Here is a 144179-nt window from a genome sequence, read left to right as displayed (position 1 = left end):
TGGATATGAAAAAAAAACATTTACTGAAAGAACACAGAAGTTACACAAAAGAAAAGAATAAAGATATTGACAGTAGAGTCATGGAGCAGCACATAAACATAGACCTCAGGGAATTTTTTTCTTTTCTTTTAACAGGATTGTAGCAATAAATTGACTTCCTGTATATTCACAGATTCAGAAACCGCTGTAAAACTTTCCTGTGGCAAGACGAAGGCAGAAATGTTGGTGAAAAACGTATTAGCACCTAAAAGTGTCAGTGATGTTGTTAATATTCTAAAATCTCCTGAATATTGTAAGTTTCTCTCAGTAGCAACAGACCCTTCGAATAGAGGCAACAGAAAGATGTTCCCAATTTGTATAAGATACTTTGAACCTTTAGTAGGTGTACAGAACAAACTGTTGACATTTATTGAACAGCCTGATGAAACTTAAAATGCAGTGGCAAATTTAATTGTTGATAGTCTGAGAGCCATTCACAAAATATTAATAATTTAACTGCATATAGTGCTGACAATGCTAATGTGAATTTTGGCAGGAAACAATCTGTTTATCAATTACTGCTTTCCATAAATTCCAACCTGCAGAAAGCCAGTTGTTCAAACCACATGGTTCATAATGCGATGAAGCATGCTATGGAAGAGCTGGAAATGGATGTAGAGAATCTTGTTTTGAAGATCTATAATCATTTCTCAGTATCAGCTAAAGGCGTGAGGAACTGAAATCATTTTTTGAATGTATGGATTTTGGGTGGGCTGAGATATTAAGGCATGTGCCCACAAGATGGCTGTCCTTAACTCCTGCCATTAACGGATTGATTGAGTGCTGGCTAGCTATAAAGACCTATTTCAGGAGCATTGATGCCTGTCCAAAGCAACTTGCATCAGTATTTTCAGCTGAAGACGCAGTGAAAGGAATTATTCCTGAAATTTACTTGCATTTTGTGTCAAATATCGGAGGTCAAATGCATACAGTATCCAAATACCTGGAGAAAAGGGAGCTAAGCATCACTGAATCACATAACAGTCTGTGCATGATGTATAAGAAGATTACACAAAAAAAGAAGGATAAATTCTGTGGGAGTGAAACCAAGAAATTGATGGGAGAGATTTCATCAACATCTCTTAATAAGATTTCATGTGAATTTGATTCTTTCTATGACACTTTGTTGAAATATCTAAAAAACCATAATGACTTCTCAGCTAGTAATAAGTATGCAAGGTTGGAACCTCTTTCTTTGAATGGGGAATTACAATATTCTGATTTTGAACTTGCATTGGAAACATTTAATCTACAAGATAGGATCAACCTGGATCAGCTATAGGAAGAATTTTGTGAAATGACAGATAACTTTACGAACTGTATCACTAAGGATGGTGATGTTGCGTCTAAGTGGGTAAAATTCTTCACACTAGTGCCTCAACAAAAAGTGACAAATAGCCCTCGGCTAAAGTGTTTAATACTAAGCATACCAGGTTCAAATGCATTTGTGGAACGAGTGTTTTTGATGATGAAGAACAAGTGGACAAATGTTAGTAACAGGTGTTCACCAGAACTTATAAAATCAGAGCTTGAAATAGTAATAAATTTTGACATGGCCTGCAAAGATTTTTTTAACCAGCTAAAGAATGACAGTACATTCCTACATAAAGCTAAATCAGTTTCAAAATATCATAGTGATAAGAAGAAATAGGGCTTAAGATGTAAATGTGAACTATTTTTGATTGAAAATGGCATTTAATAAAAATATGAATGCACTAGCCATTAAAAAACATGTCCATGAAAAATCTTCCTTTTTTTGTGAAGAAAGTGGCAACCCTAGATGGAAAAGACCCATCTTGGTTTAGTAGCCATGTTATAAAATTGAGCTTCATCACAGATTCAAAAGAAGTCAAAACCTAGCATGGACACAAAAACTGAAAGAAGTGAAAATAAGCATAAGGAGATCTATGAGAGAAGTGTTCAATGAGACTGTAAGTAAGATTTAGTCAACCGATCTGTCTAAAAACCCTAAGATGTTCTGGTCTTACATGAAATCAGTAAGTGGGTCGAAATCATTAATTCAGTTACTGATAACAGAAAGCAGGTCGAAATACTGAATTCAATCTTCCGAAATTTTTTCACCATGGAAAATCATAATATGGTCCTTCCTTTCAATCATCTTGTGAACAGCAAAATGGCAGATATGGAGCTAACCCATCACTGAAAGCAACTACAATCGCTTAGTAGCGGAAAGGCATCAGTACCAGATGACAAATCTGTAAGTTTATGCAAAGAAAATGTGCAAGAACTTGTTCCCGTTCTAGCAGCAATTTTCCATAGTTAGCTAGAGCAATGAAGTGTGCTTGGCGGCTGGAAAAAAGAGCAGCTCGTTCCCGTTTATAAGAAGGGTCGTAGGAAAGCTACATGTAATTATAGGCATGTATCATTGGCATTAATGTGTTTTAGAATTACGGAACATGTTTCATGCTTAACAATTATGACCTACAAAAAGCAATGTGGATTCCGCAAAGATCATGCGAAACTCAGCTCGCTCTGTTCCTCCATGAGATCCATAGTGCTGCAGACAATGCCACTCAGCTTGTTACCATGTTCCTTGACTTCGGGAAGGAATTTTACACCATGGTGCACTGCCATCTAGTGGGAAAAAAATGAGCTTTTACCGAGTATCGGACCAAATTTGCTACTGGATTCAGTACTTCCTTTCAGATGGAGCTCAACAAGTCGCTCTTAATGAATCAGAATCGACAGATGTAAAGGTAATTTCCAGAGTACCACAAGGAACTGTTTTAGGACTATTACTATTTACAGTGTACATAAAGGAACTAGTAGAAAGTTTTTAATGCTCTTTAAGACTGTAGATAATGTAGTTGTCTATAAGGAAGTAGCAATACCAGGAGAGGGTAGAGGTTTGTAAAATCACATAAAGAAGACTGACGAATAGTGCAGTCTCTGGCAGTTGACCCCGAATGTAGATAAATGTAACATATTGCTCATACATAGGAAAAGAAATCCACTGGTGCACAACTATACTACTGATGAAAAATTGCTGGAAATAGTACATGGCGTAAAATATCTAGGAGTCTACTCAGAGCATCCTTCAGTGGAATGACAACATAAAGCAAACTGTATGAAAATCAGACGCCAAAGTGAGATGCTTGTAATTCATTCACTAAAGAAGTGGCTTACAACGCGTTTGTTCTAGCGATTCTTGAGTATAATTCATCAATATGGGACCCTAACCAGACAGAACAGATACAGAACATCCAACGAGGGAGTAAGACGTTTTGTCACCAGATAATTTACGAAGTGCGAGTGTGTTACACAAATGCTAAACTAACTCCGATGGCAGAAGCTACAAGACAAGCGTTGTCCATCATGGAGAGGTTTACGGCTGAAATTTCGAGAGAATACTTTCTGGGAAGAGTTGGACAACATGTTACTTCCTCCCACATACACCTCGCAAAATGGCCATGATGAAAAAATTCGATAAATTAGACCTAATCCAAAGGATTGTCGACAATCGTCGTTCCCAAGCACTTTTCGCGAGTGGAACAGGGAATGGTAAATCACTTAGTGATACCAGAAGTACCCTCTGCCACACACTGTCAGGTGGCTTACGGATTATTGGCGTGGATATAGACGTAGAGCACTAACACTAAGATATATTTTAAAATGTTGGAATTTGATTTCATTGTCGAAGAGTAGAAGCAGAAATGGTTCTCTGCTACACTGATCCAGATTTTGACAGTGGAGAAGATAGGAAGTCTTGATCAGGATCCCTTTTGCAAGTCCACGGAAATATAGTTCGCTGGATGACAAAGTGACAAAGCTGCATTTCCTTATGTTCAATTGAAGCCGAATATGTAGCTGGGGTCACAACAGCAGCTGAACTTCTGAGGTTCATTCAACTGTAGACTGACAAGGATCTCAAGGTCAACTACCCAGTAAAGATTTTCGAAGACAACAACTCTTGTATTAGTTTGCTTGGAAGATGGAGCAACATCAAAGAATGAAACACATCGAAAGTAAGTACAATATTTGTCAGAGACTATGTGAACAACGGAACTATTGGTATTTGCTACATAAACAAATAGGAACAACTGGCTCACTTGATAATAATCTGTTACCTAGTTAACAGTTTGAAAAGTTACAACATCTTTTAAACAGTATCAAAGTATATATATGAAGATGGTATCTGTTCTTTTGGACATGTCCGAAAGAACAGATACCACGGTGACCATGGAGCTCGTTTTCCAGAATGAAGTTACAATGAAATCACTACACTTAGCTGCATGCAGGCGTTGATATACGTCAACGGGGACTGCGGAAATGTGTGCCTCGGTCGGGGCGTAGTGATTTCATTGTAATTTAATTCTAAAAAACGAGCTGCATGGTCTCCAATGGCATCTGTTCTTTCGGACATGTCTGAAAGAACACACACACACACACACACACACACACACACAGATATATATATATATATATATATATATATATATATATATATATATATATAAGGCTCACCGGCCATTTGACCATCTTCTTCTGTGCGGATGCACAAACAGTGCCCGAACTCTTACGGGAATCAACAAAAAGCCGCTAGTAATGAGTATAATGAACAGGGGCACTATGAATATAGTGCGGGACAATAAGTTAAGAATGTAGGTCTCACGGGAGGCGTGCCAGAGACAAGTTCCTGCAGTTGCACTATCCTCTGTGACCTCGGTGGCTCAGATGGATAGACTGTCTGCCATGTAAGAGGGAGATCCCTGGTTTGAGTCCTGGTCGGGGCACACATTCTCGACTATCCCCGTTGACGTATATCAATGCCTGCTTGCAGCTAAGCATAATAATTTAATTATAGTTTCAGTATCAAAGTAGGTTGAGAGATAATTGAATTGAGGAAGAGTCTTGAGGATCGCAAATTTAAACCTCTCAAAATACTTTTTTTCACTATGCTCCTTTCATTTTTCGATTTAAAACCACATTAGGACCAAAATCATTTAATGGAGCAACATTCATCTTTGTTTCAATTTTTAAGTCTGGGAGGCCTTACTCCAGTTTCGTTATGATCAGTTGATATATATAGCTTGAAATAGTTTTTAACTATATTTTTAATTTTTTTATTTTCTTTATTGGTTTGAAAATTTTCTTCATTTCATTTACACTCCTGGAAATGGAAAAAAGAACACATTGACACCGGTGTGTCAGACCCACCATACTTGCTCCGGACACTGCGAGAGGGCTGTACAAGCAATGATCACACGCGCGCCACAGCGGACACACCAGGAACCGCGGTGTTGGCCATCGAATGGCGCTAGCTGCGCAGCATTTGTGCACCGCCGCCATCAGTGTCAGCCAGTTTGCCGTGGCATACGGAGCTCCATCGCAGTCTTTAACACTGGTAGCATGCCGCGACAGCGTGGACGTGAACCGTATGTGCAGTTGACGGACTTCGAGCGAGGGCGTATAGTGGGCATGCGGGAGGCCGGGTGGACGTACCGCCGAATTGCTCAACACGTGGGGCGTGAGGTCTCCACAGTACATCGATGTTGTCGCCAGTGGTCGGCGGAAGGTGCACGTGCCCGTCGACCTGGGACCGGACCGCAGCGACGCACGGATGCACGCCAAGACCGTAGGATCCTACGCAGTGCCGTAGGGGACCGCACCGCCACTTCCCAGCAAATTAGGGACACTGTTGCTCCTGGGGTATCTGCGAGGACCATTCGCAACCGTCTCCATGAAGCTGGGCTACGGTCCCACACACCGTTAGGCCGTCTTCCGCTCACGCCCCAACATCGTGCAGCCCGCCTCCAGTGGTGTCGCGACAGGCGTGAATGGAGGGACGAATGGAGACGTGTCGTCTTCAGCGATGAGAGTCGCTTCTGCCTTGGTGCCAATGATGGTCGTATGCGTGTTTGGCGCCGTGCAGGTGAGCGCCACAATCAGGACTGCATACGACCGAGGCACACAGGGCCAACACCCGGCATCATGGTGTGGGGAGCGATCTCCTACACTGGCCGTACACCACTGGTGATCGTCGAGGGGACACTGAATAGTGCACGGTACATCCAAACCGTCATCGAACCCATCGTTCTACCATTCCTAGACCGGCAAGGGAACTTGCTGTTCCAACAGGACAATGCACGTCCGCATGTATCCCGTGCCACCCAACGTGCTCTAGAAGGTGTAAGTCAACTACCCTGGCCAGCAAGATCTCCGGATCTGTCCCCCATTGAGCATGTTTGGGACTGGATGCAGCGTCGTCTCACGCGGTCTGCACGTCCAGCACGAACGCTGGTCCAACTGAGGCGCCAGGTGGAAATGGCATGGCAAGCCGTTCCACAGGACTACATCCAGCATCTCTACGATCGTCTCCATGGGAGAATAGCAGCCTGCATTGCTGCGAAAGGTGGATATACACTGTACTAGTGCCGACATTGTGCATGCTCTGTTGCCTGTGTCTATGTGCCTGTGGTTCTGTCAGTGTGATCATGTGATGTATCTGACCCCAGGAATGTGTCAATAAAGTTTCCCCTTCCTGGGACAATGAATTCACGGTGTTCTTATTTCAATTTCCAGGAGTGTATTTAGTGAACTTTGTAAGAAAAGTTAATAAAAGAGTTGGAATCCTTGAATGTAAAATATGGGTGGAATAGAATTTTTTCAATATCCCCATTTAATCCTAAAAGATTATTAGATCGTGTTTGGTGGAGGAAAAATAAACGAATTGCAGCCATAGCTATGATGATAAATGGTCACACAAAATGAAATGTGAACAATCGATTTAAGGCTGCATTATGAAATCTTTCTATTCTGCTCATTGAAGAGCTCCTTTACTTCATTTGTGATACAATCCTCCTAAAAGTTTTTTTTTATGATACCTCTCTGATAAATTTTTTATTCGATTTGTTGATATGTGTTTGCTTAGTGATTCAGATTAGTTTTGCTTATTCAGAAGTTGTTAAATGTAATCAACAGTTCATTAAATGAATCATATTCTTATAAGTTACTAATAATTAATGTGCATGAGAAATGCTCACAACTTTCGAAACATGTATTTGTCCTCTGAAAGAAATTGTTTTAAAAAATGTCACGTTTCTTCACTCCATCTCTCCATCACCCATTTTTCTTACCCATAATAAGCATTTACTTCTCTTCATGCTGTTCACTGCCACAACATATAATGCACGGGCCACAGAGAAATGAAGAACTGTGGATTTTCTTTTAGCACCAGACAACATGCTAGTTTGCTTGCCCTCTGTGCCAACAGTGTTGATTTTTGCTTTGTGGCACATCAAAACATATGACACTATTCCCATTTACTTTGCAGTGTGTTTTGTTGCATACCTAACCAGTAAGATAATTTTACAGCAATTTAAAACAAAGATAGCAAGTGAATAGCCGAAGATTTCCATTCTCAGCTATTAATTTTTGTGAAGATAAAAGTAAAGCATACAGTTATTATTATGATTAGTATGAGTAAAAACTCACTAATCACACATCAGGTGAAACAGACGATCTATGGAATGTCTTTGGACTAGCATAATCAGAGAATAGCTATGCATTCCAACAGCTACAGAAAACTCAATACATGAAAAGGAACTTTTTAACAACAGGAAGTTTTTTTCCACCTATTAGCTGAATTCTACAAGAGCCTAAGAAGAAATGTTGATGATGGGTGAAGAGAACAGGTAAAAAATTTTACTATGAAGAACATTTATGGAAAAATGTATCTAAATAGCGACCAGTCTAAGTGAACACAGTAAACATGATAACGAGGGTCTGGACCTCTCCTATTGCATTTACCTGCTGATTGTTACTGCATTCCAGTGTGATCTGATGGCACTCTGGAACATAACACTACAATGTAAAGATTGCTTTCAAGCATGGTAAAAAGCTTCTCATTAACTTTTCATTATACTAGGGAACAACGAAACTGACAGCTAGAGAGGCAATGTGGGAAGAACTACTTCGACTTTTTGTGCACCTTGCTCTACTGGTGGCCTAACTCTATATCTGTCATCACAAGTCAAAAGCCTTTGGTCACACATCTCGATCTCGATCGGGAAAATTATGCCATTATTGTTGTATGGCACATGTATGCACAATTCATTTCAAGCTGTTCACTTGAAAATTATTGTTGTTGTTGTTGTTGTTGTTGTTGTTGTTGTTGTTGCTATGATCTTTAGTCTGAAGACTGGTTTGATGCAGCTCTCCATGTGACTCTATCCTGTGCAAGCCTCTTCATCTCTGAGTAACTACTGCAACCTACATTCTTCTGAACCTGTTTGGTGTATTCATCTCTTGGTCTCCCTCTTCGATTTTTACCCTGCATGCTTCCCTCCAGTACTAAATTAATGATCCCCTGATGCCTCACCAACTCATCCCTTTTAGTCAAGTTGTGCCACAATTTACTCTTCTCTCCAATTCTGTTCAGTGCCTCCTCATTAGTTACGTGATCTGTCTATCTAATCATAAGCATTCTTCTGTAGCACCACATTTCAAATGCTTCTACTCTCTTCTTGTCTAAACTGTTTATTGCCCATGTTTCACATCAATACATGGCTACACTCCATACAAATACTTTCAGAAAAATTTCGTGACACTTAAATCTATACTCAATGTTAACAGATTCCGCTTCTTCAGAAACGCTTTCCTTGCTATCGCCAGTCTACATTTTATATCCTCCCAAATAGCAAAACTCATCTACTACTTCAAGTGTCTCATTTCCTAATCTAACTCCCTCAGCATCAACTGATTTAACTCGACTACATTCCACCGCCCTCATTCTGCTTTTATTGATGTTCATCTTATACCCTCCTTTCAAAACTCTGTCCATTCCGTTCCACTGTTCTTCTCAGCCCTTTGCTGTCTCTGACAGAATTACAATATCATCGCCAAATCTCAAGGTTTTTATTTCTTCTCTCTGGATTTTAATTCCTTTACTGTTTCTTCAATGTACAGGTTGAATATCGTCTGAGATAGGCTACAACACTGTCTCACTCCCTTCCCAACCATTGCTACCCTTTCATGCCCTTCGGCTGTTATAACTGCCATCTGATTTCTGTACAAATTGTCAATAAACTTTCGCTCCCCGTATTTTACCCCTTCCACCTTCAGAATTTGAAAGAGAGTATTCCATGAACATTGTCAAAAGCTTTCTCTAAGTCTACAAATGCTATAAACGTAGGTATGCCTTTCCTTAACCTAGCTTCTAAGATAAGTCATAGAGTCAGCATTGCGTCGTGTGTTCCTACATTTCTATGGATTCCAAACAGATCTTCTCCAAGGTCGGCTTCTACCAGTTTTTTTTCCATTTGTCTGTAAAGAGTTCGTCTTAGTATTTTGCAACTGTGACTTATTAAACTGATAGTTCGGTAATTTTTACACTGTCAGGACCTGCTTTCTTAGCAATTCGAAACATAATATTCTTCTTGAAGTCTGAGAGTATTTCGCCTGTCTCATACACCTTGCCACCAGATGGAAGAGTGTGGTCATGACTGGCTCTCCCAATGCTATCAGTAGATCTCATGGAATGTAGTCTACTCTCAGGGCCTTGGATCGACTTAGATCTTTCAGTGCTATGTCAAATTATTCATGCAGTATCATATCTTCCATTTCATCTTCATCTACGTCCTCCTCCATTTCCATAATATTGCCCTCAAATACATCGCCCTTATAAACACCATCTATATAATGCCTCCACCTTTCAGTGTTCCCTTCTTTGCTTAGGACTGTTCACTATCTAAGCTGTTGAAGCTCTTGATATTCATACATGTGGCTCTCATCCTCCAAAGATCTCTTTAATTCTTCCGTAGGCAGTATCTATCTTACCCCCATCCTTACATTTATCTTCTAACCATCGCTGCTTCGCCGTTTTGCGCTTCCTGTCAATCTCATTTCCACTTGCTTCATTTGCTGCATTTTTATAATTTCTCCGTTCATCAATTAAATTCAATATTTCTTCTGTTACCTAAAGATTTGTACTGTTGTTATGGTCTTCAGTCCAGAGACTGGTTTGATGCAGCTCTCCATGCTACTCTATCCTGTGCAAGCTTCTTCATCTCCCAGTACCTACTGCAACCTACATCCTTCTGAATCTGCTTAGTGTATTCATCTCTTGGTCTCCCCCTACGATTTTTACCCTCCACGCTGCCCTCCAATACTAAATTGGTGATCCCTTGATGCCTCAGAACATGTCCTACCAACCGATCCCTTCTTCTGGTCAAGTTGTGCCACAAACTTCTCTTCTCCCCAATCCTATTCAATACTTCCTCATTAGTTATGTGATCTACCCATCTAATCTTCAGCATTCTTCTGTAGCACCACATTTCGAAAGCTTCTATTCTCTTCTTGTCCAAACTATTTACCGTCCATGTTTTACTTCCATACATGGCTACACTCCATACAAATACTTTCAGAAATGACTTCCTGACACTTAAATCTATACTCGATGTTAACAAATTTCTCTTCTTCAGAAACGCTTTCCTTGCCATTGCCAGTCTACATTTTATATCCTCTCTACTTCGACCATCATCAGTTATTTTGCTCCCCAAATAGCAAAACTCCTTTACTACTTTAAGTGTCTCATTTCCTAATCTAATACCCTCAACATCACCCGACTTAATTCGACTACATTCCATTATCCTCGTTTTGCTTTTGTTGATGTTCATCTTATATCCTCCCTTCAAGACACCATCCATTCCATTCAACTGCTCTTCCAAGTCCTTTGCTGTCTCTGACAGAATTACAATGTCATCGGCGAACCTCAAAGTTTTTATTTCTTCTCCATGGATTTTAATACCTACTCCGAATTTTTCTTTTGTTTCCTTTACTGCTTGCTCAATATACAGATTGAATAACATCGGGGTGAGGCTACAACTCTGTCTTACTCCCTTCTTAACCACTGCTTCCCTTTCATGTCCCTCGACTCTTATAACTGCCATCTGGTTTCTGTACAAATTGTAAATAGCCTTTCGCTCCATGTATTTTACCCCTGCCACCTTTAGAATTTGAAAGAGAGTATTCCAGTCAACATTGTCAATAGCTTTCTCTAAGTCTACAAATGCTAGAAACTTAGGTTTGCCTTTCCTTAAACTTTCTTCTAAGATAAGTCGTAAGGTCAGTATTGCCTCACGTGTTCCAACATTTCTACGGAATCCAAACTGATCTTCCCCGAGGTCGGCTTCTACCAGTTTTTCCATTCGTCTCTAAAGAATTCGTGTTAGTATTTTGCAGCTGTGGCTTATTAAACTGATTGTTCGGTAATTTTCACATCTGTAAACACCTGCTTTCTTTGGGATTGTACTAGCCTATGTCTATCTACCTACTTGATCCTCTGCTGCCTTCACTATTTCATCTCTCAAAGTTATCCATTCTTCTTCTGCTGTGTTCCTTTCCCCTGTTCATGCCAATCGTTTACTAATGCTCCTCTGAAACTCTCAACAACCTTTGCAGTTTCTTCAGTTTTAATCTACATTTCATAACCAATAAACTGTGGTTAGAGTCCACATGCGTCTCTGGAAATGTCTTACAATTTAAAACCTGGTTCCTAAATCCCTGTCTTACCATTATATAATCAATCTGAAACCTTCTGCTGTCTTCAGATCTCTTCCACGTATACAACCTACTTACATGATTCTTAAAGCAAGTGTTAGCGATGACTAAATTATGCACTGCGCAAAATCCTACCAAGTGGCTTCCTCTTTCATTTCTTACCCCCAGTCCATATTCGCCTACCACTTTTCCTTCTCTCCCTTTCCCTACTGACGAATTCCAGCCACCCATGACTATTAAATTTTCATCTCCCTTCACTATCTGAATAATTCCTTTTATCTCATCATACAGTTCTTCAATCTCCATGTCATCTGCTGAGCCAGTTGGCATATAAACTTGGACTACTGTGGTAGGCGTGACCTTCGTGTTTATCTTGGCTACAATAATGCATTCCCGATGCTGTTCATAGTAGCTTATCCATATTCATGTTTTTTTTATTCGTTATTAAACCTACTCCTGCATTACTCCTATTTGGTTTCGTATTTATAGCCCTGTATTCACCTGGCCAGAAGTCCTGTTCCTCCTGCCACCGAAATTCACTTATTACCACTATATCTAACTTTAACCTTTCCATTTCTCTTTTTAAATTTTCTAACCTACCTGCCTGATTAAGGGATCTGACATTCCACACTCTGAATCATAGAATGCCAGTTTTGTTTCTCCTGATAACGACGTCCTCCTGGGTAATCCCCGCCCAGAGACCAGAATGGGGGAGTATTTTACCTCCAGAATATTTTATCCAAGAGGATGCCATCATAATTTAACCTTACAGTAAAACTGCATGCCCTCGGAGAAAATTACAGCTGTAGTTTCCTCTTGGTTTCAGCCATTCGCAGTACCAGCACAGCAATGCTGTTTTGGTTAATGTTATAAAGCCAGATCAGTCAGTCATCCAGACTGTTGCCCCTGCAACTACTGAAAAGGATGCCGCCCCTCTTCAGGAGCCACACGTTTGTCTGGCCTCTCAACAGATACCCCTCTGTTGTGATTGCACCTACGGTATGGCTATCTGTATTGCTGAGGCACGCAATCCTCCCCACAAACGGCAAAGTCCATAGTTCATAGCTTGAAAATGATATGATACTCGAAATTTGGTGGATAGCACACTGCAATAACTGCAGTGACTTGTTTTAAACAGTTTATTATGATTGTGAAACAATATGTCAAGGATATGTATAGAATATACTGTAGTGAAGCAGCGTCCTCTCCATATTAATGTATTTTTGGGTGATTTATAATCTCTATAAGAGCCAAAGATATTATTAATGTTCAATTGGTAAATTATAAAAATATTTCAATTTTGATTATGTGAATATTCCAGTTTCGAATTCCAAAGTTACTTTAAGCCTCGGTACAAAGCCATAGTTCGCTGTAGGTGACATAATTTTCGTGTAGGCACACGTGACCAGCTGTGTCATGGCTGGCTGCTTGTGCAGGGTATGGCTGGACCATTTCTCGATGGGATGGTTGAGAGGGTACAGCATAGATGTCTGCGTCGCATCTCTGTACAGGTGATATTGTGCGAGGAGAAGGGGGACACATTGTGGCTGGCTGTAGGTGATAGTTTGTCTGCTTTGGAGGGAGGTGGCAGGGAGCTGGGTTGTGGGATCGACAAGATCGTAGCTGCAGTTGATTCACGTTACATTTGTGTGTGGAAGTGGAAGTTGTTTACCTCTGGCCATGACAGTAAGGGCTCCATCAGCAGATGAATCATGGTATAACTGTGTCTGAGTCGTATTCCTGGGGAAACTTGTGGCTGCAAGGGAATTGTCTAGAAAGGGATCCTGCTACACTTTTTGAAAAACGAGTTAGTAATGTCCCTCGTGTTTGTGTGGGAGTGACGAACAAACTAAAACACCGTTGAGGCATGTGTAACAGAAGGCGACTTGATGAGAATGTTGTCTATAAATATCTGTTAAGTTCGTGCCGCATTGTTCAGGCCATTGGGGTCGCCAGAATGGAGCGGATACCGATAGTGATGCTGGAACCAGAATAATGTAGCAAGCTAGTGAGGATAATGTACATCTCATTTGTCGATATCGTGGTACACAGGAGAACACATGCATGTCATTCAGACATTGTGCTGTAGAAGAGCTCTGTCCACTGAGCAAAGGGTTTGCTAAGGCAATTGATGGTTCAGTCGCCACAAGTTTATTTCCTTTTCTAGTAAGTAATTTCAAATCACCATTAGTGCAGTGCTTCAGCAACTGTTAAGCTTTTTTTCCCAAGAAACTGACTGGTCCTCAGCCAGGTGGTCGGCATTCACTGGGGAATTTTTCATGGTGCATCAACGTGTGCACCATTTCAAAGACGATATTGAAGGCAGATCAGTTACCCTTCGAATTCTACCACATCACTCTAAGGCGCTATTTCCATTGAGTCAGGTCTCATCAAGATAAGTAGCAGGGAGACGATTTTCTTTTCTGAAGTTGTGTGTTTTTCTTGGAAAAGTTGTCCTAGCTGCTACAGTATTGGTTCTTTCCATCAGATTGCGTGTTTCATTGTTGCATTTTCTATACCTGAATGTCAGAGATTCCAAAATTGTTGGAATCGAATGTCAACCTCCTGTGAAAGCAATCTTGTCATGTAAAACATCTGCTGTTTTTGCCTTGTTGGATACTCACCACAGTCGTAAAAATCCCATACAGTATGACAAACAACATCGTTCTGGAAATCGATGTATCCTCTCTTGACAACTAATTACCATTTGTAGCGAGGCGGGTTAAAAAAATCGTTCATCATACTGTTCAATATAAACGTCCACCTACCTCAATACGGCTTCTGCTCGACGTCCCTTCACTCTGCAAGTGAAGATACTTACTAGACGGCGAAAAAGCAGCGTTGAAGAAAACGTCGCCTAATATCTGTCCTGAAAAGTCCGCGTAAACTCTAGTAGTATTTCAGTTCCTGCAATCTTATGTATATCAAGATTTCGGGTAGTGATATGGTGCATTTTTTCTCACAGTAATTGTTCAAAAAATTTGTAGATAAGCCTTTTTATTGCACACATGAAAATGGGCTATCAAGTACACATTTACCTAACTAACGTATCTACAGTACTCTTGTAGGGAAGCAGCCTACTCACGCTGTAATAAATTCACATCAGTTTCCATTGTGTGCCAGCCAGTCTGCTGTAACTAGCTCTGACGTCATAAATGTTGCGCAATACCTTAAAAATCAAGCAAATGACCTAAAACTTTTCTAGCATGTGAGGAATAATACTAAATTAATGTGTGTTAAATATCAGTTCGATAACTTCAGCCATTTTTGAAATTTGGACGTTTTTCTGAAAAAATCATTGGCGCAACAGAAAAGAGCTAGAGACTTCAAAATTTATATTTAGATTCATCTTTCATAATGATTTAATAAAAACAGTACTTTGGATTTCACAGATTAAGACTTTAGTGGAAATTCATGATTTTCTGGTGTTCGTATCAAAACTGAAGGAAGCAAGATAGATTAAGTAGGCTAATAAATAAGGCTAGGATGTTTAGATTTAAATAGGTTGGAGGTCCGCTATGACTATGAAGATGTGAAAAGTTTCTTTTGAATACCTATAAAATTATAGCGATAGCGGATCTCAAAAGGGCCAGTTCAGAGCTCATCTGCTGCGTGCAGCGTAATTTAATTAATTCTCTCGCCCAAAATAGTTAACTTAGCCACGTCAAAATTTTATTATCAATACTTACCTGCGTGCTGAATGCACGTTTAAATTAAGAGCTTCATCGGCCATCAGCAAAAGAAGCTATAAATTATTATGTAACTTGAAGTGGTGCGTTACTAGCCCAGCGGCTAGTCGGGAGAGCCGATTTGAACAGGCGTTCTCTTAGCCGTCCGCACCGCGGCTATATATATAAGAGCGCTGCGCGAGGAAGCAAGGCCCCAGTTCTCTCCAGACGCTGAATAGCACGTCAGCTGTGTCGGGAGTCGCTTCGCTCGGAAGCACTGCTACAAACAGCCTCGGGTGCCGTATTAAGTTACTAGAGATACGCGGAACCGTGAAAGCATTTCAAGTAAAGGATTAATTCTGAGATGATTTGCATTATCTAGCTTCAGTTTGCGTATTGTCGTATTTTCACGTGCCGTCGCGGGACAGACATTCTACCAATTATTATAGCGTGGCGTTTGATGAAATATTCTCATCAAATCTTGGCGAGCATTCTTTTAACATTTAATTCGGACATTTATAGTTGCATCAGCGCATTAGACTCTGAACTGCTCTGTTAGTTAGGTTGTAGGGATACTTGTGTTTGTTATCAGTGAATTTCAGAATATACTCAACTATTTTGGAAAATCGTTTTGATTAGAAATCCCGAACAATCTCCTAATTCCTCAGAGCTATAAGCTGCAGCTATAATGGTATTCTCAGATGAAGTGGGCACTAGGAACTCTCTTTACAGGCTCCACGTTTTATTAAATCACTTTCTGGGTGCTAAAAGGTAAATAGAGAGCCAGTGTTGAGAACGGCGAAAGACAGCATTAACAACATTTTAAAAGCCTGAAACTGATTCAAACATTTTGAATTGCAAGCATTTATACAGCAAATTTTCATTTTTTACAACTCACTCGCCGCCCCACATATGGTGCATCGGCCGGGAAATCAACTAAGTGAAAGTGATTTTTAACTATTCGGATTCGCGAGTGGAATGCGACACGCAGCTGAGTAATAGATCAGTGAAAGTGTTACGTGGGCATGTGGACAACGCAGTTGGATTAACATCGCATCTGTATTGACGGAGCTGGCACTGAGTCTAGCGGTGCTGCCGGCATCGCGAGAAGCCAGTTTCGCCGTACCGCAGTCGTCCGCCGCAGCAGCCGGAGCCGCGCCTGCAGTTACGGGCCACGCAAATACACAACAGCCGTCGGAGTGCCGTCTGCAGTTCAACGTGCCACGTCGCATCAGTAATCCTGGTACGCCGCACCGACAACGTATTGCAGAAGGAACTAAGTTAAGTGAAAAGCTGTTAAAAATTTTACTAACCTGCACTAAAAGACTGTCGGCGATGGAACCGCCAAAAGAAACTGAGGTTAAACTTGAATCAGAACCTATGTCTGTTGAAGGAACTGTAAATCCAGACAGCGGTTCAAGTGTAAATATGCATGAAAGTAGTAATGTTAAAGTAAAATATGAAGTATTGTCTCCTGACAGTAGTGTGCGAAGGGGCAAGGATTCAATAATAGAGACCCCTGTAGTAAAGCAGAAAGTAGAAATGGTAAATTTATTGGATGATAGTTTCTCTGATGAATTAAAAATGAAACAGTCTTCAGAGATGGTAGAGTTTAAGAAGGAGAAGTTAGATAGGACTAATCAATCAGAAGGTTCATTTAATTTTGATGATTCTGGTGTTGGAGCTAGTTTTTCGTCACCTGAGTGTGATAAAAAGCCAGCTAGTGAGCAACCCAAAGATGCTGGGGCTATTGATTTAAATGTTATATTACAAGCAATAGCTGCCAGTAATGCACAAATGACAGCTGAATTAAAGTCTGAAATAAGTGAACAGGTCAAAAACAGTAATGCTGAATTAAAGTCTGAGATTGTGGCCAGCCAAACAAATTTTAATAAACGATTGGAGGTAATGGACGATACCTTCAAGGCTGGTTGCAATAAGTTGAAAGAGGATCTAGACAGTTTGAATTATAAAATTGATTACAACCATGAGGATATTAAGAAAAAGTTTGCTCAACAATTTTCTGAAATGTATAAAACAGTTAAATCCGAAGTTGCTGAGGTTCGCAAAGACTTCCAAATGGAAGATGCGAAGCTGGAGCACAAGTTAACAGAAAAGATCGAGGCGGAATCTGAACTGTGCTCAGATAGATTTAAAGATGTTAATATTAAAGTAAACATATGTCAAGCAGACGTAGATGCAATCAAAACTGATACTACTCATATTGTACAAAGAGTAGATAATGTTGAAATGAAAGTAGAAAATATCAGTACTAACATTGCTAACATTGAGAGTAAAGTAGCTTCAGTAACTTCTGGTAATGGTAGTATACAACAAGTTGTAGCTGGAAAAGCCGCTTTTATCGGGTGTCGGCAGTTCTTGCGGTTCGATCCAGATAAAAATATCCACCCGTTAGATTTCTGGAACGATTTTGAAGATGTGATTCCACCAACTTGGTCTGAACGAGAGAAAATCTCATTTATTAAAAGCCATTTAGCAGGTGACGCCATGCGTTGGTCAGCTGATGTTATGTTGAAGTGTAAAACATTAGCGGAGTTTAAAACAGCTTTCATTAATGAGTATTGGTCTAGCAATAAGCAAAATGAAGTGTTGAGAGAATTTTGGAGTGGAAAACGCTTCAATGCAGGCAAGGAATCAATTAAAAAGTTTGCTAGGTCATGGATTTCACGTTTGTCACATTTGGCGGAAAAGCTAAAGCCAGAAATGATTATACTAGGTCTTGAAGCCAAACTGCCATGGTATTGGCAAACTAGAATTATATCTGCCCCTAGAGACAATCTGGATCGTTTCATTGAGTATCTGGAACGTGTAGAACGTGTTGCTGCCAATGAGGAGCAAGCACGTAATAACAGAAATGCCAATAACAATAATAGTAGTAATTTTAGGAACGAGCAAAATGGCAATGTAAACATCAGAACAGTAGGTGTTCGCCATCCTAAGAGAGGTAGGAATTGGGGAAATAAATATCAGAACCAACAATGGCATCCAAAAGACAGTAATGTTGTTCCAAACAGAATTATGCAGGTAAACAACAGTGCGAAAAGCAATGCTATGCCAGCTAACTATAATGAAACTAAAGGAAACAGTAGTAGGCCGAGGCAGGAAAACTAGTTCCCGTCTATGAGGACACTGGCGCTCACCAGGCGGTTACTTTTCCTAAGCCAGTAGTTAAGGGAATTGGTAAGACAGATCAGAATACTCAGACTGAACATGTGGATGAAGAGTCGGTAGCATCTAAGGATACAACAGAAATATTAGATCACTCACAGTATTTGATAGATACCGTGTTAGAAACGCTTTCTAAGTGGGAAGAGAAAGAGAAGGCGCAGCAGTGTAACAATAGGGAGGAGCTACAAAATACTGAATTGACAGGTGAAGAAGCAGAAGAAATTCATGCTTATATTTACGATGAGGATGATGTGCTGTTATCTAAAGTGCCTGTGCAGGATGTTGATACTGTACTAATAAATTTAGGACAGGAAATAAGTGAGAATGTAGAGGGTAGGCTGTTGAGGGTCGATGAACCCAGTAGCTGTGACCAGTTGTCACTTGAGAAGGAAACCGACGATAATGGTGAAAGTGGTTTAGCTGTAACTAGTGTTATGCCCGGTCTGGAGGCGCAGAATCGCTCAGACTACAGTAATTTGGGTTATGTTCAGCAAACTAAATGTAATGAAGTCGTGTGGTGTTTCGATTTAAAATTAATAGACAGACTGGAAAAGGCAGCTGAAAATATAATTCAGGAAACCCCTACACACTGTGACCTAACGGTAATGAAGACAGATGTCGATCACTTTAGTTGAAGGCAAATCCAAAAGGAACTACTAGATGAATTTGAGGAACCACCTGTACAACCTAGAATAAGCCACCCTGTAATAATAGTGAATATGTTGGGTATCAATGTACGTTGTCTCTTAGACAGTGGAAGTGAGGTGAGTGCAATATCTCAGTCCTTCTTTGATGCTTTACCTGGTAAAGACAAGCTTACAGTAATGAGGGTATCAGGACTAAGAATAATTGGTGCTACTGGCAAGGTTTCAAAAACGGTAAAGCAAGAAGCTCTACTACCTTTTAACATTAATGGTAATTTAATTGATCATCCATGTTTAATTGTAAACAATCTCAGTATTGAGGTTTTAATTGGCATAGATTTCTTGTCAAAATATCAGAGTGTTGTTGACTTTGAAAGAAGCCAGTTAAAAATGGTCTTGCCAATAACCGGAGTAATTATAGTACCTTTTAGTGATAAACATGTAGTAACTGATGATGAAACTTGGGAGTTGCCTATACGAGTTCTGAAAAATAGGAGGTATTGGGACGAAGGTGTGAATCTTAGTAACAGTAAGCTGAACACAGAAGAAGAAGAAGAAGCAATTATTTTAGACAAAATAGAAGCTAAATTGCAGGAAATCGATAAAATTTCCGCCAATCAAAAGGAAGAACTGAGACAGGTTTTAAAAAGGCATCATAAGGTATTTTCAGATCGACCTGGCATAGTCAAAGGTTATGAATGTCAATTAAAGGTGAAACCCGGCGAAGTGTTCTTCAGGAAGCCATACCAAATACATGTAGCTAGGAAGGAGGCGGTTCGAAAGGAAATACAGAGAATGCTGGAGTGGGGTGTGATTGAGAAAGCGGTCAGTGAGTACAATAATCCTCTTGTTGTTGTACCAAAAAGAGACGGGAGTGTTAGATTGGTCTTGGACGCTCGTTGGTTAAATGAAATAGTGGTTAGGGAAAGTGATAGACCGCAGAATATGGACGAGTTATTGCAAAAATTCCGGGGAGTAAAATTCTTAACTTCTATGGACATCACGTGTGGATATTGGAATTTGCCACTGGCGGAAAGTTCGAGGAAGTACACAGCTTTCTTGTACGAAGGAGTTTGTTACCAATACCGTGTGGTACCTTTCGGACTTAATATCTCTGTTTGTGCCTTCGTACGTGTGATGTGCCATGTTTTAGGACCAGCTTTAAGTAATAAAATAACAGTCTACGTAGATGATCTGTTAATAGCAACTCCTACCTGGGAAGAACACATAGCTTTATTAGAGGAAGTGTTTGAGGCTATTGAGAGAGGTGGCATGAAACTAAAGATTGAAAAGACAGAGTGCGTTAAAGAGGAAATAGGTTTCTTGGGATATAGGATAAGTGGAAAAGGTATTCTGCCTGACCCAGGCAAGCTAGCAGTCATTGAAAAATTTGAGGCTCCCAGAAACAAGAAGCAGTTGAGATCAATGTTCGGTCTGTTCGGCTTCTATAGGCGTTTTGTTAGTGACCAGGCTTTTAATGCTCCCTGTCTTCACCTCCTGCTGAAAAAGAATACCCCTTGGGTTTGGACAGCAGAATGTCAACAGGCGTTTGAGGTGCTTAAACAATCTTTAATTAATAGTCCAATTTTACATCATCCTGATTTTGAAAAACCATTCTGTATGTCTGTTGATGCTAGTGGCTATGGTATAGCTGTGGAAATATTCCAGGTAGAAATAGAGAACGAACAAAAAGTGCACAAGACTATAGCTTTCGCCAGTCGATCTTTACAGGCAGCAGAGAGAAATTATGGCATCTCAGAACTAGAAGCATTGGCAATTGTATTTGGGGTACAGAAGTTTGAGCAGTATTTATTAGGTCACAAGATAATTGTTTACAGTGACCATAAGGCGTTGACCTTTTTAAAGACATGTAAGTTGAGGAATTCTCGTTTGGTAAGATGGTCATTGTATCTCCAGCAGTTTGACCTTGAGGTTAGATATATTCAGGGGAAAGACAATCTGGTAGCTGATGGGTTATCTAGAAGTGTGGAGCTCTGTGATGACGCGGGAATTACAGCAACAGACCTAAATGAAGTTCGAATGTTTGCATTGCACGAAGTAAAGGAAGAAGGTGCATTAAAGAGAGTGATTAAGAACTTGAGACGTGAGCAGAATGCAGATGACCAACTGAAATTAGTGAAGAGCTATTTAGGAAATGCGAACTATCCTAAGGTTTCGCAATACTATTGTTTGCATAAAGGTATTCTGTTTAGAAGGAAAAAGATAGGTGTTTCTGAGTGGAAGCTGTGCTTTCCCTCACAACATGTAGACTTACTAATCGACTATGTACACCTAAGGTATGGGCACTACGGTGCAAAGAAGTGCATTGCAAAATTAAAAGAGAAGGTTGTGTTTGACAACATGTACCGCCGTGTGGTTAAGCGTCTAGCATCGTGTGTAGTGTGCCAGAAAGTCCGTGCTGCTAACACCAGAATATAAGGAGATATGCATTCAGTAGAGCCAACTGAAACCCTAGAATTACTGGCTTGTGATTTGTTTGGCCCTCTTCCTGTTTCGAGAGGTGGTTGTACCCATGTTTTTGTTGTTGTGGATGGATTCAGTAAATATGTTAAACTATACCCAATTAAAAGAGCGAATGCAAAAACATTGGTTGAAAAGTTGGAAAAAGATTTCTTCGTGAACGTTGGCGTTCTGAAGAATTTGCTGTCAGACAATGGGCCTCAATTTACTTCTGACAGATTTAAGGAATGTCTAGATAAGGCCGGCGTGAAACATCTGAAAATATCTGCGTATTTCCCCCAAGGAAATATGAGTGAACGTATTATGAGGGAATTGAATAGGCTTTGCAGAACTTATTGTGCTCGAAAACACTCAAGTTGGGCAGAGCACATTAAGTATTTTGAGAATGTAATTAACAACTTAAGACATGATGCAACTGGTTTTGCACCTTGTGAATTGATGTTTGGCCAAGAACCTCACAATGTGATAGCAGATATGGTAGAATTCCCTATTCTAATGCAAATATCCACAGACGAGAAGAAACTAAAGGCTAGGGCTAATATGAGAAAAAGAGCGTTGGAAAGGAAGAAGCGTCATGACGCAAAAGCTGTACCTACTAGCTTTGAAATAGGTCAATTAGTCCTTGTTAAAACCAAAGAAAAATCAAAGAAAGTAAATGCAGAAACAAAGAAATTCATGTTCGTATACCAAGGACCTTTCAGGATCATAGGAAAACCACATGCCAATGCATATAGGCTAGAGTACCCTAAAAGTAAGAAGCTATTAGGTCTCAGGAACGTGATCGACCTAAAGAGATTCATAGGCAGCCAATGAATGCTGTAGGGAGGAGGTTGTTCTGTAACCTCTACACAGTGTGGCAGCTGTGCAGTCCCAGCTGTGTGAGATCTTCTTTCCCTTTCAGGTCTCACTCATTCTTCCTCTTTCCTGTCCACAAAAATTTCGACCTCTTCTTTCATACATTAAATTTTCCGGTATGATTATCAATACAGCATTCAGCCAATGAATGCTGTAGGGAGGAGGTTGTTCTGTAACCTCTACACAGTGTGGCAGCTGTGCAGTCCCAGCTGTGTGAGATCTTCTTTCCATTTCAGGTCTCACTCATTCTTCATCTTTCCTATCCTCAAAAATTTCGACCTCTTCTTTCCAGACATGAAATTTTTCTGTCATGGCTATCAAGCCATGAGTTTTGTAACCATTCTATCCACCGATTAGTGAAGGAAAAAACCTAATAGTGACAAACAATAGAGAATTATGAAGTAATTAAGATACAACGTATTTGAGTAACAAGCATGTATAGAACCCTGGTAATATGGTAAGTACAAAGTGTTGTTTTATTGGAAATGGTCCACCTACAGTAATTTAAAAAGATATATGAATTCATATACAAGCAGGATCTGAAGTGGTAGTGAAACCTAGTGTATGCATTAGAGCTAACTAAGAAATAGTAAAAGAGATTGCTTAGTGTTAGGAAAAATATGCAGATAAGTTGTAAGATTAATCTCACCTGATGTAGCAAGGAAAGGCAGTATAATAGAATTGAGCAGTGTTTGTGGTTGAGACGTGAAGGACACGTCCCTGAAGTATTTATAAGGTTGGAGCTGGCCATTATTTTAGTGTAGTGTGTGACAGGATACACCTACACGTATTGAGGTTATGAGTTGGAGGCGTGAATGCGACCATAGGTACCCTTATGTTAGATGAGACAGAGCAGCTCATGGTATCCTATAGGTTTAAGGAATTTAGCATTACGCTCGTCCATAATTACTTGATGCACTTTAGTGGTAGGTCCGAGAGAGTGGAAATGGATTGCCACGTGAGCAAACTAATCAGCTGCAATACACTATGAATATGAAACAAACGTGCTATCCTATGCTTTAAATATTAATAGAGTGAGTGTTAAATAAGTACATACACTAGCAATATAATTGAGTAACATACTGACAGACGTGAAACATTAATTTTAGCTCAGCATAAATACACTTCAAAGTAAGTAAGTACCTAATTGCAGATGTGGAACTAACACAACAGCAGAGGACCAATAAGTGGATTTTGTAGTCAACTAAACGTAGTGTGTTTTGAACACTCAGAACTGTACTATTACCAAAAGTTACTCACATGTACAAAGAAGCTGAGAAAACAACCACTAATCATACTCATACTATCTCTAAGAATAAGGTAATCTAAGATGAGTCAGTTAAGTGCTTAATATACAAATGTGTCAGGAATGTACCGAGCATTGGTTCAGTGCTCCGGCCCAAAAATAATAAATTGAAATTAAATAGGATTCACGATTGTTTGCCTTGAGCATAAATTTTCTCTAGTACGTGACTTAACAGCGTATTGAGCCATTTGTTTACCGATTTCATGACAGTCAAGTAACCGTGAGAGTAAAATTAAAAAGGTTCTGTTAACTTTGTTCCAGTAACATATTGGAAGATAAAATGTATATATACCCATTTCATTGTGACCCACCCTTAGATATTAAGTGAACAGAGTCTGAGGCACTCTTTTTGTTTGTTCTACAGGACAAACTAGATAATGGCAGCCTGGTAGCTGCGTGAAAGCGTGGACTTGGACACAACTCACAGTGACCCCTCCCCTTTCCCCCATGTAATTTAGAGAGAACGTGAAGGACGCACACCATAGCAACTTCCCCTCCTCTACCTTTGTGAATGGAAGTGTAGGACGCCAGCCAAAGAGGCTACAACCATGTGTGTAAAAGTTATTTGTGAACTTCTCTTTCCGGTTTAGAAAAGACTACTAAGTGATAATCATCTGTTTATGTATCATGTTATTTTCTTTGAATTTGTGTATGTAAAAATGTATTTAATGTATTTAATGGATCTAAGATTTTCATAATTTTTCAATTCGTATGTGTTTGTTGGTCTAAGGCAATATGTATGCCAAAATATTTCATTGACTTTGCTTAAAATTTTGAGTAACGAAATTGTTCAAAAGGCAGTGAACATGCCCACAACTTAAGTAATTAATGTAGGTAATCAGTTTTCTTTAATGTTTCTACATGTTTATATTTCAATTTTGATTTTTTTTATAGGGAGTTAAACTGTACTCTTGCTTCCCTTTTTGTAATTAATTTTTTTTTCATTCATTAACATTTATAAACAAAAAAATTTAAGTAGAGGGTGATGTAGGGAAGCAGCTTACTCACGCTGTAATAAATTCACATCAGTTTCCATTGTGTGCCAGCCAGTCTGCTGTAACTAGCTCTGACGTCATAAATGTTGCGCAATACCTTAAAAATCAAGCAAATGACCTAAAACTTTTCTAGCATGTGAGGAATAATACTAAATTAATGTGTGTTAAATATCAGTTCGATAACTTCAGCCATTTTTGAAATTTGGACGTTTTTCTGAAAAAAATCATTGGCGCAACAGAAAAGAGCTAGAGACTTCAAAATTTATATTTAGATTCATCTTTCATAATGATTTAATAAAAACAGTACTTTGGATTTCACAGATTAAGACTTTAGTGGAAATTCATGATTTTCTGGTGTTCGTATCAAAACTGAAGGAAGCAAGATAGATTAAGTAGGCTAATAAATAAGGCTAGGATGTTTAGATTTAAATAGGTTGGAGGTCCGCTATGACTATGAAGATGTGAAAAGTTTCTTTTGAATACCTATAAAATTATAGCGATAGCGGATCTCAAAAGGGCCAGTTCAGAGCTCATCTGCTGCGTGCAGCGTAATTTAATTAATTCTCTCGCCCAAAATAGTTAACTTAGCCACGTCAAAATTTTATTATCAATACTTACCTGCGTGCTGAATGCACGTTTAAATTAAGAGCTTCATCGGCCATCAGCAAAAGAAGCTATAAATTATTATGTAACTTGAAGTGGTGCGTTACTAGCCCAGCGGCTAGTCGGGAGAGCCGATTTGAACAGGCGTTCTCTTAGCCGTCCGCACCGCGGCTATATATATAAGAGCGCTGCGCGAGGAAGCAAGGCCCCAGTTCTCTCCAGACGCTGAATAGCACGTCAGCTGTGTCGGGAGTCGCTTCGCTCGGAAGCACTGCTACAAACAGCCTCGGGTGCCGTATTAAGTTACTAGAGATACGCGGAACCGTGAAAGCATTTCAAGTAAAGGATTAATTCTGAGATGATTTGCATTATCTAGCTTCAGTTTGCGTATTGTCGTATTTTCACGTGCCGTCGCGGGACAGACATTCTACCAATTATTATAGCGTGGCGTTTGATGAAATATTCTCATCAAATCTTGGCGAGCATTCTTTTAACATTTAATTCGGACATTTATAGTTGCATCAGCGCATTAGACTCTGAACTGCTCTGTTAGTTAGGTTGTAGGGATACTTGTGTTTGTTATCAGTGAATTTCAGAATATACTCAACTATTTTGGAAAATCGTTTTGATTAGAAATCCCGAACAATCTCCTAATTCCTCAGAGCTATAAGCTGCAGCTATAATGGTATTCTCAGATGAAGTGGGCACTAGGAACTCTCTTTACAGGCTCCACGTTTTATTAAATCACTTTCTGGGTGCTAAAAGGTAAATAGAGAGCCAGTGTTGAGAACGGCGAAAGACAGCATTAACAACATTTTAAAAGCCTGAAACTGATTCAAACATTTTGAATTGCAAGCATTTATACAGCAAATTTTCATTTTTTACAACTCACTCGCCGCCCCACACTCTGTTCACAGTTCATACAACCAATTTCACATGCAAAGCTCAAGAAATTTAGAAGCGTCCGTCCCGATTGATGACGTGATCTCACAGTCACAGATCCGTTACTATAAATGAGTTTCACATTCGGTCTTTTTCAGTGGGTTTCTTTTAAAGAAACTGCTCTCCAGAATGATCCTTTGAGACCATTCTCGCCGCAAAACTCCCCTAAGCCAATCACTGTTCAGAAAGTAATTTACGTCATCCCAAAATGAAAATACTAACACAACATTTAATAAAACAAAACGAAATAATATTAATCTTGAAAATAATTTAGAAAACGATTGCACTTTAAACTAATATTCTGGCAGCCTGCTTACAAAATCAATCACCTCTAGAATATGTCATCAGCAATGTGGGTAAATTACATCTTTCCCACGTTCCAGTTATATAGTGTTGTACATAATATAATATTGCATTTTTTCGTATGCCCCACATACATGCTCTCACTCATTCTCATTTATTCACACAACAACATAATAAACAGATATTAACTTTTCTGAATTTGTGTACTACAAAATGTATAATTAAAGTCTTGAAAAAAGAAAACCAAACTAATTGATTTTGTATATTGAGAACTCTGTGAATGAGTTCAAATGGTAACAAAAGACAAACTGTAATCGTTCCTAACTGAATTTTTCACCCTCAGTGTCAGTTTGGTGGGTTTTAGCTAATTTTCTGAACCTCTGAAACTATTATATGTACATCTTTGAAATTTGGAGGAGATCTTCTTCCGAATAACAAAAAATAGTATAACAAGTTTCAAAATAATCGGTTAATATTTAATATGTTTTATTTAGATTCGTAGGGGGTATGAATATACGGTCCCTCTAAGTGACACAGAAGCCCGTTCTCACACTGGCTAATAGCGACAGATGTGCTGTGAGTCATGGCTAAGACATAAGTTTGCAGCCTTCTGTACATTCACTGGGCTCCACAGCTAGGTATCTTACTGCAATAAATGTTATCCCATAATAACTTGCTATGTCACACATTGCTCGTGCTTCTGCAAATATTCTCAATATAGTTTGCAGTGAAACACCACATGTTTGTTGCAGTCTGTGGTAACAACAAGATTTTGCTTCTGTCATTGTGTTTAAGGTCGCTAAGAAATTCGAATAGCCTCTATATCTACATCTATATCTACACAGCTACTCTTAGCATCACACTTACATGCCTGGCAGAGGGTTCATCGAACCACTTTTACAATCATTCTCTATTCTTCCACTCCCAAACAGCGAGCAGAAAAAAACGAACTCCTATATCTTTCTGTGTGAGCTCTGATTTTCCTTATTTTATTGTGATCACCGTTTCACACTATGGAGGTCGGCACCAACAAAATATTTTCCCATTTAGAGGAGAAAGTTGCTGATTGACATTTTCTGAGAAGATCCTACCACAAAGAGAAATGCCTTTGTTCCAAGTCCTGTATCATGTCTGTGACACTGTCTCCCCTAGTTCTCGATAATATGAAATGTACTGCCCTTCTTTGAACTTTCTCAATATACTCCATTAATCCTATCTGGTAATTGTCACACAACGTGCAGCAGTATTCCAAAAGAGGACGGGCAAGGGTAGTGTAGGTGGTCACTTTAGTAGCATTTTCTACGTGTTCTTTTCAATTTAAGTTGTTCATAATTGTGTTTTCTAGGTATTTAGTTGAATTTATGGCCTTTAGATACGATTGGTTACCATTAACCACAGTTTAACGGATTCCTTTTAGCACTAATGTGGATTACCTTACACTTTACATTATTTAGGGCCAACTGTCAATTTTCACACCATACAAATTTCTTTTCTAAATCGTTTTTCAATTTGTTTTGATCGTCTGATGTCTTTACTAGTCAATAAACGACAGAATCATCTGAGAATAGCCTAAGACAGCTGCTCAGATTGTCTTATAAATCGTTTATGTAGATAAGGAACAGCAGAGCACCCATAACACTATCTTTCAGAACGCCAGAAATCACTTCGGTTTTACTCAATGACTTTATGTCGATTACTAGGAACCTCTTTGACAGGAGATCGTGAATCCAGTCACGTAACTGAGACGATATTCCATAAGCACACAATTTGATTACAAGCAGCTTGTGAGGTACTGTGTTAAAAGCCTTTTGAAACTCTAGAAATATGGAAACAGTTTGAAGTTCCATATCGATAGTACTCAACACTTCATGTGAGTAAAGAATTCTAGGATGGATATGACTTCAACTCTCTTGATTTACTCAAACTTTTTGAAGCTGTCAGTGATCGCCAATGGTCTCTGGATGTCCTTAAGAATGTAACTCTGACGTTTCGCCTGTTTATTTTTGTAATTCATATTTCTTCAGATGACAGCAAAATAAACTGAATATCGTATCTTTTGCGCAAAAGTACTCCACAAGTTCGATCTTCATTTCCAATCTAATTGGAAAGGTATGGTATTCCAAGTGTTGCTAGTCAGTGAATGAGTGTGTACTAGTGTAGTTTGACTATTCTGCAAATTTCCAGTCCTTGTTGTATTCTGCAATGATACGTATAAGGAAAACGCTTGGTTCTGTAGAAAAAATGTACTTTTATGGAATCCAGACAATAACCTACAAGAACCATAAACTATTAAAACCTTTTCTTACAATATCATAAACAAATTGTCTGTGTTGGCAAAGAAATGTCTGATGTAGAACAAGCTCAGGTAAGTGTACAACAGGGGCCTATGTTGGGCCCTTTCCTTCTGCTGAAAATGGCTTATGACCCACAGTCATTTATTAGAATGTTTATTGTACGATATGCGTATGATAACTTTTCTTTGTTGCAATAATTATGTAAGAAGCCTTAAAATATGCTGATAATATAGTAACTCATCCGACTTATTGGTGTTAGTGCAAATGGGTTTTGCTGAATGGAAACAAACACAGTATTGGCTTCACTTCTCTATTGATGATCGAGGCTATGATAAATTCTTGTGTGTGTATTACATTTACATAATTTTTTAATGTACATAGAGAGCTATACAAGTCGTATAAGTATAAGTTTCTCAAAGAAATTAAAATACTGAACTTGCAGATATAATAGTTAGCTTATGTTGCGAAAGCCTGATGATCTGCAGTGAACAGGTTAAGAGAAATTCAAACGTCGATTTGCAAATTAAAGTATATAGAAATTAATGTTAGCAACAGACAGTTAAGTGCTCCAATTATAGTAAGAAAGCTTTTTAAAGGCTTTTTATAGACATCGTAGAAAGTTATATTTGTATGAGAATGGTATATTATCTACTCATCAACAGCAGAAATGATTACAATAATGTGAGAGTCTTGAAGTAGATATAAAGAATCTTCTTCAACTGATAAATAGTCTGAAGAGCAAAAAATCAGTAGAGAGGATGAAATTTTTCCATTGCTTTTTAAAGAAATGTAAGCTGTAGTTAGTTATATCACTGTATCATTTAAAAAACTGTGTTTTTCAGAATAGTATATTCCTTGATAACTTGAAGTTGAAAAATCTCAAGTCTTTGTTTAAATGTATGAGATAAGAAACTTCTCCAGAACTGTGATTGTCACAGTAATTTCGACCTTTAGTAACATTACTGAAAAGAAAATTAGTAAAATATGTGCTGGGTCATTAGAACACTTAGCTGGCGGCGGTGGTCTAGTGGTTCTAGGCGCTCAGTCTGGAACCACGCGACTGCTACGGTTGCAGGTTCGAATCCTGCCTCGGGCATGGATGTGTGTGATGTCCATAGGTTAGTTAGGTTTAAGTAGTTCTAAGTTCTAGGGGACTGATGACCACAGATGTTTAGTCCCATAGTGCTCAGAGCAATTTGAACCATTAGAACACTTAAGGTACTTCCAGCATGGGTTAGAAGAGACTGGAGTACAATGTCACCAGCAGTACAATTATTACAAAAAGTTCTATAGAAAAAGGTGGAAGTAAGAAAGCAAGAGGAGTCTTTTCAGACCTTTCAAAAGCTTTCAACAGAGCACATCATAATACACTACTGTCAAAACTTGCAGATGACGCTCTCAGTGGAAATCTTATGACATTACTAGAGTTATATTTAGTAAACAAGCCACAATGCTCTAAAACATATTTGGAAACAGAACTATCATAGATAAGAAAAGATTCAGACCAATAATCATAAGATTTTGTGTTTCACAGGGTTCATTATGAGGTCCATTTATTATGATGAAAAATTTAACTGACTTCTAGATAATGAACAAATCCTTACTATGTGTGACATTGATATGACTGTTCTTTGATGGACAAAATATTCAGGTAGTCTACCTAATCAAATGCAAAAGTTTATAAAGTAAACGTTTTTTTTAATTTTTTTACATTAGTTTTCAGGTGAAAATTTAAGGTTAACCACTCAAAAACCAGATCGTGTGATTTCGGTTGGGTGGAGCAGATGAACAAATGACAAGAAATGAAAGCGTATTGGCTAACACACACTCAGCAAGTTTTTGTGTAAATGTATATAGATAATAAAGTGGCCTGGAAACATCGAGTTGATCATCTGTCTAATAATCTAATATCTAATCTTAATATTTTACAGAAGATAATCCCACATCTAAATTCAGTTTATTTTAAATATCGTACAGAACAAAGAGAATTTTGCCATTACATTGCTTCCTGTATACATGTACAACACAATGTTCCATATCTGAATTTGCAACGAATGTGGACAATCTGCATGAGACTGCTGTTGGTTTCATCCATTGTATTTGTGTGTTATTTATGTCTCCACACAAACATATCTTGTTATTTGGTATTAAAACTTTGTCTGAAACCTCTATTACCAAATTTAAAAAAAGTGTCTGTTAGCACTAGGTGATCAGTACAAATGAAGAATGATGATCGCTTTTGATAAAAGCAGTTATCTGTTGGTCCATTTCCTGATAAAATCCAAAGAGTCTCACATGATAACTGTGGTAAGGTTTTGGCTGAGTTTTGAATGTGTTCCCTTTCTGATATTTTTCTATTTATTCATCCATTTGTAGGCAAATTTGTTTGTATGGATGTCAACATTCTACCGTCCTAGATACTTAATTACAACAGAGTATGTTAAATAAGAATAATGAAAAACATGATCTACATAAGAAATTCACAATATAGAGATGATATTTATCACTGAAATAAGGAAGGTAAGATTAAAGGAACAGCTAGAACCTGATTCAAGCAAGAGAAATGAATCACAAGACTCCTCTCATAATAAACATCGATTTTTAGATTATGTGGGATAATTTACGAAATTAGAAATGTGCTGCCTAGCCTACAAATATATTCCAGCCACTTTAGCTCCTTTATTGCTGTTCACCCGAATGATTTATTTGTAATAATTTTTATTGCATGAACTCTTTAACCAAGCTAAAAGTATTTTTTAGTAAATATAGTGTAAGACATGTTTCAAGTTTACATGTACCTTTATGTTGTTGATTTTTTGGTAATTTATTATAGAGGGTAAGTCGCGCAAGAAGTAACACCCCCCCCTTATTCCAGGGGCGATTGCACATATTGGCATGCTGTTTTCGGCGAATCATAGTGGACTATGGGGCACATACGTTGGTATATGCACAATAATCACAACGTTTATATTGATCGAAATAATGAGGCAAGTACATGTTTTTTAAATGGGACGCTATAGTTTTTTTTACCATCATTCGAACGCTCTGGAAAAGACGCGTATAGTAATGTAACGCATGTTGCTATTGTGATTCAGACTTTGCTTAAAAGAGGGCGTATGAGGATTTACGTACGTCGCGTAGGCCGTGCATGCTGCATAGAGCACGGCAACTCGGCCTGCTGGTCACAGGCGCTTCCGACCGCCTCGACCTTCAATCGTACAATATTTCCCAGAGTCTTTTAAGCGAAGTTTGAATCACAATAGCAACGTGCGTTGCATCACTATACGCGTCTTTTCCAGAGCGCTCGGATGATGTTCAAAAAGTATAGCGCCCCATTTAAAAAAACATGTACTTGCCTCATTATCTCGGTCAATATAAACGTTGTGATTATTGTGCACGTACCAAAGTATGTGCCCCATAGTCGGCTATGATCTTCGACCATAGAATGGTCGAAGGCTATGATTCGCCGAACACCGCTTGTCGATACGTGCAATCGCCCCCGGAATAATGGGGGTGTTACGCCTTACGCGACTCGCCCTGTATAGTTGGACTCCTTGGTAAAACATAGTATTTGGGTCTTAACGCTATTCTTTCTATACAGATACTTGCAACTGCCGTGTCTGATTTGGTGATCCTGTGTTGAGATGTTTGTTACTCATTGCTACAAGTTTACTTCATAAAAACTGTAGTTTGAAAGAACTTGGAACTCTCAAAATACCCCATATTTTAAACAGTTCGGTGCAGTGGGCCTTTTCATGACTCATCCTTATTATTGTAACGGCCTGTTTCTGCAGTCTGAACACACTTTCCATATTGTGAGCATTTGGACCCCAGAGTATTACAGTATGTCATAATTGATGATAGAAGTAAATATATCTGCAAAACATGTTATTCTTAGAAGCGAGCTATTAAACATTATTGCTAATATCGTGGGGCATAGCGTGCTGAGCTAATTCTTTTTCCAAGTACCCTGATATCTTCATTTCCCATTTTAATTACTGATCAACACAAATACCTAAAACTTCTGTGCTACAAACATATGCTGTAAACTTATTACATAATTTAAGCTTTGTTGTGTTAATTCTTTTTTATGTATATCAGAGTTCATGTTGTTAGTATTTTTGTATTAAGCGTTGTTGACCAGTTGTGGCCTCCTCTAAGTGACTTGTCAGCTTTTACTCCTAATGTTTCTGCTGTCCTCCCAGTCGTTATTTTATTGCTGTGATGAACAAATGACACTGTTTTAGCTTGTGTGACATATAGTGGGAAGTCTTTAATGTAAATGAGAAACAGTATTGAGCCAAACAAACTTCCTTGAAGTACTCCAGTATTCAAATTATCTTGATCTGAAAGATGTATCACTGTCCCTGTTTAAGATTGTCCTTCCTTAATAGCTTGCTCTCTCATATGACCGATGATCGAAAAATCTGTTTAATATTAAACTGTATGTTACGTTTATCTAGAAGTAATTTCTATTTCTCAGTTTCAGAAAGTTGCAGCGTTTGTCAAAAATCGTCTTTATAAGTGGGGTGCTGTTTGAGTTCCATTTATTATTGATGATTATATGGCAGCTATAAGTTTTTTGTGACTAAATTTTGAAAAACTGGTCGTTAGTGGGAAATAAAGTAAAATTCAACAATCGAAACTGCTAACAGTCGTATTTTGATGTTGTTATGTTGGTATTCGTATTATTCGCTTTGCCTCTGAATCCCGCGAAGTGGTTGGTTACCGGTTTAACGTGTGATAGTTATGATTTGCCGCCATTCGTTTTGTAAGATTTAGTGGCTTGTGTTTATGTGAAGCGTTTTAATGTATGAAGTTTTCGAAAAATGGAAGAGTCAGGCTCGAGGATTTTAGATTTTGATTCGTCGGTTGATGATAACTATGATTTTAACAACAGTTCGGTTTTTGATCATGACACTTCGAATGAGGACGGAGCTCCTAAACTACAGCAAGAAAAATCAAGTTTACAATTTGGACTAGATTGTCGTGATCGCGAGTGTAGTGTTAACAGTTGTGGTGATGTGACAAACTCTACAAATTTAAAGGTGTCCCTTTCCCCGCCGTACAAAGGAGTCCGTGCACTCAGGCTTCTCGATTCGCCCCTTACTCCGAAGACAATAATTGAAAATAGTTCTGGAACAGCGTTTTCGACGCCGTTTTTACGTCGTTCCAACCTCTGTCTTGCCAGGCGACAAAATGGGCGTCCTCGTTCAAGATTATTTACCGCCCCAGAAGCTTCGACAGGAGAAAACAGCGATAACGATAAGCCAGCAGCTAACATAAACCCATTCACGCCAACTGGAATGCTTCTTTCAAGCAAAAAGAGATCTAGATCCAAGAGGAGTCTTGTGGGGTGCGTATAGTGGTATTTTATGTGATGTTCTGTCATATTTGTATAGTGTTGCACAATTGGCGTCTGCTGTGTGTCAATATGGGGAGGTAGTCAGTTTAGTGCTTAATCGTTTCCTGCGACTGTTTTTTTAAAAACATAACAGGGTTTAAACCCAAACTCTTATTCATGTGTATGCGAAGTATAATACTTTTAAGTTATTGAAATCTTACAGCAACTTTCATCAATATTCCAGTACTTAATCTTCCTTTGTAGATCACCACCTCCGCCTTCAAGTGGTTCCTCGATTGTTATCCAGGCAGCATCAGATGATTCAGATAATGAAGTGGAACAACCTACAAAGAAGCTGGCTCTCCATGATTCAAATATTTCAAGATACCACAAGGTTAAACATATAACCATATATTATAAATTGTATATAGCGTTATTATTATTTTGGCTTGCAGTCAGAACTGTGTGGTACAAATATTTCATCACTGTTAGTAATCGTGTGAGTCCCTGTATTGCAGTCTTTCATAAGAGCCACTGTTAAAGTCATAAAATGGGGGGGGGGGGGGGCTTCTGTTAGCTTTAAGCAGACGAGACATTTAAATTCGCTAAATTGTCATGAAGGTAATTTGTCGGTTTCATAGGAATCTTTTCTGTGAAATACTTTCTGTATACTCTATAGAGTCTAATATTTTATATCTGTGTAATTAGCATTATTATGTCATAATTGAGTCTCTCGTCCTTCCTTATGTGATTCACTTTTTATCCTTGTTAGACGTAATAAGCTTTTGCATTTTGTGTGCGTTTAGCAGCAACAGATGCTTTTGATAGTGTGAACTCGTTCATCTTGATAGCAAACTTTCCTAAAAACTGGAAGATGCTCTACGTTTTAGACATATCTTGAGAGATTGGTAGTGACCTGATCATCCTGAAATTCTTTGTTAAATAGTTGAAAATCCATAATGGAATGTAACAATATTATGAAAAGGATAGCTGCTGCTCACCATATATAGTCGCAAATAGGCAAAACAGAAAGACTGTCAGAAAATAAGCTTTCGGTCAGTGAGGCATTTGTAAAAAATAGACGACATATACACACTTGTGCAAATGCAGCCCCTCCACACACAAATCATAGTCTCCGGCTTCATCAGCTGACAATGTGTGTGTGTGTGTGTGTGTGTGTGTGTGTGTGTGTGTGTGTGTGTGTGTTTTTACTGACTGTCTTTTTGTTGTGCTTATCTGAGACTTAGCATCTCCACTATATGGCAAGTAGCAACTATCTTTTTCATAATATTGTTGAACTTGTGTGTTCCTGTATATTGTATATATGTTGAGTGCTAAAGTATTCTCATTTATTTATAAAGCTGTATCTTCAACAATGTGTCTTGTACTGCAACTTTATCTACTCTCCCTCTTATTGTCTACTGTTATGAATTGCTGCTGCTTCTACAGTGAAGAAACTGTCAACTGAAATTGCTGAACAGTAAAACCAATATAATTTGCTGTTTGGATAGAGAGAGAGAAGGCACTGAAGAAATTGCTGTAGATAATGTTGTGTTATTACAAAATGAAGACAGATAGTGAGGGTTCGCTTAGAAGGCGGTGACAATTGTCAGGATTTGCTCTTAGGTCCGTAGAAGGCTCTTCATCACAAGTATATTCAACTTTCAGTTTTGCCTATTACAAATGACTAGTGTGACAACATGTTGGACGATGAATGCAGTGACTGAAAGAAATATAATTAAGAAATAACAATTTGTTTCCATATTTTTTCCAGGAATTTCATGAAGTTGAACTTATTGGAACTGGAGAGTTTGGAACTGTATTTAAGTGTATCAACAGACTTGATGGTTGTATATATGCAGTAAAGAAAAGTATAAAACCAATTGCTGGCAGTGCTAATGAGTAAGTGTTTTAATAATTTGTGTAGTGTTAAAATATTTCTAGGGTAGTGTAGGAAACATGTTTTGACATAAATCATGGCAACCATCTTCAAATGCCAATGTTTAATTTGATTGATGTAAAACATTTCAGATTTGAAGGTTTCTGGGGTATAGTGTGCTTAGGAAGTGTTTGGGCTATGGTTTTATGGCAAATGTTGTGCGCACCCTTATTAAGTTCACTCAGCTGCTCAGTTATCTTGCATTTAGAGGCTTTTTTATTTTTTTGATTGTAGGAGCTGTGTAAAAAGTGGCACCCTTGACATACTTTCGGCAGAACCGATGTAGTAACAAATAATATTGTTATTACTGTAGAATTCGTTTTCTGTGCAGTCCGGAATTTGTTACTTTGAGATGCAATAATTTGGCTTAGAAGTTGCTATGACGCTGTTAAATTTGTGATATCATGGGGCACTTACATCTCAGTCTACATGTAATGTTGAATCCTACTTAATTTAAAATGTCCTTTGAATTTTAGGGATTGCAGAAGTGTTGGATTCCACCTGTCTGCTTTGACCTATGATGTCATCAGTGTGGTGGAAATGGCTATTCTAAGTGTCTCCAATATGGCGCCAATGATGTCACAACATACACACTGTAACAAACACGAAAATACGTATAAATAAGACTACATCTCCCTCCTAAAATACAAACAAACTAACAGGACAACCACGGAAAACTGGGGGTTTTAGGGAGGGGACAAACTAATTATAACAGTAAAAAAGACACATCAAGATGCCAAAACGCACAAAATGACGAACAAAAAAAATTACAAAATCTTCAGGAATCGGCCACTTCCCTTGACCTATATAGGTCAACTGCAGCTGACTATACCAAAACACCAACGCCTACAGCAAAAACTATAGACATTGGAATCGGACATTTCCCTCGACCACAGCTGATGATATCAAAACACCAGTACCTACACATAAAACTATGGAAATTAGGATTGGTCATTTCCCTTGATCTATATGAGTCAACCATAACTATTGATACAGAAAAACCTACAACTATGAAAAACAAAACACACACACATATACACACACGGAGAGAGACCATAACACCCTTAAGCCATGGGTCGAAGCAGACTGGTGGAATCTGACGGTTCTGTTGACCCAAATTTTATAGTTGGACTGTAGGGTATTTCTTGTCGGAGTGGCATATTTAGTGTTTCTGTTTATTGCATTCTACACTACTGGTTTGGCCACAGGTATGCAGACATCTTTGTTATTTTATGATAGTTTGTGATTAGAAAATGTCTTGGTTGACAGGAAAGCTGCTCTCAATGAAGTATATGCTCATGCTGTTCTGGGAAAGCACCAACATGTTGTGCGCTATTATTCTGCATGGGCAGAAGATGACCATATGATAATTCAGAATGAATATTGCAATGGTGGTAGCCTTGCTGATCGCATTGTAGAAAATCACAGAACTGGCACTGCATTTTCAGAATCAGAGATGCGTCAACTCTTAACTCATGTGGCTGAAGGACTCAGGTAAAGTACTTGTCCTTTTTTTTCCCCTCTTGCTGTTATGAAATGTAAGTGTTGTTTCCTCAGTATTTAAGGGTAGTAAGTATTCAGGGCACATTTTTCACCTTGCTAAATAATTATTTGTAGAATGAGGAATAGCGTTTTAAACGTTGTTTATTAGCTTTTTCTGGAAGAATGCTACTTGTCTCCTAAGCGAGAGAAAGATGTGGACAGAAGTTTCATAAGCATTAAATAAATACTTTAGAGAATAAATGTTTTACCTTTTATTGACAGTGTTAATCTAGTAATATGTAGTAAGCCTGTTTAGATTTCTGTTTTCCCAATATTTCCCAAACACCTCTTTATTGCTTTTGTAAATTTAATGAAGAAGTTAACCACAATTTATTTCTGAGGTGTTCAGAGCTGATTCTACTTATTGATGTGGGTTTATTGAATATGCTGAATTTTACACATAGGCCCAGATTTCAGTTGGTTTAGTAACTTAAAAATTTCTTTTGTGGCAGGGTTATTGACTGACAATTACAGTGTATGTTAAATAAATTAATGATCTTAAAACCACAGCTTAATCTAATTATTTATTTATGACTTCACAGTCAGTTGTTTTCACCGCTGATAACATGTTACTTGGCATCATTCTTTTGTGTTGGGAGAGGTTGCGGGTGGACTGCACAGACTTAAGAATTTCTGCCCAGCTCTTATAAACACATATGGTACCATGCCATAATATCTAGTTGAGAGTTTGTACAAAAATTAGTATTTTAATCAAGCAGTGGAATGCAGTAAATAAAATTCACAATCAGTAGTTTATTTCATCAAATATTATAGTTGGCGACAGCTTTAATGGCCTCTGGCCATCCATCTTACAAGGAATGGTGCATTTTCAATTTGGCTAACACTGCGTAGACTTATGTCATGTTCCTGCACCTTGGCAATGTCGCTCACTGGTTTGCCTGAATCTGCCTCACATTTGAAGAATGAGTACACTTTAAAAATAAGGTACCTTGCCTGTTCGCGAAACACTTTTTGCCTTTTAGCTGTTTAAACCATTATGATAAAATACACAGAAATCAGTCATAGTTTTAAGCGCATAAAACATGGTAGAATGCTCAATATGTTGAGTTCACACAGTATGGGATACAGAAACAGACTGATCCCCGATTGGCTAGCTGCACAGCTGTCGACTGTGCATTCCCGGCCCAGAGGCTGTAAATGCCATTAGAGATTTGGAGGTTGCGTTGACTGTGGCTATCATGCATGTTGGGTCCAGTCTTCTGCAACTTGTGGTTAATGTCAGCATTGATGTCTGTTGCTTGGGTTGTGACGCCATCCTCATTTCATCCAGATGCGTGACGAAAGCAGTGAAGACTGCTGGTCTCAGGTACGGAGTGCAAGTAGGGCTCATGGTTTGCAGCATTGTTCCAAGAGTTGATTGGGGTTCTTTGGTTTGAAGCCAAGCGGAAGGCCTCAACTGAAGGTTATGTTGATTCTGTGATCTTTTCCTGTAGATTTATGGTCTGTGTTAGGGGATGGAGGTATGAGACACCTCTTGATAGGTCAGTGGTGCACTACACAAAGGGAGCAGCTAGTCGGGTAGCAGAGCATTTGTAGAGTGCATGTGGGATGTGACACCCTCTGAAGAATGTTTATCAGTCCATACATAGAGACCAAAGTCAGACCACGTGCAAAATAGACACTAGGGCTGTCAAAATATTAAGATTAAATTGTTGAAGTATTGGTCACAGTCTTGAACACTAGGCACCCCTCACCCCCAGGAAAGTTGTCGCACTCAAATTATTCTTGAAACTGATAGCTGGCTGTAACCCAAAGTAAACAGCTTTGAAATATTTAGCAAGGTGTGGAAAGTATACCTAAAAGCCAACTTGTAGGTGCCATGGAAGGGGGTGTGTTTATTGCAGTTGATGAAAATGTCTATTGAGGCTGTAAAAGTCCGGTGGTGAAGTTGTGATCCATGTAACAGGTCTGTGTGAACTCGTGTTAATGTTACGGTGTTTTTGTCAGCCATCAGAGTCCACCGTGACAATTTCAGAATCATTGAAAGAAGGGCTATGCTTAACAGCATCAAAATACTCAGATTATGCAGTATTAGTTGAAGGTCCCCCCCATGAACCATGGACCTTGCCGTTGGTGGGGAGGCTTGCGTGCCTCAGCGATACAGATGGCCGTACCGTAGGTACAACCACAACGGAGGGGTATCTGTTGAGAGGCCAGACAAACATGTGGTTCCTGAAGAGGGGCAGCAGCCTTTTCAGTAGTTGCAGGGGCAACAGTCTGGATGATTGACTGACCTGGCCTTGTAACACTAACCAAAATGGCCTTGCTGTGCTGGTACTGCAAACAGCTGAAAGCAAGGGGAAACTACGGCCGTAATTTTTCCCGAGGGCATGCAGCTTTACTGTATGATTAAATGATGATGGCGTCCTCTTGGGTAAAATATTCCGGAGGTAAAATAGTCCCCCATTCGGATCTCCGGGCGGGGACTACTCAAGAGGATGTCGTTATCAGGAGAAAGAAAACTGGCGTCCTATGGATCGGAGCGTGGAATGTCAGATCCCTTAATCGGGCAGGTAGGTTAGAAAATTTAAAAAGGGAAATGGATAGGTTAAAGTTAGATATAGTGGGAATTAGTGAAGTTCGGTGGCAGGAGGAACAAGACTTCTGGTCAGGTGACTACAGGGTTATAAACACAAAGTCAAATAGGGGCAATGCAGGAGTAGGTTTAATAATGAATAGGAAAATAGGAAAGCAGGTAAGCTACTACAAACAGCATAGTGAACGCATTATTGTGGCCAAGATAGACACGAAGCCCACGCCTACTACAGTAGTACAAGTTTATATGCCAACTAGCTCTGCAGATGACGAAGAAATTGAAGAAATGTATGATGATATAAAAGAAATTATTCAGATAGTGAAGGGAGATGAAAATTTGATAGTCATGGGTGACTGGAATTCGAGTGTAGGAAAAGGGAGAGAAGGAAACGTAGTAGGTGAATATGGATTGGGGCTAAGAAATGAAAGAGGAAGCCGTCTGGTAGAATTTTGCACAGAGCACAACTTAATTATAGCTAACACTTGGTTCAAGAATCGTGAAAGAAGGTTGTATACATGGAAGAAGCCTGGAGATACTGACAAATTGTAAGACATTTCCAGGGGCAGATGTGGACTCTGACCACAATCTATTGGTTATGACCTGTAGATTAAAACTGAAGAAACTGCAAAAAGGTGGGAATTTAAGGAGATGGGACCTGGATAAACTGAAAGAACCAGAGGTTGTACAGAGCTTTAGGGAGAGCATAAGGGAACAATTGACAGGAATGGGGGAAAGAAATACAGTAGAAGAAGAATGGGTAGCTTTGAGGGATGAAGTAGTGAAGGCAGCAGAGGATCAAGTAGGTAAAAAGACCAGGGCTCTTAGAAATCCTTGGGTAACAGAAGAAATATTGAATTTAATTGATGAAAGGAGAAAATATAAAAATGCAGTTACTGAAGTAGGCAAAAAGGAATACAAACGTCTCAAAAATGAGATCGACAGGAAGTGCAAAATGGCTAAGCAGGGATGGCTAGAGGACAAATGTAAGGATGTTGAGGCTTATTTCACTAGGGGTAAGATAGATGCTGCCTACAGGAAAATTAAAGAGACTTTTGGAGATAAGAGAACCACTTGTATGAACATCAAGAACTCAGATGGAAACCCAGTTCTAAGCAAAGAAGGGAAAGCAGAAAGGTGGAAGGAGTATATAGAGGGTCTATACAAGGGCGATGTACTTGAGGACAATTTTATAGAAATGGAAGAGGATGTAGATGAAGATGAAATGGGAGATACGATACTGCGTGAAGAGTTTGACAGAGCACTGAAAGACCTGAGTCGAAACAAGGCCCCCGGAGTAGACAACATTCCATTGGAACTACTGACGGTCTTGGGAGAGCCAGTCCTGACAAAACTCTACCATCTGGTGAGCAAGATGTATGAAACGGGCGAAATACCCTCAGACTTCAAGAAGAATATAATAATTCCAATCCCAAAGAAAGCAGGTGTTGACAGATGTGAAAATTACCGAACAATCAGTTTAATAAGTCACAGCTGCAAAATACTAACACGAATTCTTTACAGACGAATGGAAAAACTAGTAGAAGCCGACCTCGGGGAAGATCAGTTTGGATTCCGTAGAAATACTGGAACACGTGAGGCAATACTGACCTTACGACTTATCTTAGAAGAAAGATTAAGGAAAGGCAAACCTACATTTCTAGCATTTGTAGACTTAGAGAAAGCTTTTGACAATGTTGACTGGAATACTCTCTTTCAAATTCTAAAGGTGGCAGGGGTAAAATACAGGGAGCGAAAGGCTATTTACAATTTGTACAGAAACCAGATGGCAGTTATAAGAGTCGAGGGGCATGAAAGGGAAGCAGTGGTTGGGAAGGGAGTAAGACAGGGTTGTAGCCTCTCCCCGATGTTATTCAATCTGTATATCGAGCAAGCAGTAAAGGAAACAAAAGAAAAATTCGGAGTAGGTATTAAAATCCATGGAGAAGAAATAAAAACCTTGAGGTTTGCCGATGACATTGTAATTCTGTCAGAGACAGCAAAGGACCTGGAAGTGCAGTTGAACGGAATGGACAGTGTCTTGAAAGGAGGATATAAGATGTTCATCAACAAAAGCAAAACGAGGATAATGGAATGTAGTCGAATTAAGTCGGGTGATGCTGAGGGAATTAGATTAGGAAATGAGACACTTAAAGTAGTAAAGGAAATTTGCTATTTGGGGAGCAAAATAACTGATGATGGTCGGAGTAGAGAGGATACAAAATGTAGACTGGCAATGGCAAGGAAAGCGTTTCTGAAGAAGAGAAATTTGTTAACACCGAGTATAGATTTAAGTGTCAGGAAGTCATTTCTGAAAGTATTTGTATGGAGTGTAGCCATGTATGGAAGTGAAACATGGACGGTAAATAGTTTGGACAAGAAGAGAATAGAAGCTTTTGAAATGTGGTGCTACAGAAGAATGCTGAAGATTAGATGGGTAGATCATATAACTAATGAGGAAGTATTGAATAGGATTGGGGAGAAGAGAAGTTTGTGGCACAACTTGACCAGAAGAAGGGATCGTTTGGTAGGACATGTTCTGAGGCATCAAGGGATCACCAATTTAGTATTGGAGGGCAGCGTGGAGGGTAAAAATCGTAGGGGGAGACCAAGAGATGAATACACTAAGCAGATTCAGAAGGATGTAGGTTGCAGTAGGTACTGGGAGATGAAGAAGCTTACACATGATAGACTAGCATGGAGAGCTGCATCAAACCAGTCTCAGGACTGAAGACCACAACAACAACAGTTGAAGGTAGCTTTAACCTACTGAGTATAGACTGGGACACCTATGGATTATTGCAGGTGGTATGGACAGACAGTCTTGTGAAAACTGTCTTAAGCAGCTTATCAGACTGCCCAGTTACCTTATCTGTGGCACCAGTATAGGGACAGGGATTAGTGATCATGATGATATCATAGTGACTTGGTCAATCAATACAGCAGACTATTTTTGCTGGAAAGAGCAGATAAGCAGTTGTTAGCATACTACTTATTAGACAATGAATGGACATCATTTAGTTCCAGTATAATAGACATAGAGGACTTACGGACAAAATTTAAACTGTTTTTAAATCGCACCCTGGAGAAACACATGCCGAGTATGGGCGTTAAGTATGGAGAAGACCCACCATGGTTTAAAATTTGGCGGATGTTCGTGGTTTATCCATGGACCCAGGACTACAGTGCTCCTCAGAAGCCCAGAGGCCACAGGAGATGGATTTTGGGAATTGCAACTGTCTCGCCACAAGTACATTGTACAGAGCAGCTTTTTATTTATTCTAGTACATTTTTGACACTTCGAAAGTAGTTTATACATTAGAAAGTATGGACTATAAGAAGAAGAAAATTGTGTAAAATAAGACATAACACAGTTGGTAACAACTGACAATAACAAACATAGTAGAACCAACATATTATTAGCGGCCACCTGTAGTGTTGGTTTACACAACTCTTCCCTGCATTGTATTATCCTATTTCGACTATCTCGTGACAAATTATCAGGGTAGTAAGTATTATATTCAAATGTTTTGTGTTTTACTTTTTGATATATTCCACACCCATGAGAATCATCTCATTTTTTGGGTCTATGGAACGAAAACTGAATCTAATCTAACTTTCAAGAGGCCTACTTTTTCTGAGGTTATTTCTGAAATCGGTGAAGGTATTTTGAATTCTTCTTGCGACTCCAAGGAAGTGTATACTTCTGTCACCAAATGTGTTTCATTTTATTGAAATAAAATTACATCAGTGGTCTGAATGACACATATATATCATTTGGTTTGCTTTCTCCACTGAAAAACAATTCATTAGAAAAGATGTTAATATTTAAGATTTTTGCTCACATGTTAAGCAATACAAAAGTCCTTAAATTTTTTGTCATCTTGTTTCTTTACTTACAATTGAGATCTCAAAATTTGTCAGGGAAAAGTGCCAGAACTGGTCTGGAAACCAGGCAAATCTCAGGGAGTTTCATTTGGGGTAACTTGTGGCAACATGGAGATCATTCTCACACGATGATTGTACAAACATACCATCATTTTATTGTTCTACACACTCTTACATGGAGGGCATAGTAATAAAAATCCCTGCCATTGAGAAGCAACTGAAAGAGTTGGAAAAAAAAAAATAATCACCAGGTCTACATGGAATCCCAGTTTGGTTTTACGGAGAGTACCCTATGGCATTGAACTCGTATTTCACTTTCATTTATTGCAAATTCCTCTCTGCATGCAAATGATGAGAAAAATGCACATGACTCACTGTACATAAGAAGGACCTGTAAAATTACAGACCAGTATGCTTAACTTTGTTTTACTGCAGACTTCTTGAACATATCCCGAGGCCCCCTGCGGGGACCTTCTTCTGCAGTCTAGCAATGAGCTGCGCGCCAGTTTAGAGTGGCGAGGTGTCCATTTCGTCCGATGCATCCACCAGGATCTGAGAGATAATCAGGTTGCCACCTGTACCTTCATTTTGGCCTTACAGGGTGACACATTGCACGAGGTCAAGGTGATGGTCTACCACTGTGACGCAAAGCCATATATCCCTCTCCCGATGCGGTGCTTTAATTTCCGCTGAACTTCCAGCACCACCTATCGAGATTGTGGACGTCCTCCACATCCCAATACTCCCGGTGCCCTCACCTCCCATCTGTCTCTCCAGAAAGAGGCTAAGAGAAAATATGAGAGGCTACATCCCGTGCATATGACGTCAACCTATTCCGCTGCTATGACAACGGTTGTACCATCTTCCTCTCCGCCATGTACAGTTGGCTCTGAGCCGTCAGACTGCACCTGCCCCTCTGATGGGGGCACTTCCCTCCCTGTTGCTCCTGCACAACCTACTTCAAGAGCAACACCACTACCCCTCCCCTCCCCAACCCTTGAGGATATCTGTCTCCACTTCTCAGCCAGGGAAGCGTAAGTCTTCTTCGGGTCCTCTCACCAGGAAAGGATCCCTTGGGTCACTCCCTTCCCAGGTTCATACCATTGGCTTAGCTGACAGCCATCAGTGGCTGAAGCAACCACAGGTAGCTGCTCGTAGGGCTTCACGATCCTCCTCAGTCCCTGAGACTGAATCAGTGAAGCCCTCCCAACCGGACAAACCTAAGGAGCAGCTAGAGAAACCTAACAAGAAAGACTTCAAAGAGCCAAGGCACTGCGGTGGTACCCACTCCACCCCTGCCTACAAGTTCTGTGTCTGAGGATGCGGTGGAGTTTCTGGCATCTGCTGAGGACCTAGATCTCACTGGGTTCTCAGAGCCAGTGGATGTCGATCGCACATGTTGCCATCAATGTTGTCATTGAGCAGTTCACTATAACAATCGTTTCTGCAGTGGAAAACTCAATCCCTCGTTCTTTAAGGTGCCCCCTGTGAAAGACAGTCCCTTCGTGGTTGCTGGAAGTTGCTGAGGCAATTGAGGAGCTTCGGCGAGCTCTACAGTGACATAAGCAGCACTCTTTCCTAGGGCATCTAATAGCCTTCGAGCGGCTCCGTGCCCGCATTCGCCAGCTAGTAAAAAAACGGAAACAGGAATGTTTGGAGAGGTATGTTTCTACTGAGTGCCGTACGTCACCTTCCCAAGTCCGGACGAAGATCAGACGTGTTTGTGGGTACCCCGACATTAACATCAATGGCGTATTATCTACCGACGCAAACCCAATTGCCGAGCACTTTGCTCGAGCCTCTGCGTTAGAGAACTTCTCTGTATGTGGAGGACTTATGCATTTTGTACTGCTCCTCCAGTACTGGTGTTGCTGAGTGGCGCCTAAAGGGAGCCATTCATAAGGCACAGTCATGGGCTCTAACCTAAGGCTTCCACTTTTTGGCCGCGGAGTTTTGTGTCATGCACTTCTGTCGGCATTACACCGTTCATCCCGAACCAGAACATTACCTTAATGATGATCCACTTACTGTACTGGAGACACATCGATTGTTAGGACTGGTTTTCAATGCCCATTGACGTGGCTTCCTCACCTTCGTCAGCTTAAGCAGAAGTGCTGACAGCACGTCAATGCCCATCGCTGCCTGAGCAACACCAAGTGGGGTGCAGATCGATTTCTGTTGCTGCAGTTCTACAGAGCCCTTGTTCAATCCTGCTTTGACTATGGGAGTCTGGTTTACAGTTCGGCGGCACCCTCAGCATTGCGCTTACTCGACCCCTGCACCACTATGGCATTCGCCTAGCGAGGTTGTAGAAAAAGTCCGGTGACCAGTGTCCTGGTGGAGGCCAGAGGCCCTCTATTGAAGATTAGGTGTGCAGTACTGCTGGCCAGTTACGTTGCACACGTTCATAGTTCTCCTGTGCATCCGAATTACCGTCTCCTTTCCCCAACCATGGCGGTTGATCTCCCCCATCGGCGGCCCAGGTCACGGCTTAAGATTGCTGTTTGCGCATGGTCCCTTCTGTCTAAAATGGAATCCTTCCCATTACCACCTCTGCTCGAGGTCCATTCATGTACACCTCCACGGTGTACACCTAGGCCACAGATTCTTCTGGACCTTTAGCATGGCCCTAAGGACTCAGTTAACCCTGCGGCTCTCCGCTATAAATTCCTCTTGATTCTAAACAGGTACTAGGGCCATGAAGTGGTTTAAACCGACAGCTCGGTGGCAGATGGTCATGTAGGCTTTGCGTATATTCATGGAGGACATATAGAACAGCACTCCTTGCCAGGTGGCTGCAGTGTTTTCACTGCAGAGCTGGCGGCCATATCTCGTACTCTAGAGCACATCCGCTCATGCCATGGCGAGTCATTTCTCCTGTGTACTAACTCCTTGAGCAGCCCACAAGCTGTCGACCAGTGCTACCCTCACCGTCCTTTGGTAGCGTCTATCAAGATTCCATCTATGCCCTGGAATGGTCCCATCGTTCAGTGGTGTTAGTGTGGACCCCAGGATACGTCGGAATCCCAGGCGACGAACTTGCCGACAGGCTGGCCAACAGGCTACACAGAAACTGCTTCTGAGATGAACATCTCTGAAACTGACCTGTGTTCTGTCTTACACTGCAGGGTTTTTCGGCTTTGGGAGATGGAATGGTGTAACAGTAGGTACAACAAACTGTGTGTCGTTAACGAGACTACGAATGTGTGGAAGTCTTCTATGCAGTCCTCTTGCAGGGAATCAGTTGTCCTCTGCTGGCTCCGCATTGGCCATACATGGCTAACTCATGGTTACCTCCTCCATCGCGAGGACCCACCTCGGTGTTGCTGTCGCTCACAAATGACTTTTGCCCACCTCTTGCTGGACTGCCCACTTTCCGCCACTCTGTGGTGGACTTTTAACTTAACCAGCACCCTACCTTCAGTGCTGGGTGACTATGCCTCAATAGCAGCTTTAGTTTTAAATTTTATTCTTGAGGGTGGGTTTTATCATTTGATCAAAGTTTTAGGGCATGTCTTTTGTCCCTCTTGTGTTCTCCACCCTAGTGCTTTTAGGGCGGAGGTTTTAATGTGTTGCAGAGTGCCTGGCTTCTCCTTTTTATTGTCATAGTTAGCCAGCCATGGTGATCTGCTCTCTTGTTATATTTCTTCTGTGTGTTCCTGGCGTCTCGCTGTGGTTTTCATGTCTGATTTTGTCCATTTTAGTGTTTGTTGCCCTTCTGTCATTCTTGTGGTTTTCTTCTTTCTTCCGGCTGTTTTTTGTACGTCTCGATTATTTTACTCCCATCCTTGTGGAATTATTTGAATCGGAATGTGGGACCGATGACCTAGCAGTTTGGTCCCCCCCCCCCCCCCCCCCCCCCTTTTTTAAACCAACCAACCATAGCCAGAGTTCCTATACAATAAATTTCTTTGAGACAGAAAAGCTTCTGTCTATAAATCAGCATGGATTTAGTTCACAATAAATACTCTGTGAGCCATGAATGATGGGCAACAGCAAATTCCATATTCTAGATTTCTGGAAAGTGTTTGACATGGTGTCCCGCTGCAGCCACTTCAATGATATGAGCATAAAGAATAGGTTCTCAGATACACGAGTTGCTCGAAGACTTCTTAAGTAATAGGCTCCAATACAGTGCCCTTTGCAGCGAATACTCATGAGAGATAAAGGAGTGTCCCATGAGCAGCAGTCGGTGACTGTCTGCTAATGCTGCTGTGGTGTACAGGAAGGAGTAGTCATTGTGCATCTAGAAGGATACAAGATGACTTGGACAAAAATTATGTAATGAATGGCAGCAAGCTCCAAATGTCGAAATGTGCAAGTTGCAGATGAGTAGGAAAAACAGTTTCGTAATGTTAGAATACAACATTAGTATTGTATTGCCCAGTAGTCAGCTTGATTAAATGTATAGGTGTAGCATTGAAAAGCGATATGAAACGCAATGAGCATGCAAGGGGTGTATTAGAGAAGGCGAACGGCTGATGTCAGTTTATGGGGAGAATTTTGGGTAACTGTGGTTCATCGGTAAAAGAGACTGCATATAGAACACTAGTGTGACTCATTCTTGAGTGCTACTAGTGTGTTTGGGATCCCCATCAGGTTTGATTAAAGGAAGATGTTGAAAAATTCAGAGGTGGTCTGCTAGATTTGTCATCAGCTGGTTCAGTCACCGCACTATTATTATGGGGGTGCTTTGTGACCTTGAGAGGGAATCCTTGGAGGGAGGATGATCTTTTTGTGGAACTTTGGTAATAAAATTTTGAGAACCAGCATTTGAAACTAACCGCAGAGTGACTGTACTGCTGCCATCGAACATTTCATGTAAGGACCACCAAGCTAAATTAAGGCTCGTACGGAGGCCTATAGGCAGTTCAGGGTGTATATGAACTGGGAGATCCGGGGAAAACCTGGGAATTTTTTAGAATTGTGGGAATTTTTCATTGTTTTAGTTTTCAGTTAAATTTTTGTAACTTTGGCTGGTAAGAACCAATGCTCTAACAAAGGATATTACTGTACCTCACTACTGCAGCAATAAAAAAACGAAAATAAAACCTAAGTTGCAAAGAAAATGTGCCATATACAACAAAACACAGTGGTCGTACAAGCGTCTGCCAACAGCAAAATGTGTCAAATGCTTTAGGAAGACTATGCAATGCTTCTAACAACAAATTGCCTCCAATGAGTGTGATGTCACAACTGTTTGGATTTGATTCATTTGAGTAGCTGCGAGCTCACGTGCATGCGTAGAGTAGTACCTTCTCCTGCTTTTGGCTACAGGATGTGGCAGTTAGCTGTATAAGCAATAGCAGCAAACAGCCAGATCTGCCAAGAAAAATTTACTGGCGTGCCTAAGCTGCCAGATTCACTATCTAGTATTGCCTCAGTTCGGAAACAATGTAGATCCATGGCTGATGCACAGAACAGTCTGAGTTGTAGTGGGGAGGTGGGTACCATATTTACTCGAATCCAAGCCGCACCTGAAAAATGAGACTCGAAATTCAAGGGGAGAGTTAAGTTTTAGGCCGCACCTCCAAATCGAAACAAAGTTGGTCCATTGTAATATGAGACACAATTTAGGTCGAATGAATGACGATACAGCTACAGTAGTTTGGTTCGCGTAGTAAGCTAAGCAGTTAGGCTTTACCAGGTAGCCATAGCTATGCGTCAGGCGCTCCGTCCATAATTATACGGGTACCCTTCCTTTTTCACGTGCTTCGTCTGGTTTGGATCGATTGCTTATTTTTCTTTGATCTTATAAGTGCCGTTCTCTTTGTTATAGGTGTTTACGTCACTCTAAGCTGAAAATGCATTACTGTACTGTGTCATGCACTGTTTGTCGCATTCTGATAATCAGTGTTTACGGCCTGTCGCCGCTCGCGGCGTGGCTTGCTTTTGTGCGCACTACCGCCGCTTACAATTAAAAAAAAGAAAAAGAGAGAAATCGTCTCATTAGCGAAACAATGGCAAGAGACTGCTATTTGTTGTTACTAACACTGCTGCTTTCTTTGACGATCAACAAGAACCAAATAATAGACTGCGTATGATAGAAGATGTTCTGAACGAGAGTTTAGCGAAAATTTTTCTGTTTGAAAATCTTTGCAGACGTCTCTTTAGTACATAACATTCTGCATAGAAATTAGTCATCTTAGATTTAAAAATCTAGTCAATTGACGTGCTTCATTTCTGACTATCACTATTAGGCATAAGAATAATACAAATGTAAACATGAAATGATATGTATATTCTTCGGCGTTTGCTGTTGTCTCACTCTAGTTTCGTAGTTTATTAAGCGGACAGGATTTAAATGAGATAGCAGCAAACACGAAAGAATACATGGCAAAATGTTTATATACGTATTATTCTTATGGTGAAGAGAATACTGCATGTGATTCACAATTCATAAAAGTTCCTATTAGTAACCATCTCTTCTCATAGGTAGAAAAAATTCAGAACGTAGAATTGGCCATATTGACAAACATCCCAAACAGTCTTGCCAGTCGGATTTTCGTAGTACAGTACATTGAAATGTTGCTACATTCGAAGACTAACAATACGGAATTTGTATTTACTTTGTTGGATAATGTATGAAAATGCAGTGGTCGAAACTCGGGGCGGAGAAAAAATTTCGTCTTCCATCGGTTTTTTTTTTTTTCTGACGCAGAGGTTTCGGCGCCAGTATTTATCTTTGTGCCTGAAAAGCATGCATGTGAATCGCTACATATTTTCGACGGCAGAAGTTAGTTGTGGCGGCACCTACCAACATTTTTCAGAACTTCCGCTTACTTTGCACTCGATTCTAAGCCGCAGGCAGTTTTTTGGATTACAAAAACCGGAAAAAAAGTGCGGCTTAGATTCGAGTAAATACGGTAGTCTCCATGTGATCCGTGTTAACGTTTAGTGATTTTGCTGTTTCCTCTTCATTTATTGCTCTCACGTCAAATGAAAACAAAACGGATTTCCGTGGCTGGGAGCTATCAAGTGAATTAAAATATGTTCACATAATTAGGGAAGGCTAAAATGTGCTATTAGTTTTGTTGTGGGTTGGCAGGAGAGCCAACACCTGGTTACTAGAGGAAGCCGAAAGGCACGCGTTTTAGCTCACGCAGGCTGGCGTGAGGTCTGGAACAGGACAAGGAAATTAGACTTCAGAAAAAACGGACGTAGCTGGTGGAATACTTAACTTTAATCCATAAATGGTGAACGTCGCTCTTGACTGTACATTATTCGCAATATCAATAGTAACTGAACACGGTGCCTTGCCAGGTCGTAGCAAATGACGTAGCTGAAGGCTATGCTAACTATCGTCTCGGCAAATGAGAGCGTATTTTGTCAGTGAACCATCGCTAGCAAAGTCGGTTGTACAACTGGGGCGAGTGCTAGGAAGTCTCTCTAGACCTGCTGTGTGGCGGCACTTGGTCTGCAATCACTGATAGTTGCGACACGCGGGTCAGACGTATACTGACGGACCGCGGCCGATTTAAAGGCTACCACCTAGCAAGTGTGGTGTCTGGCGGTGACACCACAAGTTTCAGATTTTATTTCCTCATTTCTGATAGTCAAGCATTAATTGCATTGCAGAACAGTGAAGTTAATTTTGTCTGTTTGCTAAAGAATTTTGGCTTTTATTGATCTTTTCCATTGAGGCAGTCAATTTATTTGAAATGAGGTGTTCAATTCCACACTACTGACTAGTTTCAACTGTTCACAGTATTTCAAGTGCACGTTTACATCTTCTAGCACATATGGCATTATGGCAGAATAAAGAACCAAACATGAGATAATACAGTTCTGGTACTCCAAGAAAATTTACATCTGGATCTGGACGCACTAATGTGCACTTTAGGATGAATTAATCATTTTAATATGGTTCATGAAATTCTGGTGCTCTTGGAATATCCTCTAATGTCTTGTTTCTTTTATGGCATAACATAAGATCTTTTAATGTTTTATACGTACGAACATATGGACCTGCTGCGTCATCGTAACTGCACAAGCGCGGTGATTTATATTATCTGGCGCTCTCTGGCAACTGCTGAAACGAACCTATTTCTAACAAGTCGTGGGAAAATATTGTGAATGGTTGTTTGAAAAGTGTTACTTTCAAAGTAAATGTCCTTGTACGCAAGATTAACTATGTGCAAGAATGTACGATGAATTTCTTAAATCACAGATTGTTTGAATCTCATTTAAAAATCAACTCTTTGAGGACAACCATTTAGAAGAATTTTGAGCACAGATCAGATATTTATGTCATTGTTAAAAAATTTAGTGGCACATTTGTGTGATGTGTCTTAACGTGTAACACACACTAAAAATATCAACATTATATGAGGAAGCTTAGCTTCTATTGCAGCTTATTAATCTTACAGACCAATACTATATGTGAAAGCTTTTCTTTTCTTGTAGCAGCGCTATGTATTTTAATTTAAACCATTAACTTTTCTTATTTGTGTGTTCGCACTGCTTAACAGCAATGTTGCCATTGGCTGACTACATCACGTCCTATGCTCTTAATATCCGCTGTCATTGGCTGGTGAGATCACGTGACTTGAACTATGAATGGCGTACAAAAGCACATCACATTCTCGATTTCAATGCTTCAGAAAGTAACATGCAGTGTTTGTTGGAATTAGAATTTATACTTTCATATTACGAAAACATGCAGTGTACATATTGCTGCACATCAAACATCTTTCAAAAAGTGTTCTTTTTCCCCAAGAGTTTCATTTTCTAAAGTGCCGTAAAATTTTACACTGGTGTATAAAACCATTACACAATCATTCAAAGGATTGATTAGTTTTACAGTTCTGTCACTTTACACAGAAAAATCATATTTTTAACCTGGAAATCTGGGAAAAATCCAGTAATTTTTTTCCTGGTCCGCATATACACCCTGCAGATGTTTTTTCCCTCTCACTATTTGCTAATGGAACAATAAAAGTAATGACTAGTGGTGGTACACGGTACCGTCCACCATGAAACTTCCCATTTGCAGAGTATGTATGCTCTCAATTACAAAATAAATAAATAACTAAATAAAGAACTTGCAGAATAGTAGGAGTGTTTGTCCAAAGGCTTTTTTTTATTCAGATCAGTGTTACTACATTCTTAAAGGTAGTAGATTTTTTTTTTACCTGTTGGCAAATCAGTGTTCCTACTATTCAGTAAGTTGTCTCCTTTTCTCCTCAATTGTCATTTAAATTATGGGATATTCCATGGAAAGTGATCTAATCTCGGGAAACGTTCCCGCATGACCCTCACAGATTTTGCTGAAATTTCATTTGCATGTTTTCACTTGTTCCTAATAAACATAGGTAAAGTTTCGTGATCACCAATTCAATACTTAGTCATTTGTTTGACCTTATAGCACAGCTATAAGTAGTTCACTTGTGATTTTTTTGGCTACTTTGAGACATATCACCAGCATCATTCTTGAAATAAATAAAAGTAGGCCACCTTGTGCAACTTTTTGCACTCTCCTGAGCGAATATTTTTTTTTTTTTTAAAATAGGATGTTTCATATGCATAATGTGTTTAGCTTTTTTATATCTCTGGAAGTAATTGCAGGATAAATCTGAAACTTGAACCTGTAATACCTTACTAATACAAGGTGATAAAATATAAAATTTCATTTTCCTAGTTTACAAATCGAGGGCAAAGTAGAAGATTCTTCTAAAAACTGGAAAAATGACTGCTTTTGACCCACTTTTACACAATGTCATTTGCAAACTCTTTGAAAACATTTTCATTGGAAAAGCTATGTTCAAAATGTGCCTGAAAAGTAGATGTAGGATCACAATGAAAACATATAACACCATAAAAAATGACAAGGCGGAGGTGTATTGAAAGTGGGTCAATATTCTGCTGTCAGTCAAATTAAATGCGACATATTTTAGTGTGTTCTACAATTGTTCAGTAATCTCTGTGGAAGATAATATCAAAAGTCCTGATGACTAGGAAATAAGCTCGATTCGGGATACTTGCACATAAGTAGTCATTTTTGTTTTTTAGACATCTCTACAACATTCACTTATACAAAATCATTTTTTTAAAATGAAGTTGGATAAGGAATCCAGTAAAAAGAGTACTTTTCTCTTTGTTGTGTTTCTAATAATTTTTATCAATTGCATTTGAAAAGTGTAATGTTTTTGGTTTTTATCTTATCAGAAGTTCTTCCGAGCCAATCTCGTCAGTGACAAAATATGGCCTCTATTAAAGTTTTCCTCATGACAGTGTACAGCAAATTAATGAACCTTGTAAAATAATTCATGTAGCTTGAAGCAAATGTAAGATACCTCTTCTAGCTTTGGGCTCAGACACTTACAGAAATGAAATGTCATACTTGGGATCCTGTCTAAAGAAACCCTTATCAGAAACTTCCTGGCAGATTAAAACTGTGTGCCAGACCGAGACTCAGAACTCGGGACCTTTGGTTAGCGGGCAAGTGCTCTACCAACTGAGCTACCTAAACACGACTCACGCCCCGTCCTCACAGCTTTACTTCTGCCAGTACCTCGTCTCCTACCTTCCAAACTTCTCATTCTGTGAAACCCTTATCAGGTTTGGGAACTTGGGGTAAACACTCACCAATGTAAGCTGCTGCATAGCTATCAGGTGTGGCCCCTATGGCGATGTGGATGTTGGTTTTCTAATTTTAAGAGGAACCAGAACTGGTTAAGCCACTACCGACTGGACCATAGCAACACATTTATACACTTTTTAATCAGTACACTAATGTTCCACATAAACTGTAAACTATGCTAACTAAAAGTATGTTGTATCTTAAACCAGAATTAACAGTAGGAGTACCACATAGATCAGTTTTGACTCTTTGACGGTTTGCCAAGGCCCCTATGCCCCTCCATAATCATTGCAAGATGAAATTCTCCCATGATTTTTAATCACATATGGAATTGTACATCCCCCCAGAATTTATTCCCCTTGCCCACCTAAAAGTATGAATAATTTGCCTGTTATACCTGAAGTATCATGTGGTCATTTTGACTAGTACAACGTTTAACATAATTTGATATTAATAACACTGATTTCGACTCTAAATAGATTCTGGGCGTGCATTGACATGATTCACAAGGTGTTGGAGTATATTAAGACAGTTTAGGACAAAAATAATCTGAAATCTGAAGAATTCGGAGGTTGGATGATGCTTAAAATCTGCGTGGCTTTTCAGAAATAAGAAGTCAACCTAGGTTTCAGTCAATATCATCAAGCAGGCAATGCATGGAAATCAATAAAATTTGCCTTGCTTCAGAAATATGGAATTTATATACTGATAATTGCATTGCCTGCTGAAAGCTAGGGCAAGAAAATGATTGTCAGTGAGCAGTTGTATCCTTCAAAGTTCAGGTTTGTATCCTTGCAAGTTCAGGTGCCCATTTGTACAATACATGCCCAGTGAAACTGATAAGTATGGGGATAAAATACTGGCTTTTGTGTGGTGCTGACAAGCACTACTTCCTGAATGTATTCTTTTACTGTGGCAAACACGAAACTCATGGTCTGAGCAAGGGTCTTGGTCACAATGTCACTAGGAAGTTGTCACAGCCATTCCTCAACTGTGGTCATAACATCAAGACTGACAACTTCTTCACCTCCATGTAACTGGCGTATGAACTGAAACAAAAAGGAGCAAGTTTAGTTGGCACTCTTCGGAGATCACTCAGAGCTCTCTCCTGCAACATGAAGTAGACGATGCATTGTATGCAACACACTTGTACAAGTGAAGCGACAGTTTTCTCACAGTATACCAAGGGAAAAAGGAAAAAACAAGTTGTCGTTCTGAGTAACGAGCATGCTGGATGTCTGGTCAGTGAGAATAGTAAACAAGGAAATTCCAGAAACTGAAGTTTTATAATGAAACTAAGGATGGTGTCGATATAGTTAACCAAATGAATAGGTTCTACAGTATCCAGAGATGGTCTGTGCTTGTCTTCTCCAACATTATTGGCCTTGCATTAATCGGTGTTCACAGAATTTTTAAGTTACTAACCTCTAATAAGATTTCAGTGTGACGTCATCCTCAGAGTAGCAGCTGACCTTGCTGGCCCCTGCAAACTGCAGAGAGGAGCCAACTTCCCCTTGCAGTCACTGGTCAAACTAATTTTTAACAAATAATTAGTACTCACATTATTTGTCTGTAAAAGTAAAAATACTATTAGTACTCATACAGACAGTATGTTTTGATTCTGTTTCAATCTTTTTATATAGAAAAACTGTGTAACATTGTGTTACTTACTTGTTTTAATTATGCTTGCTGAAAGGCTGAGGAATTTCTTCTCTAAAATTTAAAACAAAAAGTTTATTTCTGAAAATTTTTTTTGACAATGTACATTTTAGAGACCAAATTACCCTTTGGTTACACTTTTAGAATCTTACTGAACTTATTGTTAACATGTCAGCACCCCAAACACCACTCGAATACCAATGAAACAATTGTTGCCTACTACAGGTAGAAAATGACCTTGCTTCTAGTGTTAAATTAACACATCAATAGCACGACACAGGAAGAAGATGTACTAATAATTCTGTATAACATGAATCATTCCTATAAGATTTGTGCTACAGCTGTGACACAGTGATTTTACTACCATGATCTCCACTGCCTTGGAAATGCACAGTTAAATTGTGAAGTTTGTAAGTAGTTTTATTCTGTAGTTATAGCAGAAAAACAGACCGAAATATGTCCGGTGAGTTGTGACAAGATCCCCACCCCATCCCCCTTCTTTTCCTAGTCTAAAAGACTTTTCATATTACCTTACCAAGAGAGTACTAAACAATTGTATAACATAATAAAATATGCCCAATTTAATTAGAGTACCACAGAAAATGGGATCATTGTCGATAGATGTCTACCTTGTCCTTTTTAGGATATTATATGCTAGCATTATGTGGTTTAGGACATTTCTAATGAAAATTGTTTAAGAGTTTGCAGAAGACTGTTTTTTAGTAAATGTAAGCCAAAAATAGCCATTTTTGGCGTTTTTGGGAATCACCTGTGCCCTCAATTTGTGCCTCAACTATTGGAAAGCAATAAGAAAAAACCTTGTATCAGTGAGATATTACATGAAAAGTTTCAGGTCTACCCCAAAATTACTTCTGGAGATATAAAAAGCTAAAGTTCACATTTTTTCAAGCATCTATTTATTCAGCCAACTTTGCTTCAAGTTATCTATATGAATATTACTCAGAAAATTTCTTATTATGTTGCTTACGAGAGCACAAAAAGTTCTACAAGGTGACCTAGTTTTGTTTCAAGAAAATGTTTTCGTTTAAGAAAATGTTGCCTGTGGTATTATGTCTTAAAAGTTTCCGAAAACTCAGACACACTGTTGATAGCTGCACTGTGGAGTCAAACAAATAACTATATCTCTGTTGATTTAGGAATCGTGAAACTGTACCAGTATTTATTGGGAACACACACGAATCTTCATACAGAATTCCATAAAAATCTATGATTGTCATGCAGGAACTTATTGACTGCTTGGCATGGAATGACCCTTACACTGTTTTGTAGCTTCACTTATAAACATACCATCTGGTGGTATCATTCATTTGATTGTCTAGTGTATCATTTTGTATCAGTTGTAGATTAAGAGGTCTGTTAGAAAAGCATTGAACTTTCCTCCTCCTCCCTTCTTTTGTGAACACCAGATGATTTGGATCTAGCTAACTTGCATGAGCTGACCTTGAACCCTCATGCACATGCTTGCATGAATTTTTTCCATCTGTTGATAATGTCTGTTGCTGGCAAGCGGAAGTTCGGTGAGGTAGTGTGTAGTGTTTGCATCAGGTTTTCATTGCAAGGGAAATGATTGAATCTGTAGAGCAGTGCTACTTCATCAGATTTTGCCAGAACCTGAGTGACAGCCAAGTGAAAACCATTCAGAAGGCTTTAGTGATGATGCTATGGACATGATACAGATTGAGGTGTGATACAACTGGTTTAAAGACGGCTTTATATGGATGAAGAGCAAGCCACACTCCAGTTGGCCATCATTACGCTGAAATGACTAGGTCATTGCCAAAGTGAAAACTGTGGTGATGTGGGACCATTGTGTGACTATCAGAGAAATTGCATAAGTGGTGAGCATCAGCACTTTTTTGGCACATTGCATTGTGACCAAAGATTATGCCATGAGGAGAATGTCGGCAAAATTAGTGCTGAAGCTGCTGCTGCTTGAGCAAAAGCAACTTTGTCACAGGACATACTGGACTCCACAAACAGTGATCCCAACTTTGTGAACGTGGAATCATTGGTGACAAGTCCGATGTATATGGGAATGACCCGGAAACCAAACCCAGTCATCACAATGGAAGCATTCCTAGTCACAAAGACGAAAGAAGGCCTACCAAGTGTGCAGCAAAGTCAAAGTGATGCTTACTACTTTATTTGACTCCCGTTGTGTGGTACATCATGAGTGAGCACAACAGGGTCAAACAATTACCAAAGAGAACTACAGGGACATCCTCCATCGCCTGTGCGATGCTGTGAAGCGCAAGAGACCGAACTTGCAGTCAACAGAAAATTGGCACCTCGATCATGACAACGCTCCTGGACATTTCTCACACTTGATTCAGACTATTTTGGTGAAAAACCATATTTCTGTCCTTCAACAGGTTCTGTACTTTCCTGATATGGCCCCCTTGTGACTTGTGGCTCTTCCCAAACTCAAGAGGCCATTGAAAGGAATGCGATTTCAGACAGGAGAAGATATTATGAAAGCAACAACAACGCAGCTAAACTTATTCTGAAAGAGGCTGTTTCGGCATGCTTCCAACAAAGGTGACGCTGCTGGGAGAAGTGTATGGAGTCCTAAGGAAAATCCTTGGACGATGAGTAGGTGTCCAACACTCAAGGTAAGCTTCCACCCCCACCCTTCCCTCCAAATGTTGGATGCTTTCCAACAGACCTCGTACAGAAATTTTACCTAACTAAAGTATACTATCTTACAGTTAAATGTTGCCCCAGAGTCAGGACAGAGACAGGGTATGTCACATTGGTTGTCTAAATATGTGTATTATGGCCTATGTTGCTTCTGGTGTATTTCATATTTAACATATTATTCTGACTCCTGTCCAAACCATAATCAGATTGTGAGGGTATGGGTGTTTTCCGGTGGCGGTTGGTGGGGCAGGGTGAATGGAAAGGATCTCGATGACAGTAGAAGCCTTTTAGTTACTTTCCAACAGTTCTTAACTCACTGGTCATCAACTGGCAGACAGACTGTGGTGCCTAAGCAGGTGCTTTGGTGTTATTATATTACTACAAATGACCTTGCCTCTGACCTGTGCCATGACATTCTTCCCTTCTTAGAAGAATTTAGCCCCTCAAATTCTAAAGAGTGTTGCCTCAGTGATAGCACTTACAACTACTTAACTTTTTACAGTTCATTTGAAACACATTTCGTTGGCCTTTGGCATAGGAATCCTTTTGCTACTCTTAACAGTTACGCTCCTTCCTCATAGGTTTCACACCCCCCACCCCACCCCACCCCACCCCACCCCACCCCCTGGAGGTCCGGAGGTTAGAATAGGCCTGAGGTATTCCTGCCTGTTCTAAGAGGAGACTAAAAGGAGTTCCCGCTTTTCGGTGTAATCAGTTATGGTCCCTGTTTAGGGGGTGACCTACACATCTCTCCAAATTATCCAAAGTGCGGGCCATTTGGGGAAGGACGCCTTTTGTGGTGTGCCACATATCCAGTGTGCACTTACACCTTCTACACCTCATATTGTCCTGAAGCTGCAACTCCACCATCAATCCAGTTATCAGGGCAAGGACACCTTAAAGGGTACCACCTCTGCTTCCATAGTCCACGGTCCTCTTTTGCCCCCATGAGAATACTGGATTTCTCAGCACCCAACATCCAGCACGGTAGCTGGTCCATTGTGGTGGGGCCGTCATGTACCTATTTGGTGGTAGCCCCCTGACAACACGGGGATCGCACTGCTAATGTCTGAACTACAAAATCACCACATATGCCAAGGAGTAGGTGCCGGTCTTCTTGGCTCATGGGGACTCGTAGCAACAAAGGGAAGCCCCTGATTGGAGTGGGTGGCATCAGGGCGGATGACCCACATTGAAGCAGACCAACTCATCCTTTGCTGGAGACTGAATGGCCCCAGCCATCTCTAAAAAAGGAGAAGCAGTCCTTGTTTAGACAGCATCCCCAACCCAGTCACGAGCATTGCTTGCCTGTGATCACCTGGGTGGTATTGCCGTTTCCATCACTCTCCATAAAAGCCTCAAAATAGTCCAGGGGGCTATTTTCCGTTGTGACCTTCACTTGCAGTCTGACGACGAGCTCCACGCCAGTTTAGAATGGTGTGGTGTTCACTTCATCTGGCACATCTATAGGAGACCCAAAGACAATAGGGTTGCTACCAGTGCCTTCATCCTGGCCTTTGAGGGTGATTCATTGCCTGAAAAGGTCAAGGTGATGGTTTACTGATGTGACGTAAAACCATACATCCCTCCCCCTATACAGTCCTTTAAGTGCTGGGAATTCAGGTACGTCTTCCCACTGCAATTCCAACACAACATGTCGAGACTGCAGACGTCCTCTGCATCCAAATACTCCATGTGCACCTCCTCCCACTTGTCAGGCTCAATCCATATGAAGTGGTACCATGGTGGTTGCTTGACTATTTTTAAATATTTTAATTTTTTTATATGTGATTGCCCTATATTTGAGAAGTTCAAAACAGTATTTTAAAATAATTTACCTTGCGCCTTTACTGGATGGCGGCCATTTTTATTTGTAGGCTTGCTATGATTTTTCAGCCTGGAAAGATGTGCGAAAATTTAAATATCTCTGCACTGGGTTAAGTTACAACATTGCAATTGACATGATTGTTTTTAGAAAAGTGTCCTCTACAACATTGTCTCTTACACAAAATACCCTAAATTCAAAAATAACCAGTCAAAATTACCTCCAAAGTTTGGTATCCAAATTTTCAAAAATCCACTTTTTAGGCCCAAAAATAAGAGTGATTTATGGTCAAATGGCTCTGAGGACTATGGGACTTAACATCTGTGGTCATCAGTCCCCTAGTGATTTATGAGAGTCTTATTTTTTCCTATAGTTAGATATCATACACTACTAGCCTCATATGTAGCAAGAACACTTACAAATGTTACCTTAATTTTTTATGAATTTTTGATATTTTCATTTTTTGTAAAATTTGGGATTATTTATCTCAAGTGGGACTGAATATAAAAATATGATTTTTGCACAGTTTGTACACTTATATGATAGCAACGTACTGTAAAAATTTCAACATTGATATCTGACTGAACAAACACATGAATTTTTGAAAATGAGGAAATAATTCACATTACTCTACAACTGATCTTAAGGCTGTTGCCTGTTTAAATGGTTTATTGTTTCATTGCAACAAAATTTGTGACATACTTAGTTAACAGTATCACCCAATATTCATTTAGTTTATTTATTTTTAATAATGCAGTATTAAACAATAGGTGGTTTCAAGTTTATTCTATGGTAATAAAAATGGCCGTTTACATTTAGGTTTATTGTCAATAAAGAAGTACCAGGTGATTAAAAAGTCAGCATAAATTTGAAAACTGAATAAATCACGGTATAATGTAGATAGAGGGGTACAAATTGACACACGTACTTGGAATGACATTGGGTTTTATTAGAACAAAAAATACAAAAGTTCAATAAATGTCCGACAGATGGCGCTTCATCTGATCAGAATAGCAGTAATTAGCATAACAAAGAAGACAAAGGAAAAATGATGTTCTTTACAGGAAATGCTCAATATGTCCACCATCATTCCTCAACAATAGCTGTAGTCGAGGGATAATGTTGTGAACAGCATTGTAAAGCATGTCCAGAGTCACAGTGAGTCATTGGCGTCGGATGTTGCCTTTCAGCATCCCTAGATATGTCGGTCAATCACGATACACTTGAGACTTCAGGTAACCCCAAAGCCAATAATCACATGGACTGAGGTCTGGGGACCTGGGGGGCCAAGCATGACGAAAGTGGCGGCTGAGCACACGATCGTCACCAAACGACACGCGCAAGAGATCTTTCACGCATCTAGCAATATGGGGTGGAGCGCCATCCTGCACTTTGGTTCTAATAAAACCCTTTGTCATTCCAAGCATGTGTGTCAATGTTTACCTCTCTATCTACATTATTCCGTGGCTTATTAAGTTTTCAAATTTATACTGACTTTTTGATCACCTGGTACATTATTGCTGGGTGTGGCATTGTAGTAGTCAGTCTGTTCTGAAATCTCTGTTAGAGTGGATATACATACTTCGAGAGTGTAGAATGTGTTATGTGCTTTGAACTGTGTGTAATTTGTAATTAATTTTGGGAGATTAACTGGAATGCAATAACATGGATGAACAGTGCTCTGTTGGACAGATAGCAAGTGCAGCGTGTTACAAAACAGTTTACAGTTCAGTTTCAGAAAATTTGAAAAATGTCAGTGACTTTGATGAAGTTAGCAAACTTAGTTTAAATTTTGAGTAAGTTCTCTTGTAACATAAGTGTGTGAGCATCGTGGGAAGAAATAGATTCTGAAAAACAACCCATTTTTGGAAGAAAGTGCTGTGATCCTCATATTAAAGTTCATAAAAAGCCTATTACTGAAGGTTTGAGGGAAATAAAACTTAAACATTTGTCCTATGTGAGAATGAAACAGCTTCCCAAGTGAAACGTAATGTGATTCCTGGAAATTTCCTGTGCCCAAATCGTTACTCAAAAATATTTGTTGTGAATCCAGAACCAGAATCATGTAGTCTTGTTAATGACATTTATATTCCTAATGAGGAAGCTGTTAGCATATTGGATCTTACACTGAATATTTGAGCTTAATAGAGAAATTGAAAATTAAATGTTCAGTGACATCTAAAGAGGAAAAACTTAAAATTTTAAGTTGGCTCCCTGACTCATGATCAAGAGAAAAAATAGTTCGTGAATTCAATGTTTCTCATCGTTTGGTTAAATTAACCTGAAAATTAGTGAAAGAGCAAGGCGGTCTTCCAGTTTTAGGAAAGAAGAAAGGAGTAGGAATAAGTGAAGAAACAATTAAAAAGATCTATCAGTTTTTTGAAGATGATGAAACTACAAAGAGTTACTAGATTTAATGGTCTGTGACACTAACAGTTATGACTGCAGGATGAGTTTGTCTAATAAATGCCCTGTTAAGGTAACCGTTATTGAATTGTTTCATGAATATGATGAGGAAATGCCAGACAGTATTACCTTCAAACAGTGGGTCACAACTGACAGGGCAGAAATGATAACAGTGGTTAAATCTCTGGAAGAGTACTTGGGGTCTTCAATTGATAACTTAAAAAAACTCAAAAGTCACCACTATGTTACTAAAATTCAAAGTAAGTTTTTGAAGGGCAAAAAAGCAGAATTTCATTAAACTGTATGCATGGTGCTAGCTGGCTTCACAGAAAATTTTACATTTGCGATTCAGGATGCAATACAAGTGTACCACTGGGTCAGTGACCAGGCAACAGTGCATCCTTTTATTCTCTACTTCAAAAAATGAGAAAGATGAAGTTTGCAGTTCTTCAATTTGCATTCTAAGCGACTACTTGGAGCACAAGACTTCGGCTGTACATGTGTTTCAAAAGTATGTAATAAATTACATAAAACAAATTTTCCCAAGGTTGAGAAGCTGATATACTTTTCAGATGGAAGTGGTAGTCGGTATAAGAACAAAAAGAATTTTTCAAATCTATGCAACCACAAAGTAGACTTTGGGTTACAGGATGAATGGCACTTTTTTGAATATTGCCATGGTAAAAATGCATGTGATAGAGTAGGAGATACAACAAAACGTGAAGTAAAGCCAGCCTACAAAGACCAACCACAGACCAAATTCTCACAGTGCAGGACGTGGTATGTCTTTTGCAAGGATAATATTAAAGGCATTAATTATTTTCTTATTAAGAAAGAAGTGGTTCTGCATATAAAAAAACACTTCAAACCAGATTTGAAAACTGTATAGCAATAAAAGGGACAAGGCATTTCCACAGAGTCCTTGGCATTGCAGAAAACTTAGTTTGATGCTATGCAACATCAGAAACTGAAACTTATGAGGGTCATTGTGCGAGCAAAATTACATCTCTGGTTTAACATTGAATGACATAGTGACGTGTGTGATGGACACTGGTGGCTTGCAGAGGTTGAAAGAAAATTTTTTGAAAACAATTACGTTTTTGTGCATTTTTACCACCCTGCTGGCCCAAGATCATCATCCAAGAAATCTACTAGTGACAGTTTGGATACCAATGAAAAATGTTTTAAGGAAACTTTCAGTGCTTGGACTTCCCACAGCAACTGGGAGATCTTATTCTATATCACTGCTGTCTGAAGAAATAAGTTTCTTAACATTCACCACCAGGTTTAGGAACAGTTGCATCTCGAAGGGTGTTACTTGAAAATATTTATTTTAAGTATGTCAGAATAATATAAATGTTAATTTCAATAATGATTCCACTTCTTGTATATAATTCAGTACCTTACTTCACTAATAATTGATTATATCCCGCCAATATCACACATGAATAGGCAAAAGCCATAAGATCAGTTGTAGAGTAATGTGAATTATCTCCTCATTTTCAAAAATTCATATCTTTAGTCAGATATAAATGTTGAAATTTTTACAGGACTTGCTATCATATAGGTGTATATAAACTGTGCAAAAATCATACTTTTCAGTCCCGCCTGAGATAACTAACGCCAAACTTACAAAAAAAATGAAAATTTTAAATTCATAAAAAATTAAGGAAACATTTGTAAGTGTTCTTGCTTCATATGAACCTAGTAGTGTATGATATATAACTACAAGAAAAAAATTACTGTCATAAATCATTTCTTGTTTGTAATTTTTGGGCCGAAAAAGTGGATTTTAGAAAATTTGGATACCAAACTTTGGAGGTAATTTGGGATGGTTATTTTTGAATTTAAGGTATTTTGTGCAATAGGCAATGTTGAAGAGGACACTTTTCTAAAAGCTGGCCGCGGTGGCCGTGCGGTTCTGGCGCTGCAGTCCGGAACCGCGGGACTGTTACAGTCGCAGGTTCGAATCCTGCCTTGGGCATGGGTGTGTGTGATGTCCTTAGGTGAGTTAGGTTTAAGTAGTTCTAAGTTCTAGGGGACTGATGACCTAAGATGTCGAGTCCCATAGTGCTCAGAGCCACTTTTCTAAAAACATGTCAGTTGCAATGTTGTAACTTAACCCAGTGCAGAGATAGTCATAATTTTGCTAATGTCTCTAAACTGAAACATTGTCACGCCCTTACAAATGAAAATGGCCACTATTTAATAAAGGTGAAAGGTAAATAAAAAAAAAACTGTTTTGAACTTCTTAATCATAGGGTAATCCCATAATAAAAAAAATTAAAATATTTTAATATGGTCAAGCAACCAACTTAATTTTTACTGGACCACTTTGTTTGGATTGACTTATTAACTATGGAGAGCATCACTCCCGCTGCTCACCAGACTGCACAGTACTCCAAAAGGAGTGGAAAATATGGAGTAAAAGACCCTGGTCCGGCTGACTTACCAGGAGGCTAAACATTAATTTGAACAGTTGCATCCCATTTGACATCTACATATGCTTCAGCTACATAAACATCACCCTCACTTGTGATGGTAGTTCCACAATCTCTGTTGCATACAGTGGGCCGCCCGAATACATCCTCAGGGCTACTTCAATACAAAGCCCCCTTGGTGGTTGGGGGCACCTCTCCTTCTGTTGCCTCCCTGCGGGTCCGGGGTAAGAATAGGCCTGAGGTATTCCTGCCTGTCATAAGAGGCAACTAAAAGGAGTCCCTCCCCCTCAAGAGGGTAGTTTGCGCTTGCGTCCAGAGACGGACGGTTTAACGACTTACATTTATGGCCATTTTGGTTTTTCGCTTCTTCTGGTTTCTTCCTTTCTTTGTTTGTTTCCTTTCTTTTTCCGTCTCCCTCTCTTACTGTCTTCCTTAATTTTTACCTTGCCTCCTTCTCGTTGCCTCCTTCTCGTTGCCTTCTTTCCCACCCTATTGTCTCCACCTCGTCACTGGTGGCTGGTCAAGTTTCCGTTTTTGGGCATAAGTCGAGAGAGAAGAAGGAGGAGGAGAGAAATCCATTGCGGATGAATCCCTCGTGATTGTCAGCGTCTCTGATGGCGCGCTCCTTCCTTGTGGGGACCCTCTCCCCTTTTTTTTTTCCTATTCTTCTTTCCTCCCTGTGCGTGCCTGAAGGCCGACGCATGTGTTCACATGCGTAGCCGGTGACGGGGTAACATGTAATTCCCCGCCCTGGGTAGACAAGTAAGGCACGCACGTACCCCCTGGTAAAGGCCAGGCCCAGGGAGGTGTGCTTACCTGAGCTGACACCTTCTGACCATTCCGATTGGTCCCTCCATCCGTTTCTCGGGGGTGTGACCTGAGGTGTAAACATTCACCTAAGGCGGGAGCGCCCTCTGAGAGGGTCCCCACAAGGAAGGAGCACGCCATCAGAGACGCTGACAATCACGAGGGATTCATCCGCAATGGATTTCTCTCCTCCTCCTCCTTCTTCTCTCTCGACTTATGCCCAAGAACTGAAACTTGACCAGCCACCAGTGACAAAAGTCCTACCGCCTGCCCCAAAGTTCCTAGTAGTTTCTAGATCTGAGGACGGAAAGGGTTTTTCATCTGTCAACCCTTTCGTTATTCAGAAGAGCATAGATGCCATAGCCGGACCTGTCGAGTCTTGTACCAGGATGCGTAGCGGTACCTTGTTGTTGGAACCTGAGAGTGCCTTTCAAGCACAAAAACTCCTTCGGGCCACACTCCTGTACACGTTCCCTGTCCGGGTGGAGGCTCACTGCAATTTGAATTCATCACGTAGTGTGGTATATACTAGATCACTCGACGGATTGACTGATGAGGAGATTCAGTCTTTCCTCGCTGAGCGTTGTGTGACGGCTGTCCATAGGGTCACGAAAAAGGTCGACAATGACCTTGTACCGACCCAAACACATTTTTTGACCTTTGATAGTGTTCAGCTGTCGTTGCGCATCAAAGTGGGCTATGAGGTTATCTGTGTTTGCACCTATGTCCCAACACCTACGCGCTGCTACCAGTGTCAGCGTTTTAATCACACCCACCAGTCTTGTTATAATGCGGCTAAATGCGTCACTTGTGGCAGGGACGCCCATGAGGGTGACTGTCTACCTCTGTCTCCTCGCTGCGTGAACTGTCAGTGACCATGCAGCATCCTCCCACAACTGCCCCATTTACAAGGATGAACACTGTATACAGGAAGTTCGAGTCAAAGAGAAAGTGTCCAGCTCGGCTGCTCACAAGCTATTTGCTAGTAGGAAGCCCACGCTGCTCCCAGCGGGGAAATACAGTACTGTCCTTGCCTCTCCTCGGACTACCAGGGAGGTGTCGACGCAGACATGCGATCTGACCTTCAGCATTACGGTCGTCCGTTCAGCCACGACCCAGAAGTCAGATGCATGGGCCTTCAAGAAGGAACCATCCCGTGAAGACTTCTTACGTACCCCGAACTCCCAGCCATCGACCAGTACTTTGACTAAACGACCTTCCAAGAAGGCTCATAGGAAGCAGAGTTCTCCTCCGCCACGGCGCATTTCTTCTCCTGCGCCACCCAGCGGTTGCCGCCCCAGGCCGTCGTCCATTTCGCCTGGCCACACCGCTGGTAGCCGAACATCTGGCCGTTCACCAGCGTAGGAAGCTCCCCCTCCCGGCCATCTTAACAAGTTGGCCGACGAACCTATTGAACAAATGGACGATGACTCTCCATGTATTGATAGCAGCAGCAGCAGCAGCAGCAGTGCTCGCTCAAAGCCAGGCCATCAGCGGCCTTCGGGGTGACCCCTTCTTGCTTCTCCTTTTTCTTTTTCTTCTCACGATGGCACTTCTTCATTGGAATATTCGCAGCATTTGCTCCAACCGAGAGGACTTAAAGTTGGTGCTACACTTGCACTGTCCGCTCGTCGTAGCTCTCCAGGAAGCTGAATCTACGCCCATGCGATCAAATTGACTTGGTACACTATGCCTCTGTGCGTTTTGACATACCCCCTGTGGCAGGTATTCCGGCTCATGGAGGGGTTATGTTGCTGGTCCAGGATGATACCTACTACGATTCCATCTCATTGTACACCGACCTACAGGCAGTTGCCGTCCGAATTACTCTCCCCACTTCTACATTTTCCATTTGTACCGTTTACACTCCATCGTTGTCTGCTGTTACTAGGGCAGACATGATGAAAATTATTGCTCAGCTACCTGCACCATTTTTGTTGGCTAGACTTCAATGCCCACCATCCCCTTTGGGGCTCTCCAGCATCCTGCCCGAGAGGCACCCTGTTAGCAGACCTTTTCAGCCACCTAAATCTTGTCTGCCTCAGTACTGGTGCTCCTACTTTTCTTTCGGACACAACTCGCACCTATTCCCATTTAGACCTCTCTACATGTACTACCCAACTTGCAACCCGGTTTTTAGTGGTACACATTTTCTGATACATATTCGAGCGACCACTTCCCTTGTGTTCCCAATCTCCTGCATCATACCCCATCTCCATGCTCAACTAGTTGGAACATCTCCAAAGCAGACTGGGGGCTCTTCTCTTCCAGGGCGACTTTTCAGGATTAAATCTTCGTAAGCTGCGATAGTCAGGTCGCACACCTCACGGAAGTCATTCTCACTGCTGCTGAATATTCCATCCCTCATATTACTTCTCCACATCGCGTACTGGTCCCCTGGTGGACCGCAGCATGTAGAGACGCTTTACGTGCTCGTCGACGTGCTTTACGCACCTTTAAACTCCACCCTACGATGGTGAATTGTATTAATTATAAAAAATTACATGCGCAGTGTGATCGTGTTATTAAAGAAAGCAAGTTGGGCTGCTTTCACAAGCACTTTCAACAGTTTTACTCCTTCTGTTGTCTGGGGCAGCCTGCGCTGGCTATCTGGCACTAAGTTCCGCTCACCAGTTTCTGGCTTGATGGTCACGAATGACGTCCTTGTGGCCCCTGAGGACGTCTCCAATGCCTTCGGCCGATTTTTCGCAGAGGTTTCGAGCTCCGCTCATTACTACCCTGCCTTCCTCCCCCGAAAACAGGCAGAGGAGGCGAGGCCACCTAACTTCCGCTCCTCGAATCATGAAAGTTATAATGCCCCATTCACCATGCGGGAACTCGACAATGTACTTGCCCGGTCACGGTCCTCCGCTCCGGGGCCTGATTCTATTCATATTCAGGGGCTGAAGAATCTTTCTCCTGCGGGTAAAGGTTTTCTTCTTCGTACTTATAATTTCATCTGGATTGAGGGTCATGTTCCCAAATGCTGGCGCGAATCTATTGTTGTCTCGATTCCTAAGCCGGGGAAGGACAAGCACTTGCCTTCCCTTACCAGCTCTGTCTGTAAGGTGATGGAATGAATGGTTAACTCTCGTTTGGTTTGGCTGCTTGAATCTCGACACCTACTTACCAATGTACAATGTGGATTTCGTAGGAGCCACTCTGCTGTTGACCATATGGTTACCTTGTTGACCTTCATTATGAATAACTTCTTGCAGAAGCACCAGAGCATGGCTGTGTTCTTTGATTAGGAGAAGGCTTACGACACCTGTTGGAGGGCGGGCATTCTCCGCACCATGCATACATGGGGCCTTCGCGGTCGGCTCCCTGTTTTTATTCGTGCCTTTTTAATGGATCGACAGTTCAGGGTGCGTGTGGGTTCTGTCCTGTCCAATGCCTTTTGCCAGGAGAATGGGGTGCCACAGGGCTCAGTTTAGAGTGTCGCTCTCTTTGCCATCGCGATCAATCCAATAATGGATTGCCTCCCAGCTGATGTATCAGGCTCCCTTTTCGTGGACGATTTTACCATCTATTGCAGCGCGCAGCGTACGTGTTTCCTGGAGCGCTGTCTTCAGCGTTCTCTTGACCGTCTTTACTCCTGGAGTGTCGCCAATGGCTTCCGTTTTTCTGCCAAGAAGACAGTTTGTATTAACTTCTGGCACCACAAAGAGTTTCTCCCACCGTCCTTATATCTCGGTCCTGTTGCTCTCCCATTCGTAGAGACAACAAAATTTTTAGGTCTTACAACATCGGGGGCTCTGTCTTGCAATTGGACCATTCTATACTAGTCCTATCGAGAGTCTTCATGCTGAAGCTGGTGAATTGCCAGTAACCTACCGGCGCGATACACTGCTTTGTCGTTATGCCTGTCGGCTATTGTCAATGCCCGACCACCCGTCTTATCATTCCTTTTTTGACGACTGTCCCAACAGTCAATACGGGTTGTATGTATCTGCCCTACTACCCCCTGGAGTTCGCTTTCGTCGCCTCCTTCAGCACCTTGATTTTTCACTCCCTGCAACCTTTCGACTGGGTGAGAGCCAAATGCCACCTTGGCTCCAGGCTCAGGTTCACGTTCACCTTGACCTCAGCTCGCTCCCAAAGGTTACCCCAGCTTTGGTATACCGCTCGCAGTTTGTCGAACTTCGTTCGAAGTTCATTAATACGATCTTCATTTATACAGATGGCTCTAAGACCAATTACGGTGTCGGGTGTTCTTTTATTGTCGGGGCACACAGTTTCAAATACCGGCTCCATGGCCATTGTTCGGTCTTCTCAGCTGAGCTATTTGCCATCTATCAGGCTGTTCTTTACATCCGCCGCCACCGACATTCTGCTTATGTCATCTGCTCCGATTCCCTGAGCGCCATCCAGAGCCTCAGTGATCCGTATCCAGTTCACCCTTTCGTGCACCGGATCCAACGCTCTCTTCAGCAGCTGGTGGACGACGGTTCTCTGGTTACCTGTATGTGGATTCCTGGCCATGTCGGTATCCCTGGGAACTAAACTGCAGATGCCACAGCCAAGGCTGTGGTCCTCCAGCCTCGGGCAGCTTCTTGTTGTGTGCCTTCATCTGATTTTAGCAGGGTCCTTCTCGGCAGGAGGAGGTCGTTTTGGCCCGGTTACGAATTGGACACTGCCGGTTCAGCCATCGCCATCTGCTGATGGGTGCGCCGGCGCCGTACTGCCCATGTGGGCAATTGCTGACGGTACGCCACATTTTAACGTCCTGTCCAAATTTTAATACACTGTGCATTGATCTTGGCCTGCCATTTTAGCAGATGACCCAGGAGCAGCTGCTCGTGTTCTTCGTTTTATCCACTTGACAAACCTGTCTAAGGACTTTTGATTATGCTGTTTTCTTTTACTCCCTTGCCTGTTAATGTGCCTTTTATAGTGTTGTACCTTTTAGTTGCTATTTTAACCTTGTGCCTCGAAGTGCATTGCAGTGCATTCATGACCACTGTAGTTGTGTGCCCTAAAACCCCCCCAAAAAAAAGATTGCTCCCCTGAGCATCCGAACTACCTTTCACAACAGTGGCCAAGGAATGGAGTCCTATCATGATTACAGTGTCTCTGCTCTGAACTCAAACTTCCCCCACTTGTCACCTCTTGTTGGGAGTAATCGGATACATCATTGGTGTGTACCTGTCCTTGGATCTGTCCCTACCTAGCCTTTAGACCAAAATCCTGTGCTGTCCCAATGGTTTTTCACTGCCTGTTTCCGATTGTCTGTGATGTAGTTCGGTGTTTGGAAGTGGTATGCAGTGATGGCTCTACAGTTGATGGACAAACAAGTTTTGCCTATGTACATGCATGGTGTTGAACTATGATTCTTGCCTAATGGATGCAGTGTATTCACTGCAGAAATGTTGGTCATCACTCAAGTCCTCAGTCATGTTTGTTCTTGCAGGGCTGAGACATTCTATCAGCAGTGACTCCATGAGTAGTTTCCAGGCTATCGAACTGTGCCACCCTCAACACCCTTTGGTTGTGACTGTCCAGTATCTGCTTTCTGACGTTCATCAATCTGGATGGTTGGTAGTCTTTCTCTGGCCCCTGTGTCACATTGGGAACCCAGGGAACAAACGTGCTGACTTGGTGGCAAAGATGGCTGCAGCAGGGATGCCAACTTTGGAAATGGGGGCACTAGAACCAGACCTTCTGTCGACTCTTAAATCTATGCCATCAGTTGTTGGAGGCTTGGAACACAAGTTTGTGTGCCTTGGTTTCTCCAAACTAACTGCAAGCAATAAAGGGGCTCATGACTATGTGGCAGTCTTCTCTCTGTGCTTTCCGCAGGGAGTCTACCATTCTGTCGGCTTTGCATTGGCCACTCTTAAGCTAACCCAAGGTCACATACTATGATGTGAGAATGCTCCACATTGTCAGAGTGGTTGTCTTGTCCCGAGAGGGGGTAAGGGAGTACATATTTTACCAAGGGCTTACCTTGATCGTTGGCACCAAAGGGAGAGTTTCACGTCCGCAGCTGGAAGAACTACACCCTGTGAAGAATCTGCAGACTACGAGGGTGTTCAGAGACACAGAACTCGGTGTAACTCTCAAGGAATCTTAGGTTAAATAAACTCCAAGTAGCAAAGATCAGTGACAGTTCATCTGTTCAATGCACGATCCTACTGTATGCGGCTCACTCAGCTCTAACAATCGGCAGCTTCCTGTCCCGCAGTCCTGAAATCCTGAGACCGTCTTCTCAGTCATTCACAACACAACTTTACATATTCAAAGTCCTCTGCCTGGTGATGACTGGCACAGGGATAGCATCCCAGACGACTACCTATTGTGCTCTCCTCGGTTCGGGGCAAGTCCCCCCCCCCTCCCCCCCTTATAGTGCTCACGAAATTGCTGGAACATTCCCTCTGACTCACATCGCCGGCAACAGAGTGTACATTACCATATTTGGGGCAACTCGTGATGAACTCGAGTCACTGTGGGATGCTGCTGTACGGGATCTGGGTCACGTGCTGGGCGATTAGTCTGTCTCCAAATGTGTACAGTCTGTATACCATCTGTCACCAGCCTGTCGGTGGTCAAATAACTGATTGCGCCAAAGGTTCCTCCATCTTTCGTGGACAGCTTTCGACTACAAGTTGAACGTAATGCCGTATTTCCATTGGAATTTGGCGAAGTGGTGCCCATCTAACGGTGGCTCACATCCTCCTGGGCTATCTTACAGTGAAATCTTAAACTTTGTGACACACTACATGTGGTGCTAGCAGACAATGCCAAAGTGGCTGATGTGGTTTTAAGTTTTATCTGTGTATGTAGTGTCCACTCCTCTCTGTGAGGGTAGGGTGCATTGACCTTGATGGCCACTTGCGGGATTGGAGGGGTGCCCCATCGCTTGCTCTGACCCAGGGGGCCCACAGCTGCTTACGGTCGGTGGTCTGGTCGCACTCCTACCTTCTCAATTGAGCAGTGCTCGAGAACAAGTCGCACCGGTGTCCTATATGTGCTCTCCTTTATAAGTAAACCCCGATCTTTCCAAAAATCTCCCAATAAACCAAAGTTGACAATTCGCCTTCCCTACTATGTTTCTCACATGTCTGTTCCACCTCATTTCACTTCGCAACGTTACATCCAGATACTTAAACAACTTGACTGTGTCAAGCAGGATACTAGTAATACTTTATCCGAAATTACAGGTTTGATCTTCCTGCTCATCTGCATTAACTTACACTTTTCCACATTTAGGACTAGCTCCTATTCATCACACCGATTGTAAATTTAGTCTAAATCATCTTGTATCTTCCTACAGTCACTCAACTTCAACACCTTTTTGTACACCGTGGCATCATCGGCAAACGACCGTAGATTGCTGCACACCGAGTCTGCCAAATCATTTATGTATATAGAGAACAACAGCGGTCCTATCGCACTTACCTGGGGTACCCCTGATGATACCCTTGTCTCTAACGAACACTCGCCGTTGAGGACAACGTACTGGGTTCGAGACCACCTACAATAAATCAGACCTTAAGGCAGATATTGATAGTTGGCAGTATGGAGGCAATTGTGGGGGAAACAAACCGGCGTGCTTGTGTTTCCGTAACGTGTGTGTACATTGTATATGTGACGTTCAAGAGAAGTGAAAGCATTTATTACTGCCTATTATTTATGCTATATGCTGTGAATGTCGTCACAAGTGCTACGCTAGTATTTATTTTATAGATTCTCTAGTAAGTTCGGTATAATTTAAAGTGTAAACTGCTCTTGCGATGGTTTGTAGCTGTCGTGTACCAGGTTGTAAATGAAATTACGGCAAAACATATGATACCTCAACATTTAAGTATCCCAAAGAAACAGCATTGAGGAACAAATGGATTAAACTAATTCAGAGAGATAATTTTGAAGTGAACGATAAAACTGTGGTATGCATTAAGCATTTTGAGCCTAAGTTTGTGATTAGGGAAGACATTTTTCCTGTGGAAAATAGTGAACCAATACGTGTGCCACAAAAAATACGAAAACTAACAAATGATGCGATTCCTACTATCTTTCCTAATCAACCTTCTTATCATACAGTACCAGTTCGTAAGGAAAGGAAGAATCCTGAAGATCATGTTAAACAGCTACTGGAACATGACAAACGTAATTTCAGTAATTTGTGCGAAAATGATGATATACCCGACTTTCAGCATTTTAAAAGCAAAGTGCAGAAAAGGAATGTTTGTCCATTTACACTTAAAGGATGGCTACAGATCTTTCATTAAATTAAAGGATGATTCAGTCAGTGATGTGCCATTAGTTTCAGTGTGCTTCAAGATATCAAGTTCTTGGAAGTAAAAGTGTTTCACAAAAATGAGTGTTTGCCTTCAGAAACCTTGAAATGGATATTACAGTCTGGGGAGGAAGAGAACTTGAAATGTGACTAGTGGACAAAATTTGACAATCTGGTGAGTCACCTAAATGGTTTCACAGATAACTCTATTGGGGCACCATTGTCAAGATTATAATTTTAGTCAGTGTTCTCAAACAAGCACTGAAAGCTGGTAGTGATTTTGATGAAGAAATAGCCCCTAAAATAGAATTTGTTTTGGAGCAATTACAATTTGCAATAACAAAGCAATGTAGATATTCTGCTGAGCTTTTGATATGGGCAGCAACCATTTGCTTTCCATTTCCTGGTGGCTACCATCACTTGAGAAAAACAAATGTGCAAACATTATCGCATCCTGTCTATTTAAGGCAGTTTCTATGCAAAATGGGTCCAAATAAACCTTGTATTGGTCCATCACCGATAGCTTTTTTGAGGGGAAAAAATAAATTTATTCAGGAAAGTGACAAGGTAATTTCAGTGATGCTAGGTGAAGTTTGTTAACTCAAAATTCTTTTAAGGAAAGATACTTCGTGTTGTTGAGGATACTTCAGATACAACAACAGCAGGTACTACGCAGGTTTTCATGGCATCATCTTTACATTCTGATTATAAAGAAGTAATAGCTCTCTTTCCTGTAAAAAATGTTAATTCTGATACACTACTGAAAATGACAATTGATGTATTAAAGTTAATGCATGAGCTTGGATATGATGTTATATGCCTGGTAACAGATAACCATAGCACTAACAGGAAAATGTATCAGCTTATGTGTGGTGCCACTTTACAGCCGTGTATTACAAATCCAGTCACTCCATCCATATTTCTGTTTCTTCTGTTTGACAGTGTGCATTTGCTTAAGTGTATCAGAAATAACTAGTTGAATGGAAAAAATGAATCCTTCATAATGGCAAATATTGAGGATACATTTGCTTTCATCAATACCTTTCTACACAGTGATGAAGGGAATGCTGCATGTGAACATACTTGCTTAAGTGTATCAGAAATAACTGGTTGAATGGAAAAAATGAATCCTTCATAATGCCAAATATTGAGGATACATTTGCTTCCATCAGTATCTTTCTACACAGTGATGAAGGGAATGCTGCATGTGAATAGACTGTCAGTGAAGTCAAGTTTTCAGATTTGAAGAACCTGTTTCATTCTGAGAAAAATAAACGGTTGAAACTTGCCCAAAGTTAGTGAGAAAGGCAGAATATCCAACTTCTATTGAGAGATAGAATGTTACCCTTGCTCTCAGTGTTTTTGATTCTAAAAATGCGGCAGCACTAGAAATTTTGAAAAATCGGGGATTGAGATTTCTGATGGCACTATTCAGTTTTTAAAATTAATCACTAAATGGTGGACAGTTTTTAATGTACAGTCTAATAACCCTACCACAACAAAGGTCAAAATTTAATGATTGTGGTGTTGCTCACGCTGCTAAATACTGCATTTTCGGGCAACAACAGTCATATTATGTGACAGGTGTCATTAGAACACAGTTAATAAAGTCATTTCATGTAGTAATCAAAAAACTAGGCACTCATCTTTTTGTGTTTCCCACGCTGGTCTCGTCGTAAAATCATGGCTCAATTGTTGAAAATCTATGTGGTTATGATTCCAAGCTCGGATGCAAAGAGGCCTAGGTTTTATCCTGCTATATTCAAAAGTTTTGTATATGCGCTTCACAAACCATTCTTGAAGATTACACTTTTGCTGGACAATGGTGATGTAAAAAAATAATCAGCACTCCGAAATTAAGTTACACTTCCTTTTAATTGCATTTCTTGCAATATCACGTAACACACAAACATCACTTCACAATGCAAAACATACTTGAAAACATCTTCATCACAGTCACTGTTAAAGTTCACATTTTATAGGCATGACTACGTTATGCGGCTTTCCAACATGATGTCCAACACTTGACCTTCTCAAGGTCCAACTCTCTGACAAGTTAACAACTAACTAATAATCGCTTACATGCCCAAAAATCAGAATTACAAGTACGTCAAAGATCATAGTGACAAAGAAAGAATACACATAAGAATAATATCATTGCAATATAAACATATCGATGTATCACAAATGAAATCAAATCTGAATGTTGTCTCAGAAATATGTCAACTACTTTGCAGAAACACTGTAGAATATTACTGGTATTGAGAGGTTCAGGTGAGGTACCATAATGGTTACGTAATTCAAGTACCATTACAACAGCATCCCAAGAAAGGCAAATAGACATAAGATGATAATTCTAGCCCAATCACTGGACCTACTGACTCGAAACTTCGGTTTCTTGAAAATTGAAAACATATCTTGACATCTGACATGCATTGCCTACTCATGGAAAACAAACCAATGAAACATATACTGCTTTCTCTCACACACTTGAACAACAGTTCAGTTACGCAGATACATTTTTAACACCTACAGCTGGTCCTATATTCTCACAGCAAAATTACACATTCTTGCTTTAGAAGCAAGATTTGGAGCTTATAGAAGGCTAAGTGGCTGCATATATAATGTTTCAGTCAGCAAATCTTGGAATCTGAAACTCAAAGTAATAAGTCTTCTAAAGCTCAGATCTACTAAACAGGTGAATTTACATTAAATGATTTTGCAGCATAAGAAAATTAAAGCATGAAACACCAAACATGTGAAAATTTAGATGAATTAGAATCTGCTCTAGAGGAACTAGCAAACATTCCAATGATGGATGAAGATTTGAAAGTCTTGGTTTGTATTGCTAGATACACCAGCAAAACAGTGTTTGAAAAGCTGCGAAAAGGTGGAAAATGTTGAGGTTGTGAAGAAATGTTCCAGACAGAGGATGAAATTTTGTTGCAGTGTGAAACCAAAGAAGTCCTTTTCTATTTCATCCAGCCGAATTGTGAGGAATTGAATGTCCTTCTTCTATAATGATATATAAAAAACAAAGATGATGTGGCTTACCAGACAAAAGCGCTGGCAGGTTGATAGACACACAAACACACACACACAAAATTCAAGCTTTCGCAACCAATGGTTGCTTCATCAGGAAAGAGGGAAGGAGAGGGAAAGACGAAAGGATGTGGGTTTTAAGGGAGAGGGTAAGGAGTCTTTCCGTTCCCGGGATTGGAATGACTCCTTACCCTCTTCCTTAAAACTCGCATCCTTTCGTCTCTCCTTCCCTCTTTCCTGATGAAGCAACCGTTAATTGCGAAAGTTTAAATTTTGTGTTTGTTTGTGTGTCTATCAACCTTCCAGCGCTTTCATTTGGTAAGTCACATCATCTTTGTTTTTAGATATATTTTTCCCCCGTGGAATGTTTCCCTACTTTTAAAGTTATGATTAGCAGCACATATGAATCAGAATTTCTCAAACTTGAAAATCAAAGAGATGCAGTACTTGCCTTAGAAACTGAATTGTGTGAAAATGCCATTAGTAACCTCAATGATGTGTGCAAACATGGCATTCCTTTAAAGACAGTAACCTGAAAAGTATTAAAGTGCTTTCGAATATTTTTATTAATAATTACACAAAACTCCTGAATGAAAAGTTTGTTTCAAAGGAAATTGCTCGAACCCTAGTAAAACAAAAAAGAGGAACTCATGAAGACATTGCAGCAAAAATAACAAAATGCAGAGTGGCCAAGCTGAGCAGCAAATAAATCCAACAGGTGCTCAGAATCAAACCACTTTTAGCGTATTACATTATGACAGTGACTAGAATTAACTGCATATTGTTTAATACAATTTTGAGCTTTAGTTACACGCTTCACTTATTATTGCTAGGTAGCTTCATTTTGTAAATTATTATTAGTGTCAAAGTATGCTATTTGCATGTGTTCCGTAGTGGTTGTTTGGATTTGATTTGGAGTTGCATCTCCAAATTTTGCTTCGTCATAGTACTTATTAGGCAATTTGTGACTAGAGTAACAACTTTTTATTTAAGTTTGAATATTGAAAAATATATAACAATACAACATTTCTTACGCAATTTAGAATCTACTTTCCATTTATGAAGTTTGTAAATAATTCATATTATGGTACCACTGAAATACTGGCCTAAGACTGCCACCACCTTGGTTTCTGTGTTGTGGTCTGATGTATTGTAGTTGGTCTTGCTGGGTTCTATTATTTAAGAACTCTTTGAGCCACTTTGCATATCCGTGAACTTATTCCATATGTGCATACCTTCGTCTATAGCCTTCGATGGGGCACAGTGTCAAATGCTTTCTGGAAGGTTCTCTACAGTAAGTAGTGTTGAGCCATCAGTGTGCACACTAAACTAAATGCTCCCACTATTCAGTGAATTGTAAATTATTTACATTTTGCCAGACCTTTCCATGCAATACTTTCCAAACTAATGTAGGTTTCAAGCTATGCTTATATGTGACCAGCCCCAACCATGGTATGATCAGTATGCAGAGAATATCGAATGGCTCAAATTATGTAACTTTTTATCTCTTCTACATTTGTTGTATTGGCTTAAGAAATGCCGCCCCATTCCCATCCCCTTTTTTCCACCCATACCTATCCCAGCTGTGTCTAATGATGTCAGTGTGGTGTATATTACGGATATTTTTTCCTCCTCTTCAGGAGAATAGGATGCAAAAATTATTGAATTAAGTTGTGTGGATTCTAATTTCAGGTACATCCATTCTCTTCAGCTGGTTCATATGGACATCAAACCTGGAAATATATTTATATCCAGAGAAAAGAGGCTAAAATTATTGAAAGCTGATCAGACAGATGATGGTTTTGAGGAAGAGGATACTGAGGAAATAACATACAAAATTGGTGAGTCAGAGAGCTTCTATTTACAATCAATTTTTTCAAGTGTGAATATATTTTTGTTTAGTTTTTTATTCAGTTGAACAATGTTGTCAGTTAGTCTCTTAAAACATTTGATAACATACCATCAGTCAATTGAAATAAAACAAAACTGATTAATAGAACTTAGCTATGAATTGTTGCAGTGAAAATGAAACAAAACAAAACCAAACTGTTATTGTGATGGATAGTATAAGAATTTTTCACTTATCAGTTTTTAATAGCGGGCCATGAAATGGAAAAGTGTCTGATATGGCCTTTTAGTGGTCCGAACATTTGTTTAGGAAAAATCAATGAAAACAAAAATATGAAACGTCAGCCTTAAGAGTTTGTCCGTGTCCTTCTCCAAGTATTTTAGTTACTTGCAATTACACAAACACAATCAAGAACAAATAATTTAACAATGAAAATTGTCAAATTTGACAGTTTTCCTTCTAATCCCATCCGGTAAGTCTCGCCTGACCTGGGGTTATGGGCGACTGTCCTTTTCCTTCACACCTCTTCCATTTCCTTCAACCGTTCTTCCAGGAGGAGGAGACATTGGCTCCAAAAGCTTGCAGGTAAAACCTTCTTTTATTGTGTATTCCCCTGCCACTGCTTGGTGAGTAGATTTTTTATCTATCCAATTACAAATAATATAATTAGACAGATACAAAGCATACTCACCAAGCGGTGGCAGGAGAAAACACATGAGAGTTATAGACACTGGACTTGCATTCGGGAGGATGACAGTTCAGTCCTGTGTCCGGCCATCCTGATTTAGGTTTTCCGTGATTTCCCTAAATCGCTCCAGGCAAATGCTGGGATGGTTCCTTTGAAAGGGCACAGCCGACTTCCTTCCCCAGTCCGATGAGACCGATGACCTCGCTGTCTGGTCTCCTTCCCCGAACAACCCTACCCAACATATTAGTTAGAGAGCTTTCAGAGATAGTGGCCTCCCCTCTTCTGGCACGAGGATTGAAGGCAAAGGAAGAGGGATGAAGGAAAAGCACTGGGGAAATTTAGGAAACGGGGAGAGTTACGGAAAAGTAGCCAAGAACTCCATGTCAGGGGGGGGAATGTACCAGGTGGGATGAGAAGAAATCAAAGGAAACTCCATAATGGCTGATCAGGTTTTCTGACATCAGTGTTTAGGCAGATTCCGTAATGATAGTGTCACCCATAAACCATGATACTGATCTTATTCTGTTTCATTCCATGATTACACTTGAGGCAGGATGCAGCGACAGCTGTTCTCCTAGGATGCTTAGTCATGTGTTGCTGTTTCATGCTCCTTGCACCTCTGTTTTTTAATTGTCTACCACGTATAAGACTGCTGCATTGAGTGGAATGTGGTAAACATTTGGCTGTAAGAGATCTGGAATGACCTTTAATGCTACAAAGAAGACTTTGCGCCTTTGTTAATGGGTTTGAAGTGGATTAGATGCCATTAGCTTCACAAGTCTACAAAAGTTTCCAGACATGGGGCCATCAAAAGACAGAGAAGCAATTAACTCCAGGTAAAGTATCATCAATGTAGGGAAAGATGGATTACTATGTACCATAAGGAAGACGCATTAAGTTGCAGACAGACACAATTAAGACGTTTACATAAAGCTTTCGCCCACAGCCCTCATTAGCAAAAGAGAAACAGAGAAACACACACCATTCATACACGCAAGCAAGCACGTCACACATACGTGACAGCCAATTCGGCAGCTCGGGCCGGCATTCTGGCCCGAGCTACCAGAATTGGCGGTCACGTGTGCATGAGGAGTACTTGCTTGTGTGTATGAATGGTATGTGTTTCTCTTTTGTTGATGAAGGATGTGGCCAAAAGCTTTGTGTAGGTGTCTTCTAATTGTGGATGGTGCCCGTCTGCAACTTAACATGTCATCTTTATGGTAAGTAGCAATCTATATTTTCCTACATTACAGATGAGCAATTATCAGCTTCCTTTAATTTGTCTTGCTCCTTTAATTTCTGTCTTGCTCCTCTGGAGTTCCAGAGGCGGTGCAGATTTTGACTAAAACACATTCTCAGTTTGTCGATAAGAATACAGATTCCTTTAGAACACTATTCGTAGATGTTGTAATTATTCTGCAGTGAGCTATTCTTGTTAAGACAGAGTTCTAGGAGCCAGTCTTAAGCATGGAATGTCTTTGTAGCAGATGCCGGTGGTTCTGTGTGCAAGGATAGAGACCCGTGTGTGTGGGTTTTTCTACATATCTTATGTATCAGAATATCAGCAATGTAAGGGAAGGATAGATTGCTACTTACTATAAATATGACTGTTAGTTGCAGACAGACACAACTAAGATTCTTGCACATAAGCTCTAGGCCAAAGCCTGTCAGATGAGGAAACACGCACACATTCATTCACACAAGTAAGCACATCTCTTACACACATGACCACCACCTTCAGCAGCTTGAATCCGAATATAAGATGACCCCATCCCTCTTAAAGTTTCTTTGAGAAAAATTTATTTTCAACATATTCTCACTAATCAAAATTATGAACTATTTTATTGATTATGTAAAGAATTGCCAACATTGTACCTATTCTCAACTTGTGCTGTTTATTGTTTGTCTACATTTTGATAATGCAAGGAGAAATAAACAAAAATAAATGATTTACATAAATTTTTATCTTAATTTCAACAAATCAGTGAGAGGCAAAGAAAGAGCTAATGTATTTCTATGTATGAGTAGCAGTGAAATTTATAATTTTGCTTGTCAAATATTTGGCTATTTTGTCCAAACACATTGCAGTTTCCAAGGTTTGGTTTGTGATGGGATCTGAGAACACAACTGTTGTTTCTGAATACATAATGGATTTTATATCTATATTCACGTGAGAGTGTGACAGTATTCTTTTGTTTCTTGCCTTCAAACATCTCCTCTGCCCGCAGCTGTCTCACCGGCTGCGTAGAACCAACAGGTGGCGCAACCCCTTTCCGTTGGCATTGTACCTCACAGCATGCATTGACAATGTTGCTGCATGAAACACAAAAATATGTCACTCGCCTATATTAGACAATCATCTCTTGCAGAAATGTATACTGACGTTGAGAGTATTTGTCAAATTTTGACATCTATTCAATTCAGACTACAAATTGATTCAGGCAGACTGTAGTTTAAATTTGACAGATACTCATAAAATGCCGAGATAGATGGTACACATTGCTATCGTTGCTGGCAGGATGAAATTTGCTGCCTTCTCCACCACCACCTTCCGATCTCCTCTCCTCTCCCACATTCGCCAAGTTCTCAGCCAATCTGGTGTAATCATTCCTCCTCCAAACCCCCCAAAATTATTTTAAATAAATCTGGATTTGATGTCAGTCCCCAAAGCTTCATCTGCAAATGTAAGACAACTGTATCACACAACGTAAAAATGTAAACCTCAGCAGCAATACTTTAATTTGTGAATATAAGATGAATTTGGGGAAAAAACCTTATCATATTATCAGGTCAGTATTTTACTGTGTGACCCAGGGATCAGTCATTTTCTCTCTTAACTATCAAGGAAAGGTAACAGGTCCTCAAAAGTTCCATCGTGAATTTTGTGTTACAATGGATAAACCTGAAGTATTACAGCTACTTTTAAAGTTCTTCGTTCGTTTTTCACCCACATATTGATAGTAACTGTTGGTTTTAACTTAGTGGATTCTGGTGTGTTCACATCGAAGTGTTCAATTTGCAGGTTATTATGACAGGCCATAGTGGACTACTCATCAGCTTGTGAATAGTATTTTCTGTCAAACAGTAAAAAAGTCTAATTGAGGATGTGTCTAGAGGTCAATGAAACTTTATTGCAATTAGTTTCCAGAAACAAAAAAGTGGGACTCTTGTAAAGGAGATCACGTTGAAATGGATGATATGATCTTCATCCCAAATCTGCAGTTCACTACTCCACATATATGCTGAGGGTGTTTGACAAACTATGGGACTTAGATGGTATGCCTTCATTACATACTTTTCAGAAGTCCATCTAGTTACCATAGCACACTGATATATTTAAAACCCATAATAGCTTAATGTGGCAAACCTAATGTACTGAGAAGAGCAATCTTCTCAATTTTATTCATAGAATAAGCTTATTTATGTAGGCAGCACCATTCAAAATGGTATAAAATCTTGTATCCACATGTGGCATTAGGAACATAGTGTTATCCTTGGGTGAATTCTATTCCAGTCACTGATCACAATATGAATTCTTTAGACGATGATCGGTTTCAGTCTGTAATGGCTGTTTCAGTAATTACGGACTGAAACCAGTTGTCGTCTAAAGAATTCATATTGTGATCAGTAAATGGAATAAAAAAGCATTTTACAATATTGGATCACTGTTTGTATACGTGATTATGTCACAGTTGGTGATCCTTGTTGGCTGTCTGAATTACTTATTTCCCCCTTGCTGATTTTAAGTGCTGATTACTATTTCTTGGAAATCTTGTCTCTAAGCATTGGCACATTAGTAATTGCACTGTAGGTTTCGTGGCCAACTTATGATGCCTCTGTCAGTAGAGAAAGCTGCGTCCTCTATGGAGTTGATGCAGTCTGCTGTTGGTAGCCATTTTTGGGTGGGTCCAAAATACAATTCAAGCCAGGATCTTTCAAGTATTATTTCCTTTTACTGGCTACATGGATATGGTGCCTGAGTATCTGAACTGTAGACTGGTCAACATTACCAGTCCTTTGTTATAATAAACTTATGCTTCAGTGACAAAACCCTGGTTTGGTAGCCCAATGGGTGTCAGACTAAAAACTCAAAGGTTGAGGGTTCAATTCCCAGTCTAGTTCTGAATCTGTGGTTTCAGCAGACATAGGACATGTAGTCATGTTGCTGCTAGTATTTCAAATGGTGACATTGGACTGGCTGCCATCAGAACTGACTATTGATAATTTGAGTCTGCCCGTGTTTTCAGCCAGGTGATCATGTCTGACTGGCACAATATTTTGTAAACATACCTCACTGACATAATCAGGTGCTCTTGATGTACTGAGCTGTTGCCGTAGCTGCTCCTCCCTTCATACCTGCCCCCTACCCACATAACTTGTCCAGCGGGTGGTGCTCCATTATAAAATCTGTGCCTTTGTCTGTGATGGCTCACTGCTGGAATATCAAATTCTAATGTCAGTTTCGCCACTGGAGGATGTGCCAAGGAAGTGCTACTTTCATATTCATGTCATAGACTCCATTCACTGCATTTGGATTTCATTGCTCCTTAAATGATTTGAGTACAAGAACCTAGGTTTTGCTGAGTTGGTTATCAGCATCCCTATTTTTCAGTTTTCTCATAAAATTGATTTCAGTTTACTCCTTAATGATAATGTTCCAGAACCTGGGAATCTACATCACAAATATTTCATTAGGTTTGACTTCAACACATATTGCAGGGATTACATAGGGACTATGTAATTTTCCGTGGTGTTATTCCATAAAAGATGTAATATCTGAAACCAATGAAAGCAATAATTATGTAGGTGTTACTACAGTACCTGGTCAACGAAAAATAGTGTTGAAATACAAAATGAAACAATGCAAAATCCGGAATGGAATGTAACAATATTATGAAAAGTAACTCTGTGTGTGTGTGTGTGTGTGTGTGTGTGTGTGTGTGTGTGTGTTGTTGGCTGAAAGCTCACTCTCTGACAGTCTTTTTGGTGTGCCTTTCTGCAACTCAGTATCTCTGCTATATGGTGGGTAGCAAATATCCTTTTCTCAATATAGAAATAAAAAATAAAAGTACCCAACCATTCATTTGGGATCCAAATATATCAACAAAGAAAAGTAGACGAGGAATTGGAAGTGAACTGACCGGTTGTTGTTGGCGGTTTGACAATGGTGAATGGCTAGGGCATGATGTTGAGTGCTCTAATCGAAGGAAACTAGTTCCAACATGCGAAGTGTCAACTATTGAGTAATTTTAATTAGATTATAGTGTTCTGTGCATGTGGCATACTTGTGTCAGTGCACCATATTTTACTTCATTGCATTTATATTGTGTCAAGAGGGCAGCAAGTTTTTTTAATATGTCCACAGTTTTAAATAACAGTGAGACAAAAGTGGAAAATGTTTCAAGGATTTGTGTGTTGTCTAGACTCTAGCCCAAATTATTACTCAGGCTACCCTGTGTTAGTGACATCATTTTTAGGTAGTCATCAAACCTTCCATGATTATCTAAATCGTAGTTTAACAAATGTGGCTAGATGTATGTTTCATTTTTATTACATATATTTACACCATTGCTCATTAAAATTGTAACACTATGAAGGCAGTATGTGACAAACATCAAATTGGCATGAAGTGTACTTCATACTTGGATTTGGAAATGATTAGCACTTCATTGTGATCACACAAAGGTATGAGTAACACCACCTGCTTCTAAGGAAAGATTATGCAGTGGTTTTCTCATTCAAAAAATACTGTTTGAAGTTGAATTGTTTGTGAGAATATTGTTAGGACTTCTGTAAGAAAGAGAAATGTCTACCAGAATGTGACTGAATTGAAAAGCAGCTGGATCATAGCATATTGAGTCAATGGTATTCCATGTATTTCTCCTCACATTGGTCAGTATCAGAAGATTGTTACACAAGCATAAACATGTTGTGCAGACTGAGTTAGGAATGGGTTTTGTTTGCAGCAGGGCAAATACCCATACCAACAGTGCATCGAGTCTGGAGCACTGTGGACTATCAGCAGGAGGGACAGTGGTCACAGCCTCTCTTAATGTGGCAGCCGGGAGACTCTTCAAACACTGGTGCACCCGACAATAACACTAGACACAGAAATGGCACCATCTTGTCTTTTCAGACGAGTAACCAAATCTGCATGAAGCGCCACAGTGGATGTATCCGTGTGTGGAAGCTCCAAGGAGAAGGAACATTGACAGATTGTATTAGTCATTGTATGGTGCCTAGCACCTTGTGTGATGGTATGTTGAATGCCATTGCATACTCAACAAGATCCTCTCTGGTTTGCAGGGCCAGTAATTTGAATAATAGCCATTGCTTGTCTGATATGTTAAGGCCAGTCGCTGTGCCCTTTGGTAGCGCTGTCCGTAACATTATATTTCAACATAGTAACTCAAGACCTGCATGTTGCTATGATGTGGTGACCTACTTTGGTGCAGAGGGCTTAAGACTTGCACTAGCTAGATGTCTCGCTCATTGTAAACATCTAGTTGTGGGTTGCTGAGAGACTGGCATGCCACCACCCGCCAGCCACTAAGATGACCCTGGCAGATAACTTAAAGTAGCATGGAGGCGTAAGCAGTATAATCTATCACCCAAGTTCAGTTGGGCTTTGTTCATTGTCTGCCAAGCAGAGCTGGTGTGAGATGTGCTGGCTGCGACATGGGATTCCTTGTAGAAGAGGGAAAATCCATTTCTCCAATTTTCCAACTATAAAGGGCTTTTATACGACTATGCCACATATACTTTTTCATTGAAAGCTTTACTGTCCTCGTGAAAAATGAGAACTCAGCTTTCGTTTCATGTGATATTTTAGTTTTGTAATGTTTCTCAATTAATTTAGAAGAAAATATGGAAATTAAAAATTGTTTCTTTGTATATGTGGTGGTATAGCATCTTTGCTTCCTAATAAACTATTTACATTTTCATAATTTGTAATGGATATTGTTTGTCAAGTAGTATAGCATGTAGCTTACCATTTGCTGTGTTTTAGACCTTACTGTATTATGAATGAAGTAAAGTTAAAAGAGATTTTTGGGAGACGCATCTTCTGTCACAAGTAAACATGAGTTACTGAATGGCATCAATGCTGTGACTGCAAGCTGACGGAATCTGTGCAGTTTGAGCATAGCTCCAAACACTGCAGGATACAACAAAGAATTAATGGGCTCTTCCATCCACGGCCTTCGTGCTGATCTTGATGCTGTTGTTTGGTTGATTTCCTTTGGGCCCTTGGCCATGTAAGTGTCCCAGATAATGAACTTGCTGATAATCTGGTGAGGGCAACCACCTATCCCTCCACCCTCCAGGGGCATATTTGCAGCTTCACATGAAATCCCTGTGTGCTCATTTGTAGGCAGACTCTGGGGGCTACTCCCCAGTCCGATAACATTTGTGCTGTCAAGGAAACGTTCACCATGTGGTGTTCTTTCCTCTGCCTCTCCCAATGGGAATCTACCATCCTCTGCTGTCTTCGTATTGGCAGTACTAGGTTGACCCGTGGTTTCTTAGTCTGCTGGACTGATCCAGCCTTTTGGCCCTTCCCACTAAATTTGCCCTCCCACCTTCCTCGTATCAGGTGTTAGCTGACAACCTTTGCATGGTTACATCTGTCTGTGGATTTATTTGTGAAAGGGGTTTGTACTCCTTAATTTTCCTATGGCATTTGAGTCCCTCTGTTGGTGTAGGTGTTGGTTATGGAGGCCTTGACTTTGCCTCCACTCTGCCCAGCGTCTCCCTGCCTTCTCCCGACATTTTGTGTGATCTGTTGTGCTGTTTCATTTCCACTTGTGCCTTCTTCCCCATGTGATGTCCCCTTTGTATCATGATAATGGTATAGTGTATCGGAACGGGTCAGTGTTGTTGTTGGTGCCGCAGAGCACATAACGTTACTGGGGTGCCCCTGCTCTTGCAGTGCCCACGCTCCCTCCTCTTGTTCTGTTCTCTTCCTGCTGTCCTGATTTCCCCTTTCACTCGTTGCTTGCCATTATATCTTCCCCTTGACTGAACTGTGCTGTTTGTGTTGTTCTTCCCTTGATTTCTGCGTGCAACCACAACGGAAAGGTATCTGTTGAGAGGCCAGACAAACGAGTGGTTCCTGAAGAGGGGCAGCAGCCTTTTCAGTAGTTGCAGGGGCAACAGTCTGGATGATTGACTGATCTGGCCTTGTAACACTAACCAAAACGGCCTTGCTGTGCTGGTACTGCGAACAGCTGAAAGCAAGGTGAAACTACAGCCGTAATTTTTCCGGAGGGCATGCAGCTTTACTGTATGGTTAAATGATGATGGCGTCCTCTTGGGTAAAATATTCCGGAGGTAAGAGTCCCCCATTCGGATCTCCGGGCGGGGACTACTCAAGAGGACGTCGTTATCAGGAGAAAGAAAACTGGTGTTCTATGGATCGGAGTGTGGAATGTCAGATCACTTAATCGGGCAGGTAGGTTAGAAAATTTAAAAAGGGAAATGGACAGGTTAAAGCTAGATATAGCGGGAATTAGTGAAGTTCGGTGGCAGGAGGAGCAAGACTTTTGGTCAGGTGAATACAGGGTTATAAATACAAAATCAAATAGGGGTAATGCAGGAGTAGGTTTAATAATGAATAAAAAAATAGGAGTGCGGATAAGCTACTACAAACAGCATAGTGAACGTATTATAGTGGCCAAGATAGACACGAAGCCCATGCCTACCACAGTAGTACAAGTTTATATGCCAACTAGCTCTGCAGATGATGATGAAATTGATGAAATGTATGATGAGATAAAAGAAATTATTCAGGTAGTGAAGGGAGACGAAAATTTAATAGTCATGGGTGACTGGAATTCGAGAGTAGGAAAAGGGAGAGAGGGAAACATAGTGGGTGAATATGGATTGGGGAAGAGAAATGAAAGAGGAAGCTGTCCGGTAGAATTTTGCACAGAGCATAACTAAATCATAGCTAACACTTGGATCAAGAATCATAAAAGAAGGTTGTATATATGGAAGAATCCTGGAGATACTAGAAGGTATAAGACAGATTATATAATGGTAAGGCAGAGATTTAGGAACCAGGTTTTAAGTTGTAAGACGTTTCCAGGGGCAGATGCGGACTCTAACCACAAGCTATTGGTTATGAACTGTAGATTAAAACTGAAGAAATTGCAAAAAGGTGGGAATTTAAGGAGATGGGACCTGGATAAACTGACTAAACCAGAGGTTGTACAGAGTTTCAGGGAGAGCATAAGGGAACAATTGACAGGAATGGGAGAAAGAAATACAGTAGAAGAAGAATGGGTAGCTTTGAGGGATGAAGTAGTGAAGGCAGCAGAGGATCAAGTAGGTAAAAAGACGAGGACTAATAGGAATCTTCGGGTAACAGAAGAAATATTGAATTTAATTGATGAAAGAAGAAAATATAAAAACGCAGTAAATGAAGCAGGCAGAAAGGAATACAAACGTCTCAAAAATGAGATCGACAGGATGTGCAAAATGGCTAAGCAGTTCTTAGCAAAGAAGGGAAAGCAGAAAGGTGGAAGGAGTATATAGAGGGTCTGTACAGGGGCGATGTACTTGAGGACAATATTATGGAAATGGAAGAGGATGTAGATGAAGATGAAATGGGAGATATGATACTGCGTGAAGAGTTTGACAGAGCACTGAAAGACCTGAGTCGAAACAAGGCCCCGGGAGTAGACAACATTCCATTGGAACTACTGACGGCCTTGGGAGAGCCAGTCCTGACAAAACTCTACCATCTGGTGAGCAAGATGTATGAAACAGGTGAAATACCCTCAGACTTCAAGAAGAATGTAATAATTTCAATCCATAAGAAAGCAGGTGTTGACAGATGTGAAAGTTATCGAACTATCAGTTTAATAAGTGACAGTTGCAAAATACTAACGCGAATTCTTTACAGACGAATGGAAAAACTGGTAGAAGCCGACCTCGGGGAAGATCAGTTTGGATTCCGTAGAAATGTTGGAACACGTGAGGTAATCCTATGACTTATCTTAGAAGAAAGAGTAAGGAAAGGCAAACCTACGTTTCTAGCATTTGTAGACTTAGAGAAAGCTTTTGACAATGTTGACTGGAATACTCTTGCAAATTCTGAAGGTGGCAGGGGTAAAATACAGGGAGCGAAAGGCTATTTACAATTTGTACAGAAAATAGATGGCAGTTGTAAGAGTCGAGGGACATGAAAGGGAAGCAGCGGTTGGGAAGGGAGTGAGACGGTTGTAGCCTGTCCCCGATGTTATTCAATCTGTATATTGAGCAAGCGGTAAAGGAAACAAAAGAAAAATTCGGAGTAGGTATTAAAATTCATGGAGAAGAAGTAAAAACTTTGAGGTTCGCCGATGACATTGTAATTCTGTCAGAGACAGCAAAGGACTTGGAAGAGCAGTTGAACAGAATGGACAGTTTCTTGAAAGGAGGATATAAGATGAACATCAACAAAAGCAAAACGAGGATAATGGAATGTAGTCGATATAAGTCGGGTGATGCTAAGGGAATTATATTAGGAAATGAGACAATTAAAGTAGTAAAGGAGTTTTGCTATTTGGGGCGCAAAATAACTGATGATGGTCGAAGTAGAGAGGATATAAAATGTAGACTGGCAATGGCAAGGAAAGTGTTTCTGAAGAAGAGGAATTTGTTAACATCGAGTATTGATTTAAGTGTCAGGAAGTCATTTCTGAAAGTATTTGTATGGAGTGTAGCCATGTATGGAAGTGGAACATGGACAGTAAATAGTTTGGACAAGAAGAGAATAGAAGCTTTTGAAATGTGGTGCTACAGAAGAATGCTGAAGATTAGATGGGTAGATCACATAACTAATGAGGAAGTATTGAATAGGATTGGGGAGAAGAGAAGTTTGTGGCACAACTTGACAAGAAGAAGGGACCGGTTGGTAGGACATGTTCTGAAGCATTAAGGGATCACAAATTTCGCTTTGGAGGGCAGCGTGGAGGGTAAAAATCGTAGAGGGCGACCAAGAGATGAATACACTAAACAGATTCAGAAGGATGTAGATTGCAGTAAGTACTGGGAGATGAAGAAGCTTGCACAGGATAGAGTAGCATGGAGGGCTGCATCAAACCAGTCTCAGGACTGAAGACCACAACAACAACAATGAGAGGTCAAGGGACTGATGACCTTGCTGTTTGGTTCCAAACCAACCAAGCAGCCATCCTAGCTACCTACTGACCTACCTAAAACATATTGATTCAAAGGACCTCATTAAAGTTACTTTCATGAAGCATTAGTGCAAACTGGTTGGAGTCCACTCATAATGGTGTGAGGAAAGCCTCTCCACCTGATGGCACTACCATACGTGCTGATGTAATATGCAACAGGTACATGCTCTCGCATTCTAGATTTTGCTAATCCAGTCACACTAACATAAGACATATGTAGTCCATATCTTCTACTTTTCAGATTTAAGGTACAGAAGACCTGTCATAGAAGGCATTTGTTATACAATTTGTCACAGACAGTGCTGATGTACAATGACGACTGCCCTTACAATAAATATGTCATATTTTAAAACTTTCAGAAGTATAAGGATTAGCAAATGTTAAAAACAATTGTGATTCAGACTAAAGTTTGATTATAGTGTGAATAACTTTTAATATTTCATACGTTTTCCTAGTTCTCGCTGTCATACAATCCTAATACTTCAATAACACTTTCCCAGTTTCTATGTCACTAGCCCTTTCTTAGAAAAAGTTCATCTTAAGCCAAACTTAGTCATGTGATATACAATGTCACAAAATAAATAAATAAATAAAAATTCTCTACCATAAATACAGCTCATCGGGCTCTGTTGTGCAGTGCTTTAGTGCTCCCTGCACAACAAAATTGAGGATCTCTTGTCTAAACCCATAATTGTCTCCTGTTATGCATAAATATGAAATTTGGTTCAGTGCCTACAACCTTAATCTGTAATGGTGCGAAAGCATGGTGCTGTGTGACGCCACCCTCGGGCTTGACTATACTTCAAACAGCAAGGTGTCAACACATGCTAGAGCTCAGAAGTTCATGTGAAGTGTAAAGTGGGACTAATGATGTCACATTGGCACCACATTTCTCCATACAGTATAACCCCACTTTTATATACCCAGAATTAATGTTTTCCTGTCATTTACGACATTTTTTTGTCGCTCCCATCAAATTTTATATGACCACAATATTAATGTGCTCCCAATTTTGCGTTCAACATATTCATAATTTTCCAGTGATTCACACTTAATGAAAAAATGTTCATGGAGAAAAAACTGATGTCAAACAACGCTGTCATGATATTGGCTGACAAGTAGTATTGAGAAACATCACAAGGTTAAGTTTCTCGATACAAGTTTGCTCTACTCTGTGAATTTGAACCAGTAAATGCATGCCCATGTCATTCACCTTGCATTGCTCAACATCCTTGGAGGTAAAGCAACGAACTGCAAAGAGAACTTAAGGAAACGCTGATTCTAAAGGCAGTACCTAAGGTGCCACTGTCCATCACGTGGCTTTGAGTATTAGACTGTCTCTGGTAATGCCAAAATTCTCGATTGAAAGAAATCAACCGTCATGCTTCCAGTGCAATGCTGACATCCAAATTTTATTCATTTTAACACGTTCGTCTTTCCTGTTAAAATTATTGTGGTGTTCATCAGTCTTATAGCCTCTCCATACATGCGTGCATAATAACAGTGAGGTTTTAGATGTGATGCTTGTCTCGCTGAATTTTATTTCATGATTACCTTCCTGGTAAACGTGTTCTGCTATGGGTGATGTGACCCAGGCGGCAATTCCTCTTACGTTAAACAAGACAGGTGTTCACGCTTCTCTTTGTAGTACCGATATCCACATGTCCACAACTACAAGGAATTTTATATACCCCCGATGTAGCCAAAGGGTGTCATGCATCTTTTGCAGATCTTAAATATTATTTTATTTTCCTGATTGGTTTGAAAATAGTTTCCGCCCCATACTTGCTTGACACTACCCCAATGCGATCTGTGACCTTACTAATAACCAGAAGAAAAACCTTGCCTTTGGGCGACTGTTGTTCGTCGTTGCTCCTGATTCTCAGCCTCGAGCGAAGTGCTCGATCTATATCCTTGCTAGAATAGCCATTCTTGACAAAAGCTGACTGTAGATGTTCAACCTCATCTTTCAAATAAACAGGTTCACAAATTTTTGTGTGCCCTGTCTACCAAAGTTTTTATTACATCCCTTTTTTGTCTAAGGTGATGGTTTGAATCTTCATGCAGATAACGATCAGTATGCGTGGCCTTTCTATACACCTTATGGCCCAACGTTCCATCCCGTCGTTTAATCGCAGACACATCCAGGAAATTCAGTTGCCTATTACTCTGTCTCCATAGTAAATTGGATCTTTGGATTAATGCTGTTTAGATGATTCAGGAAGGCATCCAACTCCTCTGCTCCGTGTGTCCATACTATGAATGTGTCATCAATATAGTGATACCATCTGGCTGGTCTCTTACCGGCACTCTGCAACACCCGTTGTTCAAAAGTCTCTGTAAACAAGTTAGCCTCAGCGGGACTAAGAGGACTGCCCATAGCCACCCCATCAATCTATTCATAAAAGTTACTATTGTATTGAAAGTAAGTAGTGGGGAGGCAGTGTCGGAATAGTTACACAACAGCGGTAGGAAAAAATATCCGCTATGCATAAAATAGCATTATTATGCGCGCTTGTATAGAGAGGCTATTGAGATTGATAAACACCATAATAATTTTAACAGGAAAGATAGTGTTAAGCTGGATAAAATTTGGATGTCAGCATTGCACTGGAAGCGTTACGGTCGATTATTTTCAGTTGAGAGTGTTGGGATTTCCAGAGACAGTTTCATAGCAGACACCACATGTTGGACAGTGGCGCTTTCTATGCTGCTTATAGAATCAGCGTTTAGTCGAGTTCTCTTTGCAGTTCGTTGCTTTACCTCCGAGGATGTCTCCCGCAGTTAGAGAGGAAATGTCAGGGTTGAGTTTTATACATCGACCACGGCTTATCGGGCCAGAAGTTTTAAGTGAAGAAAGATTTTGATGCTAGTGCTTAAAAATTTTTCTCGGGTGGGGGAGAAATACAGAAATCTTTACATTTTTTTTGTCAACTTAAGTCTTTACTTACACTTGAGATTTGAAAATTTCTCATGGAAAAATGCTAGAACTTGTCTCGAAATCAAGGAATTTCACTTGGGGAAACTTGTGGCAGCCCTGGTGAAGGAAAAGGACTGGAGAGTCTAGCGAAAGTGGTTCAGTTCAGAAAAATCTCCCAGAACCCCGGGTCAAGGGAGACCTACCTGATAGGATGAGAAGGAAAGAAGTGATTTTTTTTCTCATCCCGTCCAGTAAGTCTCCCTTGACCTGGGGTTCTATGTGACTTTCCTGAACTGTGCCCCTTTAAGTTAAATCCTTTTGTGCATCTTGTTCCCCTGCCATCACTTGGCGAGTAGTTTTTATCTATCCATTATATTAAACTAACTCTCCAACTTCATAAGATTGGATTCATTCACTGCTTACAATTTTTTCTTATGAATCCAATTGTATCCAGTTGCTTTGTTAGCTCACACTTCATAACTGTTTATACTACGTTACGTGCCTCTGCTATATCTAAGGAAGTACTCTGTGCTAAGCTGTGTGTATATACTTCCATTTACTGGCTGTCAGTTGCATAATGTAATCTCTCTTGATCGAGGTATGAGCCTACCATTACCTACATCTGGGTACTCGGTAATCATAGATACCTGCAACTATTTGACTCTGGTTATGAGCTGTGTCAATGTGTATTGTCTAGTTGGATCTATATTCCTGTCTATAGTTTTGTTATGTAATATGATTTAAATTTTTTCTAGTAAATGATAGTTTGTACAATCTTCGAACAAATCGTGTACACATTGTTTGCCTTAGTGCAGTGCCACCACCTGACAACCCAACTTGAAACGACTTACCGTGGACTCTGAAGTGCATCAGCACACGCTTCCCGAGTTGTCGTTAATGGATCACGTATATCAATGTACCTGTTTTTGTTCCTATACTGCTTACTAATGTTACAGATATTTTATTTAGCGAGTTACATATATTTGACAACCCAGTGTGGGCTGTATTATTGTAGTTGGGACCTGTCCTTCTTATGTCAGTGAGACTCGTGTATAATTGTTGTACAGTCATGCAGATTACTACATTATCATTATTGTATCTGTACATTGTAGGTCTGAGAATTTGAGGATGACAGGTAGTTGCTATTGAAACTGATAATAAAGTAAACTATTTCACACCAAGCGATGTCTGTTTCTAACATTATAAATTACAACATTAGTTCGCCCCAACAACATCTGTAAATAACGCAATTTATTAATTCATTAGCATCGATCTTCTAGGAAACTATGAAACACCAAATATCAGGAACTATTTCATAGTATTATTATCTTTTTATTTTCATACAAAATAAAAGCTCTCTTATTGTTTTAATGTACTCTTCTTGTAAATATAAATGTTCTGCAGACAATCCTCAATAGAGAACAGAGTTAATTAATTGTAATTGTTGGAAAAAACATCGAAGTATTAGGTCAAACAATGGAAAAGTCTGGATGGAATGTAACAATACTGTGAAAAAGAAAGTTGTTACTCGCCATATAGTGGAGATGCTGAGTCACAGATAGGCACGACAAAAAGACTGTCACCAATAAAGCTTTTGGCCAGTAAGACCTTTGTCGAAATTAGGCGACAAACACACACATACACAGCACGCAACATGACTGCAGTCTCGGGCAACTGAGACTGCAGTTTTGTGTGTGTGTGTGTGTGTGTGTGTGTGTGTGTCTAATTTTGACCACGACCTTACTAGCTGAAAGCTATATTTGTGACAGTCTTTCTGTTGTGCCTATCTGAAGTATTGTCAGTGAGACTATTGTTTGATGATGATATACTTAAAACTCAGCAGTATCTGAGAATATATTTTCAGTCATCACATTTGTTATTTTCATTTATGTCATTCCCATTTTTCTCCAATAGATCTTCTCAGATTGAAGTTTAGTGTCTGTTAGATACGTGGTTAAAATCTTCTGAGGCTGCCGTGTGCAGTACCGACCGCATCTGCTGGCGATCAACTCGTAAAGGATACTAAACATTTTCATTACATCAATTACAGGCTCTTGACAGTGAGGATCCCATCTTCTCGCAGTTATTAGTAGTTAGCTAAAACAGCACATTGTCCTGCACTGCAAAGTGCTGTATCCACAGAGGAGGATATCATGTTGCCATGCTCTCATAAGCTCTAAATGAAACAGAAAATAAACAAAATTTTGACAATATTTGGAACTAAATTAAAACCAAAAAGTATTGAAATAAAATTTTATAAACATTTACCTGACGTTGCTAGGTGGAATGTAAATTGGGGTTATAGAAAATTTGCATTTTTTGTTTTGTTTGATAAGTATCGGTGTGCTGGGAAGGACTACTAAATCTACTGCACGCTACTGCTGATTATGGCAGATGATGCTAAAATGTCAACTAAGATGTTAAAATCCAGAATATGTGTTAAACTATACTAGTAGATCGGAGGAAGGCAGTGTCAGCCTACCTCCAATGGTACCATGCCTCATAAAGCATTATTGTGTTCAATCCAGCTTCCAGGTGTTGGGAAGCTTTATCTTTCTCACAATTGGAGAATTCCTTGTATGTGGGGGCTGTCCGATCCATTAAATTTCACATGTTAATTACCACATTGTTGACTCTTCATTTATAATTTTCAAGGCTCTACAATTCATAATATAGAAAGCTTTGTCCCTCCAGATAAAATAAAATGTCAGTTAATATGTTTCTTTCAGTCTCATTTTTTTAGTTAATTGTTAGCATTACAAAAGCTCCTTTGTAAATGCTGGGCCCATATTACACTGTCAATGTTCCTTCACAAATCTTTTGTAAAACCTAGGATCACACCTTCTTTTTATATAAAAGGTATGATAAAAGTGCCCTTATAGGTAGTCACAAGATGTATTCTGGTGGAAGTAGGGCAGCTGTAAACCTCTTCATTGCTTAAGTGGAATAATGTAATGGGGAGTTGCCCCACCCACCCCCACCCCAGCTCTCTGTCCTGCAGCCTCCCAACACCACTGCTGTTGACAGTCTAGTCGTTGCATGTTCCGGGCCAGACAGTGCTCTTCTCCCGTCTCCCCCCTCCCCCCACCTGTATGCAGCTACCCCTCCAGGCTGCTGCTTCCATTCTGTGTGACAGTTGCATTCTGGTTTGAGCTGCCGGAGATTGCAGTCGTGTGTATGTGAGGCATGCTTGCTCACATGAATGAATGTGCATTTCATTTGCTGAAGAAGGCATTGGCTGAAAGCTAATGTGTAGGTGTCCTCTCATTGTGCCTATCTGCAATTCAGTGTGTCATCTTTACAGTAAGTAAAAATCTATCTTTTCCTTATATTGTTAATATTCTGACCTGGAGTTTCCATTGCTCAGTCTGTATCGCAAGTTGTGTGTCGTGTATTATATGAAATTACTATGGATTACTTCCCTTACAATTATGTCAAAAAGGGCAGAATCAAAGTTGCTTATATGTTGTTGTTTGTAGGTGACCTCGGTCATGTGACATCAGTTGCTGATCCGCAAGTGGAAGAAGGTGATTGCAGATACTTGCCATATGAAATTCTACAAGAAGATTTCAGCCATCTTCCAAAGGCTGACATATTCGCATTAGGTGAGTGAGTGTGTGTGTGGGGGGGGGGGGGGCATGTTTTTTGCTGTTTAGATTCTGGAAATTAATATAAGCATTCATTTTGTGGATGTAATAAATGGAGAGAAAGAAAGAAATTATAATTGCCACTTGGTACTAGTAGTGTTGAAAATGGGTAAAAACAAGATGCTGTAACTTACCAAACGAGAAAGCACTGGTAGATAGAATAAAAACCACATAAACACACACACAAATTTCAAGCTTTTGCAACCCAAGGTTGCTTCATCAGGAAAGAGGGAAAGACGAAAGGATGTGGGTTTTAAGGGAGAGGGTAACGAGTCAGACATACCTTAGGGGTAAAACAGGACACACACACACACACACACACACACACACACACACACACACTGTGTGTGTGTGTGTGTGTGTGTGTGTGTGTGTGTGTGTGTGTGTGTGTGTGTGTGCGCGTGCGCGCGCGCGAGTGAGTGTATACCTGTCCTTTTTTCCCCCCTAAGGTAAGTCTTTCTGCTCCCGGGATTGGAATTACTCCTTATCCTCTCCCTTAAAGCCCACATCCTTTTGTCTTTCCTGATGAAGCAGCCTTGGGTTGTGAAAGCTTGAAATTTGTGTTTGTTAGTTTTTTATTGTGTCTATCTACCAACGCTTTCTCGTTTGGTAAGTTACAGCATCTTTGTTTTTTTATATATATTTTTCCCACGTGGAATGTTGGAGGGTATCATTATATCAAATATGCACTAGATACTTTTATTTCAATTCCCTTCAGGGGGAGGGGGGGCGCAAAAACACAAACACAAGATTGAAGTGAATTTAAGTATTAGTAGTGAAGTACAGTGTATGCATGCATCATCCAAATTTTGCAAAGTGACAATAACAAATGTGTCAGTAATGACAAATTTTTTCACTAATGCTAACTGCTTTTGAAATCCAGCACTCTCAGGAGAAACTATGAATTCTATAGATGTTTTGTAAAAGTTTGTGTCTTTAATATTTGTAAATCTCATCAACAAGATAATGGCTTCTCCAGATACTTTATTTGACATGTTATTTAATCACGAGTTGTGTATGACTGAGTCAGAGTTTAGTATTCCACTAACCCCAGTATGCAAGTGTGGAGCACCTTTTTGACATATCAGCAGTACCCTGTTGATGGCACTGAGTTACATCACTCGAATGCAGGAGGTTCCAAAAATATTCTTCGAATTTCACGAGACTTGTATCATTTTCATGAATGTAGACAGAAACACAGCATTTATTTTCAAAAGAACCATCAGAATTGCAAGGGTACTTTAAAGGCATGCACATAAAACCTTGGGGTTCTTTATACTATCATGCTTGGGATCAAAGTTTTTATAGACCTTTCATAAATGTTCAATGTGGCCTCTTCTTGTCACATAATAAACATAAGGACAATGTCAAACTTTGTCAGGTACTTGCACGATCATGTCTAGCGTGACTGCAGTCACTGTGTGATGTGACATAACAGTTAACCCGAAGTTGTTGTGATGGGAGTTACATGGAGTCTTTCAAAACCCACCACAAACAAAGAAAGATAAATAATACGTAGAATGAAATAAATTGACCTTGGAGGCCAGTAGTGTGCTGCGAGATACACATGAATCTTACGGCCAGTCCATCATTGAGGCAGCTAATCATTAATAAATTCTTACAACCAGGAACTACTGCATTAGTGTGCCATGTTGTTAAGAAGTGAAATTTTTGGCATTTTCTCACCATTGCGTAGTGAATGAATGAGATAGTTGCAGCAGAAAGACCTGAATGGGAAGCCACGTAAACCAGTAACTTAAGAAGAGTCAGGATAAACTTTCAGTTTCAATTCATAAACTAAAATCTCCCCAAAGTTTCCATCTTCGTTTGTAAAGAAAATGTACTCCTGTGAAGTTGGATGAATCTTTTTGAAGCATGCTAAGTTGTACCAAAAAGATATTCACATCCAGTTACTTGCACTGAGAATATTGGTTCCCTGGTGACTGTTGGGAAATTGCACAGAAAACAAAGCTACACTGTAGGTTTCAGGAAACATTGTAGGTGTGAATGTGATGTTTAGAAAAGTATAATAAGAGCTTCTAAGACAGAGTTAATTTTTACAGGAAAAATTAAAATAATGCATCGTTATTTATGAAATAAATTTACAACAAATGTAAGTACGTCAACATGTAATATGTATCTCTTTCTGAAAGATAAAAACTTTTTAGAAATAGGGAGTTGTTTTTGATAAGCATACTGAATTTATCCGTGCTGGATGGAATTGGTAACAGTAAGCAACTGTTATAAATTTATGAAGAAATTTTTACTGCTTTGGTCTCTTTTTACTAATATTTATTAGAAGGTCATGTTTTGGCAGCATGCTGCCATCATCAGGTGCCTTACAGTTTCATTTACATGAGTCTAAAGCATGACAATTATTTTCTGGGTGTTCCATGGAGGTAATGTACTTAAATTTCATCCCGTACACAAAGATTGATTTATTTTTGTGTATACACACTAATTGAATTGAATGTGTGAGTCATTTAATTAATGTGTTTACTTACATTTTTGATGGAAATTGCTTTGTTTGGCACAAAGCACAATAATAAACACATCACCACTTTGTGCTTTTGGATATATATTCCAGCTTAGAGACATGGTGATCATGTTCTGTACTTAAGATGAACCTCTTGTCATGACTACAAAATATCTATTTTGTATATTCCTTCCACATTTCCCCATTTTCAAAGGAATGAAATGTAAAAGAAGCAGCACACAGTGAGAAACATACCTACATCACATACTGAATACAATAATACAGACAGCAGAACTTGCACCAACCAGAACAGTGTAGATACAAAGTATCACGTCCAACTTAATGTTACTAAGCATATATAAAAACTGACTCCATTTTCTCTGGTGTTTTAACAGATATTTGCAGTGTCATTTTTATAATGTGTTCTCAGTCAGCCCAACAAATATTGTTTTTCATATGATGCCTAGTGTCAGTGGAAAATGTCACTTTGTCTCCCCATTTCAAATAAAATTAACTTCACGTGCCTACTTGATAGAACATTGCCAGATTAGTAGAGTTTGATACTTGATTTATCAATATGTATTAAGAGGGTCAGCACAACATGACTGACCAGTACCCCAGCAGTAACTTGCAAACCACCCTGCCTTGCAGTATCTGCTGTTGTCATGCAGCAAAGATGCTTAATCATTGCTGCATTATTGGCTATTCTTAAAGTTTTACTTTTGGTTCCTTTGCCAACGGTGAATTACTGAAGTGCGCAATGAAGAACTAAAATAAATATTTTGTGGATAGTTTCATTATGGCTGAGCAGCTTTACATTCCAAAGACTCTTTACTGCTAAGAAAAGTTTATTTCAATTGCCTAGATGATACAATCGATCAAGATACAACTGGTGTGTGTTTTTTTAAAAAATCATATTTATGTCATGGCACAGTAAATAATGATCATTTGGTATTTCTCAGTTTTATTTAGTAATGTTCATATAATTTTATTTATTTATTCCAGTTAACTCTTTGTTAATAAAATAAGCATTCTAATTTGGAGAAATTTACATTATTAATTTCTAGCTTACCATTTAGCAGCCTGTTGCCCTGTATTGTGCCATGATTGAAAACTTGTATGAAGAACTATAAGTCCATTTCACCTTGTTCATTTTATGTAACATGTGAGCACCATTCATAATGCCCCAGGATGAGTGGCCAGTGTCCTTAATGTGTGTTGCTATTGATGATTAAGCATAACTGTTTGTACAACATTTGTTTGTATTTGTTATATCAATTTTGGAAGTCTCTTTCGGTTTGACCTATATAGAGAGCTTTGCATGTGCTACATTATTGTTAGTAAGTGCTTCATTGTGTCTATCAGAGTTCATTTTGTGTCTCAGTATGTGTTACAAAACAGTGTACATGCAAAGCCTCTTTGTTGGTCAAACTGGGAGAGATGCCTGAAAAAGATAAAAGGAACACACAAATTTGTTTCACACAAACAATTATACTAAACTAACAGTAGCCACCTATATTAGGGACACTGTCTACCCATTCTAGAATATCACAAATTCTTGCCATATAATAAATGGAGAAGGGTTACCAAATGAACTTGTACTAAAGACTGTAAATTTTCGTTAAAGGCATGGTATATGATAATTGGCAACTAATTGATAAACTATGAAGTTGTTAAAAAATACATCCAAATTGAAATGCTTAATTTGTTAATTGAAAGAATTAACTTAAAATTGTCTTGACACTACAAAGTACCATATAATCTTAATATTTAAATATGTACCATGACATAAATATGGTTATATAGAAAGGGTTTCATTCTCATTGATCTTAGAAACTGAAATAAGTTTCTTACCATTTAAGTCTTTGGAATGTAAATGACTGAATGTGAAAGTACTACATGCTGGTGATGTTTTCATTCTTGTGCTCTATGTACCAGAGAAATTAATTCCCATCAAAAAGATAAGTACATACAGAAATTGATGATTTAAACATATAACTCATCCATGGTGTATACTAAAATGAATGAAAATCTTTTTGTACAACGTGAAAGTCGGCAAATAATCCTCATCAAACTTTAGCGTAATGCTGCCAAAAAGTATAATGCTAATAAAGATTAGTAAAAAGTGACTGCAGTAGTAATAATTATCTTATAGATTTTGACATGCAGCTGGGATTAAAGCTAGCCTTTATCTGTATTGTATTGCAGCCAAATGAGCAACGCTACTGATGAGAAGTTATTGTATGATCATGTGTTGTCCATATTTTTAGAAAAAAAAAATTACGTATGCTGATAGCTATGTAATTTACCACACTCTAAATTAAAGTCTACTCCCTTCAAAGCACATTTTCTCAATAATTCAAAACTGAACATTGAGAGGGCTTGAAAGACACGCACTAGTAGTTTAACAGCTCACCTGAGCAGTATTTGTTTAGCCGCAGCTTCTCTTGATTTATGCAGTACAGTACTTATGCTGAATAAGTACTTTGGTATTGGACAGTTGTTTAAATGCGGATCTCGTGAGGTTTTTCTTTACTAAAATATATTTGTAGGTAATAATATAATAACGAAAAGTCCTAGATGGGGCAGTACATAAAATAAGGGAAAGGCAGCCACTCACCTGCAGTGGATCGATGCATGGAGCACACCTGTAGTGTATCGATGCATGGAGCACAGTAACACACAATGGAAAACAGCACTGACACTAGCTTAAGAGAGGAGAGGTGTTGACCTCAACAAGGAGGGTTATAAGAAAGGAAGATGAGGCCAGGTTAGAAGCAAGGAATTTCTGAAAGATAGGTTGTAACGTTAGGTAAGTGAAACTGTTGTTGGAGAGGCATCATCCTCTGAAAAGAATTGTGAAATTCATAATAATCTGTTAAGAATCAAATCTGCCACATTGGCAAAAAAAAAGTGTGTGTGTAGGGAAGGGAAGGGAGGGGGGGGGGGGGTAAATTATGTACTCAGGATTAATGTTTAACATACTATTGTGTGTCTCTTACTAAACTTCAACTCTGTGTTCTTGACTTCAGTTAGATAATTCTTCAAATTAATTCCAGGTTTAACTGTCTACGAAGCTGGAGGTGCTGGTCCTCTCCCGAAGAATGGCCAGGAATGGCATGACATTAGAGATGGCAAAATTAAGTATTTGCCTAATGTGAGTCGTGACTTCAATGAACTTATCAAGGTAATTTTGATACATGTAAGGAGAAATAGTTGAAGTTCACCCTGTGGCACAAACTATATAGATAACAGTGTGTTCTACAAAATTATACTTGCTATTCCAGGTGAAGTGGTAGCAAAATGGGATGTGAGAAACGTCTTAGTGCAGTCTATGCTCTTCTTACCTCCCACATAACCAAGACATGACCTGAAACCACACACTATTGCAATCTTGTAAGCACAAAGTTGCATGGTGTTAGACACATCTTTATTATGTCAAATTGTAGTACTTCATCTACATATATACTCTCCAAACCATCGTGAAGTGCATGGCAGAGGGTACATCCCATTGTACCAGTTATTAGGATTTCTTCCCATTCCATTCACAGAGGAGTGTAGGAAGAATGATTGTCTGAATGCCTCTGTGCATGCTGTAATTATTCTAATCTTGTCCTCAGGATCCCTATGTGAGCAATATGTCGGAGGTTGTTGTATATTCCTCGAGTCGTCATTTAAGGCAGGTTCTTGAAAATTGGTTAATAGTCTTTCTCGGGTTAGTTTACGCCTACCTCAGTCTGCCAGCTCAGTTTCCTAAACCACTTGATAACATGCTCCCATGGGTCAGACAAACCTGTGACCATTCTTGCTGCCCATATCTGTATATGTTCAATATCCCATTAGTCCTATTTGGTAAGGGTCACACGTACTTGAACAACATGGGTATCACAAGTGATTTTTAATCTGTCTCATTTGTAGGCTGATTGCACTTCCCAGTATTCTACAAATAAACTGAAGTCCACCACCTGCTATACCCACAACTGAACATATGTGATCATTCCATTTCATATCCCTACAAAGTGTTGCCCCTACATATTTGTATGAGTTGTTAGATTTCAACTGTGACTCATTGATATAGTCACAGGATACTATGTTCTTTTATTTTGTTAAGTGCACAGTTTTAAATTTCTGGACATTTAAAGCACTTTGCCAATATTTGCACCTTTCAAATCTTATCATGATCTGATTGAATATCTATGCAGCTTCTTTCAGACAATACTTTAGTATAGATAAGGCCGGTATTACACTATCAAATTTCTTTGTCAAAGATTTGATCAAAGATGTGATCAAATATTCCGTCAAATGTATTTGACAAAGATCTTTGACGTAGCGCTAGATGGGGTATTACACTGTCATCAAATTTTTCGTCAAAGTTAAAGATGGCTGACAACAACTTGTTATTAACCGCAGCAGTTGCACGTACCCCAATTGCATTGCGTGCACATGCGGAAAAGAAGTGGGAAAAAAAATGGAACCATGCATACGAGGTTGACAGTCTTAAATTCCTGGGATTACAACTCGATAATAAATTCAGTTGGGAGGAGCACACCAAAGAACTGCAGAAACACCTTAACAAATCTGTATTTGCAATTCGAGTGTTAGCAGACATAGGCAACATAAAAATGAAAAAGCTTGCATACTTTCATTCTATAATGTCATATGGTATAATATTTTGGGGTAAATCTTCAGGTCAAACAAAAGTTTTCAGAGTCCAAAAGCGTATTACGTATTATTTGTGGAGTAAATTCACGGACGTCCTGCAGAAACCTCTTCAAAGAACTGGGTATACTAACTTCTGCCTCTCAGTATATTTACTCCTTAATGAAATTTGTCATAAATAATATATCTCTTTTTTTCCAACAAACAACTCAGTTCATACATACAATACCAGGAACAAAAATTATCTCCAATATGACTTAAAAGCACTTACTTTAGTTCAAAAAGGGGTCCACTACTCAGGAACACTCATCGTCAATAATTTGCCAGCAAACATACAAAATTTAGTTACAATTAAAGATCAGTTTAAAAGGAGCCTGAAAGACTTACTAGTGGCCAGCTCCTCCTACGCCATTGACGAAATTTTTAATAGAAACAAATTATGTATTGTATTTATTCATACTATTAGTATTATTATTTCGATTTAAAAAAAATTGACATGTTCCACATCCACGAGGATCTCCTCAGCACGGATCTATGGAACGAAAAACTAATCTAATCTGGGTGAAGCCGTGGGTTTTACGATGACACGATAAAAGCATTCAACAAAACTTGTTACGTGAGCTTACAGTGGAAGACGTCAAGTCGTTCATCAATTACTTAAGAATGGATGAGCATACAATTCTGTATGTGCTTAGTGAAGTGTATCCTCATATCACAAAGCACAATATTCGCTTAAGAACTGCTACATCTTCAGAAGACAGGCTCACTGTAACACTCAGATTCCTTGCTACAGGAGAGGGTCAGGTCAGGTCAGGTCAGGTCTCGTCTCCGATCTTCTTAATCTATTTTTGTATTCAGGGTGCCTCATGTTGTAAAGCGCCTCATCAGCTTCATATATCTCTATTAATTTTGTAGTTGTCGGCACACACCAATTGTATGTACCGGCAATGTTTATAGAAACACTACAGACGACACAATGCTGCAGCGATGCTGGTACTCCATGTGGTAACATGTCACATTGCAGTGAACAGAAGACAAGCGATTTCTTTGATCAAATCTACAGCTAGGCCCTAGATTTGATCAAATATTGGACGACATTTGACAAAGTTCCTATTACACCATCAAATATCTTTAACAAAGATTTTGGACAAAGATATTTGGCAAAGAAATTTGATAGTGTAATACCGGCCTAACTGAATCATCTGCAAAAAATCTGTGGTTAGTACAAATATTGTATGCAAGGTCATCAGTATACAACATGAAAAGTGAGGGTCCCAATGCATTTCCCTTGGGCACACCTGAAGTTACTGCTATATCTGACAATGAGTCTCCATGCAAGATAATTGCTGCATCCTTTCTACCAAAAAGTCCTCAATCCTGTCACAAATTTCACTTGATACCTAATACGATCATATTTTGGCAATAAACGTGCATGTGGTACTGAGTCAAATGCTTCTTGAAAATCAAGAAATATTGCATCTTCCTGACTGCCTTGATCCAAAGTTTTCAACACGGAGGTTAATCTATGTTAATTGTTGGGTACTTGCCAAATTATGGAAAAGGCTTAATGATGAATAACCAGAGTGACTGGTAAAAGCTTTGAAGCCATACAGCTGGCACCTATCATGTCTCCTTTGTCACATCATTGCATCATAACCGTCCCTGCCTGTTGATCATCCTTGTGTATCTGCTACGTGGCCTTCATATTCACAATGTCAATGTGATTAGTTGTTTCTTGAGTGGGTCCATAGCCTCAACATAAATCCTGAATGATGAAACTGTTTTTGAAAACCATTATAGATTGTCAGTTGTGTCATGTGAGATGTCTTCATTGCACCATGATATGTGTGGCATTACTGGACAGTTTTGGCCTGCTGCCATTTTCAAAGTCTGCAATTATAATAACAAACTCAGTAGAAAGGCAAGATATGTGGTGAACATCATTATGCTTTGCATATTAGAATTGTTGTTATATTACTTACATTTGTCAGTGACGCATGTTGTATTTAAAAGCTATGATTTTGCGCGTCACTAACAGCTTTCAAGCATGCATTTTGCAGTACATCACATAAGTGTCTTTAGCAGCAAGCATCCTGGCCTTTGTCAAATACATTTAATGGTACAATGTGTCCTATCTGCGTCATAAACATGAACACAGATGTTACAAAACTGCAGGAACATGCATTTCCCAAAGAATATGCATAGATATGACATTTTGCAAAGTGTCAAAGTATAATTGTGGAGGGAGCTGCAGTCATGTGTCCTCAATGTTGTGTGTCTGAATAACTACAGTCTGTGCAGTTACACTTTAACATTTCACAAAAATCACACCTAAGCAAAGTTTTTGGGTGCTACATTTTCCTGCAGTTTTGTAACATCTGTATTTATGTATTAGGAAGCACCACTAAATGTATTTGACGACATCCAAGAAGCCAGTTGTTAAGAACGTTTTACTTCAATGATTTGTAGCAAACTATGTGCTTGGAAGCAATTTGTGATGTGAAAGGCCATGTATGTGGACTTCAAACCCACCCATTTGTGCCACACACACACACACACACACACACACACACACACACACACACACACGCGCGCGCAAAAATAATCACAATTTAGAAAGTCTACATAAATGGTCTTGCACATCACACACAGCTTCTAAGAACACATTTTGCTATATGTCATCTAAGTAACATATTCTTAACAGCTGGCTTACAGGGCATTATCAAATACATTTAACAGTTCAACATGTCCTTTTGCTTCCTCATTCATTAATACAGATGTTACTAAATCAGGGGAACATGCAGCGTCAAAGGCTTTGGTTAGGCAGGAGATTTTGCAGAGTGTGAAAGCGTAACAGTAGAAGGACCTTTCACTAAGAATAATGACAGGCATGCAATAATGCACACAACACCTACTATGAAACAGGTTTTCAGTGTGCCACATATATCACTGACACAATAGTAGAAGTAGAAGTAGTAGTAGTAGTAACTTTTCTGCGATGTTTGGTATTATAGTTGCTGACATTTGAAAATGGCAACAGGGCAAAACTGGCCATTAATGCCAGGTATATACATGGTGCAATAAAGGTATCTTGCGTATAGAACTGACTGCCTCCAATGTAATCATTCAGGAGAATGTCTATGTGAATTCACCCACTTCACTGGCTGAATGTTGTCTTGACCCATCTTGCTTTCAATCAGTGCAGCATTGGTAAAATGGGTAAATATTGCAGATGTGCTTTACTCATAAAATTCTCCTTACACTAATTCTTCTTACAGTTGTGTTACAGAATTTATGCTGGCAGGTAATGAAAGTTTTGAAAACGATTTGAAAGTCATTGCTGCTTGATAACTCGTACTCCATAAATAAATTTCTGAATAGATACTGTGTATATGTGGTTGGTTTTCGTTTATCAGGTCCGTTGTAGTTTAAGTTAATAAAAACTTCACCTTTTTATCTAAATGACCAGCCTATGGGCTTGCTTTCACAAAGAAAAGATACCTTGTATGTACACCTACAAACACATTCTCCATTAAGGCGTGTTTACACTGAGTTCGCAACATTGTTCACAACATTGTTTGCAACATAGGACTACCGATGTTGGCAACATGATCGCAACACAAAATCAATGTTAGACGACTGCGTCGGTAGAGATCAAAGAAACATTGTTTGTGGCCTGCTACCACTAAATTCCGCTACGCAGCGCTAGTGTTCGTTTGCTCTGAGTGAGTGTTTTGGTGTTTGTTTTGCTGGAGTGTAGTGGTGCGTGTATTTTATGTCCCTTCATTTTTATTTGAAATGGAGTGGTCACGAGATAAAATTTTCCAGCTGATGTCGCTCTGTGAGGCAGGGGAGTGCCTGTGGAATGTACGTTGCGCAGGTTACAAAAATACTAAAAAATCAAACATGATTCATTACAAAAAGATCTAAGTTTCCTGGATGATATGGAACTATTTGAAATATGGCAGGCTTTGATAGGAGTCTCCTGATGCCAGAAAACATAGTAACAGCAAGTATTTGGTTCACAGTGATTGCTTTTCTGAAATTTGTGACTTTCTTTGAAACAGCTGGTCTTATAATATTCAACAACATTTCAAAATCTGACGGCGACATCCTAGTAAAGTTACGAAAGCCAGAACAGTCTTCCAAATTCAGCTCACAAACATGTCATTCCCGCCATGTCTTCTATAGTATGTTCTGGGCCACAGACGACTACTACAATGTTTTCTTCGCCCGTTTATTTCGTTAAGTAATATTAATGCAGCACCAAATGTCATTAATTCTTCCTCTTCACTTGACATAGCGTATATCTTGATGTGAATACACTAAGTAACCTATCAGTTCACCGCAGCAGACTATGCGAATACGTAGAAATGTTGGTCGCTAGTGTAAACGGGAATACGAACAACGAACAATGTGGCCAACATGTTGAGGGAACAAGTTGCACACAATGTTCCGAACAAAAACATGTTCTGGGCTCAATGTAAACGCCCCTTTATAGAGTAGTTGCGAATATGATATATGGAATATGCAGTAAACCAGGGCCGGCCAGAAATTCTGCACGCGTGCGGTGCTCCTGCACATCTGCAACTTCCGGGTCACAGCGTGCACGCCGCAGCCGTCAGCGTTCATGTAGTGCATGTTTCTACGCACAGATGTCGCTTTATCCACTTGCTGGGATACTCTGTTCCGAAGCATTCTGGTGCTCTTTCCACAGCTTGCAAGCCAACCATGGGAAGGTATTTCACGTATTAAACATATAAAATACTGAAACTTCCTGGCAGATTAAAACGGTGTGCTGGACCGAGACTCGAACAGGTTTGCAGGAGAACTTCTGTGAAGTTTGGTAGGTAGGAGACGAGGTACTGGCGAAATTAAAACTGTGAGGACAGGGCGTGAGTCGTGCTTGGGTAGCTCAGTCGGTAGAGCACTTGCCCGCGAAAGGCAAAGGTCCCAAGTTGGAGTCTCAGTCCGGCACACCGTTTTGATCTGCCAGGAAGTTTCATATCAGCACACACTCCGCTGTAGAGAGAAAATTTCATTCTATTTAGAATACTGTCACAGTCTACTCATGGAGACGTCTACTTTTATGTTAAGTTTAACCCAGTAAGACAAGTAATACAGTTAACAACCGTGAGTTTTTATTAAGACAGCTTGACTGACGGCACATAAATACACGTTATATTTTTGATCTAGTATTTAAGAAAGAGAGCACTTAGCGACTCCTAACGAACCTTATTCATGATTTCAAGTAACATTAAACTAATGCAAGGTTTCCTATAACTAATGCTAGGTGCCCTCAGTTACACCCACATAATTTCTGTCTCACTGACCTCTGAACAGAATGATAACTGCAGACCTCTCGGTGATCACCTGTTATTTCAATACCATTATTGCTACATCTTTCATCAGTTCCGTCTGAAATCTGCATAATAACCGACAATTAGACGAATGTTATGTTTTATCGACTTCAACTGAGCGTAGCCCTTCACACATTTAAAAAAAAAAAAAAAAAAAAAAAAAAAAAAAAAAAAACCTAAATGTAAGTATACATTGGAACAATCGGTTTAATGACCGATTTTCCTGATAATAATGTAACATGGAGCAGAATGAGGCAATAATGCATAATTAGTAAACAATAATTTTTAATTATGAAAGGAATAAATCCAAACACGTTTATCACTGGTCATGAGAAATAATGTAGTATGTAGACCCGAACATGGACATAACTCTCGCGGCTCCTCGGTGCAGGCATGGAAATTCTTGTTGTGAAAAATTTTCGTAGAATTCTTTTGTACTTTGCACTGCAAAGAACTCGTCCTTCAGTCTTGTGTTGCACTGTAGGTCGATCAGTTCCATCTGTAGATCATTCGAAGCATCTTCAACTGACGACGAGAACGGTCGAGTAAAGAGGCGAATGACAGGAGACAAACTCGTAACATCCGCACATTGTGCTCGAAATTGTGCCTTAATTTTTACAATTATTGACATGTATTCTTGAAATCTAGCACTTTCATGGACCAGTCCAAGAGTCGGGAAATGTGCAGTGTTCTCTGTCAATAGCTGGCTCGTCCAAAGCACAAGCTTCCTTTCAAAGACATTTACTTCTTCCAACATGTCTGAAATTAAATTATTTTCACCTTGCAAAATGACGTTCAGGCTGTTCATGTGAGATGTAATGTCCACGAGAAATGCAAGGTCTGATATCCAACAAGGATCTTCCAACATAGGTTCACTTTTTCCCTTCTCATGTAAGAATGTTACTATGACCAAACGTAATCAAAAAATATTTTCAGCATTTTACGTCGACTGAGCCAGTGTACTTTGGTAAAATAAGGTATGTTGCCGTACTCCGCTCCAAATTCCTCCAAGAACCGCCAAACTGGCAATGCGTAAGCCCACGTGTCTTCAGATAGTATACAGTATGCACAACAATTTGCATGACGTTTGCTAACATTACTGATTTTGCACAAAGTGCCTCTCAATGCAGAATGCAGTGAATTCCATACAATGTCTCGTCTGTGTGCCCTAGCTTTTTGTGCATCCGTGCTATGATTTCTCTCTGATGGCCTTGCATTGATGGTGTTCCATCTGTGGTCTCTGCGACTTAACAGATTCCAGTCCATACTGACACCATCAAGTGCTTGCTCGACAGCTTGGAGTAAGTCCGCACCCGTAGTAGTCCCTTTCAGAGGTACTAAGTCCAAAACGTCCTCTGTTACACAAAGTTCATCGAGCGCAACAGAGAAAGCAACAAAGTCTTTATCCTTATTTATTAGCTGCCTGTGCACATCACTGGCCATAGCACTGATACGTCTTGTCACTGTTTGTTTGGATGGACTGATTTCTTGAAACCTGCTAATGTTTGTGGGACACACAAGTTCTGCAGCATCGATTGGACACCCTTTCACAAACTCCCCTTCGGAAAAAGGTTTCCCAGATTGTGCAATTCTTAATGCGATTTTAAAACTTGCTTGCAGTGAAGATTTACTGCGGTTGTCATTCTGTAAAATTGAAAACAGTGAGTCCTGTGGTGCCCTGGTGTGTGTGTGACAGTGTTAGTGTGCCACTCAGACAGTAAAAGAAACATCTGCACTCTATGCTCATTTTTGTTGTCTATGTATCTCTAGGGAATATTAGTACATGTGACATTAGATCAAACTGCTGCAGACATTTTCGCACTACAGTGGAACTTCTATTTCACACTATTCAAGGCCTTGTAAAGAACACTGTAAATCGTGAGAAAATTTAAATGGTGGGAAGTTGCTCTTTAAGCACAAACAGTTATTTTATTAATTCTACTATTGTCTAATTTGAAACTCATTGGCTTACGTAAGTCTTGACAATTGATGAAAACATTGGTAGTTCCTACAGTTTACCAAAAAATCCAGGATTGTGTATTGTTTAAATTTCTTTTGGTGAAATATTTCACTATATTTCTCTAGGTCATAAATATATTCAAAAGGTTAGATGTCCACATCTGCAGCATAAATATATTTCATTATTGTTTTCCTTGGCATATACATTTGCAGTGGGAGGCACTCCCTTTGATCACTTACAGTCCGTTGGCGTGCGTTCAGTGGTGACATCATTATTGTATAGGAAATCTTGCACTGAATGTTTCAACTGCAACTCCCCACACTAATCTTGCTTTTTGGGAGCAGCTGAAGATGGTCTCCTCAACCTTCATTCATGCCTTTGACGGTACATTAAGAACTGATATCTCAAAGGAGGTTGGGTCCTTTTCATTTTCCTTCAAACTTACTGCCTTATGCACAATAGATTTCCTATAATGTCATGAAAGCATTGATGATGCTCAGATCTCCAAGGACTGAAAGTTATTTGTGCAGTTACAGTTCTTGCTGCCAAACACATTCACATTCTTTGAAAGTGCTGGTAAAAATATACAAAGATGAGACTTTTCCTGTTACAGGTTCCTAGTTTTGCATTAAGGCTATGCACTTCTTTAAAAATAGTTCTCAAACCAAACATTGTGAATTTTTTTCACTGTAATTAGTGTGTCATGTTTTCATATTTTTAAAAGGACTTCTTTTAGTGATTTTCCAATCTCTTCAGTCATATCAACATTAACACCAAAAGTTATTCTGTGTTTCCTCCCATGGCAATTTTCACCTTTAAAAGCTAGTTTCTTATTCAAGAGGACTCTGAAGGGAAAACCAGTTTCATCAATATCAGATATTCTTACGGTAATAATGCTGCACAAGTTCTTTGAGTGTGCCATTCCTTAACAATGTCTGTGTTCAGTTAATTTCACCACACAGCTTTATAGGCCATGTTATATCATGTTTTAAACCCGTTGATTGGCTGTTAGATTTTATAATACTTTACTGTCAGTTCATGGAACATATAATCTGATAGTCAAATAAGTTTTATTTGCCTTGATCACAAATTACATATCAGGGTTAGAACTTAACATAATCATCTTCATAGCTGTAAGTATAAAAGTGAAAATTCCTCTTTGTAATTTATCTTTAAATACCCAGGGTCGCAGCATGTGAAAGAATTGAAAGTGAACATAACATCCAAAAAGATCTTGAGGAACTCACTGGTGACCCACTAGCAACTATGAACTAACAAGTTCATGTTCAAACAACTAACAGAACAAAGTTGAAACTAAGTGTATGGTTTGTAAAACTTACAGACCTGTTGTGATATGGAGAGTAAGTTGTAGGAAGAGTAAAGCTAAAAAAAAAAAAAAAAAGCTAATAATGGCTCTACATGCTCTTGAAGGGGCCAAATGAAGAAGAAACAGTGTAGTAGTAGTAATGTGAATGAGACAAAAAAATTTGTTTGGGGGGGGGGGGGGGGGCAAGTGAGAGAGAGAGAGAGAGAGAGAGAGAGAGAGAACTTATCATTATAAGGTTAAATCTCATGATTATGGGAAATTGCCAATGGGCCACTCTGCTATGTCTGATAGGTTGTAGAAACATATCGTACGCTTTTCAAAAATGTAAAAGAATATTTTTCCTTGGGGTTGTAAAGTTGTATAAAATAAAAACAAGATGGTAGCTTACCAGCACTTACCCGTACATGGTAAAATACTGAGTACTGCCAATTTGCGCACATAAAGGCAGAAAACATTATTCCTAGCTTTTTGGAACTTTGTCCCTTCCTCGGGTAGGAAAGAGGGGATATATTGGGAAGTTCGGAATGGTAGAGGCAGTTCATTCATACCTCAGTTTGAGAGGGATCTATTTGTTGCATGGAAAATGGAACAAAAAGTGAAGTAATATTTTACAATTGACTCAGCTAGCTTTATAGTGTTAAATGCTGCTGTCACTACAAATTTCAAATTTTCAGGACATGATACAACGTGATGCCAGTCACCGCCCGAGTGCAGTGGAGATCCTGCAGCACCGTGCGCTTTCTTCTGAAAATAAGAGTAAGGCCCAGCTTCAGCGAGAGCTGAATGCAGAACGTCTGAAGAATGAGTTCCTGTCACGCCGCCTGGAGGCAGCTGCACAGTGTCTCAAGTCAGTTACTCCTACAATCCTCATGAAAGTTGCTGGTGCAGGTGGCATTAGTGTAGATGCCAATTGTCGTCCCCAAGTGAATATAATTTCTCGATCCTCTCGCCTCATTGGTAAGAAAATTAATCGCAGTCATAGTGTAACAGGCTTCTAATGTGGAGTAAAGCAGTTATGTATGGCCTGCATTGGTTTTAGTGCCTTATAGTTACAGGAACTACAAGGCTGAACTGGCTGTCTCCTTTGTCACCTCAGGGCACTTCTAAGTGGTTAATGCTTCTATATTATCTGGGAAGTATTTCATAAGTTGACTATGATGTGTTAAGCCATCTTTTACAATAGTGTGTTCTCTTTTACAAAAGTGTGTTCTTGCATTTAAAATGTTCTTTCCTTAATTTGAGCTTGATGTTTTATGTAGCATTTGTGCTGAGTTTTAAGGCCTGACTTTACTGGGGTGATAAATGCTATATTTCTGAAATGTTGTTAGTAACTGATTTGTAGAATTTCAGACAAGAATTGTAGTTGACATTGTAAGAACTTCACATTGTAAGAACACTTGACTGCAATTTAAATAGAGTTTTCAAAAATGTAAATATCTGTAAAGTATTTGCATTTCATTTGGCTTTTATGTTTTAAAATGTCATTCAACATTATAAATTTTACTTAATTTTGAAGAATTGTGTTTAGAATTGAATTATTTTCATCCTTGCTGTCTTTTATTTGCTGACAAGCATTTTCTGTGAAAGAAACTGTGTAATTAACACTATCGTGTCAATGGCAACGAGCAGAAAGGGCTATCCTAAGACAGGCAACAGTAAACCTGTTGACAGATAGAAAACTAAACATTTCTCTGTTCGTAAAATATTGACGTTGAGCCAGTTTTTTCAGTAATTCCCCTACATCAAATGTATTGGAAAATGTCACATTCGGGAATGGTAGTGTGCACCAGTTCGTGACTGGTGCAGTGAAGTGCTGTTTCTTCGCATTTTAGTGGAGAAACTGGAAGCTGTGAGTAATTAAGAAGAGAGTGAGAGTAGAGCATTGAAAGGGTAATATTAAATTGTTGCCATATTTTACATTTCCTCATTATTTACAGTTAAGTTCTTTTGTTTCAATTCATTTTCTTACTGATCTTGAGTTCATTTCCCCTAATCTAAATTTTGGAGTTGTTTTTAGTGAGTATGAAAAGCTTTGAACCAAAAGATTTTAAACAAAAATAATGAGAAAATGTAAATTATTCAGTATTCAGTGTGAATTCAGTTTCACATGATTTATCATTATGTTGTCAGTACCTGGTTGGTGGAGCCAAATTTAATGTATTCCTTGTTGATACCTTGTATATGAGCTATAATTGTCATACCAAAATTTATTGTGAGCTCTTTCTTTCTTATTCTTGGATGACATACCATTTGTAAAACACTTGGTTACATCTGTCCTCTCCTCAACATTTACTAAAAAAAAAAAACTCTGGGAAAACTGATGGTTCAGAAGATGCTTAATATGGTGCATAATTCAGAGGTTCATAGGTCTCCAAATTTTTAGTATGTTTCTGCATTCTTTGGCAGGTTCTTGTCTATTAAATTGCTGACTACATCTGGACAAGAAATAAAAAATGAATTGAATAACAGTCATCATGTTTTCAAATATGAGAAACCACATTTAGTTGTTTGCTGATACATTTAATGTGTTGCTGTTAATGTTAGTTTTCTGTCTGTTTAGTTGGAAGTATTTCAGTTCTTTGTTTATGTTATGTGTAATGAGTATACTGACAAGCTAAAGGCTTGAAGTGTTTTTACAATGTCATACCATGAACAGCCTACAGTTCATTTTATTTAGGTGGAGGTAACTTTCTCAGTAGTTAAGACTAGTTGCTTCCAAAGAACGTGTAAAATTTAATCCTTTACCACATGTTCATTACAGCAGTTGCAGAAATCTAATGTGATAACATACATGGAAGCTGTTCATGTAAATAGTGTGTGTGTGTGTGTGTGTGTGTGTGTGTGTGTGTGCGTGCGTGCGTGCGTGCGTGCACTTGAATCTCAGCAGTGCTAAGTAACTTTGAACACTTGTAAGACTGTAAAATTTTTTATTTTGTGTATATTTCCAAATAAATTCAATAAAGGTTATCAGAATTGGTATTTACAAAAAAATTCTTTAATCATGTTTCTTGTAATGCTGATGATCCTTTCCCAAATTTACTTTAATAGTGATGAAAACAACAGCTGCATTGTAATCCAACTTCGTTCATTCAATAAACATTGTTGGACAACTGTACAGCTGTTGGTTTTCTCATTATTCGAGTACTTCATGTGTGGCTGCTGCCCAGAGATTTTTCCAAATGTGTTTCCTACAAAATTGATGTGAACTGTGTTGTGTACCTTTACACTTTGAAAGCAAAATTATGCTTAGTAAATAATTGCCAGCCATAGTGTTCTAAAATGTAAGAAATATTTACAACAGGCCAGTATTTGATTCTCTGTATTTTGGGTTAAAACTTTCATATGCAAATGTTTTTCATTTATCAATAGTTGGCTGCAGTCTTTCAGTTTTTTTCCTACAAAGAAGGCAGACATCAAGTTAGTTAATGATCTGGCATAAGGTTTCAGTTCGCCAAATTTTCATTCCACTCTGTCTAAAAAAATTTCCTCTGTTAAATTACATTTAGGCTGTTTTTCAGCCGTTTTCCACATTCTGAAAAGCTCCAACATTGTGGGAAAATCTTCAGCTTTGAACTGCCAAGGAGTAATAACGCTGTGCAGCCTCGTCATATTCAGTTGTAATACCATTTCACACAAAGAGCATTTTCAGTTCAGAAGGTGTACTAGATTTGACAATGGGACTGGTGGTGAAAAATATGATAGATGGAAGATGATAATTTTTTGGCACAATATACAACTTAACACTGTCGTATGAACCAGGACAATCACCTGGTTATAAAGTTATATTTTTAAATGTGCCTGAAGCTGTATCAATTAATACAACAGCGAAAATATTCAATTATTGATAATATAATGTAAATGGATAGATAAAAAAAATCTAATCATCAAGCGATGGCAGGGGAACACCCACAAAAAATGATTTAACTTTTACAAGCTTTCAGAGGCAGGGCTCCTTCTTGTGGACAGATAAAGTAAGTATGTAAGGGAATGGACAACTCATATATTTGAAGTTAATTTAACAGTATCATGAGTTAAAGGCGTATTTTATTATTTCTTCAAGGGGCGACATTAGTCACCTTTTGGGTCACATTTGACAGGATTGGAACATTAACGTTGGTGAGCAGTTGACTTATTCAGGTCAAGTATGTTGTCAGGTAACCAGTGGTGTTCTGAACAGCATACTTTGCATAGGATAGATGTGGATTTTGTGAAAACAGGTGTGGTTTATTGAACTGCTAAGCCACCATTGCGCGCGCGCGCACACACACACACACAAAATGCAATCAAAATTCAAATTTGGCTCCGAACTCTCTGGTGAACAAATGAACACTGACTGGGCTGCGACGCATAACAAACCACAATCACACTGTGTTCTGGTGTAGTGAAAAGTGTTTTACTACGTTATTTGTGGAAAATACTTGTTATGGTTACGTATGCATCATATCATCTCAGTGTGATGCGGAGAATGGAAGTGCTTGCCACACGAAAACGTGAGTAAATACGAAAATAGGTGCGAAAACATCACAAAAACCTAAATTACATTCTGAAAGATACGTTAACTCCCAGCAAAAAACTTTCTCAACATCATCATTTGGTTGCAGATGACAAGCTATCTGTAGTAGTTAACACAAAAGTGATTCAGAAAATTCATGCACACCAAATGTAAATGTATTTACAAAAAGAAACGATCTGTTGTTCGAATTAAAAACACACTTAATTTTATAATCATGTAACAAAAATGTTCACATTGCAGAATAAATAAAAACAAAAACCCACTGATGATGGCACAGTGGTGCCGAAACATGTTTGGGTACGGAGAAAAACGGTGTTTTGCATAACTGGCGGACCTCACATCCAAAAATTTTAATTGCAAACATGGCCAATACAAGGAGCTGCAAATCAAAAATATGGACATGACATTTAAATTTATTACTTTGCTGCTAACTCTGTTCGCAACATATTTTGCTGACAGTATGCACATGTGCCACTGGATGTATCTACACAATTATATCACTGTATGACACAGTTAAAGAGATACAGCATAAATGCTGATTGTGAGACGTGAAAAAAATGTCGCATAGTGCGTGGAGTTTTCATCCAGGAGAAAAACGGGAAAAACCCGGGAATTTTTTAGAATTCTGGGAATTTTTCATTGTTTTTGTTTTCAGTTAAATTTTTGTAATTTTGACTGGTAAGAACTCATACACTAACAAAGGGTATTACTGTTTCCCCTCTACTACAGATAATACTGCAGCAATAAAACATGAACGAGAGAAAAAACGAAAATAAAACATAAATTGCAAATTAAATGCGCCGTATACAGCAACAAAACAGTGCTCATACAAGCATCTACCAACAGCAAAATGAGTCGAAGGCTTTAGGAAGACTATGCGATGCTTCGTAACAACAAATTGCCTCCGATGAGCGTGACGTTACAACTTTACATTAGATTCGTTTTAGCAGTTACGAGCGGGATCAAGCGCATGCGCAGTTGAGTAGTACCTTCTCCCGCTTCTGGCTATAGAAATGTGGCTGTTGGCTGCGTAAGCAGTCGCAGCTAGATGCTACCGGGAAAAATTTTACTGGAGCGCCCAAGTTGCCAGATTCATGCATGCGCAGCAGGTCCAGATCTAGGAGGGGGAGGGGTGTGGGCAAATTCATATTCTGGAGGGGGAAAAAAATGTTGTTTCACAAAGCGACTAGCATCCAGCGCACTGAAGTCTATCGATTATTCATATGACTTTGAAACGCATCCCTGTTGCGTTTTGAACACACAAGTTGATTTGTGAATGCGTGCATAGGGTACATGATGTCTCTGTCAGGGCAATCCTCGGCGCATGTAGAAACAAACTTTCCTACAGACAAAAGCGGCTATAAGAGCTGACCGGAGGAGAGCCGAATGGCTGAATGCCAACCGCTGTCTGATTGTCTGGTTGATTGGGTTTGCGAATGATTGGCGTTGTTATAATTATTAGCGAAATCCATAGATTCAGACTACAGAAGTGGAAATAAACGAATAACAGGTTATAAAGATTACATATTCCCTCATCGGTGTATCGAAAAAATGAAATTTTGACGGAAAATTTTTGGCCAGATCGCTATACTAGCAGGGGCCAGTTGCACAGTGCCCAGCTAGCAGCCGCTTTAAGTTCTAATCTGGAAGAAGTACGGAAAACGCGTTTTACGAACATCTAACAACGCCTAACCAGAGAATAATCGCGGAATAACTAAACCGGTGATTCTAGCAGAGTTAGTGAAGTTAACCTGTGAATAAGCGTTGACATTGGCAGGAATAGTTACAGAATTAGTGATAACAAGCCTGTTTGTTAGAACGAGGAAGGAGAAGAAATGGGGACATTACACAAATTATGGAACAATATGACGATTCCAAGTTTGTATAAAAATTCCGTACTACTGCTTTTCGATCATGTTTGAGAAACTGGAGCGTATGAATGAAGTGTGAAACTATCCCCTAACGTAAAGCTTTTTGCTTGTAGTAGGCCTAATAGGCATTTGATATTGGTACTTTGTGAATTATATCCTGTCGTTACAAAAAAGACCGTTTGTGCCAAAACAGTCTCGTTTATTTAGTGTATGTTACAATTGTTGCCGTGACAAAATAGATGTAATTAGATCGGGAAACCACACCTGTCTTGGGCCCTATTTGTATTAACAGCTTTTTCAGTATTAGACAGCAACATTTCAATTTTTCATGTAGCAAAACGTTTGACGAACTTTCGCAGAAAGGAAAGCACACCATATAAAGCTGTAGCAAGATTATAGAGAAAAAAGTTCTAGGGGCTAAGGATTGTATATTTTCCTGCTTGTCTCATGTCTTTACTGGGTCTATGTGTCCTATATTTAATTTTATGTCACACAAAGCAGCAAGTTGTTAGCTGATAGGGAATAAAGAGTGCATATTTTCTGAAGTTTTTTTCTTTTCTTTTTTTTTATAATAAAAAAGAGGGACAGGATTTCAAACCGGCTGACTGCAAGCAGGAGAGGCACCAAAGGTCATTTTAATTTCCATTGTCCTGAATATGGTTTGATGGCTCCACAGAGCGAAGTACAGTGACATGCGATAGAAGAATGCTGTGTGAGGAGGCGAGGCACACTTAGACCAAATAACGTTTTACATTTCCTCGAACACGTAATGTTTTCAGACTCTTCAGAAAGCTGAGCGCTACAGAATGAACATATTTTTGAAAATTCGCTTTTTTTTTTTTTTTTTTTCAATTTTTGACGTCCTGTCTCAAACGCTCGGGGAGTGTCGGGGTATTGCCCCGGTTCGGAAATACCGTAGATCCGGGGCTGGTGCGCAGAGCAGTCTGAGTTATAGTAGGTAAGTGGGTAGTCTCCACGTGACCCGTGTTTACATTTAGTGATTTTTGCTGTTTCCTCTTCGTTTACTGCTCTCACGTCAAATGAAAACAAAACAGATTTCTGTGGCCGGGAGCTATCAAGTGAATTAAAATACATTCACATAATTATGGAAGGCTAAAATGTGTTGTTAGTTGCAGATTTTATTTTATTTCCAGCTTCCTGACAGTCAAGCAGTAATTGCCTTGCACAACAATGTAGTTATTTTTGTCGGTTTGCTAAGGAAATTTTCTTTTATTAATCTTTTCCGCTGACGCAGACAATATATTTGAAACGAAGTGTTTAATTCCACACACTGTTTGCTGCATTTCAAGTGCGCGTTTTCAACTTCTAGCACGTATGGCCCTATGCCATAATAAACAACCAATCATGAGATAATACAGTATTGATACTCCAAGAAAATTTACATCTCGAAAACCACATTGATAAGCTTAATATCAGGTCGTGGCCTACTTCACTGGGAATCTGGATATACGAATGTGCACTTTAAATGTGCACATTTTAGTATGGGTCACGAAATTCCGATGCTCTTGGAGTATCCTCTGTTGTCTTGTTTCTTTTATGACATAATGTAAGATCTTTTAATGTTTTACACGTACGAACATATGGGGCTCCTTACGGCACCATAGCTGCACAAGCGCGGTGACACCTGCCATCTGGCGCTCTCTGGCAACTGCAGAAACGAACCTACTTCTGACGGGTCGTGGAAAAATATTCCGAATGGTTGTTTGAAAAGCGTTACCATCAAAGCACATTTCCTTTTACGCAAGTTGAACTATGTGCGAGAATGTACGATGAATTTCCTAAATCACAGAGCGTTTGACTCTCATTTAAAAATCAACTCTTTGATAACGAGCCATTTAGATGAATTTCGAGCCCAGAAAATCAGACATTTATGTCGTTATCAAAAATTTTACTGGCACATTTGTGTGATATATCGTAAAATGTAATACGCGCCAAAAGACCAACATTATATGTGAAAGCTTAGCTTCTCTTGCAGCTTATTAATTTTATAGACCAATATTATATGTGAAAGCTTTCCGTTTCGTGTTGCAACACTCTGTATATTAATTTAAACCATTAACTTTTTCTGTTTGTGCGTTCGCGCTACTTAGCAGTGATGTTGCTATTGGCTGACTACATTACGTGTCCTAAGCTCTGAATACCCGCAGTCATCGGATGGCGAGATCTCGTGACATGAGCTATGATTCGCTTACAAAAGCGCATCGCAATCTCGATTTCAATGCTCGAAAAGTAACATGCGGTGTTTGGTGGAATTCGAATTTATACTTTCGTAATACCTGTTGCTGCATACCAAAGATCGTTCCGAAACGTGTTTTTTCCTCGTGTTTAGTTTTCTAAAGCGCCGGGAAATTCTACGCCCGTGTATAAAACCATAATCATTCAAAGGACTGATAAGTTATACTGTTCCGAGAGAAAATATACTGTCAGTTAACAGGCAATAAGCATGTTTTCACCCGGGAGAAAGTGTATTTTTAACCGGGAAATCGGAATTTTTTTCCCTTGTCCACGTATACACCCTGTATTAAGACACTCCTGCAGCCAAGCTAACTTATGGAAATCCCTGACATCTGGCAGCACTTTTGACAGCTTTCATCTGCGAAGTGCAAACAGCTTTAGATGAAAATGGTAGCAGTCTATAGAGCTATAAAGAGCTGATGCCCTAGAGACATTTACAAAATCAGGTTGTGGATGTGCGGAAGAGCTGTACCCTGGGTACAGAAACTGTTTGCGATCTTGTTTCTTAACTTGAATCTGTACTTACACATTTGTACATTATGCATATTTATTTGTATGACCACTTCATAATTTCAAAGGTGTTTTCACAAATACATGGAAATGAATTTTTTTTATGCTTCACTACAAAAAGTTCATTTTTTGTTTTCATTTCCTATAGAAATTGGCAAAATGAATACCTGGGCAATGTTGGGCTTGTCAGGCAGTAGTTTGTAATATCTGCTCTACAGATTTGATTATTATAGGATTAATTAACACAAAAATCAATTAATAACATTTTGCTGTAATCCTTTTACCTTCTGCCAAGTGTCTATTCTGGGCATCCTCCTTGTGTACACTACAGTGGTTCATTATTTTGTTGATGGGGTTTAAAATCCAATCCACTCTTCTCTTGTTGTTAGAAATGTTTGTGTCCTACCAAAAAGAATTCATATGCTCTACTACTTTCCTGCTTTGTTGTATTCTGTATTTTACTTCTGTGTGTTACCCAATCCATTTTTGTCAGTATACGCCCTTACATATCTAAATTCTTCGACCCGTCTTGGAACTGCTCTGCCTTTGATGTGAACTTCAAATCTAGTGTTACTATTCACTACTAGATACTCGGCTTGTGTTAGACTCAACTGTAGGACCATTTGTAATAATCTTGATATATACCTAGTATAAAGAACTCAATTTTGTATTCATCTTGTGTTAGAATGGCCTGATAATTTCCCGAAGTCACGCCATACAAGTTAAGTGAAAACTGAGGAGGATGCATGGAAGAATGTTCACATCATAGCACATATTCTCCCCTATTCACTCCTGAAGATATTTCAATGGCTTTACAAGACATTAAATCAGATGAGGCTCCAGGTTTTGATGGTACACATCTGGAATTTCTTCTGCAGTGTGGCAAATACACCAAAATATGGGTAGGCCAATTTTTTTCTGACATTCTGCGAAGAGAATCCATTCCACAATTTACAAAACAGATGAAGATCATTGGTACCTTAAAAACAGGTAAACCCAATAACAAGCCTCAAAGTTTTCATCCTATTGTCCGTCCGCGTATGATGTACCCCAAAAACAGGCAATATTGACTAGATTATTTAATTGAATATAATAGAGGGAAACATTCCACGTGGGAAAAATATATCCAAAAACAAGGATGATGTGACTTACCAAGCAAAAAGCGCTGGAACATCGATAGACACACAAACATACACACAAAATTCTAGCTTTCGCAACCAACAGTTGCTTCGTCAGGCAAGAGATAAGGAGAGGGAAAGACAAAAGGATGTGGGTTTTAAGGGAGAGGGTAAGGAGTCATTCCAATCCCGGGAGCAGAAAGACTTACCTTAGGGGGAAAAAAGGAATGGTATACACTCGCACACACACACATATACAGACACAAGCAGACATATTCCATGTCTGGATGCATGGAAGTTGTCTGCTTGTGTCTGTATATGTGTGGATGGATATGTGTGTGTGTGCGAGTGTATACCAGTCCATTTTCCCCCCTAAGGTAAGTCTTTTCGCTTGGTAAGTCACATCATCTTTGTTTTTAGATATAGATTATTTAATTGGATAGATAAAAAATCTACTCACCAAGTGGAGGCAGAACACACACACAAAATACGGTTTAAATGGCAAGCTTTCAGAGCTTAGATTTTTTATCTATCCAATTAAATAATTTTAAAAAGAAAGATGATGAGACTTACCAAACAAAAGCGCTGGCAGGTCGATAGACACACAAACATACACACAAAATTCAAGCTTTCGCAACCAACGGTTGCCTCGTCAGGAAAGAGGGAAGGAGAGGGAAAGACGAAAGGATTTGGGTTTTAAGGGAGAGGGTAAGGAGTCATTCCAATCCCGGGAGCGGAAAGACTTACCTTAGGGGGAAAAAAGGACAGGTATACACTCGCACACACACACATATCCATCCGCATATACACAGACACAAGCAGACATTTGTAAAGGCAAAGAGTTTGGGCCTCGGGACGGAAGTACAGAGGCAAAGATGATGTTGAAAGACAGGTGAGGTATGAGCGGCGGCAGATTGAAATTAGAAATTAGCGGAGATTGAGGCCTGGCGGATAGCGAGAAGAGAGGATATGCTGAAGGGCAAGTTCCCATCTCCGGAGTTCTGACAGGTTGGTGTTAGTGGGAAGTATCCAGATAACCCGGACGGTGTAACACTGTGCCAAGATGTGCTGGCCGTGCACCAAGGCATGTTTAGCCACAGGGTGATCCTCATTACCAACAAACACTGTCTGCCTGTGTCCATTCATGCGAATGGACAGTTTGTTGCTGGTCATTCCCACATAGAACGCTTCACAGTGTAGGCAGGTCAGTTGGTAAATCACGTGGGTGCTTTCACACGTGGCTCTGCCTTTGATCGTGTACACCTTCCGGGTTACAGGACTGGAATAGGTGGTGGTGGGAGGGTGCATGGGACAGGTTTTACACCGGGGGCGGTTACAGGGGTAGGAGCCAGAGGGTAGGGAAGGTGGTTTGGGATTTCATAGGGATGAACTAAGAGGTTACGAAGGTTAGGTGGACGGCGGAAAGACACTCTAGGTGGAGTGGGGAGGATTTCATGAAGGATGGATCTCATTTCAGGGCAGGATTTGAGGAAGTCGTATCCCTGCTGGAGAGCCACATTCAGAATCTGATCCAGTCCCGGAAAGTATCCTGTCACAAGTGGGGCACTTTTGGGGTTCTTCTGTGGCCGGTTCCGGGTTTGAGGAGATGAGGAAGTGGCTCTGGTTATTTGCTTCTGTACCAGGTCGGGAGGGTAGTTACGGGATGCAAAAGCTGTTTTCAGGTTGTTGGTGTAATGGTTCAAGGATTCCGGACTGGAGCAGATTCGTTTGCCACGAAGACCTAGGCTGTAGGGAAGGGACCGTTTGATGTGGAATGGGTGGCAGCTGTCATAATGGAGGTACTGTTGCTTGTTGGTGGGTTTGATGTGGACGGACGTGTGAAGCTGGCCATTGGACAGGTGGAGGTCAACGTCAAGGAAAGTGGCATGGGATTTAGAGTAGGACCAGGTGGATCTGATGGAACCAAAGGAGTTGAGGTTGGAGAGGAAATTCTGGAGTTCTTCTTCACTGTGAGTCCAGATCATGAAAATGTCATCAATAAATCTGTACCAAACTTTGGGTTGGCAGGCCTGGGTAACCAAGAAGGCTTCCTCTAAGCGACCCATGAATAGGTTGGCGTACGAGGGGGCCATCCTAGTACCCATGGCTGTTCCCTTTAATTGTTGGTATGTCTGGCCTTCAAAATTGAAGAAGTTGTGGGTCAGGATGAAGCTGGCTAAGGTAATGAGGAAAGAGGTTTTAGGTAGGGCGGCAGGTGATCGGCGTGAAAGGAAGTGCTCCATCGCAGCGAGGCCCTGGACATGCGGAATATTTGTGTATAAGGAAGTGGCATCAATGGTTACAAGGATGGTTTCCGGGGGTAACAGACTGGGTAGGGATTCCAGGCGTTCGAGAAAGTGGTTGGTGTCTTTGATGAAGGATGGGAGACTGCATGTAATGGGTTGAAGGTGTTGATCTACGTAGGCAGAGATGCGTTCTGTGGGGGCTTGGTAACCAGCTACAATGGGGCGGCCGGGATGATTGGGTTTGTGAATTTTGGGAAGAAGGTAGAAGGTAGGGGTGCGGGGTGTTGGTGGGGTCAGGAGGTTGATGGAGTCAGGTGAAAGGTTTTGTAGGGGGCCTAAGGTTCTGAGGATTCCTTGAAGCTCCGCCTGGACATCAGGAATGGGATTACCATGGCAAAGTTTGTAAGTAGTGTTGTCTGAAAGCTGACGCAGTCCCTCAGCCACATACTCCCGACGATCAAGTACCACAGTCGTGGAACCCTTGTCCGCCGGAAGAATGACGATGGATTGGTCAGCCTTCAGATCACGGATAGCCTGGGCTTCAGCAGTGGTGATGTTGGGAGTATGATTAAGGTTTTTTAAGAAGGATTGAGAGGCAAGGCTGGAAGTCAGAAATTCCTGGAAGGTTAGGAGAGGGTGATTTTGAGGAAGAGGAGGTGGGTCCCGCTGTGACGGAGGACGGAACTGTTCCAGGCATGGTTCAATTTGGATAGTATCTTGGGGAGTTGGATCATTAGGAGTAGGATTAGGATCATTTTTCTTCGTGGCAAAGTGATATTTCCAGCAGAGAGTACGGGTGTAGGACAGTAAATCTTTGACAAGGGCTGTTTGGTTAAATCTGGGAGTGGGGCTGAAGGTGAGGCCTTTGGATACGACAGAGGTTTCGGATTGGGAGAGAGGTTTGGAGGAGAGGTTAACTACTGAATTGGGGTGTTGTGGTTCCAGATTGTGTGGATTGGAATTTTGAGGTTTTGGAGGGAGTGGAGCTGGAAGTGGGAGATTGAGTAGATGGGAGGGACTGGGTTTGTGTGCAATGAGAGGAGGTTGAGGTTTGCTGGAAAGGTTGTGAAGGGTGAGTGAGTTGCCTTTCCGGAGGTGGGAAACCAGGAGATTGGATAGTTTTTTAAGGTGGAGGGTGGCATGCTGTTCTAATTTGCGGTTGGCCTGTAGGAGGATGCTCTGAACAACCGGTGTGGATGTGGGAGAGGAAAGATTGAGGACTTTTATTAGGGACAGGAGTTGATGGGTGTGTTGATTGGCTGAGTGGATGTGTAGGTGAAGGATTAGGTGGGTGAGGGCAATGGATTGTTCGGTTTGGAACTGGTATAGGGACTGATGGAAAGAAGGGTTGCAGCCAGAGATGGGAACTTTAAGTGTGAGGCCTTTGGGGGTGATGCCAAATGTCAGACAAGCCTGAGAAAATAGAATATGGGAGTGTAATCTGGCTAGGGCGAAGGCATGTTTGCGGAACCCAACAATCACGTTTGTTATTGTTATTGTTATTGTCACTGTTACATTTCGTAGTCTTTTCTGTCATCTTATTTCCTCCTGTTTTTGCCAGCAGTTTTACTTTCTATTCACCTTCTCCTTTTTTACCGTAATCCAGTATACAATTTTATCCCGCCGATATATACTCAATAATACGTAATAATACGTAACCCACTACCAAACCATAACCAAAAAATTTTTTTTCCGCTTTCAACACTACCGCTGCTATAAAATCCACCGTTTCCAGTTCACAAACAGTTCCTTTCAGCTATTAAACAACCTTTTCGGCTAGTTTTAATATCTTTTGCTTTATTTCCATTTCCGTTTTGCTCACATCATCGATCATTTTTAGCCGCTTCCCACAGGTTTTAACGTCATTATTTCTTCATCAGACAATTGTTAGCTTCATTTCCATAATCTGCCACCACCAAACCACCCTTTTAATACATCCTCACGTAGTTTTTTCGAAATTTTCCCTTATTTCTCCACCCTTTAACGTGTTTTGGCGGCAACACAACCACCTAACCTTTATGCACATCATTATCTACCTACATAAGTTCACCACAGGATCAACATAGCCCAGCTCTAACCAACCCTTTTTCGCCTTTTTTCACACCAGATCTCCATTTGCTTTCTAGTTTTACCTTTATCTCTCCCCATATATTTTTATATTTATTTTCATTTTCATTTCAGCCTCGTGTTCCACTTTCCACCTTCTAGTACCATGTCACCCTCACAACACCTCCACAACGACCCCATTAAGTTTTATTTACATTCCCTCCGCAAACATGCCTTCGCCCTAGCCAGATTACACTCCCATATTCTATTTTCTCAGGCTTGTCTGACATTTGGCATCACCCCCAAAGGCCTCACACTTAAAGTTCCCATCTCTGGCTGCAACCCTTCTTTCCATCAGTCCCTATACCAGTTCCAAACCGAACAATCCATTGCCCTCACCCACCTAATCCTTCACCTACACATCCACTCAGCCAATCAACACACCCATCAACTCCTGTCCCTAATAAAAGTCCTCAATCTTTCCTCTCCCACATCCACACCGGTTGTTCAGAGCATCCTCCTACAGGCCAACCGCAAATTAGAACAGCATGCCACCCTCCACCTTAAAAAACTATCCAATCTCCTGGTTTCCCACCTCCGGAAAGGCAACTCACTCACCCTTCACAACCTTTCCAGCAAACCTCAACCTCCTCTCATTGCACACAAACCCAGTCTCTCCCATCTACTCAATCTCCCACTTCCAGCTCCACTCCCTCCAAAACCTCAAAATTCCAATCCACACAATCTGGAACCACAACACCCCAATTCAGTAGTTAACCTCTCCTCCAAACCTCTCTCCCAATCCGAAACCTCTGTCGTATCCAAAGGCCTCACCTTCAGCCCCACTCCCAGATTTAACCAAACAGCCCTTGTCAAAGATTTACTGTCCTACACCCGTACTCTCTGCTGGAAATATCACTTTGCCACGAAGAAAAATGATCCTAATCCTACTCCTAATGATCCAACTCCCCAAGATACTATCCAAATTGAACCATGCCTGGAACAGTTCCGTCCTCCGTCACAGCGGGACCCACCTCCTCTTCCTCAAAATCACCCTCTCCTAACCTTCCAGGAATTTCTGACTTCCAGCCTTGCCTCTCAATCCTTCTTAAAAAACCTTAATCATACTCCCAACATCACCACTGCTGAAGCCCAGGCTATCCGTGATCTGAAGGCTGACCAATCCATCGTCATTCTTCCGGCGGACAAGGGTTCCACGACTGTGGTACTTGATCGTCGGGAGTATGTGGCTGAGGGACTGCGTCAGCTTTCAGACAACACTACTTACAAACTTTGCCATGGTAATCCCATTCCTGATGTCCAGGCGGAGCTTCAAGGAATCCTCAGAACCTTAGGCCCCCTACAAAACCTTTCACCTGACTCCATCAACCTCCTGACCCCACCAACACCCCGCACCCCTACCTTCTACCTTCTTCCCAAAATTCACAAACCCAATCATCCCGGCCGTCCCATTGTAGCTGGTTACCAAGCCCCCACAGAACGCATCTCTGCCTACGTAGATCAACACCTTCAACCCATTACATGCAGTCTCCCATCCTTCATCAAAGACACCAACCACTTTCTCGAACGCCTGGAATCCCTACCCAGTCTGTTACCCCCGGAAACCATCCTTGTAACCATTGATGCCACTTCCTTATACACAAATATTCCGCATGTCCAGGGCCTCGCTGCGATGGAGCACTTCCTTTCACGCCGATCACCTGCCGCCCTACCTAAAACCTCTTTCCTCATTACCTTAGCCAGCTTCATCCTGACCCACAACTTCTTCACTTTTGAAGGCCAGACATACCAACAATTAAAGGGAACAGCCATGGGTACCAGGATGGCCCCCTCGTATGCCAACCTATTCATGGGTCGCTTAGAGGAAGCCTTCTTGGTTACCCAGGCCTGCCAACCCAAAGTTTGGTACAGATTTATTGATGACATTTTCATGATCTGGACTCACAGTGAAGAAGAACTCCAGAATTTCCTCTCCAACCTCAACTCCTTTGGTTCCATCAGATTCACCTGGTCCTACTCTAAATCCCATGCCACTTTCCTTGACGTTGACCTCCACCTGTCCAATGGCCAGCTTCACACGTCCGTCCACATCAAACCCACCAACAAGCAACAGTACCTCCATTATGACAGCTGCCACCCATTCCACATCAAACGGTCCCTTCCCTACAGCCTAGGTCTTCGTGGCAAACGAATCTGCTCCAGTCCGGAATCCTTGAACCATTACACCAACAACCTGAAAACAGCTTTTGCATCCCGTAACTACCCTCCCGACCTGGTACAGAAGCAAATAACCAGAGCCACTTCCTCATCTCCTCAAACCCGGAACCGGCCACAGAAGAACCCCAAAAGTGCCCCACTTGTGACAGGATACTTTCCGGGACTGGATCAGATTCTGAATGTGGCTCTCCAGCAGGGATACGACTTCCTCAAATCCTGCCCTGAAATGAGATCCATCCTTCATGAAATCCTCCCCACTCCACCTAGAGTGTCTTTCCGCCGTCCACCTAACCTTCGTAACCTCTTAGTTCATCCCTATGAAATCCCCAAACCACCTTCCCTACCCTCTGGCTCCTACCCCTGTAACCGCCCCCGGTGTAAAACCTGTCCCATGCACCCTCCCACCACCACCTATTCCAGTCCTGTAACCCGGAAGGTGTACACGATCAAAGGCAGAGCCACGTGTGAAAGCACCCACGTGATTTACCAACTGACCTGCCTACACTGTGAAGCGTTCTATGTGGGAATGACCAGCAACAAACTGTCCATTCGCATGAATGGACACAGGCAGACAGTGTTTGTTGGTAATGAGGATCACCCTGTGGCTAAACATGCCTTTGGTGCACGGCCAGCACATCTTGGCACAGTGTTACACCGTCCGGGTTATCTGGATACTTCCCACTAACACCAACCTGTCAGAACTCCGGAGATGGGAACTTGCCCTTCAGCATATCCTCTCTTCTCGCTATCCGCCAGGCCTCAATCTCCGCTAATTTCTAATTTCAATCTGCCGCCGCTCATACCTCACCTGTCTTTCAACATCATCTTTGCCTCTGTACTTCCGTCCCGAGGCCCAAACTCTTTGCCTTTACAAATGTCTGCTTGTGTCTGTGTATATGCGGATGGATATGTGTGTGTGTGCGAGTGTATACCTGTCTTTTTTACCCCTAAGGTAAGTCTTTCCGCTCCCGGGATTGGAATGACTCCTTACCCTCTCCCTTAAAACCCAAATCCTTTCGTCTTTCCCTCTCCTTCCCTCTTTCCTGACGAGGCAACCGTTGGTTGCGAAAGCTTGAATTTTGTGTGTATGTTTGTGTGTCTATCGACCTGCCAGCGCTTTTGTTTGGTAAGTCTCATCATCTTTCTTTTTAAATATATTTTTCCCACGTGGAATGTTTCCCTCTATTATATTCATACAATTAAATAATTTTGTCAAGTATGATGTACAAATTACTTGAGAGGCTGCTGTCTATCTATATGCATCAAAATACTTGGAAAGATTCCTGTTTAGCAGGCCTGATTCCAACCAAACATAATTTGTGTGGATCAAGTACCTTAACTTACATAAAAGCTGGCTTCCAGAAACAGCCAAATACCTCTGCTGTAATTATTCGTCTGTCTGCAGCTTACGATACCGTGGGGAGACAGCTGCTCTGTGCAATACACTGCAGAAGAACAGCACAATTTCTCAACATGTTCACCGACACCATTTCAGGTAATAATTGGTAATGCCACTACTGACCAACTGATCCTCAGCAGTAGTCTGCTTCAAGGCACAGTAGTGACACTACTGTTACTACTTAGCGTGTATGTTGCAGACATTCCAGCCACTCAGTCCAGGAAGTTTGGTTTTGCTGATAACTGGGTGAAAGCAATAAAGCACAATCAAATAGAGTTCACTGAAAATATTTTAAGCTAAATGTAATGGGAAAATATTTTTGTAAATGGGAACTTCAACCAAACTTTAGCAAACTGTACACACTTGTTTTCATGTGAGAAATGCCCTAGCCAGTTGTGAACTGGCCATATTATTCGAGTGTAATTGCGTGGTCTATAACAAATATCCGTGGTACCTTAGAGTTATAGCTAACAGGGTGCTGTCATTTAAACAGCATGTATCAGGCTGCAGCTAAATTGAGGTCAAAAAATAATGCTGATCAAAAATACAGCCGTAATACATTGGATCCTCCAGTTTTGACTCTTTATCATCTGACCCAGCCACTTTCCATCTACCGAGTGGTAGAATTGACAGCTCTGTCTGGATAAACAGCAGGCATATGATGCTGGTACATAGGCACTTAAATTAAAAAATGCAGATTGTCACTGCCCCACCAAGTCCACTGCAGTATTCTATTTGCCCTGAACCACTTTCCATCATTGACCTAAGAAGAAAGAATATCCTCCTGTGGAATAAGATATGGTACAACCAGCAGCTGTCAGTTCATGAGGATATACCTGATATCTGAACTGACAGACTCTGTTCAAGACATTCCCCATTCAGAACAGCTGCCAACTTGGTGGACCATAACCTCAATCTCCACGGAGCTTGGATGAAAGAATGGTATAATACTTTACCAGAGCTCCATACCTCCCTTCAAGTTGATAACAAACCACTGGAGATGTAGTGACCAGTTATTCAGATGAGGAAAAACTGCTGGCCACCCAAGACAGACTGTCAGACACATTGTTGAAGAGTGCCCTTCAATATTCGTGACCTGGACCTCTTGGACACGACAGCAGATGTGATAAACTATGTAAAAAATGTCTGTAAATTTGTAAATTATGTACATATTCGTATTTCTAAAGTGATAAGTAATTGTCACACAATAAAATAATAATAATCAAAATTTAATGAAAACATATATGTCATTAACAATGATTCCCATTCTTTCACAGCTGTTGTCCCATCTTTGGAGACCCACTTCTGTGTATAAATTGAACAAGTTGGGTGACATACTGCAACCTTTTTTCAGCTCTTTTGTGATATTAATAGGTTTGGATAATTTTGATGATCTATTAATCTGTACCTTATTATGTGTGTACATTTCAATAATAATCTGTAAGAGTTTATCCATATCTGCATCTTTCAAAGCTTCCTGCAGTTTTGCTCTAGTTAGCTTCTGTGAAATCTACAAAGGTATTGTGTAAGGCCCGTACTGTATAAATTTCTCCATTAGCTGTTGTAAAATAATGAGGTTATCATTACAGGATCTGTTCTATCCAAACCCACTTTGGTATTCCACAGTATAGTGACCAAAATTCTGCCTTATTTTCTTGTATGTAATTTTGACAAATAAGCAGCTCATCGTTTAGTTCACATTAATGCCTCTAGCAATTACTCTCTCTTCAATTGCCCTCCTTGAAAAATGGAGACCATGGTCATATTTATAACAGTTTCTTCAGTGTAATTCTTCAGACTTACCATGCAATATCTTGACATCTTGAGGTTTTGGGTATTCTGCTGGATATCAGCTTCACCCATGCAAAATATTTTAACATGATTCATTGTCTTCAGCAGATGTCACTTGAGATTGACAGTCTCAAGTAGGACCTGATGAAGCCAACATGTCATGTTGAAATGTTTTGCATGGATGATGCTGATATCCGGCAGAACACCCTACACCTCAAGATGTCAGTTTCTTCCGTCTTAGCTTCTTCCTCTTTTGTGTACTGGGGTCTGTCTTCAGTTAGATCTGTGTAATGCTTTTTCAATTCGTATGTTTTGTTTACTAGTGTTTTTTTTTTTTTCATATCAGTAATTGTCTGTCACACTTTCATTCTATTAAACTCTGTCTGAATGGATTTCTGTTCTATATCTTGTTCTTTTCTGATTTGATTCTGTTTCTTTCGTCCCATTTTATTGTCTGTTAATTTTGTAAATCTTGAGATGATTTAGTTGATAACATTTTTTGTATAAATTCTTTTCCAAAATCATTTTCTTAAGGTCATCATATATCCATGGAGTTTCCTGATTGTTTGTAATGTTTAATATTCTCAGATTCCCTTTCAACATTATCATCTTCTGGCATCATTTGTCGTTCACACTCTATCTTTATTGCAACAAATACTTTATACTGAACTGCTCCAGGAGAAACTTGGTACAAATTCTTTCTCTACAGATTTTGACCTCACTAAAAATCTTTACCATAACAATACCAACTTTCTTGATTATAGAAATTTTTTCATTTGATCTAATAGGCAGTACACTGGAGTTATTTTATTTTAAAGGTTTCAGTAGTTATATAAAAAAATTAATAAGGCACACTGCTTGAATCCAACTTGGAAAACTAGGACATATTTACTTGACACCTTAATAAATATATGAATTACTGTGAGGAATGACAGAACTTTTGACAATAATACTATGTTCCTAAATAAAATTAAGTTAGCGTAAATTGTGTGAAATTAGCTTGCTTAAATAATTTCTTGAAGCATTTTTATAAATGTCCTATGTAATTAGTGTGGTGAGGATAAAAACAGGTAACCAGTTGCCCAAATTCTATAGCACTGATCTGATTTCAAAACCATCTAAGAGTACTACCTTCATCAGAAAAAGTTCACTTATTCAGCTGAAGACACCATTAGTTGGTATCAAAACCAGGTCAATGCAATAAAGTTTGTGCAACCATTTGGCTGTTTTTATCCATAATTAAAACTTAAATACTGTTGCTGAATATCATCCATGTTCAAGAATGTAATTGATGTTCAGAATTTTGAACTGCAGTTACCACTTGGTGATTTAAAGTAGGTAAATCTCTCTGTTGTCTGGCTAGAATTCCGCAAAAGAACCCTGTACAAGCAAACATATCTTTGTTTGTGTTTTAACTGTTAGTTTGTTAGGTTTCGTACTATTATCCACTTGTAACATTATGAGTGCGTAGGTGAGTTATCCAGCAGACTAGGGCTGATGTTGAGGAGAGGTGAATTTTCTTACTCGGCTGACTATGTGAGTGCAGGACAAGGATGTTGTGTGCCTGCTCCAGGTGAGCCCAGGTGCAGGGATGAGAAGCGCATGGCTGGAAATGGGTAAATCCCGTATTGGGGAATATGGACGATGGTAACTCGCTTAGGACAACAGCTCTTAGAAAATCTGTAATAAACCACAATCAAGTAATAGAGCAAATCTGAATACGTCGGTGATCTCAGATAAATGAGGCGCATCCAGTGAAACAATATTTTCAGTATCTTTAAAACTACAATAATTTATAGCACTGAATATCGTCACACTGAATCTTAGAATTAACAACTTTCAAACACTTCATGTGATTTCAACCGATCGTATCTCAAATGATAGCATTGCACTGTAGCTGTCATCCCTGAAACCTGGTAACCTGTATCTAATTTATTTATGGATTGTTTGTATCTCTCTCATTGTGCAAATGTCTGTCAGAACATAGTATTCCCCACAATAACACAGCAACTGAATGCAGTGTGAATACCTCTAATCTTGTCATCCCTATGTATTTATTTAAGGAATTTGCTGCTATTTTGCCAACAGCATTATTTAAACGTTGATTACAATTGATAGAAGAAACCATGGTAATTTAGAAGTGTTCAAGCACGTGTTAACTCTCACCACCACTGAAAAGAGAACCACAGGATCTTTCTATCAAGGAGATATAACCAGTTGTTTAAACAATATTTAACAATAGTTTGTTGTCATTTAACATAAGTGCATTGGCATAAGAATGCTGGCGTATTTATTTTTGACTTGACTTATTTGACTTGACTCAATTCCTTTGGCCCCTATGGGGGCATAGGGCATCCAGGAGAACTCGCCATCCGTCTCTGTCTTTGGCCATTTGCCTCAATTCTGCCCTGGTTTGTTATTCGCCAGAGCTCTTCATTACATATTTTTTCTGGCCACCAGATATTCATGATGCGTCGAAGACATCTATTTATGAAGCTTTGTAACTGGGTTGTTATCTTTTTATCCATTTTCCAGCTTTCACTTGCGTACAGAAGGACACCCTTCACATTTGTTTTAAAAATACAGATTTTTGTTTTGTATGTGATATTTCTATTTTGCTTCTTTTTGCTTCCCCTTCCACTGTCCTCTTCCATGTGCCCCTTGGTCTTCCTTGTTCCCTGGGGATTCCATTCCAATGCTTTTTTCTCGATGGCACCATCTGGTTTTCTCAAGGTGTGCCCCAACCAGCCCCACTTTCTCTCTCGTATCTGGTCTTCTATAGCTATCTGTTTTGTTATTCGCCAGAGCTCCTCATTACATATTTTTTCTGGCCACCAGATATTCATGATGCGTCGAAGACATCTATTTATGAAGCTTTGTAACTGGGTTGTTATCTTTTTATCCATTTTCCAGCTTTCACTTGCGTACAGAAGGACAGCCTTCACATTTGTATTAAAAATACAGATTTTTGTTTTGTATGTGATATTTCTATTTTTCCATATTGGATACAATTGTATGAATGCAGCATTTGCCTTTTAATGCGGTTTTTCACGTCATCTCCAGCACCACCATCTTCTGCCACTATACTACCCATATACAGGAATGAGTTGACAGTCTCCACCCGCTGCTCACCTATTAACAGTGGCACCTCCATGTTGCCTGAATTTACTCTCATTTTCTTTGTTTTGCCTGTATTTATCTTGAGGCCAGCAGTCTCTGCTTCTTCATTCAGCAAGTTTAATTTAGCTTGCATATCAGTCAACCTTTGAGCTAATAAAACTATGTCGTCTGCAAAATCTAAATCCTCCAGACGTTCATGGATCCCCCACTGGATTCCTCGTCTCCTGCCTGCTGTGACTCTTCTCATAACAGAGTCTAGAACAAGTAGAAAAAGTGTTGGTGACAAAATGCAACCCTGCCGGACTCCAGTTGTTACTCTTATGGGCTCTGTCACATTTCCCTTGTGGAGTATGCAGCATTTGTAGCCATCATATAGATCTTTTATGATGTTTAAGATCTTCTGTGGTATGCCATACTTCTGCAACACCTGCCAGAGCATTTTATGTTTCACGGAATCGAAGGTCTTTTGAAAATCAGTGAATGCCAGGTACATAGTTGCGTGGAATTCTTTGCTTTGCTCTAAAATGATCCTAAGAGTGTTAATAAGATCAACACAACTGTGTTGTGCCCTAAAACCGACCTGTTCTTTACGCAGTCGCTTTTCAAGGGATTCTTTAATTCTGTTTAAAATAATTCTGGTGAGGACCTTACTAGGCACTGACAACAATGTAATACCACGACAGTTGTTACAGTCTGACAAATTTCCCTTTTTTGGGGGTTTTACCACCAAATCATTTTCCACTCCTTTGGAGATTTCTCTTCAAGCCAAATATGCTTCAGCAAAGGATGGAACATTTTAACAGTACTTTCAATATCGGCTTTTAAGAGCTCCGGTGCTATGTTGTCTAGGTCTGGAGCCATTGTATTTTTTAGTGTTTTCAAGGCAATTCTAATTTCGTCCATTGTGGGGCACTGCATATTTATATCTTGTTCTGTCGAACACAAAAATGATGTATTTTTGGTGGGGACGGCCTTCAGCCAATGGAGAAGCAGGCAATGGTGGAACACTGCTAGAATCAAATGGAGACACACACTTTTTGAGTGGTGCACTCAAGGGAGCATTTCAGGTCACTTTGATGTTTGCACTTGAAGGCAAACCTGCCTGTGGTAACGTGGGTTATTCAGTCATATGGGTGATTGATTCTGGGTTGTGAATGGCTGCTACCATACTTTAACTTTGGTAGGGGCATTATATTTTGAGAGGTGTCACTGTGCTGCAATGTAGAATTCTTTTTACTTTTGCATTACGGCACTGAGAATACACAGAGTATGATTACTGCTCTTTCTGTTTCGTGTGTTTTGTAAATTGCAATGCTGAACCTTGAATTATCTGAATTGGCAAATATTTCATGTTTTGTGATCCAAAATAGTCTTATTTTACATGAATCTTTGATGACTATTTAGCTTGGGGTTCTGCTACCAATCCTGTAACACTCTCAACACAACATTACTGCATTTAATATGCTTATTTCTGTACTGAACTACGTTATCGTAGAACCACCTTCCATTTACTTGAGTTTCTTTTTCTTGAATAGGCATTATTCAAGATAATTCTCTGTTTATTTTATTATCCATCTTTAGGCATTAAAAAAATGCAATTGATGTCATCATTTGTGTACATACACTGTTTACATAACTAACAGAAATGATGTAATATATTGTAGATCATTATTGTCTAATAAGATACAAAAATTTGTTGTTGTTGCTGCACAAGGTATTTGCATTATATTTGCATGTATAAGTTTAATCTCAGTGAAACTATATTAGTACCGGTACTTAAGATCATCTTTAGTGCACATTATAAACTCTTCTATTGTATAAAAAGCTTTTTCTGTAAGCCATTTCTTTGTGACACTTTTAAATTCATTCAGTGACACATTATGTGCCTCTATTGGCAACATGTTAAATAGTTCTACTACCATGTACCTGTAACTGTCTTGAGTTTTCTTTAGTCTAGCAACCGCAGCATCTGCAGGGACATCTTTACGATGACGACCGTGTTTACGAGTGTGGCTGTAGTGCACTGTTGTGGTTTGGTCTAGCTGTCGCAGTGTCCACATGTAGCGCTTGCTGCTATTGTTATTCTGCATTCGTCTTCGCACGCAGACCAACTGTAGTACACCGTGTTACCAGACGTCTGTGATAGTGTAGTGTTGTAGGAACTGTGACCATGGTGTATTCGAACTCTGAAAAGGCGGAGATGATACTCATCTATGGTGAGTGTCGACGAAATGCAGCTGAAGCCTGCAGGGTGTATGCAGAACGGTACTCGGACAGAGAGCATCCAACGTGCCGCACATTATGCAAAACATCTACCGCCAACTGTATGCAACAGGTATGGTCGTAGCACACAAACGGGTCCGTAACAGGCCTGTCACAGGAGAAGCGAGTGCAGTTGGTGTGTTAGCTGCTGTTGCCATGAACCCACACATGAGTACACGGGACATTGCGAGAGTCGGTGGACTGAGACAAAGTAGTGTCATGCGCATACTGCATCGTCACCGCTTTCACCCATTTCATGTGTCGCTACATCAGCAATTACATGGTGATGACTTTAATCATTGAGTGCAATTCTGTCAATGGGCGTTAACAGAGAATGTGTTGCAGTTCTACCTGTTTACTGATGAAGCGGGTTTCACAAACCACGGGGCAGTGAATCTACGGAACATGCATTACTGGTCCGTGAACAATCCTCGCTGACTCAGACAGGTAGAGCGACAGCGGCCGTGGACTGTAAATGTATGGTGCAGAGTCATTGGCGACCACCTCATTGGTCCTCACTTCTTTGCAGGGGCCCAAACAGCTGCAACATACATCGCGTTTCTACAGAATGATCTGCCAACGTTGCTCGAAAATGACCCACTGGAAACGCGTCGACGTATGTGATATCAGCATGATGGTGCACCTGCACATTCCGCAATTAACACTAGGCTGACCCGTGACAGGGTGTCCGACGGGAGTTTCATAGGACGTGGAGGACGCATAAATTGGCCAGCCCATTCTCCTGATCTTACTAATTTAATTGAAAGCTTTGTTGCTTTGGTAAAAATAAAATTGGTTCTTTTTGTCGTGACAGAATAAATTACTATTAATCACACCAGATTTGTCGGAGAACAGCAGCAACATGTGTAATTGATCCAGCTTTAAGAAATTCTATTACCTTTTAGCGGAAAATTCGTGCGGTACTCTCCGACGTTAGAAAAGTCGTGGTGTTCCGTTCGGAGCAGGAGGCGGCTGTCTTTTCTCATTCGCGATATCGAAAATTACTAAAAAATGAACAGAAATTTTTTTCGGAGGAAGATCGCGCGGAGAAAACAGACAGAAGTTACATGAAAGAAACCTAAGGGACCAACTAATTGGATTTGTATGAACATATAAACTGAACTGAAAGAACTTGGAATAAATACTATAGCGATGTCGTCACGACAGTCTCCCGTTCCGACAGAACACACGCTGGATCATAAGCTGCATAAATCTTTTAAACAGAAGAGATTATCACAAGTATAATTAATGAAAATAAGGTTGAGAGATTTTCTTTGAAATTAAATAAACTTCAAGGCTTCAAGTATTATATTATGAAACGGAAACTTACATTAACATGGCCACCCATTGTGGCGGTGGAGCGAATTTTCATGATACACATTCTTGCTTGTTTGTGGCTACATATATTTTTAATCACTTAAACTCTTAAATTTACAATAAAATGATTATATCAGTATGGAGCACAATACTTTTGCGTCCGACTCGCAACACATTCACAGAAGAACAGCTAGAGAGCGGCGCGGCTCCCTGCAGAAGTAAAAAAATTGGCAATTGTTATTTTGAAAACATAGGTGCATCGTTTTTTTACTGATCGATAGCAGCGTATAACAGTTTATAGCTATCGTGATATTCTGTGCTTTTCAGGAGCGCGGCAAAGATATCTGGTTACAACATTCATTGGTATATGTTAAAAGTTCCCACATACTGACGCGAATACAGAAAAAAAAAACTTTTACATGTTAAAAATCGCAGTGATAAAGGCTGTAATGTCACAATGCCTCCCATGTGAGGCATGATGATTCCGGAAGGATCATCAGGACTCACATGTAGTTTCAAGACATTACTGTGTTTTATCATCTGTTTACTTTCGTTCTAACATAAAATTGGAATGAGTTTATCATCTAGTTATTTTATGCGTCCAGTACAGTTATGAAAACAAATAAAGTCTTTCAGTGTCTTTTGTGCGCTTTGGCACTTCTCTCAGTTCATTGTAAGGTGTCCTTGCACTGTTATCTTAATTGCTGTTACTGTGAAACAAAATACGACAAAAAACAATCTTAAGTCTAACACACACAAAGATAAATGAATAATTCTCTATATAGAAAACAAAACATGTCAGTAGACAAACATACACAGATACATTGAAATAATTACTTAAACAGTCCTCTAAAATTGTCTGTGACCTGTTTGGTCTCGTAATGTTTTTTATCCGTTTCATTAGATTCTTTTAGAATGTCGTTGTTAATCAGGGTGTTTCACTTGACACTACACTGTACACTTTTATTTGTCACGCGCTCACTTAACCGGAGTCTGCAACGTCTACTCTCGTTCGGTGAGCGGCGGCGTCCGAGAGGTCACGACCCTGGGTAGCGTCTTTTTTGTGTTCGCTCGTGTTGCCTCTCTAGTGTCTCGCATCAAGCGTCATGTCGTTTACACGCAAATAAACAGAAATAAACCTGTGTTAGGTTAAAATCATACCAGAATGTGTACCGTGATGTGCCTACAACCCCAGAGGATATGAAACAACGTATTGTGGCAGCCTGCGGCGACATTACACCAGATGTACGGCAGCGTGAACGACATTCATTACGCCAGAGACTGCAATTGTGTGCAACAAATGATGGCCACCACATTGAACATCTATTGGCCTGACATGTCGGGACACATTCTATTCCACTCCAAAATTGAAAACGGATGGTTCAAATGGCTCTGAGCACTATGGGACTGAACATCTGTGGTCATCAGCCCCTAGAACTTAGAACTACTTAAACCTAACTAACCTAAGGACATCACACACATCCATGCCCGAGGCAGGATTCTAACCTGCAACCGTAGCAGTCGTGTGGTTCTGGACTGAGCGCCTAGAACCGCGAGACCACCACGGCCGGCTTGAAAACGGAAACCACGTGCGTACGTGTACCGCACCCCTCATGGTAATGTACATGTGCATCAGTGAAAAAGACCAATAAAAAGGTGTTAACATGTGGATGTAATGTGCTGTTCCAGTCTCTTCTGTACCTAAGGTCCATCATCGTTCCTTTTGGATCCCTACGTAATTCGGTGCTCTCCGATACACATGATCGAACAGCGGAGGAGTGGTACTCAAGCGTCAACTTAAGGTTACAATATCTCCGGATGTAATTAACATTTTACAATGCAACAAATGGCACTGATTACGTATTTGTTTATATGTTCAGATGTGCTAACAAAACTAACGGGGTTCCATTTTAAAAAAACATAGGTTTGTGTTAAAAAACATACTTCCGTGCATTTTTTTATGGTTTGTATTAACCAATTACACTAGCCCCCCTCCTCACGTTCGGTCTGTGGAATCGATTCATCAGTATTTGATGTGGTTTACGAAATACATCCAGCGGTAATGTTAGGTGACTCACCCTGTATATTGTCAACTGCTTTTGCCATTGACAGGCTGGGCCTGAAGCCATACTGAGAATCTCTAAGAATATTATTCACAGACAGATGTTGACTGATTTGGAGCTGTATCCAATATTCCACTACTTTTGATATGATGGGTACATCATTTACAGATGTATTAGAATAGAACCCTTTTTATTAATTATTCATTTATATTTATTTAATATGTCTGTTTATTTTATTAATTCGCAATTCTAGCCAATGCATAGCTATTATTTGCAGTGTGTTAGCTGCTGGTCATGAAAGGAGACGTGTGCAGGTTGACCCTACGACAGATCAGGCTATTCTTGTTACACAGTGCTGCTCAGTTACCTAATGTACAAGAAAACATCGGGTAAAGTCGCAATTGATTTGCCCGTATGGAATGCTGGTTACAGTACAGCTACTTACCAGAATATCCCCTAGCTAACATCACACACCCTACTGAACAAATTATTTTTAAGGGAAAAAATTTCTAACTTGAATTTTTAGGACAAGTTTTACCATTAACAGTGAGGTTTGTGTACCGTATTTACTTGAATGTAAGCTGCACCTGAAAAATGAGGCTCGAAATCAAGGAAAAAAAATTTCCCTGAATCTAAGCCACACCTGAAATTTGTGGCTCAAAATTCAAGGGGAGAGAAAAGTTTTAGGCCACACCTACAAATCGAAACAAAGTTGGTCCATTGTAATATGAGACACAATTTAGGTCGAATGAATGACGATACAGCTACAGTATGTAGTTTGGTTCGAGTCGTAAGCTTAGCAGCTAAGCTTCACCAGGTAGCCATTGCTGTGTGTCAGGCACTCTGCCCTTATTTATACGGGTACCCATCCTTTTAAACGTGCTTCATCTGGTTTGAATTGATTGCTTATTTTTCTTTGATCTGATAAGTGCCGTTCTCTTTGATATAGGTGTTTACGCCACTCTAAGCTGAAAATGCATTACTGTACTGTGTCATGCATTGCATTGTTTGTCGCATTCTGATATTGAGTGTTTACGGCCTGTCGCTGCTCATGGCATGGCTTGCTTTTGTGCACGCTACTGCTGCTTACAATAAAATAAAATAAAAAATAAAATAAATAAATAAAAAAATAAAAAAAAGAAGAAGAAGAAGAGAGGAATCGTCTCATTAGCGAAACAATGTCAAGAGACTGCTTTTTGTTGTTACTTACACTGCTGCTATTTTTGATAATGATCAACAAGAACCAAATAATAGACTGCGTATGATAGAAGATGTTCTGAACGAGAGTTTAGCGAAAATTTTTCTCCGTTTGAAAATCTTTGCAGACGCCTCTTTAGTACGTTACATTCTGCACAGAAATTAGAGTCATCTCAGATTTAAAAATCTACTCAATTGCCGTGCTTTATTTCTGATTGTATCACTATTAGGTATAAGAATAATACGAATATAAACATGACACGATATGTATATTCTTCCACGTTTGCTGTTGTCTCACTCTAGTTTCATAGTTTATTAGGCAGACAGGATTTAAATGAGATAGCAGCAAACATGAAAGAATACATGGCAAAATGTTTATATTCTTATGGTGA

The 144179-nt window shown here is 39.9% G+C and overlaps 1 protein-coding gene across 1 annotated transcript; it reads left to right on the top strand.

The window, feature by feature from the left end:
• The first annotated feature begins 33546 nt into the window (after window positions 1–33546).
• On the top strand, window positions 33547–116183 carry LOC126100671 (wee1-like protein kinase). The gene is made up of 8 exons (XM_049911291.1): window positions 33547–34195; window positions 34448–34577; window positions 35958–36085; window positions 37392–37616; window positions 79461–79609; window positions 97891–98016; window positions 103594–103721; window positions 114515–116183. Exons 1-8 carry the CDS (start codon window positions 33669–33671, stop codon window positions 114836–114838), a joined length of 1737 nt encoding a protein of 578 aa, XP_049767248.1. The 5' UTR covers window positions 33547–33668; the 3' UTR covers window positions 114839–116183.
• The last annotated feature ends 27996 nt before the right edge of the window (window positions 116184–144179 follow it).

The sequence above is a fragment of the Schistocerca cancellata genome, chromosome 9 (genome assembly GCF_023864275.1).
Source record: "Schistocerca cancellata isolate TAMUIC-IGC-003103 chromosome 9, iqSchCanc2.1, whole genome shotgun sequence".
Taxonomy (NCBI): Eukaryota; Metazoa; Arthropoda; class Insecta; order Orthoptera; family Acrididae; genus Schistocerca; species Schistocerca cancellata.
The sequence above is the reverse complement of the archived record's forward strand: the minus strand, read 5'-3'. Positions and strand labels throughout refer to the sequence as shown.

Excerpts from the sequence above, each read along its gene's own strand:
- LOC126100671 (XM_049911291.1), top strand. The coding sequence starts at position 33,669 with ATGGAAGAGTCAGGCTCGAGGATTTTAGATTTTGATTCGTCGGTTGAT. Across the intron at positions 34,196-34,447 it reads TCCAAGAGGAGTCTTGTGGG|ATCACCACCTCCGCCTTCAA; the intron begins GTGCGTATAGTG and ends CTTCCTTTGTAG. Across the intron at positions 79,610-97,890 it reads GGAAATAACATACAAAATTG|GTGACCTCGGTCATGTGACA; the intron begins GTGAGTCAGAGA and ends TGTTGTTTGTAG.